At 43.1% G+C, this 144,179-nt stretch overlaps 2 protein-coding genes across 2 annotated transcripts; one reads left to right on the top strand and one right to left on the bottom strand.

Moving 5' to 3' along the window:
- The first annotated feature begins 25,665 nt into the window (after positions 1-25,665).
- On the top strand, positions 25,666-43,823 carry LOC117466642 (ras-related protein Rab-17-like). Its single transcript, XM_034110014.2, has 5 exons — positions 25,666-26,035; positions 28,400-28,551; positions 28,654-28,779; positions 30,609-30,702; positions 43,574-43,823. The coding sequence occupies exons 1-5, from the start codon at positions 25,867-25,869 to the stop codon at positions 43,702-43,704; spliced, it is 672 nt and encodes a 223-aa protein (XP_033965905.1). The 5' UTR covers positions 25,666-25,866; the 3' UTR covers positions 43,705-43,823.
- A 6,956-nt stretch (positions 43,824-50,779) lies between these two features.
- Positions 50,780-118,959, bottom strand: mlphb (melanophilin b). Its single transcript, XM_034110413.2, has 16 exons — positions 118,903-118,959; positions 116,039-116,197; positions 107,075-107,296; positions 102,972-103,111; positions 93,004-93,045; positions 84,427-84,482; positions 80,055-80,147; positions 79,080-79,215; positions 77,838-78,064; positions 70,646-70,729; positions 64,227-64,541; positions 61,143-61,259; positions 60,991-61,059; positions 55,642-55,690; positions 55,066-55,160; positions 50,780-51,865 (listed from the first exon to the last, which is right to left on the bottom strand). Exons 2-16 carry the CDS (start codon positions 116,161-116,163, stop codon positions 51,839-51,841), a joined length of 1,797 nt encoding a protein of 598 aa, XP_033966304.1. The 5' UTR covers positions 116,164-116,197; positions 118,903-118,959; the 3' UTR covers positions 50,780-51,838.
- Positions 118,960-144,179: the final 25,220 nt, after the last annotated feature.

The raw sequence follows: 144,179 nt of genomic DNA, 5'->3' as shown, positions 1-144,179 counted from the left end.
GTTAAGAGCATTCCATGGAATATAACAAAAAGTGTTTTCTGAAATAAATGACATACCCCATTGAATGATGACTGACGATCGTCAGCTGTCTTCCTCTCCCTCGTAAAGGCTGCACCACCGTTGACAACTTCTCTCTACATATCAGACATACCGGTAAACCAGCATCGTTTGCTGTGAAAGCAGACAACTCTGTCCACGCAGAATTAAATCCTGTGTTCCTCCGGTACTTTTCTTTGATGGATCCATAGTTCGCTCATCGAGCCGGGGGTATTTCGCCTCCAAGAAAAGGCGCTCGCGCGGGACCGTAGCAGGATGTGACGCATATTTTAGTTGACCTAATTAAAACCGTTTTGTTTTTTATTTATGTCTCACAGTATCACCTCAAAATACAAGATACGAAACATTTTCAACCATGCAACAAAATATAAATAGTCCTACAAATACTTTTATTTTATTTCCTTCTTATTTGTCTAAACTCAAGGGAGCCAGAGCAGAGGGCTTAAAGGGCCGCATGCGGCCCGTGGGCCGCGGGTTGCCGACCCCTGGTCTAGTGGTTTCTCAATTATCGCTCCTCGGGCAAAAATACGCGCCATGGGACGCTACTCAGGATGGCGCAGACAAATCAACTTCCGGTGAGACCGAGGACCGAGGAAATTAAAATAATCTACCTGAGATGCAACCTAAGGAGAAGAGACTGCGGTGCTTTAGAGCAGGGGTTCCCAACCCCCGGACGGCGGACCGGTACCGGGCCGCGAAATAGCTGTGAGTTTATCGTAATATTTGCACAATTATAAATATATCATAATATTTTATCATAATATTTTTTTAAAAAAGGGTTTCATTTTTGCACCTATACCAGTCATATTATTTCATCGAGTAGCTAGTTAATCTTTCACCATAAAACCGTTGAAAATGGCTTTTATGATGTTCCGAGGGATTCGGCGGCTAAGCAGGTCTCAGCCTCTCGTGCGCACGAGAAAGTTAGATGGCGCCCGTGTCGGCATGCCGCTCCCTCAGCTCTCTGCCTTTAGCTATCCTGTTTTTGTTTTATGTTTGTCAGAATGTCCCTGCTCTGCTTGTCTATGATCGCCAAGCTCTCCTCCACCTAAGACCCTCACTGGAGTTTATACTGCTGCCCAAACCTATATCTGGCAACCGTAAATCGACTCCCCTCCCCTATTGTAATAATAGCTATTAAAGGGTAATAGTAAGTATGATTGTGATCTGTATATGTACTTGTTGAACTTTTCCCTTTCTCCGATTTATTATTGACCAGCCCTCGTCAATTTCTTTGTTAAATTCTTACATTGAGAGATGAACTATTTATATTTTTGACATTATAAAACTAATTGAACATACATTTAGATACAACATACATCTGAACTACATGCAGTCATTTCCCGATAGGATTTGAGGTCTTTGGCCAAAAGCAAGTGAATAACTCACGGCATGGCTTTAGCTCTTTGCCCTCCGCTTTAACTTTGTTAGCTTGTCACTGATTTAGTTTACTTTAATATGTATGCCACATCAAAGAACCAGGTTAGACAAGAACAGCTTTACTAGATTACATTACAGCTGTTTCTGTGGCTTCTGTCTACAGAACCAGACTAGACCAGTTTCAAAGTGGTTCTCCCTATTGCTCAATTAGATACAAAGACAAAGGAAAACAGGGTCCAGGTTCAAATATACCAACGTTAACATATGAAATGTTTTGTGCAATCCCTGTACCGCTGTTCAGAGATTAAGACAAGAGGACCAACACGCACCGTGAGGTCCAGCCTGGAGGAGCGGGACACTCTGCTCTCATCACTCAGTCTGGAGCTCTGACAGCAGGACACACAGGAGCAGCATGAGGACACGCTCACATGGTCTAGAAGGCTCCAACAGACCACACGTCTGAACCATCAGTCGCGCACGCACGCGTTTGCGATTTGCGATATTTGTTTTTAAGCGACCCAACGGAAGTTTATTGTGAAATGCGGCCATATCTCCGGCTAGGAAGGTTGCATCAACATGCTCCCGTCTCTAGCACCCCCGCAAGCCCGAGCTACGAGTGAAAGAACTAAAGTTACATGAAACTTCCGTTGGGTTGCTTTAAAGTCGAGCTTCAGTTTAAGACTCACCCTGTAATAGAAACATGTGATGGAGCATTGCTAACCTGACCCAGATGCTTTGTTTCACCAAACCATCTAAAGCTCCATTGGAAGCTATTTGGAAAGGAAAGGCACTTTCAAAAATACTTGGCAGGTGATTGGATCAATCTGTCTATCACCTTCTGTCATGGGCCACTTCTGATCAGTGTTGGGCAAGTTACTTCCAAAATGTAATATATTACATATTACTTATTACTCTCTTTTGAAAGTAATAAGTTACATTTAGGGATGCACGATAATTATCGGTCCGATAATTATCGGTCCGATATTAGGAATTATGACGTCATCCCGATAAACCCGATACAAGTATTAATAGCCCCGATAATATACAATATATTTTTTGGGTAAAAAAAAAGAAAAAGATACTGCGTGCGGTGTGGGTGGATTGGGATGAGGGGCGCTTGTTTTTTTACTCGGCTCATCCTGTTTTGCCAGTACTGTGGTATTAGTGGTTTAGGAAGAGGGGAGTTCTTCACAAATCCAGTGCTCCCTTCTCACGCCTGGCTGTGACGTAAATGGTGTGCGGCCGTGAAGCAGTATGGGACTATTTTAAAGTTTCAGAGTTAGATAGTTCGCTTGCTATTTGTAACAAACAAATGATTAGTCACCTGAAACATCGCCATCGCTACGATGGTGTGTTAAAAGCATACGAAGACGCCTGCGCTGCTAAACTAGCGGCAAATCCAAAGCCAGCTGCAAAGGCACCGGGGCTTTTACCTATCGACGAGGCTTTTGAAAAAGGCAAGAAGTTTGCCAGTTTTGCAACTCAAGGCATATGCTCGAACCGGAGCTGCCTGGACGCTGCAATCATGTTGCGCACTATCCGTGCTGAGTGTGCTGACTTCTCCTACAATGTCCCACTGTCTGGCTTCCTGCATAAAGTCAAGTGCTCGGCGCAGTTGTGGCGAAATGTCGCTCCTCTGTTTTCATTTAAACAGCTCCTTATATCCGTTAGCACAGCTAGCTAGCACCAGATGCTAACAACAATACACGTAAGGTCTCTCTGTCACTCGCTCGGGCCACACATACACACACCCTCCCGGTCCTCCCGATGGCCAGTCGGTGCCTGCCGGTGAGCGTGGAAGTGTGGTCTGCCACAAGCGGGCTGCAGGAGCGGGGCTGTCAGCATCAGCTTGTAGATGGTATTTTAAACTGGATGCGCTCTGAAACTACGGGGCGGCCAAGGACAAAAAATACACATGCGTTAATCGCGTTAAAATAATTAGTGGCGTAAAAAATGTTTTATTATCGGTATCGGTCTTGAGAAGCAGGAAGTTATCAGTATCGGTATCGGTTTCAAAAAACCAATATCGTGCATCCCTAGTTACATTACAATATTACTGTCTCTGAAATGTAATGAGTTACACTACTTTAGTTACTTTCACCAAAATAACCACAAAAGAATGGCTAGGTGTTTTAAATTCTGAAACGTAGTTTAGTGCAGCTCATTATACATCCAGTGAAGGGTCATGTGGTTTAGCATAAAAACTGTGTAGGCCCTTAAGGCTACTGACAACTTGTATTACACGGCTTAGTTGAATACTCCATTCTGATTGTAACTTCTTAACATGTGACACGTTGTTAATCCAGCAGTACAGACCACTGTCAAGGACTCTAATGAAGGTTGCTAAGGAGGATCAAGAAAGAGACAGGAAAAGAGGTTAAAAGACGGAGCGCTGGACGTCAGATAAATCACCAGAAGAAGGCAGACAGGAAGTGAACACTAACAGGACACGGAATGGGCTCTGTAGTGCGTTTAGTATGTGGCCGTGTGCAGGCCCGGCTCCAGAACCAAATGACTCAGGGTGCCTCTGAGGTTACAGGGGGGCAGCAGTAGCAGGTTTACATGAGCAATAGTGGCATTGATGGTCCCCAATGAACAGATGATGGCCTTTGTTATGTTTTGAAACCAAGTGAGAACATTTCAAGTGAGTTAAAAGTGCAATCCTGAAATATCTCATATACTCCAAAGTGGACTGTGGCAAAGAAAAGCACAACAGCTTCAAAGCTACTGATAAAACCAATGAGAACATTTTGTAAATCAGGCACATATGATTTGAACCAGCTCATGGTTTGAAATGGCAAACATTGAAAAGCTAAAGTATTATTAAAACCATGTACTAATCATCACCTTGGTCCCATCATGTACTCTGGGAAGAGAATATTTACTGTGCTTGAAAACTGGATCACATCATCATCATGTGAGGTGACTTTTGCGGCTTTCACACCAGCGCTTTTCAGTTTCTAGCTCCGAGCGGGAGCTTTTCTGGTTCAGCTCCGGTTTCCCTTTTCAGCTCCCGCTCTGTGCACACCGCCAACTGGCGCCCCAGAGCTGCCCTTGCTGCGTCATGACGTCACCGTTTACATCGCTGATTTGCCCCCCAACGGCAGCTCACAACAACAACTGCGTCAGGTCGATGATCGTGTTGCTTTTAATCACACGAAGCCAGAATAAATTGAATAACGACTTCTCCAACCTTATGCTTTTCTCCAGAGCGCCGTGGTTCATTGTTTATTAATGTGTTTCTGCAGCATTTACCGACCGCTGCAGTGCTGCTCTTCCACGGAGTGTATTCTCCCGTTAGCTCCCGGTTAGCTCACACTGCAGCGGCCGCTCTAAAGTATTCACTGTCCCACTCACACAAGCAGCTGATGCATATCCCCAGTTCCCCTTAGCCTAAGTGAATGTGTGTCAGTCTGAATTGACGCTGTTTGGTATCACATCGCTGTTATGAAAGTTTCTCTGGTATCAAACGGGTGATGTTGGCATAGCAACCGAAGCTAAACTGACTACTTGCATCCGATAGCTGCAATAATACAAAACAACACGTCTGCCTCTCTCCACAATGATCGATAACAGTGAACGGATGGTCAAAGTAAGGTACAAATAAACAGAACCACACGAAGCCTGGTTAGTGTTGCCTGACTTTATAAAGTGTGTTTATAAGCACTACTGCTTGTAGGCAGGCATAACAGTCGACCCAGGGGAGGTGGGTTTAGTTTCCTGCACGCCTCGACGTAAGAGAGACGTAAGCGACGCCACCTCTTAGCTCCAAAGCTCTTGCCTCTGGACCGACAATTTTTTGGAGCTGGAAATGAAGCGGATTCCGGAGCTAAGAGCCGGCGCAGCTCCGGTGTGAACTGGAAAACCCAGCGCATTCCAGGCTCTAGCTCCGAGCCGGAGCTGAAAAGGCGCTGGTGTGAAAGGGGCATGAGTGACCTGGAGATCATTTCAGCTGCAACATCAGCTCGTTGATAAGCTTGGGATATGAGATCTTTGTGTAGCCATTCGTGGTGAAGGCATCTGTGCTATTGTATGCATTATTTGTTTGACCCAACATTTCTACAGGCATGGCAGAATATGGCACTATTTTACATGAATATTCTAGCCCTTGTCTATTTGTATACCACGAGCTGCAAAATGACCGCCTAACCCCACTGTGCAGGCGGGTACTTGTTTAGATCTACCTGGGCAGGCTCTGTTTTGCCGTGGTATCCTGCGGGCCGCAGAGGGGCGGCGTAGTTTCGGGCAACGAAGAGTGCTGCTCCGGAGGCGAGGGCGGCGAGTCAGCTAGTGTCCACAACGGAGGGTCACGTGATGTCCCCATCTGACCTGTTGCTACGGTCTGCAGTAGATGCAGTGTTGCTGGCGTTTAGTGATGGTTGCTTTAACCATGTTCGTATAAATGATTATCCACAGATGTGTGTCACTGCTGTGGAAGCACTTTGGAGATGATGCACGCGCAGCGGAGCAGGTCACGCGCACCTGACACCTAGAAATGCGTACCGTCACTTGTGTCACAAAGCGCATTTGCATACCGACGTACTTGTGAAGCTTTTCCAGAAGGCGGTTAGATCACCGGACGACAGAGTCGGTCTCCGTGTGCACAGACAGGGCTGCATTTAACGTCGGTCTGTACAACGGAACTGTACCAAAACTACGCCAACCGGCTGCGGAGGGAGACTCCCCCCTTCACTGGAGAACTGCGCTAAAACAACTGATCACAACGTTCAAGCTCTGTGGTCACGACAAACTGGGACAAAAATATATTTATGAAAACATGAAGTCAAATATTCCTATTTACAAATCACTTCATACCGTTGCATTTCTTACGGTTATTGAATACAATTATATAAAAATAATCTCTGCATTGTTTAGTTAGTTCTAAGTGGTGCAGTTTGAGAATGTACAATTGGCCCAGTCTCCTCTGATGCTACACTGCAACCTGCCTGTGAGACAGAGTCCAACCACACATGTCCAACACATAGGCCTAATAATAATAATAATAATGACACATTAGATGTATAGCCTATAGGCCTAGCGCTTTTCTACAACTCAAAGACGCTTGCACGCTTACACATGTCCTGCAATACACATGCTGCAGCTGCTCACTGTTTGTAAAAGTCAATAAATAGTATTTTCATTTCAATAATGTACTTTCTATACCCTGCTTCATAAACAATACTGACATCCCTGTGCTCCTCCGAGTCTGGGGGTCCGGGGATGTGAGGACAGTGCGAGGACACAGACAGGGAGGCTGCTTTACTTCATAAAGGAAATGGCATCAATATTAACAACACAGGAGCTAAAACGCTGAATAACCTTCATTACGTGTTAGAGAAAGAACATGAGAAAGGTTGACAAAGATGAGGCTGTTAATCGGGCAGCGGATCCGCTGTGTGTGTGTGTGTGTGTAGAGAGAGAGAGAGAGAGAGAGACGCTGAGCTGCACCGTGCAGTAGGGATGGGAATTTGAAAGCAAATGTATATTCGAATATTCGACCCCCCAAAAAACGGTTAACTGGTTAACCGAAATGTACATATCCTATAAAAAAAAAATCGGGTAAAATATTTTTTTCCGAATATTTTTTTTTACCCAATTTTTTTTCAAGAATTTTTTAGAAATACATACATGTACAAATAAGTGTAGAAACCAAGTCGAATTTGTCAAATGTATTGAACTGGTGATCACAGTTTGACAGCTATAGTGTGGAGGCGATTCACAATCAGGCCAGCTGTAGAGAAGACCCTCTCAGCTGGAACGGAGGTTGCGGGTATAACAAGGTATAGCATGTATATAAGTTTAATTTGGCATAGTTTGACCTCTACACCGCACTCACTAACCTGGTCGAAGTATTTCCACACATTACTCCTTTTTGACGCCATGTCTGTTGTGTAGGACTCTTCTTAGAGTGTAAATAATTACCGGACTATGACTGGTAAAATGTTGAATACCGGCAAAACTAAATCTCTCCAGTCAAAATGTCTATGTACTTTGCCGCCACACACGGTTGCCAAGCAGCGCTTATTGTTGTTTAGGCTGGCCACTCATGTGTCGCGAGTGTTGACGGGGGGCGGGGGAACTGTTAGCGCCGGAACCTCGCAACGGCTGCGGAGCTCATTTGCGCCACATTTGGGCCTAAGATGAGGTTTGAGTCTGCGTGATCTGCGTGTAGGGAGGGGCAGCAGCCATGTCTTTGGCTAGAACTAGCTAGATCTGATGGATTTGGACATAAACGCGAGTGAAGTATAACCGGACACGAGAGAGAGAGATCAGCACCTGCAGCTTTGCCCGCTGTGAGGGGCCGGTGAGCGGAGCAAAACACACCTTTAGACGTCACCTAACACATTTAGCTATGGCACAGTCGTATATATATATATACATTGAATTATTCAATTTGATAATATGTAATCAACTTAGGCATCACTCCCAAAAAAAACAAAGAAAAAAAAAAAAGGTTTATAAAAATATTCATAACTCATATTCGAATACATGAATAATTATTCGAATACCTGAATCATTTAGAATATTCGAATATTCGATTAATCGTTCCCATCCCTACTGTGCAGGGATCAGCTGATACGGAGCATATGAGAGAGAGCTGCAGTCCGCGGGGCTCGGCCTCGCCTCCTGTCCTCACAACTCTTATTTATCCCGGTACCGGACAATTGTTATTTGTTCCTACTCGGAACCGAGTTTTGCTTCCCAACCCGGCCACTGTGCTACACTTCCCGCCCCGCTCCGCTCCGCCCCGCCCCCGTCTAACTGCACAGAAAGCGGCGAGATGCATTTCCTTAGGAATCGACAAGCAGAACCTAAACTAACATTTCTAAACGAACAATGGCGGACACGTACAATTTGCGAATGAGTTCTGCCTTTTGTAAACTGAATTTATCAATAATTTGTCAATAAATCGGGGCGAAAAACGTCACTTGTCCGCCGGACAAGTCAATTGAAAGATCTACTTGGACGTGTACTTTTTCGCACACTGTGGTTGCACGGCCAGATACGGCTCAAGAAGCTCGGATATTATATCCGAGTCAGCTTCTTGAGCCGTATCTGGCCGTGCAACACTCAGTGTCACAGACTGGATGCAGAAGTATTATTTTAAGCAACACATTAAGTTGAGGAAACACTCTAGCCAAATGTAATTAAGGCGAGACACCCCAGGTGAATAGGGTAATTTCTTTTACTTAAAGGTATCAGCTAGAAATGTCTCCAGTTAATTACTTACAATAAGGCAATTGTCTTTTGTATAACAAGTTTTCTGAAATAGCATGTTTACATATGCAAATTATCCATTATCTCATTAGATATGCACATATTTTAACACATTTCAGGAATCAAAATCTGAATTTTGGATAAAGCCAGATTAAAAATTATTGTTTCATTTTGTAGTCATATTAGTATCTAAGGCTTTTACAGAAGGGATTTTGGATATCTCTTTTTATCACTCCATAAATCAGAAAATACTGTCAACAGCCCTAAAATATCCATTTTCGCCATGTTTTTAGGTATACAATGTTGTATAATTCAGGCTATGAATGATATATGAACAAATCCCTCTGTGAAAGCCTTCATAATATTGATAGGAATATAACTGGAAGGTTTGGTGTCTCTACGTGCTACTGAAGTTGACATTTCGAACTCAGAGTAGGAGAAAAAACTCATTTTGAGAAAACGACCTTTAAAGATTGCAGTGAGGCGCTAGCTAAACCCTCCTGTTCTTTGGATGATAGCTTGCGCCTCGACGCACTCCGTGAAGGTATTTCATGTTCGGGGTCATTTCCTCTCTGAAGAACCAGCACCTTACCGTGGTAGAGAGGTTTGTGTGCCCTGATGAACCTGGGGGCTGTGTTGTCTGGAACCTTGTGTTCCTGGTAGGGTCTCCCATGGCAAATTGGTCTCAGGCAAGGGGCCAGACTAAGATTGGTTCAAAAGACCTCATGAAAGACGACACAGGAAGTGAGGATACCCGGCCCGGAGGAAGCCCGGGGTCCCCTTCTTGAGCCAGGCCCAGAAGGAGGACTCGTCGGCGAGCGTCTGGTGGCCGGGCTTGCCACGGAGCCCGGCCGGGCCCAGCCCGAAAAGGCAACGTGGGCAACACCTCCGCTTCTCCGTCCCGCGGGCCCACCACCTACGGGAAACATCGATGGGGTCGGGTGCGCTGCCAGAAGGGTGGCAGTGAAAGCGGAGGGTCTCGACGGACCAGACCCGGGCGGCAGAAGCTGGCTTTGGGGACGTGGAACGTCACCTCTCTGGGGGGGAAGGAGCCGGAGCTTGTGCGGGAGGTGGAGCGGTACCAGTTGGATCTGGTTGGGCTCACCTCTACGCACAGCGTCGGCTCTGGAACCTTACTTCTGGATAGGGGTTGGACTCTATTCTTCTCCGGAGTTGCTCAAGGTGTGAGGCGCCGGGCGGGTGTGGGGATACTCACAAGTCCCCGGTTAGGTGCTTCGTTGTTGGAGTTTACCCCAGTGGACGAGAGGGTCGCCTCCCTACGCCTGCGGGTTATGGGGGGGAAAACTCTGACTGTTGTGTGTGCTTATGCACCCAACAGCAGTTCAGAGTATTCGGCCTTCTTGGAGACCCTGGAAAGAGTCCTGTATGGGGCTCCTGAAGTGGACTCCTTAGTCTTGCTGGGAGACTTCAACGCACATGTGGGCAATGATGGAGACACTTGGAGGGGCGTGATTGGGAGGAACGGCCCCCCTGATCTGAACCGGAGTGGTGGTTTGTTACTGGACTTCTGTGCTAGTCATGGATTGGCCATAACAAACACCATGTTCGAACATAAGGATGCTCATAAGTGTACGTGGTACCAGAGCACCCTAGGCAGAAGGTCCATGATCAATTTCGTTATCGTATCATCGGACCTGAGGCCGTATGTTTTGGACACTCGGGTAAAGAGAGGGGCGGAGTTGTCAACTGATCACCATCTGGTGGTGAGTTGGGTCGAGTGGCGGGGGAAGCCTCTGGATAGACCTGGTAAGCCCAAACGTGTAGTTCGGGTGAACTGGGAACGTCTGGAGGAGGCCCAAGTTCAGGAGGCCTTCAACTCACACCTCCGGCGGAGCTTTTCGGGCATTCCTGTGGAGGTTGGGGACATTGAACCAGAGTGGTCGGTGTTCAAAGCCTCTATTGCCGAAGCCGCGGTGGGGAGCTGTGGTCTCAAGGTCCTAGGTGCCTCAAGGGGCGGTAACCCTCGAACCTCCTGGTGGACACCGGTGGTCAGGGAAGCCGTCCGACTGAAGAAGGAGGCCTTCAGGGATTTGTTATCCCGGGGGACTCCCGAAGCAGTTGCAAGGTACCGACAGGCCCGAAGGGCAGCAGCCTCATCCGTGGCCGAGGCAAAGCAGCGGGTGTGGGAGAAGTTTGGAGAAGACATGGAGAAGGACTTTCGGGCGGCACCAAAGTTGTTCTGGAAAACTGTCCGACACCTCAGGAGGGGGAAGCAGGGAACCATCCAAGCTGTGTACAGTAAGGATGGGACGTTGTTGACCTCAACTGATGGAGTGCTGGGGCGTTGGAAGGAACACTTTGAGGAACTCCTGATCCCGACAACTCCGCCCTCTATGTTAGAGGCAGAGCTGGAGTATGACGGGGGATCAACACCAATCTCCCGGTGGGAGGTCACTGAGGTCGTTAAACAACTCCACAGTGGCAAAGCCCCGGGGGTGGATGAGATCCGCCCGGAAATGCTGAAGGCTCTGGGTGTTGAGGGACTGTCATGGTTGACACGTCTCATCAACGTTGCGTGGAAGTCGGAAACGGTACCGAAGGAGTGGCAGACCGGGGTGGTGGTCCCCCTTTTCAAAAAGGGGGATCAGAGGGTGTGTGCCAATTACAGAGGCATCACACTACTCAGCCTCCCCGGGAAAGTTTACTCCAAGGTACTTGAAAGGAGGGTCAGGCCGATTGTCGAACCTCAGATTGAGGAGGAACAATGCGGATTCCGTCCTGGTCGTGGAACGACGGATCAGCTTTTTACTCTCGCAAGGATCCTGGAGGGGGCCTGGGAGTACGCTTATCCGGTCTACATGTGTTTTGTAGACTTGGAGAAGGCGTATGACCGGGTTCCCAGGGAGTTACTGTGGGAGGTGCTGCGGGAGTATGGGGTGAGGGGGTCTCTACTCAGGGCCATCCAATCTCTGTACTCCCAAAGCGAGAGCTGTGTCCGGGTCCTCGGCAGTAAGTCGGACCCATTTCCGGTGAGGGTTGGCCTCCGCCAGGGCTGCGCTTTGTCACCAATCCTGTTTGTAATATACATGGATCGGATTTCGAGGCGTAGTCGTAGGGGGGGGGGGGGTCTGCAGTTCGGTGGACTAAGGATTGCACCACTGCTTTTTGCAGATGATGTGGTTCTGATGGCTTCATCGGTCTGCGACCTTCAGCACTCACTGGATCGGTTCGCAACCGAGTGTGAAGCGGCTGGGATGAGGATCAGCACCTCCAAATCTGAGGCCATGGTTCTCAGCAGGAAACCGATGGACTGTCCACTCCAAGTAGGGAATGAGTCCTTACCCCAAGTGAAGGAGTTCAAGTATCTCGGGGTCTTGTTCTCGAGTGAGGGAACAATGGAGCGTGAGATGGGCCGGAGAATCGGAGCAGCGGGAGCGGTACTGCAGTCGCTTTACCGCACCGTTGTGACGAAAAGGGAGCTGAGCCAGAAGGCAAAGCTCTCTGTCTACCGGGCCATTTTCGTTCCTACCCTCACCTATGGTCATGAAGGATGGGTCATGACCGAAAGAACGAGATCGCGGATACAAGCGGCCGAGATGGGTTTCCTCCGCCGGGTGGCTGGTGTCTCCCTTAGAGATAAGGTGAGAAGTTCGGTCATCAGGGAGGGACTCGGAGTTGAGCCGCTCCTCCTTCGCGTCGAAAGAAGCCAGTTGAGGTGGTTCGGGCACCTAGTTAGGATGCCACCTGGGCGCCTCCCTAGGGAGGTGTTCCAGGCACGTCCAGCTGGGAAGAGACCAAGGGGTAGATCTAGGACCAGGTGGAGGGATTATATCTCTTCGCTGGCCTGGGAGCGCCTTGGGATCCCCCAGTCAGAGCTGGTTGATGTCGCCAGGGAAAAGAAAGTTTGGGGCTCTCTGCTGGAACTGCTACCCCCGCGACCCGACCACGGATAAGCGGGAGAAGATGGATGGATGGATGGATGGGTCATTTGTTTTTTGTATAACCTTGCTTCATGCAAGTGACAACTGTTGTCGTGTTCTCTGTGAACGTTTTTTTCGCCGTTCTTTTGCCATTTTGAGATTTCAATTTCTAGCGGAAAGCTAACCAGGAAGTGTTTTAGCACACCACGTGACGCATCTGAACGAATCACGTTGTCAGAAATTGACACCAGCAAATGCGATTTAGTTTCTTGGTTTAAGACCCCTTTGTACTTTCACGATTGGTTGCTGATACAAAGGAAATTACCATATTTGGATCCGATGAGATTGTGCAGGAGAGACGGAGCTTTCCAGCTATGTGGCTTTGATCCTGGATCAAGTGTTTAAGTCATGGATGTTTAAAGTTTAATTTAGAGATGTCCCGATCCGATCACGTGATCGGGGATCGGAGCCGATCACGTGATTTTCCAAAAATCGGGGATCGGGAGAAAAAAATCGGGGATCGGGATTTTTTTTTTTATAAAATATATTTTTTTTATTTAATGTTACAAAACAAAAATGACCATGTTCACGTCTTAAAGTCATCCTGAGGACTTAGTTTTGGTTTAAAATTACACAACATCATGTATGTGTTGCTTTCTTTGGGCTTGTTTTCCTAGACCTGGTTGCTTATTTCTCTGAAATCTGGCAACAGAGTGGGCGCAGTGTCTAATAGTAGCAGTAAGCTAACGAGAGGCTACGTTCAGCTGGTGACTCGGGAGTCGGGACAGAGAAAATGTCAGGAGTTTGGAAGTATTATAAAATTGAAAGCGAAGGCAGTGTAACAGCCAGATGCAATGTTTGCAAGGCAGAGGTTCCGCGTGGTGGAAAGAACAGAGCTACGTTCAACACGACCAATCTAATACGCTACCTGAGAAACAAACACCAACAACAACACGGCGAGTACACAGCGGCCACTCAGGTAACGGCACTGAAACAACCAACACTTTCAGAGACTTTTAAAAGGAAAGAGAAACTGCCCCAGAACAGTGAAAAGGCCAACACAATAACAGCCAAGATAGCTGAATTCATCGCGTTGGATGACCAGCCGTTATCTGTTACCTTTTTTTTCTCTTAATGCATTGAATAAAGATCGGATCGGGAAAAATCGGTATCGGCAGATTGTCAAAATCAAATGATCGGAATCGGATCGGGAGCAAAAAAAGGTGATCGGGACATCCCTAGTTTAATTTCTTCATATTTGTCTAATTATAGTTCACTTTTCATTCAGGAAGGATGACGCTGCGCTGTCAGTGCACTTCTCCATGTTTGTGATTGGTCAAATGTTGCTAACCCCGCCCCTTTTATGTGAACGCGCACCTAACTAGATAGGACACGGCTGGCTTGAGCGATCCACTTGATAACCCGCGTCGTAGGACCGTTTAGCGAGAGCGCGTATGTTTTGGATTAGGCCAACCGGCTAACTCAAACATATCCAGGTTATGTTGAACCGGCTTCGTAGTACAGGCCTCTGGACAGCATGATGTTCATTTTTTAAATGATGGTCCTCTTTAGAGGGAAATAGATGATAAAGGCCAAACCTGATAAGGATGGTGATAGTAGTCTCGGCTCAGGGTCAGATTTAAAGCTGTAGATGTGTGAAGCCACAGCGTATTGCAGTCCTCTTTGTTTACCTTCATCAAATCCCATGCTGACAACAGACTGCTACAGAGCAACCACACACTCCATTTTAGTTTGGCATTATGTTACGCTGGAGACTTTGACTTTTTAAATGTTCTTAATGGCATTTCATGTTTTTTCTTGAAATATATACACCAATGTTGCTGTGCCACAATTAACAATTGAACTAGACCAGTAATGACACAAGACAGGGCCGGCCCTTGGCATAGGCAGTATAGGCGAATGCTAAGGGCGCATCATTTATGGGGGGCACCGGAAAAAAAATAAATATATATATATTTTTTTTTTAATTTCATAACACCACAATTTCCCAATTTTGGATCAACAAAGTACATCTTATTATCTTATACTAACAGAACCACGCCTATATTACGTACAGCGCCCATAAACTATGGTGCACCCCCCCCCCCAAAAATCAAGTTGAACCGCCCCAGCCCCAGTAAAAACCAGAGGTTTATGTGAAATTGTTCTTTTTTTTGAAGATAATGGGTTTTAGTGTGCAATTATAGGTTTTAATTTTGTATTTGTGTTCATTGTAAATAAATCAAACTCCCAAAAAACGTATACAGCTTTTATTATTGGAATTTACTGTGTCAGCGGCCGCAGGGGGGAGAGCTTTAGATAGCTCTCTCCTGAAAGACCGAGAGGCTCTGATAATAGTATGAAATACTATGACAGTAAAAAAAAGTTGTTATTAATAAACAAGAATAGAGTTTGAAAGGGGAGTGATTTGTAAAATATCCATAAATAAAAAGAAAATCTGCTTACAGTTCTGTTTCATATGGGTGTTGAGAGATGTATCCATAGATCTGTTGCTCTCAAAGTGCACCAGATTGATGCTTTTAACTTCAATATTAAAATCTTCTCGGGGGAGCATGCCCCGGACCCCCATAGAGGATGTTAGGTCTCCCCCCCCACACTTAAATCACGTTCAAATGGATAGGATACTTAATACATTTGCACACATCTTGTGTCCATATCTTTCTGTTTTGGTGGTCATGCCACAACCGTGCACATGCATGAATGCGCGAGTCATAGTGAGTGTCTGCATTTTGGGGGGGGGCGCCAGCTAAAATCTTGCCTGGGGCAGCAAATTGGTCAGCGCCGGCCTTGACACAAGATACAGTAGAAATAAACCTGATCTGATCGAAGCCTCTGGCAGCAGGTGTGGAGTGTAGTGCGTTCACATCCTAATCTGATCCAAGGACATGAGAGAGGGGGAACTGACTGGCTGAGAGTGGATTTCATAATCAACACACCAGGGCCCAGGAGTTTAAAACTTTTCATCTCAATCAGATCCGATCAGATTTTGAAATCCCATTTTTTGTGATCCAGGATCAGACAAGTCGGCCAGATGTTGTCCCTGGAGTTCAAAGCAATTCAGGATAGGATCACCCTGATCCAGATTACGACTTTTCAAGATTACTTGATCCTGAATATCAGTGCTTTAATCCTACCTATCGCCATCTAGTGGATATGAAAAATAATACAAGGAAGACAAGAGACCACATTGCAGAGACATCTATAATGTCTATTTATATTTTTTTATTTGAAAGGTGATGACAGATGATGGACTTTTTTGTTGTTTAAGATATTTTTACTTTAATCTAAATTACATTTGTGATTGACAATCTTTGTTGTGATACTTTTATGAGCATAAACATTTATGTCATCAACATTTGGTTGAAAACAAAACAGGCCACCACAAACGTGAGCAAAAATGGAAAAATGAAGGCTAAAAATTGTGTATTATTTCAGTTAACAAACTTTGCCATCTTATTTAAATTGAAACATATTTTAAAATAAATTGTACAGTACATTTCGCTCTGTTAATCCACTGGAAATCCACCCCCTGGTGGGATCCGGATAATCCAGTTTTTTGGGATCAAACTGATCCCAATCCTGTGTTGTCGGTTTGAAATACCCGTTTTGAAGATTTGATCCAGATTAAAGCTTGGATTGGATTTCCTGATCTGATCGGATATCAAAGTCATCCTAATCCTGTTTTTTGGTTTTGAACTACCCAAAATCCAAATCTGATCTGATCAGATAGGGATTACAAGTTTTGAACTCCTGGGCCCTGGTTATCTTTATTACACTTCAACCAGCCTTCTCCGCTTTGCAATGTTGCTACACATATGAACCAAACCGCAGGTGTTCTTGTAGATCACACGGTCTGTGCACCCGACACCGACCACTTGGTACTCGTGGTTGCGCTCGTAGGACAAAAGCAGGACCCTCAGTGTACTGCCCCTCTCTGACATATCCATTCTGTGCTGACTGCAGTGTTTCCTACATCTTCAACCATGCTCGGTCATGTGACATGCCTGTGCAGTAATGACTTAAATGTGGCCCACTGTTACTGTATATAATCTGAAGCTGCTCTATTAGGATCAAAGCATGATTGGAGATTTCAGACTTTTACACATGTCTCATTGACATTATATTGCAGTGCTATTGGTAGTTTTAAAATCTAGAAAATCTGTGTAATCTGAGTAATAAATAACCTTAACTGTAAGAAATATGTTCTTACTTATTAACACATGGGAGACATTAACTCTTAAGTTAAGAGTCAACATTTATCCAGAGTACTCTTGAGTTGCTCAAAAACAAACATCATGTGTCATTATGAAACACAAAGCCGGTTGTGATCTTTGGGTGTAATTCAAGCTGGGAACTGGAGCTTTACCAGGAGCTGTCTAGAAGTGAGAGTCTACCTCCGGCCATATTCCAGGAACTGTGAAGATCAAGATCTCACATACAACTGGAGGGAAACGCTCTTTGAGAACAAGGTGATCCACATCTTTTATTTTAACAGGTATATCTATATGTCATCCATATTCCATGGAAATATTGCTTTATTTTAATGTTACTATAGTTTTCTTAAAATAGTTCTGTATCCTCGTTTAATTGTATTACAATGTATCTTCTTTGACTGTGTTTAAGTAAGCACCAAATTAGGGGTGCAACAACTAATCGACTTAATCGATTACCAAATTAGTTGCCAACTAATTCAGTCGTCGATTCGTTGGTGACGTCATCACGTGCGTTTTACGCGCCGTTACGCTACAACGTTATTGGTACTGGAGACATTTAAAAAATACATGTCATGTATTATTGATACAAAAACATTATATCGCAGTCTTAGTGTGGCCAGCTCGTTTCTAATATGCAAAAAGACAAACAAATGCGTCTATGATGTATTTTCGATCAGACGAGATCTCTCTCCCTGGTCTGTGTGCGAGGGGGCGGGGCCGTTTACACACACGCGGCTGCTACATGCAGCAACACACTGCGGAGATGGCGGAGAGAACGCCGCTCCGAGGTGGTTAAACTTTACCCACCTCGATGCTCGTTGCCAAAAGTGCAATAAGAGTTTAGATGTAAGGGCGGTAACACGAGCAATTTGTCTAAACATTGAGCAAAAGTGCTCCACATCCAGACGGAGGAATGCACCGGGTTCCACTGTCTTTCGAGCAGCTCTGTAGCCCCGTCCACGAGGAACGTTTCCACGTCAGGTGTTATGCATGCTAGCAGCAACACACGGAGTTAACTCCATTATACAAACATGGGGTAATGATTAGAGGAAACTGAATTAGTTAGTTTGTTAAAGTTTCAGCTATTCTGTTTACAATTCTGTCATCACATTATTTATTATTTGCTAAAACACTGTTGTTTCTTTTGATGTGAAATATTATTTATTTAATTTAAATGAAAAGCAATGTTCATTTTGTAAACAATTTGTTTAGTTAATTTAATAATATGTATTTTTTAATCAAGTATTCATCTTTATTGTCTTCCTTGTTAGTTTCCACATGCCTAAAACAACCTCAAGCTAAATCTAAAAGTTGATGGCTAAATCAGAGCGTTTGAGAAATTGTGCAAGGCAGACAGTAATAGTCCGAATAGTCGATTAATCGTTTCATTAATCGATAGATTAATCGATTATCAAATTAGTCGTTTGTTTCAGCCCTACACCAAATACACCGTGGCAAATCCCTTGTATGTGTTAACCTTCTTAGCAAAAAACGTGTTTCTGATTCGAATCATATCTCAATATCAGTCAAACTAATTGTAACAAAGAGTTTGTTTCCAAATCGTTCACCCGAAGTACAGACAAATCCACTTTAGCAGTGTACACATGTAGCAGTGATGGGCTGAGGGACAGCAAGATGAAGCATGTGGAGATTTGATGAACCCTTTTAACAAACTGTCCTCTGAGCTTTGTGATGAACTGCTTGGCAACGCACCCAAACCAAAAGCTGCAGTTAGTCTGCTCATACAGCTGACTGTGTGGAGCAGGAACAACAGTAGTTCTCCTTTTGAGTGAGATTAAATTCTCCGTTGTTTAGCCTGCATGACAAATTCACACGACAAACAATCTGAGAGCAGTGAAGGGCAGCGACGCTAACTCCCTGCTTCAAATGAGTGTTTACAAAGTTTGACATTGGTATGAAAGCCACTCCCGAAAGTACAGAATTCCTGACGCTGTGGCGTTCTGTACCGACATTCTTTCCTGCTGTGTGGTCTTCTCGCATTGGGTCTACCGTTAGCCAGGTACAGAACTTGTGGTGTCTTTAAACCCTGTGGTTCGAGGGGAAGTGGGAACATGGAGAGCAACATGACACTGATGGAACACTTCCATAGCCTAACAAATCCACACAGCTCCATGCTGGTGGGATGGCCAGTTGGTGAGCCACATCCCTGCTCCTCCATCCCCATCCCCCACCAACCCAATCTAAAACGGGGGTGCAGCAACAGCTGATCTTTCAGGAGCGTCTATTTTTAAAACTCTTTGGCAGAACAGGCCAACTCATCAGGGCTGACATACCATCCTGTCAGAGGACTGCCAGAAAGGGGCTGACACTTAAAGGCCCAGACTTTCTCTTAACTGTATAGATGTGACAGAACATTGGCCAAAATCACGATTTTAGTGTAGTGTAAGTCACTCCCGTAAGAACAGATGAAGATTCCTTCATGAAAGAGAATCTCCCGTTGGATATTCAGTTTCTGCTGCTGAGATCTGTTAAACTCCTCGTCTTCTCAAACCCCAGCTGAGTAACACTCCTGCCACAAAGAATACCCCTCAAAAAGAGAAGATTGCCAGCTACAGGAATGTGCAACCTCACACACACTCCTGCACTGTAAATAGTCAGCTAAGCAGTTAAGAGAAGATAACATTCAAACAGCCAGACCTCAACAGGCTTTGGCACCGCACTACAGCCATTGGGTGTCAGTTAAGAGTGACATGCAAATGTTATGAAACATCCGGGTTAGGTTAGCACGGACCCAACTTCCTCCCAACTGAAGAGAGCGTGTCAAAGCTGCCCTGCATCAGGCTGAGGGCTAAGATGGAGACGTCTGTATGCTCACCATCTCATGGTGAGAGAAACTCACAAAACTCACACCCTATGTTTCTTGCAATGTATTTCACAAACCTTAATAAATACCATCTCAACTACATCTGCAGTGCGATTAGCATCTTCCCATCAAGTTTCAAAGTAAAAGGTTAACATAGATGTATGATCGGTTTGCATCATTTGGAAAAAGTAACTAAACTAAACTAAAGTAACTAAACTAATTCTGATTATTTTGACTAATATTGCAATTGTGATATGGTTTGTGATCTCAGAGGGAATATTCGTTTTTGAAACATTTACATTGTCATTGAAAATATTATATTAGACTAAGAGGGTCCTTACCAAACAAGGACATTTTATGAAGTCTGTAGATTACCGTTTTGAGCCGGGACTTCTCTGCAGCACCAAAATACTTTATTCAGATATTTTCACGTTTGGCTTTTTAACCAAATAATCCCCTTAGTGTGATTTGGATATTTCACTTGTCCATATTGCGATTTATCACAGATTAATGGTGAATCCCTTCTGCAAAATGTTGCTCTGTAACAGTAACGGTCAGGCTCTGCTGTGTCGTCTGTACACGGTTAGTATTCAGGTTTGATATTGGAGCCAAATATTGATTTGCTGTCTGAGTTTCACAGCTCAAGGGCACAGGTGTAGACAGAGGCTCTCCGGTAATCACACTTCAAATAGGCTGACTTAAGTCCTAAAGACACACAAAACATTATTCCTTACACAAAACATTCATTTATCCTGCACTAGACTCATCGTAATAAACAGATTAGACGCCATCAAACCTGTCACAACATGACTTCGGCATCTGTCAGACACAACTGTTACTGCTGCCAACTTCAGTCTTGCATTATTGAGGGATAGCACAACACGTCCTGCAGGTTAGCACATGAGACTTTCCCCTAAAGAACATTAAACCATTGATTTTAGCTGCGGGTCAAGACAAAAGAGAAGAACAGATGTAGTCTCGGGTACAGCTAGATTGTTTCCAATAATTACCACAACCATTAGTTTATGTCCAATAGCATAAATACATTATTGTGCGGACACCTTTACATATTGTTGGTTCACTAACTACATTAGTTAACCATTATATACAAGTCAATATTGTACAGTTGAATCATCAAACATCATTGGAGCTATAAAACATGCAGTTAAATCCTAATGTCATGTTTAACCTATGTCATTGTCTACACAAACTGTCACGACTTGAACAGTTCAAACACACCTGCCAGCAAGTATGTTACCAAGCAAGCAATACCTAATGTCACCTACTGTAATAAAGCTCGTTTCAAGTCGCTACAGGTTCATCTGCATACTGTAGTGAAAAGTAAAGTCCATTCAAGTGACTATCTGTGGATAGGCAGCGACAGGCCCGGACTGGCCATCGGGAGGACCGGGAGGTTTCCCGATGGCCTCGCCTGTTAAGTGGCCTGCTGGCCTGAGGATTTTGTTTTGTTTTATGTATGTATTGTGAACGCATCGCTGCGCAAATGTGGGTCTGCCTCACAGAGGGTGACTGGCTGTCTACATGATGTGGTCTGCCGACATGGCCACTTTCATACAGATCATACTAATGCCCTCAATTGGTCTCTGTGTGTCATTCAAGCTCGGGAGGGTGTGTGTTAGTGTATGTGTGGCGCAAGCGAGCGAGAGAGAGAGAAAGCGTGCGCACCGGTTACGTGTATTGTTGTTATTAGCATCTGGTGCTAGCTAGTTGCGCTAACGGATAAAAGGAGCTGTTTCAACAACAAGGTGGAGGAGAGTCCTCTCCTGTCAGACTGAGAGACTGATAACCTCAGCTCAGGTGAGGTAAAGGACTCTGTTTAGATAGTTAACTTAGTCCAAGTTCTCTGTGGGTCTCAAACGGTTTGGTCACCATTTATGTAAACACATATTTCCATTTGAGGGGGAGTGATTAGTAAAATATGGATGAATAATACAAATAAAATGTTAACTAGGTGAAAAAAGGTAAGATAAACTTGTTGAGAGCTAAAACTAGTCTTTGCTGCTGCCTCAAAGAGGAGCAGGGGGGAGAGGGGGAGACGGGTGAGGCTGGTTCAGGAGCCCAGACACGCTCACAACTATAAATGAACCAAAAACAAATAAATAAACAAGTTTCAATGTTTTTAAATATTGGATATGGTATGTTATTGGTTATGGCCATGTTCTTATGATTATTTAAATGTATACAGTTCTGTTTCATATAGGTGTAGTCTCTTTATTTCCCCCTCAAAGTGCACCAGATTGATGCATTTAAGGCCAATATTTTTGGGGAAAAAAATCTTACCGGGGGAGCATGCCCCCGGACCCCCCTAGAGGATTTGAGGTCCACCTCCACTTCAAATATGTTCACATTGATAGGTTCCTAAATAGATTTGCAATTTTTTTTTAAATAGTAACCCATGTCCATATGTTTATTCTGGGGTAGTAGATTTAAAGTTTAGGGATATCACTATGGGCAGCAACGCTGTAAATATTGACAAATAAATCCAGAAAAATGGCACAAAAGAAAACTGGTAGTGGTCTGGCTGGGTGTATAATTCCCGGCCTGACTTATTGTCCCAGTCCGGCCCTGGGCAGTGATGACATATAGAGAGCTTAAATGGGTACAGTGGAAGGCTGCCTTTGTCAGTGGATAGTTTCAGTTTAGGGCCTCAATTGTTTGGGGGGAAAAATTCAGGATACATTTTGATTTTGGACATGAAGTGTCTGGGGTCATATCATTTGGTTAGATATTACCAAATGTCAGCTGCTTTAACAGCAGACACACAAGACTTATACTGAAACACATGTGTTAGTATGCAGGGAAGGTTAAGTAAATGTACTTAATACTGTACTTAAGTACAATTTTGAGAGACTTGTAATTTACTTGAGTATTTAAATGTTTAGCTTCTACCCCACTATTATTCAAAGGTAAATAGTGTAATACCTTTAGTTACTTTATTACTACAGATTTGGATGAATTATGTTCAATCAAGTGTTAAATCAGACTTTAGTTCCACCTGGAGTAAATCCACCAGCTACCCTGCAGTATACAAAGTCATTCAAACTAGCTGCACCTTTACCAGCTTTGAGAACACTTTCATGATCAATCATTATAAAACATATCATATATTATTCTGAAATGGACCAAGCTGCACAATAAATAATTGTGGTACTATATTTTTAAGCTAATACTTTTCTACTTTTACTTGAGTAACATTTTGAATGCAGAGTATTACTGTAACAGAGTATTCCTACACTCTGGTACTTCTACTTTACTCAAGTGAACGATATGAGTACTTCTCCAACCTCTGGTCATATCTCATGGCGGGCGTAAGACGCTGTACAGGGACCAGTGTGTGTGGTTTCAGGAGGAGTTTGTTCAGCAGAATATCCACTCACCTCTCTCGCTATGAGGTTCAGGGCATCGTCCTCCGCCGTCGACTTGTCCTTCTTGGTGGACCTTTTCCGTCCTGCGCCCTGAGTCCCCATGTTGTCTCAAACTTCTCCACTCACTGTAGATAAAGTCGCACTCCAGAGAAAGCGCAGAATAATCCAAACAGAGCTAGTTGGAGGCTCTCATGAGTCGCTAAAATATCGAGTTAAAGGCGAGCAGATCAAACCGTGTGTAGCAGCGCTTACAGCGTGGGTCATTGTCACACATCCGTTTCTCACTCCTTCCTGTGTTTCTGTCTCGAGCTACACTCAGCTCTGCTTCACACTGAGGGGACTGGCAGCATCTGCCCCACGTGCGCTTCTGGTGCGTTTACCAAGCAAACTCAGTCAAAGAAAGCGTTCACTGTAGCTTTAAACCTTGCCTGTTTCTGTCTCACATGTATTCACTTCAAAACAAACACCGACAATTCAATACAAAAGTAAGCTGTAGCTAAAACCCCGGTAGTGTGGTGTGTTTGGCCTCGTGTTTATCTAGCAGCAGTGTGACTCCACCACCTGACGGATTCTCAGCAGGAGACTCGAACCTGTCACTCTGACGAACATCAAAGCATTTCCTCGATCAAGCTGCCTTCACGTGAGGTCGGATATATAGGTTGCAATAGAAACGTAATTTTGTCAAAAAAACACACTGGTTAAGCAGACTTTGTAGACCTAAATACGATTAGCTACGGTAACGGTTTATTAATACTACTAATAGGAAAAGCCAACTGATTAAATTTCATTTTAAATTATTGTACTTGCTTGACTTGGACACCCTCGACATCTTTTGGCGAGTGAAACACATGAATGAATACAACAGATGGTTGGTGTGGGTTTGTGTAGCCTACTGTGTGTTTGGTCATTGTAAAGAAGGGGAGAGGAGTCTACAATCATTCAAATAATTAAAACTCGACTAGGCTTACTAACATAACGTAACTTTCTATATAGGCTACTCTTAAAATGTTAGCATTACATTAAAAAAACATCTAAAAAAAGCGAGAAGAATAACAGTGTAGGCCCTAATTAAAGAACTTTGTGTGTGTCTATCGGTGAGTCCTTGAAAGCAGCTCGAACCTCTGAAGGGGACTACATGTTCAGGGCTTCAGTTTCAGACAGATATCCCAGCTCCACTCTCTCACACCCCCTCTGCTATTTTTAATGACGAGCGAACTCTAAAAACAGTGTTGGGTTTCTTAGAGCCAGACAATAGCTCAGTTCGAATAAGAACCAGGTCGATCCCTCGCTCTTTATGTAATGGTCCACTATAATGTGTGTAATGTGTATATGCAATAGTGAGTTGATACAGTGTAGTGACTTTACTTCATACTTTGTATATCCTGTGGTAACCCTTAACACTGTTGAATCATTTGTAACTCATGTAATATAGAGAAACCTGTGTGATATTTTCAGTGGTGTAAAGTACTAAGTAGATGTACTCAAATACTGTACTTAAGTTTAATGATGCTTATTTTTACTTTTACTTCACTACATTTATTTAGTACCTTTAGTTACTTTACAGATTTGGATAAATTGATGTGACATATAATCAACTCTTAAATCAGACTGTAGTTACACCTGGAGTAAACCACTTTAATGCATCAATAATTCTAAAACACATCAAATACTTTATCTGAAATGGACAATCTGCACAATGACTACTTTTACTTTTGATACTTTAACTATATTTTGATGCTAATACTTTTTCTACATTTACTTGAGTAACATTTTGAATGCAGGACTTTTAATGTCACAGAGTATTCCTACACTTCTACTTTTATTTAAGTGCAAGATATGAGTACTTCTCCCACCTCTGGATATTTGTACACCCTTCATCAACGTTGTATTTGTTATGTATTCACAGTTGCCACATTAAGTACTTTGTTTTGCGTAGGCACAACTTTACATTTTATTTTGGAAAGGTTTAAAGGCTTACTGGTAAAAAAGTATTGATGTTATCATATTTTATCAGTAAAAAAAGAGAGTTAGAATGCATATTGAAGGTTCCTTCAAAGTATTGAATCGATGAGACACTTGCTTTTAAGCAACTGAATACATTTGCCTAAAGGTTCTTTTATGACAAAGTGGTTCCCAGACCATCATATTCGAATGATGTGACCATGGTATTGATAACTGTCATGTCTGGAATGACTGTGCGCGTGGCACTTTATCATTACCACTGGGCTGTGATAATGCAATGACTCCCTCTTGTGTTGAATCAGTGCCTTGCAAAGAGATAGAGGAAAAACACGAAATGTTTGTGTCCAATTTTGAATGACTTAACATAACTTATTTCACCATGCAACTAAGCAATATATGTAATAGGACATTCATATTGAAACATGCTGTAAAGTAACACCATACACAAATAAAGTTTTCCTTCATTAAATGTTGTTAATGAACTGAATGAATACATAACTTCAATAAAAAGACATCTGCCATCTGATGGACATAACACTGAACTTTGGAAGAAGACCACATTTCTCCTCCTGTGTTATGTGTAATGAGCATGTTAAGCGTGAGTGCATGTGATGTTTAGCTTACAATGGCCTCGAATGTGTTATAGCTCTGTTGTGGTGCTAAAAGGAAGTGAAATTATGGTGTCAGCCTTTTACAAGTTATGACTGGACTTTGGTTTTACTTTTATTTTCTGTAAAACCAGTTAAAGCTTGCGCAGTGTCAGACACGGCAGAGAAGACATTATTACATCTCTGACAGAGTTTGGAGTAGTTGTTGCTAAGGAGACGGAGAACTGCTGAATCAGGGCTTGAGGACCTTCTGGGACTTTTTACTATCTTGTCGTTCTGTATTTTATCACTCTTTTGCAACGGAGTGAACTTTTGATGGGGGAAAAGCTCCCAAAGGTGCCAGGAGACCCCGACACTTTGAGCAGACCAATGCGGACCCTCAGGGTTAAGATGGTTCTTCTGGGGAGCTCTGGTGTGGGAAAGTCCAGCCTGGCCCTGCGGTTCTGCAAGGATGAGTTCAGGAGGACATCACCTACTGTAGGCTGTGAGTTCATGACACTTGCAGAGACAATGATATATTGGGGGAAAACGTATTTAATCTGAAAATTATTCAAATATATATTGTGTGATGTTGTGAAAGTTGTTATTTGCCTTCTTGCTGAAGGTTGGATTCAAAGATCTTAACTATACTCATGATTCCTTAATGACTTAGCATTCAGCCTGGAAGCAGTGGAAAGAGCTAACATGGCTGTAGCTGCAGTAGAAACACATTCTTAATAACAGCTGTTAAAAGTTTAACCTATTCCAAAATCTGTGTATAGTTCAAAAACAACATCCAGCTGTGGTCTCTCTGTAACTTATGTGTTTAGAATATTTCTCAGCGAGAAACATGAACTTCCTGGAGAAACCACAACTTCTCTTTTAAACCTCAGTTTTTGTACGGACTAAACAAACAAGAGTATTTGTTAACTAACTTCATTGGAGCTTGAAGGCATATTTTATTCCTGGAAAAAGCCAGACTGGTTGTAAAAGGTGTATCCAGTTTTGATGCTAAGCTAGGCTAATGACTCCTGGCTATCGCTTCATAGATCTAAATAATTGATAAAGTTCTCAATTTTTTATTCTTTCTCTAGTTAATGAACTTATTTCCCAAAATGTCAACTTAAATATTTATCATAATTATATAGTTGTATAATTTAATAGTTTGGCATGGCTCTTATATTTGTGATTTTCAACATAGAATCACCAAACAAAGTACTTTTGGCTTTTCGAGTCGTATTTAGATTGAAAGCTGTGACGGTGCTTCCACAAGTGAGACAGAATGTTGCGTTAATAGCTTAAAGGTCACCTGTTGTGCAAAATCCACTTTTTCATGTCTTTTATATATCAACATGTGTCCCCTCTCATTCTGAACGTTTCAGGAAAAAAGATTCGCTCACTTTTTGTCCGATCCATTTATATAAAAACCTGTCTGAAAATGAGCTGATCAGATTTTGGCCACTTTATGATGTCATGACGATTTTTTGGCCACATTATCAGCTGAATCTCTTCCTCTAGCACCATTGTGCTCTTTTTGACCAAATGTCTCTCAGAGGGGCGTGGGGAGGTGCACCTTATTTTCATCTAAAGTAACAGACAGAGAATCAGCACTTTGGAAACAGGGCTGAAACAGAGTTATGGCATGCTACAATGGGTGATCTGTTTGGTATTTCGAGCCAAACACTTCAGAGACATGTTTGTATCCAAGTCCTATTGATGATAAACAGTATAATAGGGGGCCTTTAAAGGTCACCTATCATGCTCTATTTAGGCAATAGCATATAGGCCTCAGATATATAAAAATATATAAAAAGCATGTCTAAGTGTTTTTCTCAAAATACCAAACAGATCACCCATTCTAGCCATGCATCATACCCTTCTATTTCAGCCCTGTTACTAAATTGCTGATTCTGGGTAAGCTTAAAAAAAAAAAAAATTGAAAAAAAAAAAAGAGAGGGCGGAGCTTAAAGGAGCTCATGCAGGACCCGGCAGATACTGGGTGTTTCTAAATGTCGAGAAGGCTTGCTTGGTAGCACATGTACCTCCGCGTGAGTTCCTTCAGAAGTGAGGCAAGAATACCTCCTATAGCCTCGGAAAACGAAGAATGGAACAGGCTAGCAAGTGTGCAGTTTACTTTACATTTTCCGCCAAAGATTTGGGAAATTGGTCCGTGCGCAAAGCATTGTGGGGATTTTAAGACCGCGGAGTCTACACATGTGCAGCCTCGAAATTTCCCGCAACGAAGTACACCGGCCTTGGTAGAATTCCAAGTATCCTGGAAATTGGAACAGTCCTTCGGCGGCACTCAATGATATAGTATCTTGAAATAGTGGCTCTGGAGCAGCTTTACTTGAGATTGAGAAACACCCACTGTCTAAATGCTGCGGTGATGAATCGCCATATCATGTTCCAAACCACATCAAGGATTATTTCTGAAACAGTATAGAGCTCAAATGCTTTCTCTCTCGCGGGTGTACCACAAGGACCGTACCTTTTATATCCTGCTTCTTTACACATATTCTCTCCAGTACAGCGTTAGCTCTGAGTGTTAGCGATGCTTGCTAATGTAAACAAGTAAAGCATTGTTTCTGATACAGCAACGTTTCTGATAGGGCCGTGGGTCCAAATCTGGATCAGCTCCGTTGTAACCCCGTTGTTAGAGATTTGCGCATGAAGCAAAAGAGAGAGGGTTTTATTTTCGGACACTTTGTGTGTTTCCTGACACACCGGGGCACATCATTATCTATAAAATACATCAAAAAGAGAATTTAAAATGCGTCAACATGACACACTAAACGTTGCTGATCTGTGAACAAATGAGTCCCGGATGATGTCATTGTGCTGTCTGCCCCCCCCCCCCCCCCCTCAGGTGCATACCTCACCCAGGTGGTGCATCTGCGTGAAGTCACTCTTCGCTTTGAGATTTGGGACACGGCAGGGGAGGAAAAGTACCACAGTGTCACCCCCCTTTACTACAGAGGAGCCCACGCTGCACTGCTGGTCTATGATATCAGCAAAAGGGTAACGGAACAGACATCTGACCACTAAAATAACTCATCAACTCATTGTTTGGGCTGGTGCTCATTACGTTGTGTATCTTTGTGTGTGTTTGTGTCAATAAAGGACACATTTATCAGAGCTCAAGTGTGGCTCAGAGAGCTGGAGAAGCAGTACTTGTCAGGATCCACCGTCCTGTGGCTGGTGGGCAACAAGGGCGACCTGGAACAGCATCGACAAGTGTCAGCGCAGGTACACACACGGAATAACTCCTTTCATCACAGTCAATCAGTCTATAAAATGCTACCATTCCCGAACAAACTGAAATGTTGACTTTAATTACATTTATTAACAGATTTCACATAACTGTATTAGGTTAGATGAAAGCTATAACATTAAGTTCAAACAAAAATATATACATGGCCAACTTAATATTATTGCTTTCATCTGACATTTTGTTGACATAATTAAGGTCATAATTAAGGACATAATTAAGGTCAACGTTTCTGTTTTTTCCTTTTATATTACAATCTATAACATTCATTGTCATGTGTTTTGGACCACACACAATACAGACGGTTGCAATATTGTGCATAAACCTGCAATGTGTAATATTGTTTTCAATTGCTGCTACTCATTTTTTAGACACAGCTGTTTGTCATTATTTCTATTCTATTACTAATTTGTGCTTTTCTTCTCTACATTTAATAGGTAAACATACTCTTTATTATTGCATTACTTTTGTGGCTGCCCACAACGCTTCCATTAGGAGAAACATGCTGCATTTAAGAAAATGATGCAAATATAAAACCCCAAATGTGCCAAAACACACGCAAATGAAGAAACATCTTCACCAACTTGACAACATATGCACAGCATTTACTAAAAGAAACCAAATGCTGCAGAGAAAAAAACGCAGCAAGTCGAACAAAAACCACGGGACACTAAAAAGTGATACACACAGCTGGGAGTTCTAGAGAGAGCCGAAGTCCCTCCCTTTCCGGTGAAACTCCATGGGACACTGGTCGTTTCTCAATGTCGAGTAAAGCTGCTGCAGAGCCACTATTTCAAGTATACTACGTCAACGAGTGGCGCCGAATGCTGGGCCTTTAAACAGTCCTTCGGCGCCACTCGATGACGTAGTTTACTTGAAATGGTGGCTCTGCAGCAGCTTTACTCGACATTGAGAAACGGCCCTTATTTCGGAAAAATCATGTATTGAAGTCAATGGCGAGAAAAAAGTTATCTTTCGATCTTTTGAATTGTGCCACGAATTACACATATGATGTTTGTCAATTTAAAAGATAATTTTGCAAGTTAAAAAAAAGAAATTCCGTAAAACTGTGAAGTAAGACTTTGTTTGTGTGAAACCGCTCAATGAACTACATCTCTGGTCTCGCAGAACAACACACGTCACCAAGATGGCCGTCACTACTGTCCTGCCAAAAAGGGATTGCCGTCCAGAAGCATGTCATTCAAAGCTGCCTGCCTGCCTTCCTTCGATTCTCCCTGAACCGTCTGATCTTGTTAATGTTCAATGTTAACCATTTGTGCAGATAGCTTGAAGTAGAAAAGATCGCCGATGCTAATGTACCGTTAGCGTTAGCATGTCTGCCCCCGGTTTCATAACTGCAGGCTATGTTAGCTGCTATCATTCAACAGCTCTGCAATAATATCAGAAGAAATCCTGCGATAAAATTATCATTATTTATATTTTAGGTAAGTCTCCAGTGGCCTACTTTATAATCCCTGGGTCCAGGGTCCACTGGTTCTGGTGTGTTTCGAGCTTAATTGCTGCGATTTGTTAATTGCAACGCTTTTTGTAAACACTGTGCATGTGTTGTCAAGTTGGTGAAGATGTTTCTTCATTTACATCTGCCAACACAGATGTAATGTACATGTGTTTTGGCAGATTTGTGTTTTTATATATATTTTCTCATACATGCTTCGTTTTTGAAAGTGCAGTCCGTTTCTCCTAATTGAAGTGTTTTGGTGCGTTTGCCTGTCAGCCACAGTAAATATGCCACTGCTATACGCTGTAACACTGCACTTTTCCCCGCTGATTCTGATTGGTCCTACAGGAAGGACAGAGTCTGGCTAATGACAGAGGGTTATTCTTCACAGAGACATCAGCCCTGTCAGGGGATCAGGTGGAGCAGCTGCTGCTGGGTGTAGGTAAGAAGGCTAAAGGTGTCGGAGGGAATGCAACAAACATGTTCATCGAGACTATTATTGCCTGGACTTAGCAACACAGCTTTGCTGCTAGGCTGTGTTTTTCCCCAGCAAACGTCCATCCTTCAGGTGCCTTAAAATACTAAGAGAGTTTGAGGGCAAAGGGATAGTTTGGATTTTTTGAAGAGGTGTTGTATGAGCAGTGTTGTGCTAGTTACTGAAAACCAGTAACTAGTTACCATTACTAGTTACTTCATTTCAAAAGTAACTCAGTTACTTTACTGATTACTTACACCAAAAAGTAATGCGTTACTGTGAAAAGTAACGTTTTAGTTACTTAAAAAAAGGCTCCCATTATAGTAATGCCCTTATAGCCTTAATTTCAGTACTGTTATTGCATTGGAGAATAATACAATCTATTGATCAACTTGACATGCATTATATGCAATCTGGATAGCATCGATATTAGCTGGCTTTACATTTTTGTATATTCTTTCTCCAGGTAGTTGGACAAAGTTTTCAGTCCCATATGCCGGTGTGCCGCCCGGACATGCTATCATGCTAACTAGCTCCCTGAAAGCGGGTGACTCCACTGTAGCAATAGCCTGCATGTGTTCTACAACATACCGTGCAATGGCTTTATCGACTTTTCCCTGGCTAGCAGTCCCTTGGTTAAAATCCAGCCGCTGTTGCTTCGGTGCAGGTGGAGGTGGAGTGGCGTCGGCTGAGTCTCTGTGGTTTTAGCTACTAGCTTCGTCCCAGCATGTTGTTTTTGCAGATGTTTTAAGAGATTTGAACGACTGGTTTGGGCAGTAGATAGGCTCTTTGACCCGCCAGGACACAACTTACATTTAACTAAAACGTTCTTTTCTTTGTGCTCGACAAAAGTGAAATAGTGAGAATATCTCCAGGTGGAGAAACTAGACTTGAGCTCCGCCGCCGCCATGACAGTCTTGTTAGTAAACAACACAAACACGCCCACAGCCCGTCTCCGCATGTGACACAGGAAGTATCTAAGTACATTTACTCAAGTACTGTACTTAAGTACAGTTCTCATCTCTGTTCACCTGGCTGTTGACTATATAAAAAAACTAACGCAGTAACGCACCATGTAGTAACGGTAACTGAGTTACTGAATTTAAAAAGTAATGCGTTAGAGTACTAGTTACTGCCAAAAATAACGGCGTTACAGTAACGCGTTACTTGTAACGCGTTAGTCCCAACACTGTGTATGAGGTACAGTCAATTCACCATCAGTGTATCGCAAACAGTAAATGACCAACAAGAATACCAGCAGGGAGCTAAGCTATAGCACTGCGGACAGGAAAACGAGTTTGAGACAACTAAAAACTCAATATCCGCAACCACAGCCTTTATCTATGCTCTTTTAAAAATGACCAGACTCCATTGACACAAACAATGAATCTACCTAGCAGAACAGAGGAGCAGCTGCCCTGATCTATTAGCTGCTTGGTCTTATTGTGTGACTTCTGTGTTTTAAAGGTCCCATGTCATGGCCATTTCCGCTCAGACCCGGTGCCAGAACAAATCTAAAGGGAGGGCATATGATTTTCATAGGAGGGCACACAAAACCGTCACGTGCTGCGGGCCTACGGCACAATATATATCAAACAGCAAGGCCAACAGCATTGCGTAAAGACGCACACTTATCGCAAATACATACACAAATAAAGGGCAACATAAAAACCACTTTTGAAACATTGTGTGCGTGGCAGCACAGATACTGGTAAATCACGAGCAAGGCACACTGGTTAAGGATGGCAGCTTCCTCATTGCTGCACTCGGAGAGAAGTAGTAGAGACGGAGACGATGAACTGCTGTTAGCTCTATTATGGCATTGTGCATGTTGTGAGAGGTGTGTTGCTGTGTGGCCAACTCTGCATCTTTGACTGCAGCGTATACTCAAACAGCGATAGGAAGAGCCCACTGCCTGACTCGGCAACACACTCTCACTCCCTAAGCGTCCAATAGCGACGTTTGGTCAGTGTCCGTGGCGTCCAATTGTGACGCTCCTAGGCTCCTTCAGCGTCATAAAGGGACGCAAATAGCTTTCAACTGATTGCAATGTATTCCCATCTGCGTCGGGATTTGACGCTCATGGAAGCACGGCATTCGTTTGTGTCGGCTGCCCTTAAAGGCAATGTGAGCGTCCATTCCCAGGAGTAAAGGATGGCAGAAGACACTACACTACCCAGAATCCCCAGCTATCGTTTGGACTACACCATGTGCTCTTGACAAACCCTGTGATAGTCCTCAAGCTCTGTGATTGGAGAGTGTGCTCCGAGGGTTAAGCCGATTCTCGAACAGCACTTGAAATGGGATGGAACCACGGCAGACTGTCCAAAACTGGATTTGAACGGGTCCACCGCGTCCCCCCTCCCCCACCCCGTCCCCAGAACTACACATGCTGGCTATTCTGTTTCGCAACATGTTCTCTATGGCACGTCTCTACTGGGAGTTGTAGTTTTAAAAGACGTTTTCGTATTTCCCATAATAAGAAGTTGCCAGTATTAAACTGTGTACATCCCTGGAGGTTTAGGGGACAGGAAACACTCACATTTAAAACATATAATTAATAAATGGGTGAAAATTGCTTGTGCCCATTATGGGCAGTATTAATATACCCACATGCCAGCTAAGGTCAGAAGAGCTTTATTTAACAGCTGGTCTTATGTGTGTGACCCCTGTGATAACATTACATTACATTAATTGATAAGCCTGAAACATGCACTTGTCAAGGTTCAGAGGCACATTGTGCAAATATGGCAGTAGCCATCGATCAGCTTAAGATAAGATATACTTTATTGATCCCAAGTTGGAACATTTGCGTTACATCAGCATGTGTAACAGTTAAATATGCAGTTGTGTTTATTTGAAAATCATTTAGTATAATCACATAAATTCTGTGTTTTATATTCAACAATTCTGTGTTCTTTATTTATTGATTGTTCAATACCTGACAAGGCCGGAGATGAAATATCTACATACATCTTATAAGAGTATAATATATTATGTATAATATCAGTTAAAATAAGTGCTTCAACATAGTTAACATTGCTGGAGGTATGCACACATATTGATAGATGTCTTGTAATGCACTATTGAGGAACCTGCGACCCAAGTTTTTCATTCAGTGCAGAACTACACCACAGTTGTGTAGGCCTATATGATATGTCAATAAACCTTAGAAAATCTTGAAATCTTGAAAGGGATGTGCAAAATAGTCATTACATACAGTCTTTAATTAACAATTAGTAGAGAATAACGAGTAATGAATATACTTTATAGGGATCGTATTAATATCTAATAATAAAAATATTGAAATTCAATAACATGCTTTAACCACCAGGTGTCCCTTTATATCAGCTGTGCACCTTTATGGTGTAAATACAGCCCATCTACCAATTGGATCAAATATAAAAGTGAGCCGAATTAGTGTTGATACTGCAAGGAGACGTATTGTGTGAAAAGAAATGTAAGATGTTGTTTAATAGCTGATATATTTATGATCCACGTCACGTTTTCAGTTCCTCATGTTTGTCTTCTCATCAGGGCTCTATAAATACAGAACTACGGCAGATATGTAATATGTAATGCAGCCGAACCGTGTATTACAATGCCTTTATGTGATGACTTTCAAAGAGAAAAGCAAGCACACTCGGAATAAGGTATTATTATTATTTCGGTCTGTTTCCGGTATTTGTTAATGACGATGTGCTCTGAGATGTGAGACTGGAATTGCACAGGGGGGAAATAACGTAGGCTATCTTTAGATGCGGATTTTGTTAAACTAATATGTTTAGGCTGTGGACCAACACTATACATTGACGGGGAAGGGGGTAGCAATAAAGATAACACCATTAAACAGTTACACAACATAACAGAAATAATATCGATAGCAGCGTCCCTAGCAACCACCTTGGTAACAATGAAAACGACGCGATTTCCTGAAGTAATCTTCGTAATAACTAGCAAACTAAAGATCATGTACATCCACTGCACACATAATCTGAAATAACAACTCATATTTCTCGCATCAAATGACATCAAAACGCATTTTAATGGACAAACTAACTTTAAAATAGGCATTTTCTACCGAGAATAAAACGAATTTCGGCCATGTTTTCTTTTTCTGCAGGGAGAAATTTGAAGATCACGTGACATAGACGCCAGCCATCGGAATGAATGGTGAAAAAAACGGGGTTTGTCAAACAGAGCACATAGTGTAGGCCAGGGGTGGGGAACCTTTTTCCTCTCAAGGGCCATTTCAATTTTTACAATATCCTCAGAGGTACAAGTTATTGACCTCTGCTTAAAAAAACTAAAATCACAGCCCATTCATTTCATTCTGTGCAAAGAAAAAGCAACCTCTTAATCCAGATATCTCACCATAACTCGGCGTATGCATGCACGTGCAGGGTGTGGCGTGCTCCCCTGGGAAGATTTTTTTTAAATGTTGAAGTTAAAAGCATCAATCTGGTGCACTTTGAGAGCAACATTAGGAGATCTATGGACACATCTCTCAACCCAAACACAACTGTAAGCAGATTTTCTTTTAATTTATGGATATTTGACAAATCACTCCCCTTTCAAACTGTATTCTTCTTTATTAATAACTGTCATATAGTATTTTATACCTGTTTACTTTATTCTCTTATTTTTTTTATAACTATAATGATCATATAAAGATGTGCCTTTCCCTCCCTGGTTGTAGAAAAAGCTTCTTATATTCGTTAGCATAGCTAGCTAACCAGATGCTAATGATAACAACACAGTTATTGACTGTCTGATTATTTATCAGTTAGTTATTTATCAGTTAGTTATTGATCAATTAGTTATTGACTGTCTGATTGACTGTCTGATTGACTGTCTGATTGACTGTCTGACAGATGAGCAGATCGCTCATGAGCAGATCGCCACTGGGCTTTCAACTAAAGACACAGACACGCAGAAACTGCGGCATGTGTACGGACTTATCGGTACTGCAATTTCTGAAGTGCTGGAGTGGCGTTCTGGTGCTCTCCGTCAGAACTGCACCCCTGTCAGTCGAGACATATACCACGTGATGACACGTTTGGCTCGTGTTGTGTTCAAGGACCCTGACCTTGGCCAGGAAAAACAGGCACTCGCTTGTTTAATTTGTTTGCGGTCTAGATTTCTTTCATTTTTTTAATTTTTTGCGTGTGTTTATAAATTACCTCGAGGGCCGTACCAAATTGTCTCGCGGGCCGTATGCGGCCCGGAGGCCGGAGGTTCCCCACCCCTGGTGTAGGCCAAACGATAGCTGGGGATTCTGGGTAGTGTAGTGTCTTCTGCCATCCTTTACTCAGAAAACATATTTGTTTTCCGAATCGAAGGGGAAAAATACAAAAGCATTGCACACAATTTAAACCAATCAATGTTGTGTAATTAACAAGGATAATCTGGTGTTTTTTAGTCGATGAGTAGTGCAGATATCACTGTAAAATCAATCGACAGTAAGAGGAGTACTTACTTCCGGGTGTAAAATTCTCCGTTATCCAATGGGAATGGATGCTCACATTGCCTTTAAGGGCAGCCGGCATAAACGAATGCCGTGCTTCCATGAGCGTCAAATCCCGACGCAGATGGGAATACATTGCAATCAGTTGAAAGCTATTTGCGTCCCTTTATGACGCTGAAGGAGACTAGGAGCGTCACAATTGGACGCCACGGACACTGACCAAACGTCGCTATTGGACGCTTAGGGAGTGAGAGTGTGTTGGACTCGGACATGCTGTGGAGTGAACCGTGGTCAGCTCTGAGAGGGAGTTGTTTGACAGCTAAAAAAGCTATAATATCAACGACAGCTGACACGTAATAACGGTTCCGTGCCAGCTGATCTGCACCAAAGTACTCATTTCCTTATCTGTTTCCTCGCGTATCTGTCTCTCTCTCCACAAACGCTCTCATGAAATGTGTTCTTTTGATGCGGCATGCCTTAGCAGTCCTTTATCAGTCTGTAATGCGTGTTTCCAGTCGCAAAAACCTTTGACATTAAAAGCTGCATCAGATGAAGACGTATTTACTTTAAACTGTCTACAGGGGAAACAAAAGGCTGCTTTTAACGAATATTCAAGCCATGGTCTGTTGTTGTACCATGCAGTGGCAAAAGTCCGCTTCTTTACTGAAAACAATCTCCCTGGATAACGATCCAGTTTCACCTGGTTGGGTTTATTAACCCCAAGATCATCTGGGGCTGTTGGTCTTTGAGCGGTTGCTGGCCCAATAGCACCTGTTGATGTGCTGCAAGGTAGCGTCTGTAGTGGAGGCACCGGCACGAAGGAGGATGCTGGCGGCTGTGGTGCAGGGTGTGCAACGCAGGTGGTGATGGTAGGGGCACAAGGAGCTGTGCCTCGGAGGACAGCGTTGGTGGCGGCCGCCTTGATGAGTCAAGGCTTGGGCTCGCTAACTCAGCCCCGGGGTTTTCCGAGGTCAAGCTCGTGACATTAAGGCGTGCTGCTGCAACGGCAGGTGCAGGGTCGCCAGCAGCTGCATCGGCTGCAGTTCTTTCATCGCTATTTCGTTTTAATAAATCCTTAGACCTTTTAAGCCAATTTCTGATGTCCATTTTGTAATTCAAACAGAAATGGGAGTCTACAGAATGCACAATACACAAATCTTAGTTACTATCTGACATCACATACATCGTAGCATAAAAGTTCACAGTTTATTTATACGGTGCCGGGCATGTTTCCACTGATCATGATTCCATTGTTGAGGTCTACTAGAATAGATTTACATTGTGCAATTCTCCAAACTCACATTGGTTTCTCAAACAGCATCTCTGTAAACTACGTGTATTCACTGAATTTCACTCTCTGCCTTTAACGGCTCGTTGTAGCTCCAATAGCTCCAGCCCCCACCCTCCCTGTGAGCACAGTGTGCTCTGATTGGTCGGGACGTTGTGCATCGCAATGAGCTCCGTGGAGGTGTTGTTTCCTTGTTTAGCGATGTCGGAGCCGCATTTAAGTTTATTTTGATTTATTTGGAACCTTTATTAATGCTTTTTCTGTTTCAGTGAGAGGTGTGCTTTGCTCAGGTGAAGGGGGCGGGGCTAAGGCTTTAAGTTGGAGGTGCGGTGTGTGACGGGAGAGCAGCAGGCAGCAGCAAGGTTTTCTTTGGAAGTTTTTCCTTGTACGATGTGAGGGTCTAAGGACAGAGGGTGTCGTATTGTCATACTGATATTCTGTACACACTGTGAAGACCACTGAGACAAATGTATCATTTGTGATATTGGGCTATATAAATAAACATTGATTGATTGATTGATACCGTCATTGACACGCAGACGCAACCTTATACTTAGTCAAATACAGATTATTAGGATCTGCTGTTTAAGTTTATGTTAAATATTGTTTTCGTCTTTAGTTTTGCTGGAAATAAACCTTGAAAAGCAACCGAAACGTCCAGTGTATTGTGTACTGCGAGTCTGACACTGCTTCCGAGGCCAAGAACAATAACTTTTGAGGTGACAAGACAAACTTTTTGGGATTTTGGCCACTACCAGCGATACACATCGAAACACAGCCAAATTCATCCTGAGCACACACAAAGTCACAGCCGAAGTAAAAACAATAAGTGTGGCTTGATATTGAGTAAGAAAAAGGTTGATAAACGCTGTGAGAATGGGTCTGCAGAGAGAATTTTGCCGCGATCCCAACTGTCTGTTATCAGCCTGCAGCCAGGGAGGAGAAATCAGCAGAGCTGCCTGCAGTGAGTAGCAGCGCCATATGAGTAGGCTTGTTTGAGACAAGCGAGACCTGCGCAGTTGCGATCAACGTCTTGCTAGTGCGTTGCATGATGGTTAGTCATTTTGTCCGACTTGCTCTGGAGGCTCGCCCATAGATATATATAAACACTAGATGGCTCAAGGGGGAGTCGCCAGCATAGCTCACTGGCGGCCATCTTGCCACAGTCAACAACTACTGCTACAGCTGTTGTAAGGTGAGTGATCTGCACACAAATGTAGTGATGGCAAAATGAAGCTTTGAATGAAGCATCGAACCACTTGGACAATTGTGTCAGAAATAGGTTCATTTCTCAAAGCTTCAGTTACAGCGACCTCTCCTGGCGAAGTGCAAGGCTGCAGTGGGTTTAACGTATCTTTGCCTTGAAAAATATTCGAGGCACTCACACACTAAGACTGAATATCATGTTCTATTTGCAATTAAAGATTGATAATTGTGTGTATTGGGTTATTGAGAAGAGACTAGAGAGTGCTGGAAATTTTTTCGGAGGAGAGGGCCTTTTATCAGTCATTAAAGTATTAAAGTTGAAAAGCAATGATTACAAGTACATCCATTTCGGGCTTTGAACCAGCTGCGCGGAGGACATCGCCGCATTCGGGCCAACGGCTCTACCCACTGGGCTATCTATTCCTTAAACTATTGAACTGTTTTTATATTACTGATAATTGTCTTTTTGTTCACAACTTCTCCACATTTCGAAGTGTTTCCCGAGCCAGAACGACCTATCTTTCTTCCTGGCTTGCTCTATAATGATACTACAATTAAAATGCAATAACAACAACAACAACTCAACAGCAACAATGCAAACTACGACAACAACCCACACATTGCGCATTGTTTAAAGCGGTTATAAAGTGAAGCGCTCAAATTCGAAACTGTTTCAACCTGTTACTTGTCAGAATCGAGACGAGGCAGTGCATTGAATCGCGTGAATGGACCGCGAACCAGTCAAGTGATTCATTCAGGAAATGAAGCAGTTGCTGCTTCGGACGTCACATGTCACGTGATTTGAAGCAGTTGCTGCTTCTGACGTCACATGTCACGTGATTTGAAGCAAGCTTCGAAGCACTGCTTCTATGGAATAGGAAGTCCAGACTTGAAGCTCCGTTCCAAGCTTCAGTGTCAAACTGTCATCACTACAAACATGCTCTTAACTCGCTGAATTCTTGACTGATTTACAAACGGTTTAGTTTATTATAAACATTATTAGCATGGCTATGATACAGGAGACAACAAGACATGTTGAAAAAAAAAGTTAATGACTATAATTATAAGTATGCAGTTTCATAACTACATCTTTGATATTTATAACAAACCAAACCATTTCAAAATTGGTTGAAAATGGAGCAATCTACGGTTATTTCGAATGAGCCTGTGGCAAGATGGCCGCCATGTGGCAACGTCGGTCTCTATTGGCCAGCAGCGTGGGTGAGTCATCTAGTGTTTATATATATATATGGGCTCACCTACATGAGACGTTGAAATCTCGCGGGACAAAGACGCCCGCAGACTTGAGAGTGAGGAGCGGCGAGGCGGCGCAGTTCCTCTCCACGGGCTGCGGAAGCGAAATGCTTGATGGGAAACGACTCGCTGGTATATCGAGCTGAGCGCTCATTGGTGGGTTTTACCCCGTGCTGCTGATGAAGCTCTCCAATTGGCTCGGCAAAAGTTTGTTGTTGTTTTGTGTCAGTTTTACGTCGCCACATCCATTCCCATTTTTCATCATTGTTCCACAATGTTTATCATCATGAAATTAACATATATTTTATACTATACTTGCACTGCTTACCGTTTCATACTTTATATATCTTAGCATATTCATACACACTGTTCATACTGCTCACAGGCTGCTGTGTATCTAGTGTATTCATACACACTGTTCATACTGCTCACAGGCTGCTGTGTATCTAGTGTATTCATACACACTGTTCATACTGCTCACAGGCTGCTGTGTATATCTAGTGTATTCATACACCTCACTGTTTATTCATCATTAAATTCATTCTATATTTTATTCTGTAGATTGTGTACATTACTTTTACTGCTTGTTGCACCCCTGGTTAGAAGCTAAACTGCATTTTGTTGTCTCAGTACCTGTAATCGGTGCAATAACAATAAAGTTGAATCTAATCTTGAGCAGGAACAAATGTATTTACTTAGTACATATCTGACATTAACGATTAAACACACGTGTGAATTCTAAATGCAAACCGAGTCAAGCCGACTCCGGAGGTGGCGGTATGCACCTTAAAGTTATTTGCAATCCGCCAAAAAACCGAGAGAAGAAGAAGACGAAGCCGACTCCGACTTCAGGCGAGCTTTTTGAGACCCGGCTGCGATCGGCTATTCTCATCTACTTTCGAGGCGAGCCGCAACGCGTCTCAAACAAGCCTAGTGTGTGTGTGAGGAAGTCCGTGGATTGGTCAATTTGGACCAATCAGAGGGGGCTTAACGTAACGGCTCCGCGGACGTAACGTAACGGCTCCACGGATTGGTCCATTTGGTTCCGGGTACCACATGACCGTATCGCGTCATAGCTCTGGGTTCTGGCCCAGGAAGTAAACAATGGACAGTGACGTATCTTCAACGAGGCGTTTTGGGGAGGTATTTTCTGTGTTAGAGTTTTACTCGCTACAGGGTGTACTTTGAGGGTTTTGACTCTGCACACCGTTTACATGCATAAAAACCTTCATAACACACAAGGGGACGGGCAATAACCGGAAAAGCATGACATGGGACCTTTAAACTGTTTTTTGGAAAGAGATTTCTGATGCAATGAAAGTATTCCACATAGTTCACATTTAACATTTTGGGGAGGATAAATACGTGTTGCTGCTGCTCGTCCACAGCAGTATATTGTTGAGCTTCCTGCTGGTATTCTTTTCTGTTTTTCCAAACAGCATCTACTGTAGGTAGCACACTAACTATGGACAAGTTAAACAACCCCACTTCAAACAATGCAAAGTATCCTGTTATAACATTTGGACCCAATTTGCCTGACTTGACGCATAGAATAAAACATGGGCGTAGGAAGCACCCTTAATGTGGGTGAGACAATTTAACAGGGGGTGTGGGCAGGTGGTGGACCTCACCTCCTCTAGGGGGGTCCGGGGGCATGCTCCCCCGGCAATATTTTGGTTTTAAATGTTGAAGTTAAATGCATCAATCTGGTCCACTTTGAGAGCAAAATTAGGGACTAAATCTATGGATACATCTCTCAAAACCCATATGAAACAGAACTGTAAACAGATTTACTTTTTCTTTCAACATTTATTTGAACAGCAAGTGGAGACAAAAGTGACTGCACCCAAAACAATAAACCTGCTAGCTAACTAGCCTAAACTCAGTAACAGAATGTGGGCAACACGTTCTTCTCCACAGCCACGCGACCTCTGAGTCAGACGTCACTTCCTTTTCTATCCTACATTTTGGTTTCACAGTTATGTACAAGGATGACGGACAAAGACAGGTGGACCGAACCAAAGCTGTTTGTCTGCATTTTTCAACTAAAATTGGTTACGCGGCTGGCAATACATCAAACTTGCACACTCATTTGAAAAGGCATCACCCGAACGTGAATATCACCGGTACCAAAAGAAAAAAGACTGAAGTGCAAACCCAACTCCCACTAGCATTTAAGCCTCCAACACTCGCAAAAAGTTCAGACCGAGCCAAAGCTATGACAAACGCCAAATATCCTTGTGTTGCCATGTTAGCAAAGCGCTACCTGGCTGCATCTGCTACCTCTGTCCCTAGAGAGGGTGTTCTCCACAGCAGGAGACATTGTTAGTGCCAGCAGTTCTGCCCTTTCGGCAAGCAATGTGGACAAGTTCATCTTTCTTTAAACAACATGAAAATACAATGACAAGTCATAATGTCAAGCTGGCTGCTTAGGGGAGTACTAGTACAGTACAGTTCAAGTACAGATTATTTCAGTTCATCGAAATGTTGCACCTTAATGTTCATTTTATTATATTTTGTATTTATTTGAGGGAATATTCACCGTTTAATAATAATTAAAAACTCAAAACTAATAGTTTATGTTTTGTGAGTACTAGTACAGTAAAGTTCAAATACAGATTATTTCAGTTCACCGAAATGCTGCACCTTAATGTTTATTTTATTATATTTTGTATTTATTTGAGTAAATACATTATTCACAGTTTAATAATAATTTAAAAAAAACAACAAATATTTTATGTTGTGTGATAATCTTTTCTGCTGTACCGAAAACGTACCGAATCGTGACCTAAAAACCGAGGTACTTACCGAACCGAAATGTTTGTGAACCGTTACACCCCTAGTGTATACACAAACTATACAAAAACGCCTTTGGAGCTTGTTTATCCATCTGTAAGCAACTGCCAGCTAGGTCTCTCAGTCACTCACTCCTGATCGTTCACTGCGCAGTGACAGCTGCTACGGGCCTGATGTGTGAAAGTGGAACTATCTGATAGATAGAACATAGGTAGCCTATCAAAACGGCCCAGCCCAGCCCAGTGGGGTGTGGGCCACACCCCTCCAGGGAGTGGCCGGAACACTTACAAATGTTTTCCTGGTATTCCCAATGGCCAGTCTGCCCCTGCCCTTAACTGTGCATTTGTGTTCTTTGTTTGATTGTTTTTACAGCATATAGTATAACCAATAGTTTTACTTCTTTTTTTGCATTTCTGGTCAAAGAAAATAAATATGTTTAACCCAATTTTGAGTTAACAAAAGGCCAACAATTGGAATTATTTGTACCTAGTTAAGATCACAGGAACATACCTTGATCGATTGTCACAGCATTATCGTATACATCAAAGTTTAGTAAAGATTCTGTTTCAAAACCGTTAGAAACAAATGAATCGCATCACACCAGATGCTATACATTTGAATAAAACACACATAATTAAATAAAAGGTTTGATCATAAACCTCTTATCATACAGAAATATTAAGAAACAGGTCAGATTTGACCCGAGGGCAACAGGTTAACAGACTCATCTGCCACTAGAGAGCAGTAGAGTTGTTTGTCTTCCTCTCAGGTGCTGGTTTTATTCTGCATGTGTTAGCATGTGTTGTTGTAACATAGCTCTGATTCAGCCCACAGGGTGTGCGAGTGTGTTGGAGCGCAGCAGGGGGCGCTGTCAGAGTGGAAGGAGACGCCTCATGTGGATTTGTGCCACAGAAACACATTCAATCCTTTTGCATCCTGCTGCAAAGTGGGACCCTGACCTCTAACTCTGTTGGTTGTTGTACTGCTGGTCTCTGTTTGAAAGCTGCACCGGGTAACACATGGGCACCTGGTGTACATCACAACATCTCAAATAAAGAATTGTAAAAAAACACTGAATTGTGCAGAATTCAACCATTTGTTTTAATGACTTCCCTCAGAGGGTTAAGGATCACCTCCTCAGTCTATGCCATATGTTACGCTGATATCAGAGGTAGAAGAAGTACTCAGATATTTGACTTATTTTCATTTCATTTCATTTTAAAAATATGTCAAATATCTTAACTTGAAGTAGAACTACGACAGTGTACCCTGTTGCAAGTAAAAAGTCCTGCATTTAAAATCATATTTAAGTACATTTACATAAGAGTATTGGCATCAACATATATTTAAGTAACACAAGTAAACGTACTCCTTGTGCTTTGTAGCTCCATTCAGAATCATACTGTATACTAAATGGTTATGATTATTGAGGCATTCATTTGTTCATCATAGCTGGTAAAGGTGGAGCTATATATTTTCTATTAGCCAATAATCTGGATCTGTAAAGTAACTAGTAACAATTTGTGTCCGATAAATGTAGTGAACTAAAAAGTAAAATATTTTGCTTACAAAATGTAGTGGAGTAAAGTAGTGTAACAAAAATACTCAAGTAAAGTACAAATACCCCAAAGTCATACTTATATACAATACTTGAGTAAATGTACTTCAATACAGCACACACTGGATACTAACAACCTTTATTCAGAGTCTCCTGCCTGTGATCACACTGAGCTTTACAGTTCAGTGTGCTTTCCAACGCCCTTTTTACACAACAGAAACCTTGTTAAACAAAGCAAAGAAAAAAATAAAGTCTTTATTTTTTTTTGTCTCTTTTTTTTTTTTTTCTTCATGTCCCTTTAGGGGCTCCGTACTTTTCCACCTAGTTGTAGAAAAGCTCTTTAAATTCGTTAGCATAGCTAGCTAACCAGATGCTAATAACAACAGATCGCCACTGTGCTACAACTAAAGACACAGCCACGCAAACACTGCGGCATGTGTACGGCTCCTTATGGGTAGGCCCAGAGCTGTATAATAGAAGAGTTACGACAACGGAAGTCCAAAAACGGTTATCGTCACGTGGTTCATGTAGACGAGGATCGTTCCCCGGAAGTTCATGGCGGGCGATGTGAATGCATTGATAACAGGAGATAGAACTACGATTTTTGGTAATTATTAGTGATTAAAGGTTTTGATTTGCAATATTTATACAACAAATCGATATGTGTATGTATTTACATCAATATGTTTTAAAAAATAAAATCGAATTTGCTAATATTAAGTTTACATGTTACTAACAGTGCCTTGGTTAAAGAGCCTGTTGCTGTTTATTTATAGCTTTGAATTCTTTAAGACCAATATTATCTTCTTAAACTTGTATGGTAGTCAGGAGCATCACTTTCTAATGTGTATTGATACATTTAGAGGGAGGGAATCTAAATTAATGCTTTAAAATTCAGATTGGATTCATTTCTACCATTTTCTTAAATTCATGGTAGTTTCAGTAATCCCATGGTAATTGAGGACACAAGTTATCTAAATGACTAATGTCATCGTTATGGCTTTCAGAAAGGACAGGAGACCGACAGGTGACTATCAAAGGACTAGCAGCAGCAGCAGCATGATGATGATGATGATGATGATGATGATGATGATGATGATGATGACGATGATGATGATGATGATGATGATGATGATGATGATGATGATGATGATGATGATGATGTTAAACGTGTTGTTTTAGGAACATCCATTGCAAATACATGGAATTCAATAAACATTGAATAGCATATCATGCAGTTTGTCGGTGCCTTTTCCTCCGTGTTGTCCTGGTTTGCTGTGCTGCCTGCCTCCTAGTCGCCACCATGGTTTGCTGTGCTGCCTGGGGATGCTCAAATCGCTCCGAGAAAGGAGTACGAATGTACGGCTTCCCCACTGACACAGAGCAGAGGAAAAAATGGCTGGCTCAACTCAGCAGGAGCAATTTCACGACCAACAGCAAAAAAATATGTGATGTAATTATATACAAACACTGCATTTGCACTTTTTCACAAAACACAAAAAAGCTTTTTGGCAGACTTCCTGGACACAGGGGAGCCAAAAATCACTCCATCAGTCAGAGTGGAACAGCTGATGGCGGTGAACAGAGCAGCTGCACCTGACCTCACAAAAACTGAGAAATGTATTCTCTTCCATTGTGCAGGCTACATCGTCCACAAAATCACCAAGTTTGCCAGCATCTGTAAAAAATGCAAAATTGCAACAGAGCACCATGATGAGAGTCCTTCTGGTGACAACAGCTTGTTAGTGGACTTGAAAGACTTCAAGGCAGGTGCTCTTTGTCGTCCCTCCCAAGAAGCCTTTGACTTCATTCACCAAATTGAGGAACTATTTAGGACCAAGACTGGTTCCTCCCTTATGCAGCTCCCCAACGCAGTGGGTGTCTTGGAGAAAGAAGCTCAGGCCCTCTCCAGCAGGCTTCCGTCATGCTGTGGAGTACAACAAAAACTCGCAAAAAGATTCATACGGCTGAGGCTGAGAATTGAGGCCAAACTAATCAGAAATGACAGAATTTTTTTTTTTTAAAGATGGCCATTTTGGAAGCAAGAGCCAATCCAAAAAGGTGAAAAGGAACAACAGCAGCCAAGCTACCACATCCAGCAACCCCCAAACAGATCCACAGCTGCAATCATTTCCATTAGTCGTTGCAATGGAAATATTTGGACTAAACATTGCTCTTCCACCTGCCAGCACCCAGCTAACATCACTGCCCCTCCACCCGTAACATCACTGCCCCTCCACCTGCCAACATCACTGCCCTCCACCTGCCATCACTCGGCTACCATCACTGCCCCTCCACCCGTAACATCACTGCCCCTCCACCTGCCAACATCACTGCCCTCCACCTGCCATCACCCGGCTACCATCACTGCCCCTCCACCCGTAACATCACTGCCCCTCCACCTGCCAACATCACTGCCCTCCACCTGCCATCACCCGGCTAACATCACTGCCCCTCCACCCGTAACATCACTGCCCCTCCACCTGCCAACATCACTGCCCTCCACCTGCCAGCACCCAGCCAGAGGAGCGCAAACAACAAAAACATGATGGTGTCCCGTCATGTACCTGGAAGTTTGGGTTGGAAAAATGGAGTAAGAGGGGGACTTGAAAAACCTTGGTGGCTCTCTACTCATGTTGTTACAGTTGTCTTGGTTACAGCTCTCAAGTTTTTTTTTGCCATTTCCACATCTTTAGAAAATATGAAATAAAAAATTGAAGTGAAATCAACCTCTTCTCTCGAGAACAAACTTTGATTTCTCTGTCTTGTGAGTTTGCAGTCTTGCAGTTTTGCTCCTCCACCTGTAACATCACTGCCCCTCCACCTGCCATACAGTAGGTTACTAACAAGATTACTTATATAATACAGTGATAGAGTACATGTTTAGTATGCTTACTTATATAAAACAGTAGTATTAAACTTACCTTGTGTTTTCACTCTCACTTAAGTCCCTCTCCCTTTGCCATTAATCCAAAATCAGCTGAGCTGCAACATTATACAGACAGGTAATAATCAACAGAATCACAAGGACACAATATGGCTCTGCTAAAAACACTCACTCTTACACGCACCAAAGTTATATTTATCTAATATTTAACTCCCTCCACCCCCGCATACAATCCCGTTTAGAAGCCCCTCTTCTCTAATTCAACATGTTGGACGAAATGACATAGAGAGAACGGAATTTACAATCAAAAGGCTGTTCAACGTGTGTTGCTAACTTGCTTCGGTATCCTAACTTGATCTGTTATCTGTAAACGTTCCCTAAATCTACTAATTTAGGGATAATCCACTGACATCCTTTAATACACATGTTAATTTGAATCAGATGTACTGATAATATCCGCAATATAAATCTTTAAACTTCTTATTACCTTTAAAAGTCCGTCACGAACGGTCTATTATGCTGCAACTCTACAGCTCTGTTAGCCTTAGCGCTAACTTCCGGGGAACGATTGAGAGGCTCCACGATCCGCCATTGCTGTAAAAAAGTGGTCCATTGGAGTGAACGGAGATGTCATAACTCTCAGTCTATATGGCGCTGGTTAGGGGATAATAGGGTTAGGGTTAGGGTAGCATGGAGAGAACAGAATGACTACGCGCGCAGCAGAGTGCAACGCCTCGTCTGTTGAGCTCCGCCCACATTAAGGCATTGCGCACTGCACTGCTTCATAGTAAAACTGGAATAACAATATCAACTCAAAGATATCTATTATTGTAGAACTTTAGTTTTCTGTAAAATTTGAATCATGTGCGAGTGTAATCTGATGCCTTACTCCTGATATTCATGGAACGGTCCCGAAGAGATCCACTTTGAGTCTCAGTCAGGAACAGAAGGAGAGCACAGAGCAGCGCACATAGCCTCATGACAGATCCACCTGGCAGACACACAAACACACATCTGAGGACACACACACATCTGAGGACACAACACGGCAGTCTGCTGCTGATGAAGGACCGATCCATGTTCTCTGATAAAGAACATTACATGCAAAATATCATTTTGAATTCTAGAGCAGAATACCACACTTTGCAGATATCAACGTTTCAGCAACAGCAAATACCAGGAACTTAATTGGAAAGTTGCCTGTTTTACTTCACTCTTTTTAAAATCACTTTTTCAACTTAAGCAGTATATTTATCATTAACTCCAGTAGACTGTTTTAAATGTCTTTGACTTCTAATCCAAAACATATCTGACCGGATTTTTCAATTTGCAGGAATCGAAGAAATATAAAGATTTACCTTTGGGAAGATTTCTTGCCGGAGTTTTCAAACCAACCTTGACTGGCAGCTTCACTTTCTCCCAGAGAGAAGCCCAGGAGCCTACAGCTGCAGGACTGATGGCAGAGCCTTCTCTCCCTGCTGTGGATCACAGAGAGTGGACCCTGACTGCAGGGAGACTGAACCACAGAGAGAGTGACGTTGTGGTATCTCTTATCAGCTGTTCCATCATCTCTTTATATTCCAGCAGGAGGGGGCAGAAATGTGTGCATATGCTGATCAACATCATAAGAGCTATATAAACAACACAATATTTTCCATCGGAGCTGGCCAATGTGAGCATCACCTGGCTTTACCTGGAGAATGTCAGTAGTTGGTGGTGCACCATAATGTATCACATCAAAAAGTTCCCAATTAACTGGGAGATTATTTTGGATGATTAAACAAAGTCCAACTTTACAGCACCCGTTTGAATGTTACCAGCCCAATACATTACTGTTATCAGTTATGACCTGGAGCCATACTTGCATTGGGGGGGGGGGGGGGGGTGCTAGTGGATCGGCGATCGCCGGAGCTGTATTGGATTAACATTAACATGCTTATTGTAGTTTTAAGTGCACTGCCTTGCGGCCTGAAGCACCATCCTTGATGGAGCACTATACAGGACAGGAGTGAGCAGCGGGTAGAGTTGTCGATTCTTGTTCTGTTTTCTGTGACTATCTTCCTCACCCTCTCAGACTTTCAGTTGCGCGCTACTAACGAGATGCCATGGCAACCAAACAATGATGTATGTATTAAAGTCAGAGTGGAAACAGTCCTGAGTAAATCTGATTTTGTCAGAAATCGGGAGAAATGAGGGAGAAATATGACCCCGGGAGGAAACCAGGAGAGGGCAGTGTTGCAAAAATCGAGAGGGTTGGCAAGTATGCCTGGAGCATTAGCTCACTGTTATCATCCGAGATCTAATGGAAGATGGATGACCGCTTGGTCCAACACTGTTAGTTGCTAGTGGCCATAGAAATAATAAGAGATTTAAGGTGGAAGTCAGGTGACGTAGGATAATATTCAAACAGACACAGAACTTTGATCCAGCAGACCACTGTTCGTGTCCCGTGTGAAAACAAAAGCAAATTTAGTGCAGTGCGTATTTACATTTTGGGCCAAACTAAATACACATACTCAACCTATTTAACTTGATTTACTTCTGTACACAACTTAAGATATTAACATAATGATCGAAACCAAAAATATGATCCTTTCTTAAACATAAAGTTAACTTTTTTTAAAAAGTTTTCCACATCCCAGCGTGCAGGTTGAGATAGGTGCAGTTAGCCCTGTCTGAAGCAGAATAATGAAAGTGCTAAATGGCCGTTTATTAGTGGATAATATTTAAAGTGTCATGCTGTGTCTCAAATCGCCTTCTTCTGTACTTACATGTGCTGTTTTGAGCGCAGAAGTGCGGCCCAATGCTTAGTTTGGTATAATGTGTGGAACGCTGAAGCCTCTGCTCATTTCATTGGGTTGATGGACCTGTCTAAGATGATTTGGTAGTCTCTTCGTTTGCCCTTATTGTTGCTAGCTAACTAGCTAAGCTAACAGGGGCCATTGTCACTTCCTCTGAGGGCCAAAGCTGCCGTGCGTGTTTTTAATCACTAATACACGATCAAAATCCATGCACTGCGAGTATCCACGCTGTACAACATGGCAGTGTTCTAAGGAATTGAGACACAGGATCAGATTATGAGCTGTTTTACTTCCTCCCAAGGATTTAAACCAAAAGAAACAACAAAAGCAAAGATTATAAACACAGTAAAGTGAGTCTGTTTACATTATGAAAATGCTGTGTATTTTTACTTTCATATTTCCGTATTGGAACATACAGCAGCCTCTCTGAAATGCATATGTCCTAAAAGACAATGAGTCCTCCCTGTGACTTCAAAGAACCATGGAGGCTGCTCGGTCATGAAAAGGCAGGACTGCTAACAAGTCAAACCAAAGGAGAGGAATGTGTGATGATCCCACAGGAACCTAACACGCGGGTGTGAAGGTAACACCGGTGAACAAAGACATCAGTTCTGCTGTGAGGAGGCAACCAAGACAAGAGAACTGCACAAAGGAACAGATTACTGTGTGTGATATCACATCAGTGTTCTCAAACAAACGCCATTGAACAGGACGAAAAAGATGACAGTCAGTTTAGTTTGTAAACAATTTAATAAGACTAGGGAGACAAACAGTGTTACTAGATTTACACATATAATTAGAGTTTTAACAAAAACATCAAATGGAAAAAAAATGAAAGTACCATTTTATATATTGTTGTCACCAATCTCTATGTTCAAACAGTGTCAAAAAATAATGTATGATTTATTTATGTCAAATTTGTATACTATTTGATTTTATAGTTCGCTAAATATCAGAAAAACATTGTTCAATTATACAAGAACAAAAATAAATCCCAATTTTAGAATCTTTTTTGTGAAGGACATAAATAAGATAAAGTGGAGAGAGACGACATGCAGGCTAATATAACAATTGGAGGCGTGTGGCGCAGTGGATAGAACCTTGGAGTTGGGATCAGGGGGTCACAGGTTCAAACCCCACTGTAGTCAGCATGTCGTTGTGTCCCTGAGACGCTTCACCCCAAAGTGCTCCCGTGGGGATTGTCCACAGTATTGAGTATGTAAGTCGCTTTGGATAAAAGCGTCTAACAAGTGACATGTAATAATAATAATATAAAACTACTGATCATATAGAAGTAGTTAACGTCCATTTCATCTGGCATCCATATACTGTACAGAGAACATACAATGAATTCCTTTTAGATATTGTCATAATGCACAGTAGGAAGTGCATAAAGCAAAGCTACGTATTGATTGATATACACCACAACAACTGTAATAACTTTACTCCTAATAATAAGAAACAAGCTACGTTGTATGAAAACCCCACACAATGTAAAAACAGAAGAACCATCTCAAAATAGATGTGTAGTTTGGTATTGCACATTTTTTGGACCTTCTGCAAATGACACAATTTACAATGTTTATTTTATGTATGTATAAATATATTTGTGTATGTTTTCATGTAAACACATAACTCATATCTAGATTTGAGATTAAAACAGCACAGTTGAATGCATTACTGTGCGTACAAATCAAAGTCCAGCCTAAGACGTGCACATACTAACAGTTTACTATAAATATGGTATGGATATATCACAGTAAGATAAAACAACAATATCACAAGGAAACATTTTATATATATATATATATATATATATGTGGTCACATGATGCTCAGCCTCCTCCTCATTGTCCCTGTGTCATCACTGGTTTCTGCAACAGAGAGAGGCCAGGCGTTGATTGGCTGTTTGATCATTACACTCTGCTTTGATTGGGTTAATGAATGTATTATTATTAGCCATAACATGATTCAGAGAAACTGAGATACAAATACAAAAGAAAACTACAAAGCATTAGAAACCTGTTGACGACCTCTGAATCATTGTGTGAAACGCGAGGGTTGTGAATGGTTACTCAGGCTGAAGAAAATAAACGAACAGGAAATGATATTAAAGGTGGGGAAGGTAATTCATTTCAGAAACACTTTTAGTTATATTCCATGGAATGCTCTTAACATCCCGATAGCAATGCATATATTAAGTGCTTTAACAATAAATACATAAAAACATTTAATCTGTGGAAGCCGTGGCGCTGCAAAAAGCACGACAAATCATCTGCCTCGGCCCGCGGCAGATAGCTGGATGCCTTCCATCTCGTGCACACATTTATCTCGTGTCCTCATTGGTCATGTGCGCGTTCGTGTGTGTTGGAGGAGGGGCTCTGTTGCCCCTTTCACACCAGCGCCTTTTCAGCTCCGGCTCGGAGCTGGAGCTGAAAAGTGCCGGTTTTTCCTGTTCACACCGGAGCTGCGCCGGCTCTTAGCTCCGGAATCCGCTTCATTTCCAGCTCCAAAAAATTGTCGGTCCAGAGGCAAGAGCTTTGGAGCTAAGAGGTGGCGTCGCTTACGTCTCTCTTACGTCGAGGCGTGCAGGAAACTAAACCCACCTCCCATGGGTCGACTGTTATGCCTGCCTACAAGCAGTAGTGCTTATAAACACACTTTATAAAGTCAGGCAACACTAACCAGGCTTCGTGTGGTTCTGTTTATTTGTGCCTTACTTTGACCATCCGTTCGCTGTTATCGATCATTGTGGAGAGAGGCAGACGTGTTGTTTTGTATTATTGCAGCTATCGGATGCAAGTAGTCAGTTTAGCTTCGGTTGCTATGCCAACATCACCCGTTTTATACCAGAGAAACTTTCATAACAGCGTTGTGATACCAAACAGTGTCAATTCAGACTGGCACACATTCACTTAGGCTAAGGGGAACTGGGGATATGCATCAGCTGCTTGTGTGAGTCGGACAGTGAATACTTTAGAGCGGCCGCTGCAGTGTGAGCTAACCGGGAGCTAACGGGAGAATAAACTCCCGTGGAAGAGCAGCCAGCACTGCAGCGGTCGGTAAATGCTGCAGAAACACATTAATAAACAATGAACCACGGCGCTCTGGAGAAAAGCATAAGGTTGGAGAAGTCGTTATTCAATTTATTCTGGCTTCGTGTGATTAAAAGCAACACGATCATCGACCCGACGCAGTTGTTGTTGTTGTGAGCTGCGGTAATGGCTGCCGTTGGGGGGCAAATCAGCGATGTAAACGGTGACGTCATGACGCAGCAGGGGCAGCTCTGGGCGCCAGTGGGCGGTGTGCACAGAGCGGGAGCTGAAAAGGGAAACCGGAGCTGAACCAGAAAAGCTCCCGCTCGGAGCTAGAAACTGAAAAGCGCTGGTGTGAAAGCCGCATGTGAGGAAGTCTGAAGGAAGAGGTAGATTTTTTCGGCTGCGTGCTTTCAAATTCTAGCGCACTCGAGCTGGTTTCTCCATTCTTACCTACCCTGCCTATAAAATCACATTACAGGGGTAATCAACCCCATCTATTGTTTCATATTAAAATAACTCGAATGTGCAGAGAGGGCTGTGGAGCTTTGATTCTGATTTAATAGCTTCAGTCAATGTCAATCACTTCAAGCATGTCACTGATTCTTGATCGGGACCCCTTGACGTCACTTTTCAATTTACAGTGTATTTCTGAAGACTTCAAAGCGTGGTTAATGTTGTGAATTAAAACAAAGCAACTTGGTCAAGTTTAAACTTTGTCGCTCGTTATACTGTCATCTGGCTTCCTTTACTCCAATCATACATGTGACGGCCACAGGATGCAGCTTGTGAGGCCAATAGAGGGGTCGGCACTTCAGTGTGCATAGTTTCACATGTCAATGACCAAGATGCCGGTTTAAAACCCTCATTTAAAAGTGAACTATAGCTGTGTATTTGTCCTTGATTGTTGGAATGTAGACAACAGCTTTAATTAATTATTGCATTTGGCTCCCTCAAACGTATTAATAATAGTTAAAGAATTGTTTTGAACAGGATGCACCTGGTATTTATAATGTATGCTGCCATTCAGGTGTTCATTGTTATTTCTTGGCAGTTTTCAGAGACCTTGTCGGTCCCAAGCAGATCAGACAGATCTGTGGGAGGCAACATGTGTTTTAAATAATCATAGAAACACGAGGGGCATGCTCATTGTTTCCCCCATATCTACCATTACCTGTGATAGTTGTTAAATGTTTTGGCATTATCCATGCAATGCATGACATCATACCTATAGGTCAATAAAAGACATGTTTAAAAGAAAACATCCAGAATAGAGTTGGCACAGTGATCATACTTTTTCTGTAAAGTGAGAATTGCACAGAATTTGTAAGTTTGATTAAGACAGAGGAATCAACAACAGAAGAAAATACAATGAATTAAAATGATCAGAGAGCCTGATTAGAAACCAAACACCAGATAGTCCACCAGTAGAAGTCAAAGCGCAGTTCAACCAGTAAATGAAGAGTTCGTTTCCAACAATACATCCATTTGGGAAGAACAAGATCTTTTAGGATAGCGGACATTTTTTGGAAATACACCTATGTGCCTTTTTGGCAAGAGAAAAGACTGTTACGTTTGTTTGTCTGTTAAACATAAGGATACAGCTAGCAGCCAGTTAGCTTAGCTATTTGTTTATTAAACAACTTCTTAAGGGCTGGTGTGCAAAGGTTTAGGTTCAGGAGAAGCCAGACGAGCTGTGAGACGCTGTCTCCGGAGTCTCTGCTCCGCTGAGCTAATTGCTTCCTGGCTCCACAGTAGCTATCTAACTAACATTCAGACATGACAGCTGATTAATCTTCTCGTCTTACTCTTGGCAAGAACATGAGTAAGATCATTTGCCCAAAAAGTCCAACCTTGAATGATCAATATCTCTTTAAAATAAATGTTACACCTTTTTGTTGTTGTTGTTGTTGTTGTTGTTGTTGTTGTTGTTGTTGTTGTTGTTGTTGTTGTTATAAATACTTTTGTCAGTATAGATGATTTATATAGCTATATATGTTGGAACTGAACTCTTCACTGCACCATATGGGGGGCCATACCGCACAGGTAGCCTTGGTTTGGGGCTTAGCCACGGGGTTCCTCTGTGTCAGCGAGCCCCTGTAGAGGGAGTTCCTCACAAAGCTCTCCACCTGGCCTGGAGACACACAGCAACTACATGTACATCCACAATCTACTGCTAGCACAGTTACAAAGCTACATTTTGGTTTTCTATGTCATTTTGCCACAAACCTGAATGTACAAGATAACAGATGAGGAAGACACTATTGGAAAGGCATCATTTTGAATGTGAATTTGAGGCATTCGGTCTCATCTCAACATCAATACTTTCCAAATGGCCAAGTACAGCTTCCCAGTAGCAAACGCTTACCATAATATAACACGTGTTTTATACAACCGCTATTCTATCTGCACACATACTTCCATTATAACATGCCGGTGGGTTCTGCATGTGTAGAAGTTGACTATGTGACACACAGCTGGGAACATTACAACTGCAGTACAACAGGACACAGTGTTTATCAGCTAGCGAAATAGATCATCATGTTCTGTGAGTTTAACAAGGTTAAGATGTTCGGAGTCAGGCGGCCCTGGGGATCATGCTCCAGCGTTCTTACTTGTGGGAACGTGGTGGGAAAGTCTTCTCTCTTGGACTGGGATAGCAGACTAGAAGACACAAAGAGGGAAACAAAAAGAAGAGATCCAAAGTCAGAATGTGGGAAATGTGTGGCCTGTCATGCAGCTTGCCCGTTGGAGGGGAGAAACATTATAGAAGACAGATTATCTTATTGCTGGATTTGAATCTATAAGGGTGGGGCCACAGGTGGGACCATACTCAAGTTCACTTATTGGGCTTGTTTGATATCGGCTGCAGCTTGCCTCAAAGTAAACACAAGTAGCAAATTGCAATCGGAGCTCCGAGTGTTTGACCTGACTGTGAAGGCAGAGTATCTGTACCATTGTATGCAGTAGAAATCCCACCGCTGAGATGAACATTATTAGCAGCGCGCTTAGCTATCAGTATACATTTAAGTGTGACACCATTTCCTGACTGAATACTTAATAAATGTAATACGTTATAAATAACTTTAATGTGCTAGAACAATTGACTCTCCAAAACATTTCCATTAGGAGAAATGCGCTGCACTTTAAAAAACAATGCAAATATAAAAACACTAATGTGCCAAAAACACGCAAATTAAGAAATATCTTCGTCAAATTGAAGAAACATGCGCAGCGTTTACTAAAAGCTGAAAATACAAACGGAGACGAGGGGGACACTAAAAGTGAGGCACACAGCTGGGAGACCAGGGGACACTAGCAATGGGAATGATCTTATAGCTCCGTTCCTTTCCGAGAGCCTTTCAAAAGAGCCATTTTTTTAACGGGGTTAATATGTTTATCTGCGAAATAATCACCAGGATAATGATTGACTGTTTCGCCAGAAATCTACTTTTACTCACAGAAAATGTATAACTTGCTACATCTCTCAGGCAGCCAAACTACTGCTCAAGCAGCATGCGTTATGCCATCATCTATGGAACATTTTCATTCAGGAAAGCAAGTTCCTTTAAAGGCGAGTGGATTTGTGGCAGGCAGTGAACCAACATTAAAAAGGGGACTCGGTTCCCTTCGTTCGTAGGTTCGTACCAAAGGGCCTTTCAAAAGAATCGGATCGTTCGCCAACGTCACATCCCCAGGGGACACTAAAAAGTGACGCTCACAGCTGGGAGACCAGGGGACACTAAAAAGTGACGCTCACAGCTGGGAGACCAGGGGACACTAAAAAGTGACGCTCACAGCTGGGAGACCAGGGGACACTAAAAAGTGACGCTCACAGCTGGGAGACCAGGGGACACTAAAAAGTGACACACACAGCTGGGAGACCAGGGGACACTAAAAAGTGACGCTCACAGCTGGGAGACCAGGGGACACTAAAAAGTGACGCTCACAGCTGGGAGACCAGGGGACACTAAAAAGTGACGCTCACAGCTGGGAGACCAGGGGACACTAAAAAGTGACGCTCACAGCTGGGAGACCAGGGGACACTAAAAAGTGACGCTCACAGCTGGGAGACCAGGGGACACTAAAAAGTGACGCTCACAGCTGGGAGACCAGGGGACACTAAAAAGTGACACACACAGCTGGGACCTGAGCGCTTGGTGATGTTCAGGATTATAAAGCTGGACAACTGCCTCTGTTGTTGGAAACTTCCCTAAAATGTTTGATGGTCTTATTTCAACAATGTGATCACATGACTCCTTCTGATGTTACTGCAGGTCTGCTGTTAGCTAGCTAGCTAACCTAGCTAACCTAGTCATTTCAGATATACTGACAAACACTTACAGTTATGAGAACCACTGACGGAGACAGTTTCTTTAGTGTCCCCTGGTTTCCATTGTGTTTTGAGCTTCTTGCAGCGTTTCGGTTATGCAGCGTTCTTAGTAAAAGTTGCACATGTTTCCTCAAGTTGGTAAATATGTGTATAAATGCTGCATGTGTTGTCAAGTTGGTGCAGATGTTTCTACATTTTCACATGCTTTAGCACATTTGTATTGATTTTGAAGCTGCCGCGTGTTTCTCCTAATGGAAGTGTTTTGGGCCGTTGTCACACATGTGCACCTGTCGGCTACTGAACTCCGGTGATCTTAGAGCAAGCCAGAGAACAAAGTAGACTCAGAAAAACATCATCACCAATGAGTTTGTCACAAAGCATCATATACAAATGCACAAATGCAGGTACACTTTCAACATCTTTGAAATAATCAGAATAGCTCTACTGCAACATATGTATCTGCTGTGAGAATGAACACACATTCATTCATTATGAGTTTAACAATTTGTGTTAATGTTTGATTCATTGAAATGTTAAAGTGTGTTCCTTTTAATTATCTATTGTGTTCTCTTATTTAAAATGTAATGAATGAATAAGAGAGTAGCTGTTATTTAATCAGGCAATTCAGCTTTGGCAACAATGTAATTTTAACCTCTTCCATGGAAACTCTACTCTGCTGCTCGGGGCTGGCAGAAACACCCGGCAGGGAGCAGGACTTCTCCAACAGGACCAGAGGCGGCCCCTGGCCTTCACGATAGAGTCAGAGACAGTCAGCTGCTGCTACTTGAAATGAGGACTTTATATATACTGACTGCGCCATTTGTCTCCTGATGAACAGAGCTCCAGCGGACACTTGTTCAACTGATGGACCTGGGGATGTGGACCATGTCAAGAAAAGAAAGAAGAAGCTGTTCCACTGCAGAATTATCCCGAGTCCATATTTCAAGATTCAAAGGTTTTATTGTCATGCACATTAGCTACAGTGTAGTTATGGTAATTACATTCTTAAGCCAAAGGAATCTTCAACAATGGAACATAAATAAGACATACGAATAAATAATGGTGCAGGAAGAACAGAAATAAAATAAAATAGTGCAAGAGAATGTGTGTGAACCAGTGGCGAGCCGTGACATTTATACCTAGGCCCTCTGACCCCTTCCCTCGAAAAAAAAAAAAAAAGAGTTATTAAGTCACAGCGTATACTTCAGCGGAATATCAAAACCACGGCCCGGGGTGCAAAGCGCATAAAGGAAAGCGACCCTCTACCACACAAAACAACACCTGTAAATAACCCCATTTGTGTTGCTTGAAATTGAAAAGGATATTGCATTGTGTTTGTTACTTTCGTTGCAGTTGTATGTCTTAAGTGTAATTTGGCATGCTTTTATTTTGAAGGCGAGTTTACGCTGTGGACAGGAAGTTGTTGTTGCTATGGAAACAAGAAAAGTTCCACAGCGGGAGGAACTTGTCATAAAGTCCGCGATAATAAAACCCACCCATTTAGAGGGAAGATATGATTGGTCAATTGTACTGTCATTTGACATTACTCTCTCGTTCAGTTACTTTAGCGCAGTGGTTCTCAAACTGTTTCTGTCAGGCCCCCCCTTTGGAGAAAAAAAAAAGTCGGCCCCCCCAACACAAATAGTCAGGCTCAGTGGCGGCACCAGAGATTTATTTTGGGGTGCTGTGGGGTAGCTTGACGTTTCATAGAGGGTGCTCAAACATTTAGGGTTTCCCATTAATGTACCGGTCGCTACAGAGGAATGTTCTACTGCAACACTCCCCACGCACACACACAATGTACCCGCGACTGTTACAATGAAGGCTCGATATCAGCTCACGGCATATAGGTGTAAGCAGGGGTAAAGTGCTATTTTTATAGGTGGTGCGTGGACCTCACATAGGGGGGTCCGGGGGCAAGCTCCCCCAGGAAGATTTTAAAATATTGAAGTTAAAAGCATCAATCTGGTGCACTTTGAGAGCAGAATGAAGAGATCTATGGATACCTCTCTCAACACCCATTTGAAACAGAACTGTAAACAGATTTACTTTTTCTTTATGGATATTTTCCAAATCACCCTTTTAAACTTTATTCTTGTTTTACTGTCATATAGTATTTCATACCTGTTTTTCATTTATTCTCTTATTTTTTTATAACTATAATGATCATGTAAACGTGTGCCTCAGAAATAATTGTTTACATTAATGGTGACCAAAACGTTTGAGAACCACTGAGATAACGCTGAGAGAGTCCTTTAGCTCACTGAGTCTCTCAGTCTGACAGGAGAGGACTCTCCTCCACTTTGTTGTTGAAAAAACTCCTTATATCCGTTAGTGTAGCTCGCTAGCACCAAAAGCCAAGAATAACGATCTCCGGTACTGGTGCGCTCTCTCTCTCTCTCTCTCTCTCTCTCTCTCTCTCTCTCTCGCTCGCGCACACAAAATGGCTCGTTCCACACACACACACACACACACACACACACACACACACACACACACACACACACACACACACACACACACACACACACACACACACACACACACACACACCATAAGTAACCGGATCAAAGTAACATTACAGTCGAGCTTTAATGAAACACAGAGAGCCAGACGTAATAGTACTGTATCATATTATTTATTAATTTATGATTTTTTTTTTTTAATCTTTTTTTTTTTATATAACCATTTTTCCTCCTGGTCTCTCGCGCCCCCCCTGGCATGCCTCTGCCCCCCACTTTGAGAACCACTGCTATAGCGGGACCTCTGTGAATTCATAGCTGGACGTCCAACAGCTCCTCTCTTCACAGTAACTCGCAGAGATGAGCTTCTTTCATTTAACCCTTCACATTCTAACACAAACTGAATAGGCAGATTCGAAGGATTTATTTCTATGGAAATGTTATTTTAAATACAATTAAATCAAGTTATTTTGGTAATACTAATGACAAATATAACTAAAAAAGTATTTAAAACAAATATTAAAACAAATATATATATTTTTAATGTTTTTAAATATTATTTTGTAGAATATCTTAGGCCCTCAGAGAGGGCCTAGAGGGCCCTGACGGCTCGCCACTGGTGTGAAGTGAACCCTGTGCAGGTACATGCGTAACAATTAAACTATATATATGTCCAGCAGAATAAAATGAGCCAAAATCCGAATGTAAAGTTAAATAATAACAGAATAAAATACTGTTTATTGTAATGATAAATAAATATGTGGAATCCCAACAGATGGATGCTAAAGGTTACGAAGGCATTCAAGCAGAGTTTAAAACTTGAAAGAACTTATCTATATTGTTATATTCTAGAACAATTAGAATAAACATTAGAGTAGATTTAGACTCAGACTCAAGATAATAAGTCACAAGTCTATGTTTCATATCTGGATTTATGGTGAATAATAACATAAATGAGCATCTATGTAAATATGTGGATTTGACGACACTTTCCAATGCTGAATCTCAGTCCTGCACATTCTTGTTCTGGCTCATCTCAAACAAGCCTATAGTGTTCACCAGTAGAATTAAAGCTGCCCTGCTTCCAAAAATAACTCCCTTATGCATCTTATACATGAAAACATAATGGTTTTAAACTGCTTCGACTCAAATAAAAGAAATGTGTTTACCCGTCTTCTTTTGTCCATGGGCATGCCGGCAGCGTTCAGGGCAGCGATCCTGTTCTCTATGTAGGAGACCTGGAGAGAGGAGAGAGTGACCACTATCATCAAACAGATCCAACATGGCCGCTAATCTGATCTCAGCCTCAGTTGTTCCTCACCTCGCTCTGAGCGTTCTGCACGTTGGCAGCTGCCTGAGCTACTTTGTCCTCCAGCTCAACCAGGAGGGCTGTGGAGCCTCTGAAGCCCGCCTGGGACCCGTTCTCCAGGGGGGGGGTCTACAAGAGAAATGGGAGGAAATAATAAAACATAAATAGTGGTAGTAAGTAGCTGTGGGGTTGGTGGGACATGGTATGTATTCATTAAAGACACCTTGAACACGGGGGACACATGTTTTAGGCAACTCAAGAGAGTAGTGCTTATGTGCCTTTTCACCGTTATGACAGGCCAATATCTCAGCCATTATTAGATCATTGCAGATATAGAGGAGATACAGAGATCTGGAATCAGTGTTCAAGGTGGAGCACATTAATTACACTGACAGTGTGGCAGATGTTGCCTCACACATGAAGCCCAAAAAGTTTCACTTTCAGGAATAAAAGCAACCGATAATCTTCAATTCCAAGGGGCCCATAGAGCCATGGCACTAGAGACATCTGCCAGCTAAGCCAGAACATGTAAATGGGGCTAAAATAATGTAATATTGCAGTTCTTCTCGACTCCAGTAACATTAGGTTGTCAAAAAACATTATAACATTGATTTACAGCTGTTTGTTTTTCCTTGTTAATCTATAGACTGTCTTTTTGTACCTAATAGCATCACATGCTGCACCCTGAGTCTGTAATTACACAATTGAACCACTCTCAAAATGGCTTTCATTTTGGGGACTTGGTTGTAGTGCCTACACAAAGATATGGCAGATTGCAAGGCAGTCATTTTTTGTAGTCCTGTCAACTATTTCGGATCAGCAAAAATACTTTTGTGAATTAATTTGGAAGGTAATGACCAAAGACTTGTTGTTTAGGATGACCTGTTATGGAGCAATAGTCCACCTTGAACACTGATCCCAGATCTCTTTCTCACCTATATATCTGCGAAATAGTCCAGATCAGCCATGTCTGAAATGATTAATCAGACCTGGAGACTATCTCACAGTTGTAATCATTCTAAATGTGTCCCAGTTTTGTTACTGTTGCAATCACATGAGCTGACAGGAAGTAATGGAGCAAAGCTGTTGTCAAGCAATACAATTTCATAGGAACAGTATATAACATCCTCTCTAGCCGGGAACAGATCTCAGTATGTTTATAGGAAAACACCTTCCCTTAGCATCATATGCTGTTGGAGAGTTGACATCCATAGCTATCTGTAGTCAATAAAGCAGGAACAACTATTTGGTCTGACAATAAGCAGTGCACAAGGGCTGCTGGGAGATCAGAGTTCAGCTGACCTTTGCCCCCTTCAGTCACTCTGGAAAAGCTTCACAAGCCTGGGACTTATCAGCTTCGGACTTCAGAGGAGGTTTCCTGCTGTAAGCGCTTATGTTATGTGATACTTTAAATCCTGAAGAGAGGCCATGCAGTTTGAACTTTTCTGTGTAAAATGATACATAGAAAACACTAAATCATTACTCAGTATAGTACTGTAGCTGTGTGACTTTGAAAGGGAAAGAGATGCCAGTTTAAACCGTTCAGGCAACTTAGCACATTAACTTCTGAGTTATTTTTCTAATCCTATCTTTGTTCCGGTACGTCCACACAGCAGCTTTGAAAAAATCTTGAAAATCTTGGATCTGGGCGTGTCTGAAAGCTTGGGGATGTTTTGCGAGCAACGCGACCAACAACCAATCACATGAATCTCCCGCCCCCGACATACAAAGCAAAAAACCCCGGGGATTTTATGCGAGCAATATATATATATATAAACTCCCCAAACAGGCGAAAACCTACCAGTTTCACCCACTGTCTCTGCCACCTCCCTCCATGCCTGGTTCCTCCGGTTTGTATCCCGTTAATAGTTCTGGTCGTAAAGAACCGGGTGATTTGCTACCGTAATTTCTCGTTTGGAATATGAGGAAATGAACTGCGGTCTGGTTCTCCCTGCTTACACGTGGTTTGATTGGCTAGCGCTTCTACTGTCAGATTTGCATAAACGTGTTTGATTGGCTGGCGCTTCCAGCTCAGCTTCAAAAGTTGAACATTGCTCAACTTTTGAATCCTGGAAATCCTGGAAATCTTCGCTTCGCTCCCCCACAATGCAGTTCGGCGAAAAGCGAGGCAAAGTGACGTCATCCCCATTCAAAGTCAATGGGCAGAGAAGCGTTGGAAGATTTGTTTAAAGCTGCTGTGTGGACGTACCGTAACGGCCCCGACACACGGCGGCGTGCGTTGCCGCTTGGCGGTGGGCCTGTCTTGAGCTTGGGGAGTCAACGCGAGCAGCCCGACCAACAACCAACCACATGAATGTCCCGCCCCGGACATACAAAGCAAAGCATTCATGCTACATCCATGCTGGCTAAATATACTGTCTATGCTTGCTAGCTGTCCATTCAAACGAAGTACACTGGATATAAACTCCCCAAACAAGCGAAAACCTACCAGTTTCCCCCACTGTCTCTGCCACCTCCCCCCATGCCTGGCTCCTCCGGTTTGTATCCCTGTATGTAAAGAGGGACTGGTCACAGAGTACCGGGTGATTCCCTACCGCCACGATCATTTTCTCCTCCTTTTGTTGACATATGGGAAATAACTGCGGTCTGGCTCTCCCAACATACACCCGGTTTGATTGGCTACTGCTTGTACTGTCAGATTTTCATACGAGGGATTTGATTGGCTGACGCCTCCGTCGAGGCGGCAAAAGTAGAACATTGCTCTACTTTTGCAGCGAGCACCGCGAGAGAAGCTACACTTTGCTCCCACAATGCAGTTCGGCGAATCGTGACGTCACCCCATTCAAAGTGAATGGGCAGAAGCGTTGAAGCGGCAACGCACGCCGCCGTGTGTAGGGGCCGTAACGGTTGCACAGGAGCAATAAACACTCTGAGTGACTAGATGTATGACTCCAGTAGAGTGGATTCCTGCAAATGGAATTTCATGAGCTAGGCTGTTTTCTTATATTACAGTATATGCAAAAAACCACATGTGCACTACATTATGTATGTGAATGACAAAGATGGCATTAAATGCTTGTGTGTGGTCGTCATTTTCTAGGCTGATGTTGCGCTTTTTTTAATAGACATTTGTACCTTCTGAGAGTCGGTGAGCTGAGGCTGCTCCTCCTCCAGTCTGCACAGGATGATGCTGCTTCTGGACGGGGGGCTGGTAGGTATTCTGCTGGGCTTGGTGTCCGCCTCGTGGCTCCTCCATGCTGGGATGTCCTGGGAGGACAGTGGCCTAGTGGGCTCGTCTTCGTCAGAGCTCAGGCTGTGGTCGCTGATGTTGTCCGTCATCTGGTGCAGCTTCAGCCTCAGCTGCTGCTCCTCCAGGTCCACGTCCGCACACTGAGGAGGAGGAGGAGGAGGAGGAGAGGAGCTGCTCGGAGTCTGAGGACCCTCGCTCGCCTGCCGGACAGAGCAGGGAATATGTGGTTGAGAGACACATCTGTGCCAGGGGAGTCAAACATACGGCCTGCAGGCCAGATCCTGCCCGCCAGAGGGTCCAATCCGGCCCACAGGATGTACAAAGTGTACAATTACAGAGAACTGCACAAAAAAGTTTGTACAGTGATGTGTCAGCTCAGGTGGTCAGGATTACTACACAGATGTGGAAAGGAATGTAAAATCATTTCTAGATCTTATCCAAGGAATATATGGAATATTGAGACTTTATGTGTGATCTGTACGTTTTAACATGTGTAAATGATAAACGGAGGCATCATATTGTTAAAATTACACTTATCTTTCTTTAGAAATGTCAGGTTGTTCATTATGTTCTGTAAAAAGTTAGTTCATTAAATGTGAGCATTTTCAGAATGTATTTTTTTGCACTAAAACAAAGGGAACAGTTTGGCGTTGTGGTTATTTATAGGTTATTATGCTATGCTTTGCCTGGTCAGGCCCACTGAGATGAAATGGGCTGTATCTGGCCCCTGAACTCAAATGAGTTTGACTCCCCTGCTCTGTGTCTTCACCTAAAGTGTATGTGTTTTTGTTTGATTTAAAATACACTGCTTGATTCAAAGCATTCAATGTGTGTCATATAGTTAACCACTACTGCAGACAACCAAACTGAACCAAAAACATATCCCTCCTGGCAGGGGTCCCACCCTTTGAACAGTGACGCTCCTATCTACGCTGCATGTCCTTTCTTAGGATCAGAATCTCAAAGAATGCTGACTTTGACTGGTGGAGGAGGTTGTATCCCTTTGTTTGAGCCCTCCTCGGGCATTTTTGTACATTTTTCCTGACTTTCTTTTGTTGATTTGGTGATCATTTCAGCTGTGGAACAGCTTTTGGCATCTTCTTTTGAGTCACATTTTTGAAATCCATTGTTGTTTACTCTTACATGTTTTGTATACTCTCGTGATGCATTTTTCACCCTCCGGACCCCTTCGTGGCAAAAATGTACACGCCCCAAAAAAACTGCTATTAAATCATACATCAATATTTTTTTCTACTTTTTTTTTTTTTTTCATGAATCACTTAAACAACTTCTAACGTGCTCAAAACTACCAAACATTTGAAAAAGAAAACCTGGATTTTAACCCTTTAAATGCCTGTTTCATTATTTGAATTATCTAACTCAGTGGTTCTCAAACTTTTTCTGTCAGGCCCCCCCTTTGGAGAAAAAAAAAGTCGGGCCCCCCCAACACAAATAGTCAGGCTCAGTGGCGGCGCCAGAGATTTCTTTTGGGGGTGCTGTGGGGTAGCTTGACGTTTCATAGAGGGTGCTCAAACATTTAGGGTTTCCCATTAATGTACCGGTCGCTACAGGGGAATGTTCTACTGCAACACTCCCCACACGCATATACACAGTTTACCCACAACTGTTACAATGAAGGCTCGATATCAGCTCACGGCATATGGACATCCTCTAGGGGGGTCCGGGGGCATGCTCCCCCGGGAAGATTTATTTTTAAATATTGAAGTTAAAAGCATCAATCTGGTGCACTTTGAGAGCAACATGAAGAGATCTATGGACAGTGTTGGGAAAGTTCACTTTCTACATGAACTAGTTCAGTTCACAGTTCACACATTTTAAAATGAACTAGTTCAGTTCATAGTTCATAATTCAAAATGTTGAACTAAAGTTCATGGTTTCAAAAATGAACTAATTTATAGTTTATAGTTCTTTTTTCAATACGTTGCTGCGAGCTATTATTTGTCTCCTGTACGATGTTAATGGGATCTGGGTGGTAGTGGATCTGTGTTGGCTCTCTTTTTTATTCGCCACTCGCACATACCGTGAAAGGCTAGTCGTGTGCTTATTCTCAATGTGCCGTTTAAGGTTTGTTGTCGACGTCGTCGATGTACGGACTTGCTTTTTCAAACCGGGCGGACACAGTTTACAGGCAAACGTTTGATTTTTTCCATCTGAGTCAGTACTGACTTTAACGTAAAACTCTTTTAAATGCTCATACGCCGACGCCGTAGAGTCTCACTCTGAGCGAGTGCTGCTTCAGCTGCTCTCGGCTTCGTCCATACTAATTCATTCATTCATTCAATGCTCGCCGGTTCCGCGGTTTCACATTGTTTGTTGTGAGGAGTCTGATATATTTAGTATATTTATATTTTAGTGCGACAGCCAGGGGTGACAGGCGCGTACGCGTCACAGGCAGCTTGCTGTTGCCAGATTGGGTGGTTTTCCGCATTATTTTGAAGCCTGTTTACGGTGTGTTTTAACTGTTCATGAACGATCGTTCATTGAACACGTTCAGGTACATCACTGTCTATGGATACCTCTCTCAACACCCATTTGAAACAGAACTGTAAACAGATTTACTTTTTCTTTATGGATATTTTACAAATCACCCTTTTAAACTTTATTCTTGTTTTACTGTCATATAGTATTTCATACCTGTTTTTCATTTATTCTCTTATTTTTTTATAACTATAATGATCATATAAACGTGTGCCTCAGAAATAATTGTTTACATTAATGGTGACTAAAACGTTTGAGAACCACTGAGATAACGCTGAGAGAGTCCTTTTGCTCACTGAGTCTCTCAGTCTGACCGGAGAGGACTCTCCTCCACTTTGTTGTTGAAAAAACTCCTTATATCCGTTAGCGTAGCTCGCTAGCACCAAAAGCCAACAACAACGATCTCCGGTGCCGGTGCGCTCTCTCTCTCTCGCGCACGCATACAAAATGACTCGTTTCACACACACACACACACACACACACACACACACACACACACACACACACACACACACACACACACACACACACACACACACACACACACACACACACACACACACACACACACACACACACACACACACACACACACCATAAGTAACCGGATCAAAGTAACATTACAGTCAGCGGCACTGTGAGTGCAAACGTCGATGTGTCCCATTATCATTCACATCACTTCATAATGTATCATACTCTCCTTATCTGAGTCAGCTGATCCGTATCTGGCCGTGCAACACTCTCAGTGTCACATACTGTATGCAGAAGTATTATTTTAAGCAACACATTAAGTTGACGAAACACTCGAGACAAATGTAATGAAAGTCAGATCGTGACTTAGACGGGCAGTGATATCATAAACCTGTTAATGTACGCATTCAAACACTTGTTCTGTTACCAGCTGTGTTCACCTTGCAGGTGCAGCTCTGAGGCTTTGATCCTGATCAAGTGTTTAAGTCATGGATGTTTAAAGTTTAACTTCTTCATATGTCTAATATTATACTTTACTTTTCATTCAGGAAGTATGACGCTGCGCTGTCAGTGCGCTTCTCCATGTTTGTGATTGGTCAAATGTTTCTAACCCCGTCCCTTTCACGTGAACGCGCTCTCAGCCGGACAGAGAAACCCTGGTTGATTTACTGAGTTGATAACCAGCTTCGTAGGACTGCTTAGCGAGATCGCGTTTGTTAGGGTTATAGTTACAGTTACAGTTAAGCCGGGTAAATCAAACATATACAGGGTCTGTTGAACTGGCTTCGTCGTACAGGGCACCGGAGGCAGTAACGTGTAACTCAGCAGAATCTGAGAAGAGCAGCACCAGCTGCAAAGAGCGGTGCCTTTTACTGTTTACTTCACTGCTTTGCCCTTCATTAGAACCACTGGATAGAGGTTGAGGCTGCTACGTTCAACCACACACACCTCTACACACATCGAACTACCAGAGTATTCCCCTCGTTCTATGAAGGAGATGTCCGGTCACCAGGGCGCATGATGTGTGTGTGTTTGTGCTCAGCTCCGCTCTGTGTGTGTGTGTGTTCGGTGTGTTTGTGTGTGTCCGGCATTTGTTTTCAAATTACCACGAACAGTAATTTACACAAATCTGGTTCTCCATAGTTATATGTGTATTCCCAAGTGAAAGAAATTAGTTTAATCTCGATGTAGTGCGATATTCCTGCCAGAACGAACGACACTATCATAAACAAATGCACACACACGCACACACACACACGCACGCACACACACACACACACACACACACACACACACACACACACACACACACACACACACACACACACACACACACACACACACACACACACACACACACACACACACACACACACACACACACACACACACACACACACACACACACACACACACACACACACACACACACACACACACACGACCGGACATATTCTTCATAAAACTATGAAGAACGAGAAAGTATATTGTGCGCACGAGTTAATAAAGCGTGGCCTGGTTTTATTTATTTTTCTCTCGATGAACCCTCCAGGGCTCCGTAGATTCATGAAAACAAAAGTAGAACAACATATTGATGTATGATGATTTAAAGGTGGGGTAGGTCATTTTGGAGAAACCAGCTCGAGTGTGCTAGAATTTGAAAATGCAAAACCGGAAAAAATCTGCCACTTCCTCACAGAGCCCCTCCTCCAACACACACGACCGCGCACATGACCAATGAGGGCACGAGATAAGTTTGTGCACAGATGGAAGGCTGACAGGCAGGTAGGCCATCCAGTTACTTTAGCCGGGCCGGCTCAGATGATTGGTCGTGCTTTCTACAGCGCCATGGCTTCCACAGATGATATTTTTTTATGGATTTGTTGTCAAAGCACTTCAGATATTCATTGCTATCGGGATGTTAAGAGCATTCCATGCAATATAACAAAAAGTGTATCTCGAGCCGGTTTCTCAAACTTACCTACCCCACCTTTAATAGCAGTTTTTTGGGGCAGGTACATTTTTGCCACGAAGGTGTCGAAAGGATGACAATTTGAAGAGGGCACAAGGGTTAAAACATAGCACGTATCACCATGTGCCTATCATAGAGGATTTCTTTGAATTATTTTTTTAAACATTTACATCTGAGCTGTAGACTGAGGTATTACTAATCAACATAACCTCAGGATTAGCGTTACTTAGCTACAGATTATAAAATGTACTATCAAGAGTTATAACTTCAGCCTATGGGTACAGGAAGTGAAGGTAATCATCTTGGCAAAAGTGTTGACGTGTGAAGCAAAGGACAACCAAACGCTGAACAAAGTATCTTATGCGATCAAAATGTTACAATTTGTACACACTGTGAATACCCGGCTTCGTTATCTACCATAATTTAGAATCTAAATTGCATGGGGCCAAGTTGTGGCCCCACGCAACATTGTGTGAGGAGGCCCCTCCCGGTCCGGTCTAGCGCCGGAGCCCCGCAGCGGGGAAACTGGCGTGCATAGTAGCGCCGCATTTGCGCATAAGATTAATTGCGCCGCATTTGCGCATATGACGAGGCCACCTCTGCAAGATGAGGCCCCCTCCACAAGGTGAGGCCCCACGCAGTCTGCGTAATCTGCGTGTAGGGAGGGGTGAGCCTGGGTCATTGGCTAAAAGGAGAAGTCTGATTTTGTTTGTCTTTGTTTTAGTTTTTACAACAGTTGCTATCATTTTCAAATTGGTAAAAGCCACTGTCATGTTTGCAGATGTTGTGAGTTTGCTCATTCTCTGATGACAAAACAGACATAGTAATCACTGTTGAGAGGAGAATGGAAAGTCTGCCCCTCTTCATCATCAGAGGGCCTAAGCACTGAGATAAAATGCCCCAATATTCGGAGCGAATATAAATATTTCAAAATATAACGAATTTATCACATAAATGAACCCACTTACTTATTCATAATGAGTATATTGCCTACAGTAAATAGAGAGAACACCTACAGGTGACCCACCAGTCAAGTTAAGTTAAGCAATGTGCAATAAACCAACAACAGATAAGTATCTCGTAAAACACAACTTCAAAAACACGAACCCATCCCTTTAAAGATACATACACCAATAATCATCGTACGTAGCCGACTATACGAAGAAAAATCACAGATCTCTCTTTACTTTTACGCTAACAGCAGGAACAAGTACAACTAGAGACAGATTAGCGAGCAGATTATGATGCACATGTATCCTGCAGTAACATGTCTGCAGTTTTGAATAATTACTGTAAACAAAGGGTCTGGCGACGAATATGATGATAATTTGGCAACTACGGTGAGCTATTTAATGGACTTACCTCGTGGTATGTGGAGGTGACATTCTGCTCTAAGTGGTTTAAGAGGTTCTCAATGGCTGACACACGACTGTTCAGGTCAGTGATCTGCAGAGAGACAGTCAGTCAGCCAAAGACAGATGATGAACACAAGATATGATGAAGAAAGAAACTTTAGCAGGATTTCAGAATCATAGACCAATTATTTTATCAATGAACATCAATTGGAAAACTTGAGAAAAGTTAACCCACACGTATTAATAGTTCCTTCAAAACAAGATTTTAGAGCTAACATGATACTGTTGAAATCTTCATGTCATATAATATTAATTTCACTCAGAGTGAACAAATAAGACATCATCAGCGTCTATGGGCTGATCCAATCACCTCATCCCCAAATCTCATTTCACTGTAATTGAAAGAGTCCGGTCTAAAATTACTTTTGAGAAGCAGTTTTAGTTTGTTTTTTTTCGGTAGCATTTTTTTGTCTAGAAAATATGGAAAATTAAAAGATTTTAGTTAACAGAAAAACCGAAAAGGAATAAAAGTCAAAATATGAATTTGAGTCCAATTAGAACATGGAGTAGTGGGTCACCCAGCCTCTTCAAATGGGTATTAAAAGAATGAACACTCACTTGGCAGAATTTTTTTCCCACCCACAAGTCATAAACAAAGAAGAATAAACAAGAATTGAATCAGCAGGTATTTTTACCCACATGTGTCTAAGGCTTTCTGTAGTTTAAGGAAATAAAACAAGTTGTGCTTGGATAATGGGTCGATGCCATGATATTTTTCCCTATTGGGTCCCTGGGTTCAGGAATAGTGAAATCAGAAAGTCGAACAGACACTCAGAAGACACATGTTCAAAGTGAGCTCTCAGACAGTTCCTCTCAGAGTGTGTTGAAATCATGCCTCCTGTCCTCATTCTCAGACATAAACCATGACCCTCATTCTGACCCTAACCAGCGGTTACCTAATCATGAGGATCTACTTAAGCAGTGGTTCTCAAACTTTTCCGTCAGGCTTTGAAGACAAAAAAAGTCGGGCCCCGCCAAGACAAATTGGGGAGTGGACCTAACATCCTCTAGGGGGTTCTCACCTCCTCTAGTGGGGTCCGGGGGCATTTATGTTTTAATATTGAAGTTAAAAGCATCAATCTGGTGCACTTTGAGAGCAACATGAAGAGATCTATGGATACCTCTCTCAACACCCATATGAAACAGACCTGTAAGCAGATTTACTTTTTCTTTATGGATATTTTACAAATCACTCCCCTTTTAAACTGTATTCTTGTTTTACTGTCATAGTATTTCATAACTGTTTTTCTTTATTCTCTTATTTTTTTATATCTATAATGATCATATAAATGTCTCGGAAATAATTGTGACCAAACCGTTTTGAGTAATCTGAACACTGAGATAGTCCTTTATTTCACCTGAGCTGAGGTTATCTGAGCCTCTCAGTCTGACAGGCGAGAGTTCTCCCTCCACCTTGTTGTTGAAAAAGCTAGCGTAGCTAGCTAGCACCAGATGCTAACAACAACAATCTCCGGTACCAGTGTGCGCTCTCTCTGTCTCTCGCTCGCGCACACACACAAAATGGCTCGTTCCAGACACACACAGAGACCCAGACGTACTTGTACTGTAGCATATTATTTTCGAATCACACATAAAAATAAAAAAGACATACATTTCTTGGGGGTGCTTAGAGGGTGCTATGGCTATTACATTACATTACATTTAGCTGACGCTTTTATCCAAAGCGACGTATAATAAGTGCGTTCGACCAACAAAATACAAACTTGAAGAAAACAGAATCATATAAGTACATCAGGCTTCATAGAGCTAAAACATTTCAAGTGCTACTCAACTGGCTTTAGGTAAGCCAGTCCTTTATTAGTATATAAGTACTTTGTTAATAGTTCTATTGCTCGAAGTGGAGTCGAAAGAGATGAGTTTTCAGTCTGCGCCGGAAGGTGTGTAAGCTATCTGCTGTCCTGATTTCAATGGGGAGCTCATTCCACCATTTTGGAGCCAGGATAGCAAACCCACGTGTTTTTGCTGATGGGAACTTGGGTCCCCCTCGCAGCGCGGGTGCAGCGAGTCGTTTGGTTGATGCAGAGCGGAGTGCACGTGCTGGGGTGTACGATTAACCATGTCCTGGATGTAGGAAGGGCCAGATCCATTCGCAGCATGGTACGCAAGTACCATTGTCTTGAAGTGGATTCTAGCAGTTACCGGAAGCCAGTGGAGGGAGCGGAGGAGCGGCGTGGTGTGGGAGAATGTAGGAAGGTTGAAGACCAGACGAGCCGCTGCATTCTGGGTGAGCTGCAGAGGTCGGATGGCACATGCAGGTAGACCAGCCAGGAGGGAGTTGCAGTAGTCTAGGCGTGAGATGACTATCCTAGGGGGACCTGCAGCACCCCCTAGCGCCCCCCTGACGCCGCCTACTGACCTTCCATCCTCAACATGTACATTACACACCTGTGTCCTACAGCACCCTCATAGGTTTCTAAGTTTAACTTCCGCCGGTCATAACAATTTCTTTTTCAAAAAATCTTTTATATTATTTTTTTTGTCATACAATTTTTTCCTCCTGGTCTCTCGCGCCCCCCCCTGTCATACCTCTGCGACCCCCAGGGTCCCCACTTTGAGAAACACTGACTTAAAGCAAGCTGGGCTGCCTGTGTAGACAGAAGTGTATTTGTTCCATCAGACTCTTCTCACTCAAACCTGTCAAACAAGACAGCTTGTTCAGTGGCCACATGTTTAAACTATAATGTAAGCCATTTTTGATTCATATTTGTATTTAGTGTCTCATAATGCCTGTGCTGCACCTCTTTTCACCCTCTGTCTGAAACCAGAGCCCAGTCTGTTGAAGATGGTCAGCATATCACTTACAGTGGGTTGTAGCTCTAACCAAGAGAAGCGCACGTGTTACATAGTGATGTCACTATGTCCCTAGAGTAAACAAAGGAGTCCAATGGGGGCGTTTCAAAGCCCACAATGCACGACGGGGCCTCAGGTCAAAGATCAGGTCAGGTGATACTGATTCAGAATCTGCTTTATTGCCAAATACATTCATACACACATTTAAGTTCCTGGTGTTGGGTTGAGATCTGGAAAATATCCCTTCATTGGGCTTTGCATTAAAGACTTCAGATTTGTTGTGTTTCCTTGCTCGTTTATTCAGAATTCTCCTATAAATCGTAATTTGTCTGGATAATGAACATGTAAACAATTTTTGACTCATCAAGATGTCTTTCGACAAACATAATTAAACGGGATATGTGTTGCTTAGCAGCTTGAATTGTTTTCAAATCAGAATCAAACGGAAGGAAAGTGACAGCCGTGCGCAGGAAGAGCAGCCGGGGTCTGAACAGCCAATGGGAACTTTCAGGCTGCATCTGATGTCTGACAGACACATTGGTTGACTGTTGGTTTTCTGCTGTTTCCTGTTTGTGTCTTCCAGCTGTGAGACAAATTTGCCATGACACCAGACATCGAAGGTGGCCATCAGCAAAGGGCGGGGGGGTTTGATAACAGCAGCCCTCCTGTTGTCACGGCTGCCGTCACCACTTCTTTGTTTTTGTTTTCAAAGAACATCTTTTGATTCGGAAAGACAGTGTTACACCCTCAACATGAACAGTGGTGGACCACGTTTTTGATGAATTACTTAAAAACATTGTTAAATTACCCTTATATAAAGTTTGTATAAAAGTACTGTATACTACTGTAAACCTTCCTTAAGTAAAAGGGTATGTAGTACACCTAAGTATGTAGGTAAGTGTTAATAGCAAAATGTACTTACATACTAAATAGTAAAAGTATTTGTTGTGCAGTAAAATGTTCCCTGTACATTTTCTGCTGAATTCATGTGAATGTATTTTGCTGCTGGAGATGTTTAAGGCAAGGCAAGTTTATTTATATAGCACCTTTCAACACAAGGCAATTCAAAGTGCTTTACAAAAATGAACGACAATAAGAGCATTAAGAAACATATTATAAAATTATATCTAGAAACACACATTTAAAAGCATTGATATAAAATGACATTTAAAAACACTCATTTAAAAGTAAAAATAAAAAGCAAAGATAATAAAAGTTACAGTGCAGTCTAAGATATGAATAGTTCAATTAAAAGCAGTGGCAAAAAGAAAAGTCTTCGGCCTGGATTTAAAAGTAGTAAGAGTTGCAGCGGACCTGCAGGTTTCTGGGAGTTTGTTCCAGATATTTGGAGCATAATAACTGAACGCTGCTTCTCCATGTTTAGTTCTGACTCTGGGGACAGAAAGCTGACCAGTCCCTGAAAACCTGAGAGATCTGGATGGTTCATCATTTAGCAGGAGGTCAGAAATGTATTTTGGACCTAAACCATTCAAAGCTTTATAAACCAGCAGCAGTATTTTGAAATCTATTCTTTGACACACAGGAAGCCAGTGTAAAGACTTCAGAACAGGAGTGATGTGATCCACTTTTTTAGTGCTAGTGAGGACTCGAGCAGCGGCGTTCTGAATCAGCTGCAGCTTCCTAATAGATCTTTTAGTGAGACCTGTGAAGACACCATTGCAGTAGTCCAGTCTACTGAAGATAAAAGCATGGACAAGTTTTTCCAAATCCTGCTGTGACATTAGTCTTTTAATCCTAGATATGTTCTTTAGGTGATAGTAGGCTGATTTAGTAACTGTTTTAATGTGACTGTTGAGACTCAGGTCAGAGTCCATGACTACACCTAGATTTCTGGCTTTATCTGTTGGTTTGAACATGGCAGACTGAAGCTCAGCGCTAACTTTTATACGTTCTGCCTTGGCTCCAAAAACCATTACCTCAGTTTTATCTTTGTTTAATTGGAGAAAGTTCTGACACATCCAGTCATTGATTTGTTCAATGCACTTACTCAGTGTTTGAATTGGAGCATAGTCTCCTGGTGAAATTGTTACGTAAATGTGGGTGTCATCTGCATAGCTATGGTAACTTATTTTGTTGTTCTTCATTACCTGAGCCAGTGGTAGCATGTAGATGTTAAAGAGAAGAGGCCCCAAGATGGAGCCTTGAGGTACCCCACATGTCATATTTTTCAACTCAGATGTGTATGTGAAAGTTGTTTCTGTTCTTTAAGTAGGATTCAAACCAATTTAGAACTGTTGCCGAAGGTCCCACCCAGCTTTCCAGTCGGTATGTTGTGGTCAACAGTGTCAAACGCAGCACATATTAAACGCAGTTTAAGGTTGTGCTCATTTTAATTCCTTTATACACTGTTGTGTAGTTTATTGTACAGCAATGCATCACATTCAAGATCTTCATATGTTTTTAGCTTTGTCCCGTGAGAACCACGTGTCTCTACAGGCCAACTTGTCATGAGGTTCTCAGAAAAGCAGTTGTTTTCAGCTTTGTGTATTCGCTGATCTCGGGACATAAAAAGTATTTTAACTTAAATATACAGTACTTCTCGAGTAAATGTATTAGTTACATTGGAGCACTAATAAGTGAACACGAGGTTCCACAGTGTGTCTGAGGGGCACATGAGGACGTGTATAGGCCACAGAGAGTCTGTTTTCTATCTGCTCCCATCACCACGTGTCCTGATGCTTTCCAGACACTTGTTGTATTTCAAATAAATAGACACTGATGCAATGTACGAGACCTCCCTCTCATCTACCAGCTGTATCCCCTCCCCCCCTTCACTCAACATCTCAGTCTGAGGAACTCTTGTATGTGAGTGTGTTCTAAAGCAACATGTGCAGCGAGAAAGACCAAATTGCAAAATGAAGTGAAGTTTAAATTTTTCTTTTAATCTTTTACTCAGAAATATACTCCTAAACCTATAGTTCTGTTTATCTATCTTACCTTGCACTTTATTGCTCATTTGAAGAAAACAGAATGGTTCAGTGACATCATATGGTCATATTTAGCTTATTGCAATTCTCACGTTGTCCTTTCTTACCTGAATATATCTGGTTAAGCAGTTTATATCTAATAAAAAATATATAATGGATAGCCAGCATAATTCTTTTTAATTGGAGGGATGAAACCCTCTTTCATGGTCACACATGCAGAGTACAGCACACAGTGACATTTGGCCTCTGCATTGTACCCATCCTAGTACTAGAAGCAGTGGGCAGCTATTGTACAGCGCCCGGGGAGCAATGGGAGTGGGGGGTGACTGGTGCATTGCTCAAGGGCACCACGGCAGGGCAGGAGGTGAACTGGGACCTCTCCAAGTAGCAGTCCACACTCCATATTTTAAGTCTGTTCGGGGACTTGAACCGGTGAGCCTACGGCTCCAGGTCCAAGCCCCTACTGGCTTGACAAATAAAAAGAAAAGTTGTAATGGTTTTTAGTGCCTCTTGGTCTAGCATGCTTTTTTAGAGGCTTTTAAAATGTGCCAAGAAAAAATACCATATGCCATATGGATTGTTAAATCATCAGTAAAATTAATTGATATCAGACAGAACATCTGTGCATTGATAGGACTGGATTGTGTAAGGAGGTTGGACATTTTGATGAATAAATGTCACATTTCTAAAAAAGTGTTACAGCTTAGTTTCAGGAAGAAGACATTGCCTCCCTTCTCACGATCCAATCTCCTGCAGACCTGTAGGCGTGTCCAACATTTTCTCTGGAGCTTGTCTCAGTTCTCACAATCCCCCCCCCTCCCCAGACCCTATTCTTCTCTATATTCTTTCAGCAGGATTAGAGTTAGAGATAGCACCGTTGCTCAAGGCATAGCACGGTGGCCACACATCTAAAATATACTGGATAAATGTTCCTGGGGGGGAATGTAGACTCAGAGACTAAAGAAGTGCCCCAACCTTGAGCCCGGACGCCCGGGTCCCAAGGCACTTCAGCCACATTATCTCCTGTGTGGGTCGTTCATACCATGCAGTTGACCCACTCCCCAACCTTCAATCCTTTACTCAGCCCCCACTAAACATGACCCAATCTTTTCCGAATCCTCTGGCTATTCCAAAAATATATTATTTTGTACTGTTTGTGTTAATACGTGCAGAATAGTGGTGGGCGATACCACAACATTTGTTTTGACCTTCTGTCTAAATAATAAAGCTACAAGTTAATGTCTTATTATTTGGGTGAGAAAAATGTGTCATGATTTACGAGCTGAATACATCATTAACAGGCAACCGGTTTTATGATTAATTTTTTTACGAGGGCTAAATCTGTATTAATGAGTATTTCATATGGATCATATTACAAACCTGTGGTGGGGCGTTTGGTGCGTTCAGGCTCTCCTGGGAGGTGTGGCCGCAGGGGCCCAAATGGGACTGGTAGAGGGGGTAGAGCTGGTCGTCCTCCTCTGAGTCTTCAGGGCCCAGCAGATAACTGCCCTGAGGGCCCCATGCACTGCCACTGCCACACGAGGAGTAGCTGAGCTGGGACATGGAGCGAGAGGGAATAGTTTGGCTCTCCGGGTACCCAAGGTCATCTGGAGAAAATATGAGGTCAGGAGCTCAAATTAGCAAAACTGTTCCACATTTCTGTCAATATCACGGTTTAATTAGAGTATTATATCAATGTCACACAATACAAATAGAAAAACAAATGGCCATTCTGTTCAGTCACCTTGACCATTGGGAGAACCCAGCCCTCAGGAAGTATGCCGGCATTGAGGCAACACTCTCAACACTCAGATGTGCCACTGAGCAACTTTCAGAGGAATGAACATGGGCCCTGCCTGAACGTTGTATTCAGTTCCCTTGATACATATATTATGCGTAGAACTCATTTATTACCGCAGCTGCATAAATAACGGACAATTTTGGTCAAAGTTTGTCAAACTGCTGAAGAAGAAAACACATTTGGAGGGAGATTAGACTAAAACATAGAAACAGACAGGTATAAAAAACAAAACAAAAGCAAGCTTTAATGAACTAAAGCTAATCACAAAGACTGTAAAACACACAAACATAGAGGACAACATAGACTGTATCAAGAAAAAGAAAGAAGATAAACCGGAATGGCACAAGGTCCAAGAGCAGTAACAGAATAAATGAGCAATGGACACATAAATGCAGAGAGACCACATCAGAAACACTGACAGAGTCACACAGAGACAGACAGGCGCACAGACAGGACGCATCTGACAAGACTGGAGTGGGCAGGTGAAAACAGCAGGGCAGCACGTGATTGGACACAGGTGGAAAGACTGAGGGCGGGGCAAACAATCACAAAAGGCGGGGAAACCAAAAGACAGGAAGTTAAAACAGACATAACCCAGGGGAAGGAAACGTTCTCAAATGAAAACAGGAAACACAAAGACGGATCATGACATTATGTTGATTACAAAATACATTTTGAAAATGCATTTCTTATAGTGTCCTATAGGCCAAAAGGAATCATAGTGCATGTGACCTGTTCATGATGCGACTTCTCTTCCTCTGTATAAATGCTTCACATGCCTTTGCACCAATGATCGTTGAAAGTGTTTCTCCTCTCTTTACCTTGCTGTGGAGCCATCCTCAGGTCCAGACCTTTGCGCTTCTCATCCAAAATCTGGTGAAAAACAGACGCCATGTCCGCCTCAGCAAGCATGGACTCCCTCCCCCCCCCATCCATCAGGTCCTGGGAGACTGGGGCCTGAGGAAGAGAGTGGTGAGTGGTGAGTGCTGATGAAGCACAGTGGAGATGATGATGCTGGTCAGGCTTAGCTAAAAGCTTAGCATCAGGGAGGAGGTGTGTGAAGGCTTTGCGGTTGTCACATAGGTGATTGGATAAAGTAAGAGCAAGGTATAATATCGATCAATAAATAACTAAATGACTTGTTGCTTCAAATTAATTCCAAGCTACATTAATACATTTGAGATACAAAAAATACCTTATTATATAAAAAAAAAAAAATAAGGAGGTGGACCTTTCTTACTGTACAGTAAAATCATTAAAAGTGGCACATATTATTATTTATACTAATAACATTTTTTGTATTTATTTATTTATAATAGAAATGTATGTAAAATACACGTAAATGTAATGACTACATCTATCTTTTCTCTTTTTTTTAAATAACTCCGGGTGTCTGACCTAGTTTGCCAACTGGAGTGTGGTGGTGGGCTTTATGTTGGTCATGGCCAAAAACTGCTTCAGAGTTAATCAGATTTCTTTTAGGAACGAAAACCGAAGACTGAAGAGTCTATTTCATCTTTAAGTGATGACACCGTGAGTTGGTTTCATGCCACTTGAATCTCTTGAAATTTGCTTAAATGTTGTTGAACGTTGTGTTAATGAGCTTACAAGATGTCTTAGTGTCTGTGCACAAATGAGTGTATTGTAGCCAGATACGAGAATGAATAATGACATGGCTTAGCGCTAATGTAATATTGCCAGAAACTGTTTGGCAAAGAAGAAAAAGAGAAACAAGCTAAAGCAGAAACAGACAATAGAGCTGGTGGTCTGGCTGACACACGCTCTGCAGCTGCTACCTGAAGTGGCCGTCCTCTGGACTCGATGAAGCAGTCAAGGCCCAGTTCAAAATCAAAAGGATCGACAGTAAGACGCCTTTTAACCTTTTTCATCTATGGAGAGCAGACAGGGAAACACCATCACCAACATAGAGTAGAGAGTACAGAGGAGAGAAAGAAGAGAACAGGTGCTGGGCCAGAGAGGAGAGGAAGGATTCAGAAATCACCACGCAAATCGATTGAGAATACCCAAATGAAGCACAGGTAACCAACATACTGTTCTTTTGAGGTAACAACCATAGGACCATTTACAAAACGTACTGTTGTTCTTTATTTATTGTTAGTGTCGAAGCCTTCTAACATTCTGGATGAATAATATCAAGTGATTTGTTTTGGTGCAGCAGACAGATGGTTATTGAGTTTTTCAGAACAGCAGTTAGTGTTGTAAGTGGGTTGCTGAGAAAAAACAGATGCTTTGCTGTTACTGATGTTGTTGCATGTGAGGGACAAAGTAGGGCTCTGTCACCCGGAAGGACAGCAACTTATTTAAGACCCATACATGTTCAACCCTGTGCTGTCGATAGAGGATCCTCTCTACTGAATAATCCTCAGCACCCTGCAGACTCCTACTACCACCCTGCAGTGCATTGTTGGTGCAATTGTCTAGAACGAGCTTGAGTAAAGGGTTACAGAAGCCAGTGCATATTTGGACCAGTAGAGGGCAAGTGAGAACCAAACGAGAGATGCAGGAAGCCTCTTTTTTGAACATCCATCAAAAGTCCAATCATATTAGATATAAACAGAACCCTAGGAACACAGGCAAAGCTCTGTGGGCCCAGCAGAGCCCAGGAGCCAGTTTTCTGTACCGAGCAGCCGCTGCAGTGATTGGAAATAAACAAAGTGTAGCTCCCTCATTACCCAGAGCCTGTGGTCTAAACAATGCAAGTCTCGCTTTTATGACCAATTCCAGTGGACCCAGTGCTCCTGTTTACCATCTCATTATGCTCAGGCTCTTTTTACTCGGCCCCAGCTCTTTTAAGTAAGGATTACATATGACAGCCTGGTATTTACCCATAATGCATCACTGCCAGTGCCGGTTGGACCGTGCCTAAGTTAACTCTGTCAAGGCAAGTTTATTTATATAGCACTTTTCAGCTCGCGACAATTCAAAGTACTTTATAAAAGAAATTAACAGAAATGTTAAGAATAAATAAAACTATTATATAATGGCATTTTACAACAGGCATTTAAAAGCAAAGATAATAAAATAAACACAACATGTATACAATACATGTTTAAATGGCATACTGCGGTGCGAAAATCAACAGCTCAATTAAAAGCAGCGGCAACAAGATATGTTTTCAGTCTCGATTTGAAAATAGCAAGAGTTTTTGCAGACGTGCATGATTCGGGCAGTTTGTTCCAGAGTGTCGAGGCACAATTGCTAAACGCTGCTTTTCCATGCTTTGTTCTTACTCTTGGAACCAAGAGCAGACCCGTCCCAGAAGACCTGAGGCACCTTGATGGTTCATAATTATGTAGGAGATCGTTCATATACATTGGCCCTAAACCATTTAGTGATTTAAAAACTAGCAATAGAACTTTAAAATCAATTCTTTGGCCGACTGGAAGCCAGTGTAATGATTTCAGAACCGGACTGATGTGATCCGCTCTTTTAATATTTGTGAGGACACGTGCAGCAGCGTTCTGAATCAGCTGCCGCTTTCTGATGGATTTTTTAGTGAGACCTGTGAAGACACTATTGCAGTAGTCGAGTCTACTGAAAATAAAAGCATGGACAAGTTTTTCTAAATCCTGTTGTGACATTAGTTTTTTTAATCCTTGATAAATTCTTCAGGTGGTAGTATGCAGACCTAATGACTGTTGTAATGTGACTGTTGAAATCCAGGTCTGAGTCCATTACTACACCCAGTTACTTTGTAGTCTGACGACTGAAGCTCTGTGATTACTTTTAATCGGTCCTTCTTTGCTCCAAAAACAATGATCTCAGTTTTTTGTTTGTTCAATTGGAGAAAGTTCTGAGTCATCCAGTCAGTGATGTGCTCAATGCACTTGCTCAGTGTTCTAATCGGAGAATAGTCTCCTGGTGTAATTTAAAAATAAATCTGGGTGTCGTCTGCATAGGTGTGATAACTTAGATCGCTGTTTTTAATAATTTGAGCCAGTGGTAGCATATAAATATTAAAAAGCAAAGGTCCTAAGATGGGGCCTTGAGGAACCCCGTTGCCTATTGAGACAACGTTTTTTCTGTCCTTTAATTAGGAACTAAACCAATTTAGAGCTTTTGCTGAAACTTCCACCCAGTTTTCTAGACGATCTAACAATAAGTGACCCGCTCTATTGAAATCAGTCGGAAGTCGCAACGGCTCATTTCAAAATAAACGTGGATTTGCGTAAAAAACTAGTTTTTCGGGGTTCGGGTGTTTTGTTTGATTTTAAATAAACAAAGTCTTGGCTTTCAGAATATGAAACTTTTATTTAAACAATGCACACAAACGCAAAAATACACAAACACACACACCCCAGACCAGTAATCCAAACGAAAATATCAGATCGATGGATTCCAGAGAAGAGGAAACTTTAAAGGCCTTTTTCTCAAAATGATGACTCGTGACAGTCATTATATAATTTGACATATTTTGCTTAATATTTCGAGTACAAAAACAATCCTGATATCATTAGAAGGCTAGGAATGCCCTCTTTCCAACAGTGTATACAACTCAAAATGTGTCTTCGGGTCAATGCGACTGATTTCGATAGAGCAGGTCACTTATGTTGTGGTCAACAGTACCAAATGCAGTGCTGAGATCTAATAATACTAACACTGATATTCTGCCACTGTCTGTGTTCAAATGGATGTCATTTAAGACCTTAACAAGTGAAGTCTCAGTGCTGTGGTTAGGTCTAAAGCCCGACTGAAACACATCAAAACCGTCATTTAAAAACAGGAATTACTCAACTGTTGAAAAAACACTTTTTCAATCAATTTGCTTAAAAAGGGAAGGTTTGATATTGGCCTGTAGTTAATCATTATGGGTGCGTCTATGTTATGTTATGCTATGTTATGGTTTAATTCCTGCAGTTTTCAGGGCCTGTGGAAATACACCCGAGTGGAGAGACTTGTTTACTATGTGTAGTATATCTGAGGCCAAGCAATGAAAAACAGTTTCGAGGCTACAGGAGGAGGATTTCAGATGTTGAATATTGTCTTCCAGGTCTTTAGCATTTATCAGACGGAACTGTGTCATGATGTCTGAATTGACTTTTAGTGGACACAGGGACAACACATTTGCTGTACCTGATACAGAGGAACTGACTGCTTGTCTAATTTTCATGATTTTGTCAGTGAGGCTGGCCTAGCTCTTCTTCTCAGCACAGGCAGGAGCTGTCAGCGGCACATAGATCTGATGCAACATGCTTACAGTGGACTTCATGTCTGTTTTGCAAATTAGGTTTGGATCCTCTCGTATGTAATTGAAAACAATTGAAATGGGGAAACTATGAAACAGACAACTCTCACCCTGCTGGGATCCTATAGCTCACATTTCTAAATTAGTTTTTCTAAATAGTTTTAATCATATAACATTTCCCCCTTACCTTACATACCAAATCAAACAAAAGAACTAGAGTGTGATATTTAACAGATTTCTCCTAAAACATTACAATTACACAGCGAGTTGTCAATATTTGAATAGCTATGAATTATTGTTATTCAATAAAAAAACTGTCATCACGACGGTGGCAGATGATCTTTTTTGCAGTTTTGATCATCCGTTTTACCTTCTTTTATTTTGAGCTAAGCTACTGGCTGTAGTTTCATACTTACAATATAATATAACATACAATATTGTTATCTATCTGTAGTCAACAGATGTGTTGCTTTCAATAGTAATTTGAAGAATGGTGTAAAAACAGTTGTTAAATTGATATTAAAAACACTAAGAGCGTGAAAATCTGCAATATTTTAAATTGATACTATTCAATGTGATAGATTTTCTTATCTTTCTTAACAGATATTGAACTGAGTTTAAATAAGAACCAGGAAATATGTTTGGTGTGGGCCACACATCAACAGAACTAAAGTGAGCCAGGTGTTTGCAGGTTTCCACATGTCGAGGTCTCAATGTCAATTTGCAGAGAAAAACAGCAGAGCTGTAATGTTCAGCTTTCTGAGGACATATTGATTTCCGCTTCTTGTTAAATGAAGCACATCATTGCAATGCTTACTGCTGGCCACAAACTCACTGAAATGTGGGAGCCTATAAAAAAAGAAGCTGCAAGTTGCCTGTTTATTAAGTCTATTCTCATAGAAAGGTTAAGCAGTACATATTAAAGCACACACTCTCTGAATAATAAGAAAGAGTTGGCGTACCTCCTTGTTGCACGGTGATTCTGGAGCGTCCATACTGTGCTCCGCATAGCCATCTGCTGATAAAGAACAAACACAGTGAGCTTTAACAGAGTTGAACAAATGACTGCACAACAAAGAGAGCTTTCTAAAGAGAATCATGTGGCGTTTCTCTGTGCGCATGCATTTCTTAGCAAACATAGAGTCACACAATGCAGAGTGAGTTCACCATCCAAAGTAAAGATTTACACTTCCTTCAATAGAACTCTAGAGTCAAGTAGAATATAGGTACAACAAGATTGTTGTGCAACATACTGCAGACAATCAAATGCTATATTATTTCCATCTGGTAGAAAAATTACAGCACAGGGACTGAAAAGCAACGTGGTGTGTTTTCAGTCCCTCTTTATGAGAGTGTTTATGAGAGAGTTGCATTTCTACGTTACAGTTTCAGAGAGAGAGAGGAAGGAGAGACTGGCCAACAACATACCCTGCAGAGAGGAGCAGAAGAAGGAGCAAAGGGAGCTCCACAGATACAGTTGAAAGCACACACAGAACAACATGTCAGATTAGCTCAGCCTCAGTGGGCCTACACTTACAGCACAACTTCTCTATCATTTCCAACATGAATCACTGTATTACATATCATGCCATTTATCCGGCTCTTTTATCCAAAGTGACTCACACACACCTCAATACTGTCTGCACTAGGAGGAGCTGGGGATGGAACCACTGACCCTCTGGTCGATGCCCAGTTAACACCCTTGCCCTTATAACTAACACTTTGTTTGAAATCTGGTTGTCTGTCTGTCTGTCTGTCTTTCTCTCTCCCTCCTCTCTCTCTCCCTCTCGATATGTCAATGTGAACACAATCCAGGCGAGCCCTGAATGTTCCCAGACCACAGTAGTCAGAGGTGGAAGAAGTAAGTAATTATTTACAGTTAAAGCAGCAATATTGCGCGTTAAGTACTCAGTTACAAGTTAAAGTAGGGCCACCAGGGTGGGTGGAGGGGGTCTGGAGGACGGGTCTTGGACTGAAAGCCCAGGGGCACGGCAGAGGACCAGGAAGGGGTCTCGGGCGGACGGCCCAGGGGCAAGGAAGAGTTAAAAAAAGGGGGACTCGGGCGGACGGCCCGGGGGCAAGGCATAGTCCAAGGTGGGGGACTCGGGCGGACGGCCCGGGGGCAAGGCAGAGTCCAAGGTGGGGCGAAGGCCAAACAGCTCCGGAGGCCGGGCAGGACCCGGTGTCGGCCGAACAGGAACCGGAGCCGGTGGGACAGGCTTCGGCAGGATCCCCCACGGAAGAGGCCCAGGAGTTGGCAAGACCCCCGGCGAGACAGGTGATGGCGGGGCCTCCAACGGAACAGGACAAGGGGTTGGCAGGACCCCCGGCAGGAGAGTAGTCGGCGGGACCTCCAACGGCACAAGACATAGGGTTGGCAGGACCCCCGGCAGAAGAGTCGTCGGCGGGACCCCCAACGGGACAGGACACAGGGTTGGCAGGACCCCTGGCAGGAGAGTAATCGACGGGACCCCCAACGGGACAGGACATGGAGCTGGCAGGAACCCCAGCGGAACCTCCAACGGCACAGGACACAGGTTTGGCAGGACCCCCAGAAGGAGAGTAGTCGGCGGGACCTCCAACAGCACAGGACATAGGGTTGGCAGGACCCCCGGCAGAAGAGTAGTCGGCGGGACACCCAACGGGACAGGATATAGAGTTGGCAGAACCCCCAGCGGAACCTCCAACGGCACAGGACATAGGGTTGGCAGGACCTCCAGCGGAATCTCCAACGGCACGGACATAGGATTGGCAGGACCCCCGGCAGAGGAGTAGTCGGCGGGGCCTCCAACGGCACAGGACATAGGGTTGGCAAGACCCCCGGCAGAGGAGTTGTCGGCGGGGCCTCCAACGGGACAGGACATGGAGTTGGCACGACCCCCAGCGGAACCTCCAACGGACCAGGACATTGGGTAGCGACTTGAGACATGACTCGAGAGGGGACTTCAGAGGAGAATCGAGAGGAGACTCGAGAGGGGAACCAAGGGGAAACTCGAGAGGAGACTCGAGAGGGGAACCAAGGGGAAACTCGAGAGGAGACTCGAGAGGTGACTTGAGAGGGAACTCGAGAGGGAACTCGAGAAGGGACTAGAGGTGGGACTAGAGGTGGGACTAGAGAAGTGACTAGTGGTGGTACTGGCTCCAAAATGGTGGAATGAGCTCCCCATTGAAATCAGGACCGCAGAAAGCTTACACACCTTCCGGCGCAGACTGAAAACTCATCTCTTTCGACTCCACTTCGAGCGATAGAACTATTAACAAAGCACTTATATACTAATAAAGGACTGGCTTATCTAAAGCCAGTTGAGTAGCACTTGAAACGATTGGCTCTTTGAAACCTGATGTTCTTATATGATTCTGTTTTCTTCAAGGTTGTGTCTTCCCGGTCGAATGTACTTATTGTAAGTCGCTTTGGATAAAAGCGTCAGCTAAATGCAATGTAATGTAATGTAATGGTACTAGAGATGGGACTAGGGCATTGACAAGAGGAGGGACTTGAGATGGGACTTGGGAAGGGACTAGAGGAGGGACTTGGGAAGGGACCAGAGATGGAACTCGAGAGTTGACTCAAGAGGGAGCTGGAGGGGTGACTTGAGAGGGGACTCGAGAGGGAACTCGAGAGGAGACTTGAGAGGGAACTGGAGAGGAGACTCGAGAGGGGACTGGAGAGGAGACTCGAGAGGGGACTGGAGGGGTGACTTGAGAGGGAACTCGAGAGGGAACTCGAGAGGGAACTTGTGAAGTGTCTTGAAAGGGGACTCGAGAGGGGACTGGAGGGGTGACTTGAGAGGAGACTCGAGAGGGGACTTGAGAGGAGACTCGAGAGGTGACTTGAAAGGAGACTCGAGAGGGAGCTGGAGATGTGGCTTGAGAGTGGACTTGAGAAGGAACTTGAGAGGAGACTTGAGACGGTCGGTTCGCCGACAGAACACGGGGGGCTGGAGTCGGCCGGAATGCCGACAGGACACGGGGGGCTGGCGTCGGCCGGTACGCCGAAAGGACACGGGGAGCTGGCGTCGGCCGGAAACGAGGGGCTGGAGTCGAAACCATGGCTGCTGGGGCCAGGACTGAGGCTGGAACCATGGCTGCTGGGGCCTGTACTGGAGCCGGAACCATGGCTGCTGGGGCCAGAACTGGGGCTGAAACCATGGCTGCTGGGGCCGGAACCATGGCTGCTGGGGCCAGAACTGGGGCTGTAACCATGGCTGCTGGAGCCGGAACCATGGCTGCTGGGGCCGGAACCATGGCCGCTGGGGCCAGAACTGGGTCTGGAACCATGGCTGCTGGGGCCGGGACCAGGGCCGGAACCATGGCCGCTGGGGCCAGAACTGGGGCCGGGACCATGGATCTTTGGGCTCGGGCTGCTAACCTGGCCTTGCAACTCCTTCCTTTAGGAGGCGTTTGGAGGCTCCGTGGACCTCCAAAGGCCAGACGAGTTCCAGAGAACGGCTCCTGGACAGGAGCAGGCAATGGGGCAGAAGCCAGGGTTGACTCCAAACGGACCACACCGATGCGTGTGGTGTCATAACGGGAGTTGGGAGGCATGGGGCTGTCAGGCAGGGGATAACACATTTCTTGAGGAAATCCAAAATCCCGCCCGGTAAGAATTTAACCAAGCCTGGTTTCTCCATCGTAATCTAGCGTGCTTCTGCCAGAACAGCCTCTCGCTGCTGAACCCTGGACGCTCCCAACCATCGACTAGAGCAGCCAGCCAAAGCAAAGGAAAACTCCAATATCTCCGGCTCAAAAGGATCTGCTGGGCCCACATTTAGGTTGGTTCGTTCTGTTACGGTGTGTGAAGCAGGCAGGACCCAAATGCAGATTTAAACTGAAAATTCCTTTATTTCAAGGCTACCGGATACTAATAAAGACAAAACAGAACACTCACCGGAGACTTACGGCCCGTCTACACTACAGCGTCGAAAGCTCCAAGCTGCTCCAAGCTGCCCATTCACTTTCAATGGGGTGACGTCATGTAGCCGCGCTTTTTCGCCGAACTGAATTGTGGGTAGCAGAGCGAGGCGTCTCAGGCGTCCCAGGCGACCAGAAGTTGAACATTGTTCAACTTCTGGTCGCCTGGACGCCGGAGTAGCCAGCGCCAGCCAATCAAATCCCGTTTCCCAAAATCTGACAGCTGAAGCGCTAGCCAATCAAACCGCGTCTAAGCTGGGAGAGATATCCCGCCGTTCATTTCTATATTTCAAAAAAAGTCGGAGGAGAAACTAACTATCGCCGTAGCGAATCACCCGGTTTTGTATGACCAGACCCTCTTCACCTACCGGGATACAAACCGGAGGAGCCAGGCATGGAGGGAGGTGGCAGAGACAGTGGGGGAAACTGGTAGGTTTTCGCCTGTTTGGGGAGTTTATATATATATTGCTCGCATAAAATCCCCGGGGGTTTTTGCTTTGTATGTCGGGGGCGGGAGATTCATGTGATTGGTTGTTGGTCGTGTTGCTTGAATAAAATCCCCAAGCTCCAGACACGCCCAGCTCCAAGCTATTTTTGGAGCTGTAGTGTGGACGCTCCGTCAGTCACAAACAAAAGACGAACCAACACTGAACACAGTAAGAGAACAGACTAAATACATGGAGGGGTAATCACAAGACGAGAAACAGTCGGGCAGGGGAGGAGAAACACAAGGGCCACAGGTGAACACAATCAGACAATTAGACACACCAGGGAAACTAACAACAGGGGAAAAACACAGGAAGAAGGACCAGACAACATACAAGGAGGAAAATACCCATAACCAGACATACAAAACTACAAACGTGACAAAACATGAGAATCCTGACAATATAGGTGTAAGCAGGGGTAAAGTGCTATTTTTATAAGTGGGGAGTGGACCTCACATAGGGGGGTCCCGGACCATACTCCCCCGGGAAGATTTTAAATATTGAAGATAAAAGCATCAATCTGGTGCACTTTGAGAGCAACATGAAGAGATCTATGGATACCTCTCTCAACACCCATATGAAACAGAACTGTAAACAGATTTACTTTTTCTTTATGGATATTTTACAATCACCATTTTAAACTTCATTCTTTTTTTACTGTCATATAGTATTTCATACCTGTTTTTCATGTATTCTCTTATTTTTTTATAACTATAATGATCATGTAAACGTGTGCCTCGGAAATAATTGTTTACATTAATGGTGACTAAACCGTTTGAGACCCACTGAGATAACTTAGACTAAAGTTAACTATCTAAACACTCCTTTAGTTCACTGAGGGACTTTGTTGTTGAAAAAACTCTTTATATCCGTTAGCGTAGCTCGCTAGCACCAGAAGCTAACAACGCACGCACACAAAATGGCTCGTTCCACACACACGATACACACACAATAACCTTTTTTCACAAAGCAAGGTTACAACTGTGAGGTGGATGTAGAAGTGTCAGAATAAATATAGATGTTTTTATTTTAAAGTAAATTCAGATTGAACACAGTAAAAAAATGTAAATTATTGTGTCCGTCCAAAAAAAAATTACTTATAGTGAAAACCACCATTGAATGATGGGATGGTAGACTAAAAGCTTTAGGAATCCAAACTACAACATATAATAAGTACCCTGTTTCAAGATTGATGCAAAACAAGTGAAATTTGACCTTTTTAGACAGATTTAGCAAAAAACCCCACTTCTGCGGTCATTTGGGTGGATTTGACCTATCTCTGGCCCCCCATGCTCGATTTTTCTGATTGACATCTCTTTCTAACCGTCAGAGCCAATGGATTCGAGGGGAACTCCCACATACTCCTTATTTGGTAATGTGTGTGTGTGAGACTGACGCATAGCCAACACCGGAAGCTGCGATACCATTCGCAGGTGGCTACCATTAGCAGCTAACTTTTACTCTCCGATTTTTACATAAAAATGGAATTATGGATTATAAATTAAAAAAAAATATATTCCACAGAAACATTATCAACCTATGGATTAACCGATTCAGCCGCGTTGTTTCTCGTTTTAATGCCATTGAACAAGTCTTTTGATCAGATTGACAGCTACGGTGAGACGATCTCCCGTAAAAGCTACGTAAAGGTACGTGTTGTGATGTCTGTGTTTGGATCACTCAGTGATGATATATATACCTAAATAATCTGTCGAACCTCAGCTTTAATTGGATATCTTGTATGTGCAGCTACGATAAGTAATAAGGGTAACTTTTATCTTGAGTTCTGTGCCAAAGTGCATTTTTCGCTGCGGAGTCATTTAGATGCTTCTTATGAGACTTGTGTTTTGTTTTGGTAAAAATGGTTTGTATCGTCAGTTAGCTAAGATTATTCCCGTTAATCTGGTATAACACATGAATAGGCTCTTAAATATTAAGATCCCCTGAGACACAGTGTCGTGAAAAAAAAGGACCCGCCGAGGGGGTCCTTGGGGCTTATTAAAATTATGATTTTTTATTAATCTTTTTTTCAATTTCTTTTTAATAACCATTTTTCCTCCTGGTCTCTCAAGCCCCCCCTGTGCCTCTGCGCCCCCTGGTTCACTTTGGGAACCACTGGGTTAATCCAATGTGTCTGTCACTTTGAACAAATTATTGATAATCCATAATTCCATTTGTATGCAAAAAACGGAGAATCAAAATGAGCTACTAATGGAAGCCACCAGAGGCTATCGCAGCTTCCGGTTTTTCTACGCGTCACAATCACTCCTTATTTGGTAACCTGTGTGTGTATGTGGAACTTTCCCTCGATTCCATTGGCTCTGATGGTTAGAAAGAGATGTCAATCATATCACTGAAATGTCATTTTCGAGCCTGACACCTAAAAAACTGGCTTGGGGATTAACCTATAATAATATATAAGGTATGTTGATTCATATTTTATATTAGTAACCTGAATTGCAAATGTAACTAGGAACGAAATATGTAAAATAAATGTAGTGGACTATAAAGTACAACATTTTCCTACAACATGTACTGGAGTAAAAGTACCTCCATTTCACTTACATACAACTTGAGTAAATGTACTCAGTTACATCCCACAACTGACAGTAGCAATGTATCAGACATTCAACCTGTCTTTATTAGTCTCAATTGCAAAACATATATATTTACTAAACCATACAGCAGCATAGGTATTGAACACATGTGAGTCCTGAACGGATCTGAAGAAGACCACACACTTGGCTGGACTAAGCCTCAAAGGCCCTGAGGGAATAACATGTGTGGTCTTTGAATCCTGTTTGTTGCAATTTGATGGAACACATTATTTATTGATGAAGGGCCCCTCACCATGACAGCAAATGGTAAAAATTAAGGGGAACCTTAACATTTTGGATATTGCCAGATTACAACAAACCCATGATGCATATAGTGCCACGTGCCTGGTTGCTAATCCAGTCTAGACCACCCAGACTCACTGAAAATAATTGCAAAATGTCTGAGAACCGTTGCATATGATGTGAATAGCACACAGCAGGACTGTGATTCAAAATATTTTGACTGTGATTTGCTACATATGAGCTCAAGAGTCTCAGTCCTGTGCACAGGTATTGGGGTAAATAGTTGTTACACATGTTTTAATAACATTTTAAGCAATGCTAGCAACAGGGATGGAAAATTCAGCTGGTCCGTCCGTCAATTATGTCGGTCAACAGATATGTAGGTCAAGAGATATGTATCAAACTATTTAATGTAGTAACCTACTTCTAGAAAAATGTGACAGTTTTCAAAAGAAGAGTCGCGATAATTCAGACGATCGTCTGATTTTTTTCTCTAGCATAGTCAATGTTTAAACTTTATAACATTATAACTGTAAAATGAATAAAAGACTTAAAAGTGCAAATTGTCCAATGCTAGCATGCTAACACACTAAAGTAAGATGGTGAACAGGTTTAACCCGCAGTGCTATCATCCGCATTTTAGCATTGCCATTGAGAGGAAGTTAGCATGTTGATGTTAGCAGTTAGCTCAAAGCACTGCTTTGATAGTATGACCATTAGTCCATGTGCATAGGAATTAAAAAATCTAACTCTTTCTGCATGTTTTTGGCCTTTTCCTCCACTGCCAACAGCGTTTAAGGTTACTGCAAACTGAGCTTTTGTAAAACTCACATTCAGATTTTTCAGAAGCTCAATTTTCAGTGTTGACGTAAAAAACGTATTTCTTTTGGTTTTTAACATCACAGTGCGAGGCGTCACAAATACACATCAGTTGTGTTTTTCCTGTGGACGGAGATTTGTATCCAAACAGTGATAGTGTAGCGTCCGAGGTGTTAGGGCTTCAAAGATAATTCTGTATCACAATAACGCAGGAACTTTGTACTTGTGGAGCGTCACAAACAGCGCCTCCGTTTATTACTTTTTCACTCTCACACTCCACAACTTCAGGACATCCTGTGCATGCTCAAAACACATGAACTCTCACCCCAATGCTTACAATAGTGTTGACATTATTTATTTTTATAGTAGAAGAAAAGTATTTTAGAAAATGACCAATGTATGTTTTCTTTGGCCCATAAAGCACCAAACTTTAAAACAACAAGTCAGAAGATAATATAGTTATTTAGTTCAGTCTACTTACTGTGGACCTCGGGTATGCTCTGTGTATCATATCCATGATGGTCTGAAAAACAGAAATATACGAAACAAGGATGACCTATTTAGTGTTATTTACACTTTTAAATGAAAATGAATGAATTTTGCAATTCAGTAACTATGCTAAACAGCTCAGCGAATTGGAGTAATTCAGGTAGTCCTTATTTTCCACATAAAACCATAATTAGAAGCAGAAGCAGATGTAGCACCATGAATCAGAGGAGCTGAGGTTGGCTGGCTAATCGAGTTGAACTCCTTTATGAACAAAGACTCTGCTGTTAGTTACCAACAGTGTTGTATCTCCCCATGCACAAAGCTACTGTACACAGAATGACACCATGCGAGCTGTGGGGCCCGGCGGACCACAGCAGAACAGCCAGAGAATGTGAGTGAGAGTACAGTCATGGATGGGAAATTGAATCCAAGCGATCACATGAAGCCCTGCATGTGATGAGTGGCTGGTGGTTTTTAACATGATGCATCTGTTGACATGTTCTCAGCTGTGTCTAATAACAACACAATGTATCTGTGCTCACTGTGCGCTGTTTCTACATGAAGACTGTCTCTCTTTCTGTCTGATTCTCACCGTTCTGCTCAACTGACTCCTCCAATTCCAGGCGCAGATTGAGACACATGTGACTGGATGATCACAAGGCCCTCTGGGCCAAGCCAGCAAACCAGCTTTATATTTTTTTATACTCCGTCCAAAAATCCTCCAGGGTGACTCAGCGAAAGCATTACCAGGAGCCCTGTCTCTTCAGAATTCATTGATCTCCTGATGCTCTGATCTCACATGGAGCCCTGCTGTGCACAATCATTCGTAAAGCTGATAAAGTGTGCTTCAAGGGCATTTCTTTATATGCTCTGGGTTTGGCCAAAGGATATTGGCAATGCTACGTGAGCAACTTAAAAAAGAGAGAATAAGTGCCGGAAAGGTTTTGAAAAAGCCTCATGCCGTCACTGCATCAGACTTTAAACACAAGCAGCAAACATAAACAGGACTTTTCACCACATTAGAATCTCAGGAAATAATGTGTGAAGAGGTCTTCTGTCAGGAACTAAGACTGTGACACTCGGCAAAGCTGTGAAGAGCCAGAGCCGGAAAAAGAGAAAAGATGGGAGAGATTAAAGCCTGCGACAGATTTGGCAGCCTCCGGCTTACTATCTGAGACGGAGAAAGGAAATGAATATTGTGACTCAATGACACAAAAATGAAGGCTCTCGTAGACAGGTGGTGGACAAATGTAAGAAATGGACCAACAGTACGTTTCTTGGAGAGGAAAACGTGAGCGACCAGAACAGCTGAAAGGATCCCCGTTAGAGATTTTATTTTATTTATTTTTATTTTACCTTTATTTAACCAGGATAGGTCTCATTGAGATTAAACATCTCTTTTTCAAGAGAGTCCTGGCCCAAGAATCACACAGCACAGCACAGTTACAGACAACTTTACAGTTACAGACAATTAAAAACAAAAAAACACAGAATCACAACACAGTCATACACCAAGTTTAGCCAAAGCATTTACAGACACAGCGGCCTGCTTCAAGGTCAGTTAAAGTTGCTTTGAGTGTGTTTAATGAGACCAGCTCTCTGAGTTTCAGCTCAGTTTGAAGCAGGTTTGAAGCTTGAGGGGCAGCGTAACAGGGGGTTACGTATTGTAACCCTAGTCATATAAGCACAGGCTCCGTCCTCTACTGGACTCTATGGGTACTACTCTCTATCATGCTGTGCGTGCTTTCACCTACTGAGTTTACGTAAACGTAGTCAGCCAATCGGGGCGAGCCTACCTGAATGCGCGCGCAGGCCCACAGTATATAAAGGCGGCTACACCCGCCGCCCACTATCCTATACACTCTTCAGCGAGCGGACTAGGAAAGACAGGGCCCCCAGGTAGAGGGCTAGGGTTACAATACGTAACCCCCTTTTATATTTCACACAGGCTCCGCCCTCTACTGGACTCTATGTGTACAGTGGGCGGAGCCCCGATGTATACACGCCCTGTCATCCAACAACATCGACCCACCACACCGTCCCTGACCGGCTTTTGGCTAACATCCATTGCATCCCCACTTCCTCCCATCCGGTTGTAACTGTAGAGAAGTTGGGGCCGCAATTTGGATAAGGCACACTCACACACGCTTACCTCGTGTAGAGTGTGCATGGAAAAGATCTGTGCGGAGACTCCGTCTAGAGCCTACCGCGCACCATGTTCCCCAGGTCCCTCAGGATTATGAGAAAACATAAGTGCACCACGTCCCCCACCCTCACACACGCTCCGTGTAGAGTGGGCATGGACAGTAGTGAGGAAGGCCTGCCTCCAGCCTTGTATGGGGCTGATTGCGCACCATGTCTCCCGAGTCCCTCAGAAGCATGGGAAAACACAAGTGCTTTATGTCCGGGGGGGGGGGGGTCAGACACCTGCTGACACACAGCCACCCCCCCTCTCACCACAGCCACCCCCCCTCTCACCAGTCATGCGTTGCCTCGGCAAGCACAGACGACGAGAAGGAGCCAGACATGTCCAGGAGATAACATTTTATGAAGGAGCCTGGCGTAGACCAAGACGCCGACGTGCATATATCCTCGACACTCACGCTGCTGAATAAGGCTGTTTGACACAGCCCGTGTAGAATGCACACAGACCCCCGTCCACAGGCATGTGTAATGCACCCGCATAGCCATCCTGTTAGGCGCTTCTTGGAGAGAGCTTTTCTAGCCACACTATCCCCAAAGCACACAAACAGCTTTTCAGTGCGTCTAATGGCAGGCGTGCGCTCTACATCAGAGTCCTGCATCGGGTCGGGTACCCGCGGGTACCCGACGGGTGACCCGCAAAAAAGGTGATTCGCGGGTGGTATTTTTTCAAACGCTTTTTTCCGGGTTCGGTTCTGGGTAAACAAAGATGATGCGGGTCGGGTCGCGGGTGTTGCATAATAAATATATTGAAATAATGATAATTTAGTTTAATGTTTAAATCCTCAGACCTCTCCCCCGCGGGACCGTGCATAATCATAACCTCTGCAGCGCATCAGTCTGCTGCTGAGCGCGCCACATTCGAAATGGCTGAGGTGAAGCTCTCTAGCGGAGAATACAGCATTTTCAATAACACTTCCTCAAGAGCGAAATCCAACGTCTGGAGGCTTTTGGTTCCTAGATGGAGAAAATAACCAACATCCCACGCTTTTTGAGACAAATATGCAACTGTGTGTGTTAATAATTGCACGTATATATGCGGGTTCGGGTCGGGTCGCGGATCTTGTGCCGACGGGTCGGGTCGGGTTGCGGAACTAATTGGCAATATGTGCGGGTAGCGGGTACGGTATTGCACGTCGCGGGTGTGGGGCGGGAGCGGGTCTTGAAAATCAGACCCGTGCAGGACTCTGCTCTACATACCATGCTAGCGCACGCACTCGGCAGAGGAGGTGCAATTTAGCCTCCCTGGCCTCAATATGGGGTGGAAGATTAAAGCCACCTTACTGAATAGCCCTTGACCTGAACGAACTCCTTCGGCTCTTAGGAGTAAAGGAGGGGTTCGGTCTGAGTGTCGCCCTGCTACGGTCACCCCGGATCAAAAGGCAGCTTGGGTGCACCGACAGAGCGGTCAGCTCGGACACTCTTTTGGCCGAAGTCAAGGCAAGTAGCAACGCTGTCTTCCATGACAGTGCTTTCAGGGAGGAGAGCTCCAGGGGCTCAAATGGTTCTGTGACCAGAGCCTCGAGCACCAACGGCAGGTCCCACTGCGGGGCGGAGGCGTGCACTACTGGACGCTGCCTCCTGACCCCCTGCAACAACCGCGACATAAGCGGCTGACTGAAGGCTGACCTGCCTCAAAATCCCTCGTGGCAGGACAAAATGGCTGCTCCTTAACTGTGGAATGAGCCAGCCCCCTGTCCACCAGTATCTGTAAGTAGGTAAGAATAGAGCCCAGTGTGCATGACAGAGGCTCTAGACTCCTTCCTTCACACCATCGCCGGAATCCCGCCCACTTGGCCTGTAACAGGCTGTGGTGGATTCTGCTCCTGCTGCCTGGATAGTCTGAATAACGTTGTCAGACAGCCCCACCTGTCTCAGCCTGTCCCTCTCAGGAGCCAAGCCTGGAGAGGTTGCCCCCTCTTCCTGAGACAGCGCTCCCCAGACCTGAGGAATAGCCCAGGGCTGGCCCACCATCATCTGTGTTACCCCGCGTACCACGGCGCCAGGTCCGAAAACATTTAAAAAGGTCTGTGAGGTAGGGGGGGGGCCTGATTGTTGAGGGCTTTGTGAGTAGTCAGGAGGACTTTGAAGTTGATTCTTTGACGGGGGGAGCCAGTGGAGGTTCTGGAGGACGGGAGAGATGTGATCTCGGGAGCGGGTGTGGGTGAGGAGGCGGGCAGCAGAGTTCTGGATATGTTGGAGTTTATTGAGGAGGTTGGATGGTATGCCGGAGAGCAGACCTGGGCATTGTACGGCCCGCGGGATTATTCTGACCGTCCCGCGAAAGATTACATGATAATTAGAAAATAAAACATATTTTCTAATTATCTTATGGGTGGACTAAAACCGCATTGCTTTTATTTTGAAGCCCATTTATTCTCACAGTGCACGCAATCGTACACGTCAACTTTGGATGAGAGCATCCTCTACGGCGTAGAGGATGCTATTGCAGTAGTCGGGTCGTGAAGTGATGAATGCATGAATCAGGGTTTCAGCAGCAGAGGAGGAGAGTAATGGGCGGAGACGGCAATGTTTTTGAGGTGGAAAAAGACGGTCCTGGTGATGTGATTGATGTGGTGGTTGAATTTGAGCTGACTGTCGAAGATGACTCCGAGGTTGCGGATGTGAGGGAGGGAGATAGAGTGTGGTTAATGGTGAAGTTGAAATTCTGGATGTCTTGCAAGATGCATTCATATAAACCACATCTCCATAATCCAGACAGAAAGATTGCAGACACTAGTTTCTTTTTGGCCTCATAGGAAAAACAGGACTTGTTTCTAAAAAGAAAAACCTAATTTTATTCTTAATTTTTTCAAGAGTTCCACAATGTGTGGTTTAAAAGAAAGCAAATTGTCAATTATAATTCCAAGATACTTATACTGCAACACAGATTCAATCTCCATCCCCTGCAAGGTGGTGATAGGAGGAAGGTTCAAGACCTTGGGTTTTGCTTTCGAGAACATCATTAGCTTTGTCTTGGCAGCATTTAAAACAAGTTTCAATTCACTCATGTTGGATTGTACAATGTTAAAAGCATTCTGGAGCTGACAAAGAGCCTGCTTCGGGGTGGACGCAGAACAATAAATTACTGTATCATCGGCATAAAAATGCAAATTTGCATTCAAAACATTGTTATTAAGACTGTTAATGTAAATTATAAATAACAATAGTCCTAAAACAAATCCCTGTGGCACACCCTTGGATACCTGAAGAGATGTTAAAGTTAAGCCTTCAGCCCGCACACACTGTGATCTGCATGATAGATAGTTCTCGAACCAACAGACAGCCTTACCTGAAAGACCGATACGACCGATACCAACGAGTCTTTGTGATCTACTGTGTCAAAAGCCTTTGACAAGTCAATAAAAAGTGCTGCGCAATGCTCTCCATTGTCTAATAAGTAAATAAGATAATTTACTACTTTTAAGGCAGCTGTTGTAGTGCTGTGTTTTTTCCTAAAACCAGATTGAAAGTCAGATAAAATATTATTTGTTGATAAAAACTCCTTCAGTTGGAAATTGACCAGTGATTCCAGTACTTTATTTAAAACACATCATGTGGGTCTGTAGTTGTTTAGGAGAGTGGGGTAACCCCCTTGTGGGAGAACAAAAGCAGATTTCCAAATAAGGGGAATTTCGTTTGTCTCCAAGGACAGATTAAAAAGATAAGCCAAGGGCAAAGCTATACAATCAGCTGCTAACTTTAAAAAGTACGGCTCCAGGTTGTCAGGACCTGCTGATTTTCTTGGTTCCAAACTTTTCAGGGCTTTATGCACCTCTGAGACTGTTACTGGAATACAATTAAACGGTTCACCCTCCCAGATACCACCGTCAGAGCGACCAGTGGCTCGTTGAGCTATGTTCTGCGAGGTAAACAGCGAACCAGAAGCAATACAATGTTCATTAAAACAACCAAGCATTTCTGCCTTATCAGAGATTTGAACAGAGTCCTCCTTCACAATGCAATGTGGAAGCTCTATAACATTTTTGTTTCCAGCTAATGATTTAATAGTTTTCCAGAATTTAAGGGGATTATTTAGGTTGTCTGAAGTTTCAGTTAGGAGATGATCCGCTTTGGCTTTTCTGATTTTAACGGTAAATGCATTTCGTAGCTGCCTGAAGAGCAGCCAATGTGACCCAAGGCCTGTACTCCTGGCTTTTGACCATGCTACATTGCGCTCGTGTAGTAAATCAGAAAGATCTGATGTGAACCATGCATTGTCTCTGCCTTTTATTCTGTAGTTTCTTAAGGGGGCATGCATATCAACTATTTTAATTACACCATCATAAAAGAATGTCCAGGCAGTTTCAACATCTGCAATGAGATTGATTTTGTCCCAATCAAATAGAAACAGGTCGTTGAAAAAACCCTGCTCTACAAAATGTTTCATATCACGCTTTATGGCCTTGTAGAGGGTAACGGGGTACAGAGTCGCTTAGATAAGCGGGGGAGTGCATCTGACGAAGAGATAGGTTGTTGTGCTCCCTCTCTCTGTTTCTTATCCTATATCTAATATAACTGCTCGGGTCTTGATAGATTGAGTGGGGAAGTTCATGAGATCTTTCTAGAGGGTTATAGAGAATAACTTTTATCCAATGACCTTTCCCCTCTCTGCCTGTGTCTGTGTATTCTCTTGTTCCGATTAACCCAGCCAAATCTTTTTTCTTGTTTTGTATCTATATCTACGCCGGGATCCGGAGTCGAGGCTGATCCTCTTGCTGTAGTCCTGTGTCTTGGATCCTCTATCCTGAGTTCTGGATGAAGTCGTGGACTTCGGGTCGTGGCTGAACCTGTCTCTGCGGTCCTGCCTTGGGTCTCGTCATGCTGCTTCCCTGATGGCTTCCACAGGACTGTAGCTGACATCCTCGTGGATTCATCTTCTTTTTACAGACACATGCATTTCCTAACATTCGGTCTATATGCTGTAAAATGTATTATCTCTTCGATTTACACACGGCATCTATTGCACGTCTGTCCGTCCTGGGAGCGGGATCCCTCCTCTGCTGCTCTCCCTGAGGTTTCTCCCATGTTTTCCCCTTAAACTGTGGGTTTTCTCTGGAAGTTTTTCCTTGTACGATGTGAGGGTCTAAGGATAGAGGGTGTCCTTTTTCTCATACTGATATTCTGAACAAACTGTGCTGTTGTATTTGCTGTAAAGTGTCTCTACTGTAGGCTATTTTTATTATATGTACAGCACTTTGGCTCGACCAAAGATCGTTTATAAATGTGCTATATAAATAAAACTTGATTTGATTTATGATGATACAGGGTTTTGTCTTAGGGACTTTTGTATTTTCCGTACCGTGGCAATGACACAGTGGTCACTGATGTCATTTGCAAATACAGAAGCAGGGGTGTATTTATGAGAAGCATTTGTAAGGATTAGATCAATTAAGGAGGGTTTTTCAGGAGATTTCAGATTGGGTTTAGTGGGACTGCCAACAATCTGAATGAGATTTAAGGAATTGCAGTATGTTTCAACATCATCAGATGCTGGTAGCAGCCAGTTCCAGTTTAGGTCACCCACAATGACAATTTCAGTATAGTTAAGACTGGACAAAAGCTGCATTAAAGATGGTAAAGTGTCGCTGACAGCTGAAGGTGGTCTGTAGCAACCAACAACAGTAATATGGAGCACTTTTGATACTTCCAAGTCAAGAGCCAAAAGATACAATTATTTTGTCAGTGATGTCGAGAGAATATTTTTTACATGAAACTTCGATTTAACATAGACTGCACCACCTCCACCCTTTTTAGGCCGATCAGTCCTATTGACGCCTATTATAGCCGTCAATGCAAATATCCTTGCTTGAAATCGATTTGGTTAGCCAAGATTCAGATATCACTATTATATCAGCATCGGTTGAATGTGCCCAAATACCAATCATATCCATTTTAGCAATCAAACTGCGCACATTCAAATGGATGAGACCAAGACCAGACCTTGATTTAAAATCTGTAGGGGTGTTAAAATTAACACAAGAATCTGGTCCAGGGTTAGGTTGCACAGTGTGTTTAAACCTAACACAAAATCACGAACATGGCTTGAAGAAATAATAAAGTTGTCTTGTAGAGCCATAAGGCTAATGAGACGGGCCAAGTCCACAGATCCGCACTTGACAGATGCGGGAGAGAGGATCAGAGGGAGTGGGCTCAACATCGTGCCCAGCGGACTGCAAGAGGAGCACGTTCCCCAGCTTGGTAATACCAGGGTTGAGAGCGATGGACGGGATATTTCGGTCCCGTGGGGATTTCCCCCAGTGCTGCTCCAAATTAAAAGGGATAGGACAGCCAAAAGCAGTGACATAATTAAAATCCTGCTAAACGTGGAGATCCCGATCAAAGCAGCAGACTCTTGAGCTCCACGCCACAAGACAAGTTAATGCAGAACGAAATCAGGGTTAATCCCATATAAATCCGTTCCGGATATGTTCAACCACCCGATCAGCTGGGGACGATGCGTGTCGTGACGTCACATGTAAACAGGAAGCCCGACCCGATGCATCGCTGGTTTAAAAGTAAAAAAACTGGATCAGTACGGATCATAAAACAGTCAGATACAGTTCAGTGCACAATTAAAAAAGCCAGGAACTTCCCTTTAGGATGAGAAAAAGAATTGGACCCATCAAGATCAACAATGTGTAGACCGGTTGCCGAGTTGAACAGGCTCCAATAGTCCAAGTAGCCGGTATTTCCGCCGGTAAGTCACAATACTACATTTACGATTTGATATGTAGCAGTTGAAAAATTGAAAGTGTCCGCCAGACAACTTAGAAGTAATCACTCAATCATACAAGTCATACAGACATACGGACACAGAACGAGACGTTCTGCCATCTTGGATGACTTTAGTTCCACCTGGAGTAAATTCACGAAATGTGTGGAGCGCATCTTGAGGGCCTTCAAAAATATGAAAATGTTATATTTTATGATGATGAGGCGCAAAGTCTAATCTCCCCTTGCCCCAAGTGACTGCAGAAGCTATAACATTCATTCTAATGAAGTCTTTGCTGCTCGCATTTACTTGACAAATCTGCATTCTGTTGCCCACTGGGAAAATATGCTGTATTTCAGAAAAAATAAATGCATTAACAGGTCCATATCTTTAGCTTGTAAACTGACACAAACATGTGATGCACTTGTTATGGCGATGATTTGCCGATTCAACAGGTTAGTATACATTCTTTCTGCAGTTGAGGTGCAGAATGCAACTGTTGAATCTCCTTGAAGCCTTTCATTTATGGGGGATTTCTTATGGTAAGCTGGAGCCTTCTTCCAGCAATGCTCTGCAGCTCAACTTCTGACCTGCAGCACCTCCACAGGGCTCGTAAAGAAATGAGTGAAGCTGATGGGAATGTGTTAAGGTTGCCCCTTTAAAGTCACCTTGACCTTGGGTCTGACATTGTACCACATTTGTAACCTTTGATTTGCACCGCTTCTCATTTATATAGACATTCCTACTTGGCAGCTGCCCTGACAAACTCCAGATTTTGACTGCTGAGCTTCATCAGCCGGGGGTTAATCTCTTGCTTAAGGGCCACACTGACATCATTTATTAAGTGTAACATGTAGACTTGTACCACATACTGATTTGCACAAATGGATCAAGGATGAAAGCATTCCAGACACAAGCATTTCAATCATTTCTCACAAGCATTAGGTTGGGAGAATCCTGGAAACCAATTTAGTAACACAACTTCACGGTTCTTTTCTGTACAGAAAACCACAGACAACGGCATCTTGATACTAAAAACTCACCTTCTAAATAATTCTGAGAGCCACTGTGGACCCCGCTCAACCTCTTGAAGAGTGATCTCATCACCTTTGCACTGCCAAAGCGCTTGAAGCGGGCACGCACATTTTCGTGGTACCACTCCAAAGTGCCGATCTTGAGGACCCTGGTAAAGGAAATAGGAACTAAAGACTTAAACACAGATCAGTCACAAATACAACTGAAAATACCTTGGAAAACACATGTCCCACACACAGGGACTGGATATGTCTCTTTTGTCAAAGGTAAGACATTATTGGCTGCTATGGTGAGTGCTGGTCTAAGTGCGAGATGCATAGCATGATATTTACCACACATTGGCAGAGCTCAGCCACATCTGAGCAAACTATAGGATACAGTAACATATGGAGCTGAAGCGGTATGGTTGAATTGAATCATGTTTCCAAAAAACGTGCAGTTTTATATAGATATATATAGATATATATAGATAGATAGAGAGAGAGAGAGAGAGAGAGAGAGAGAGAGAGAGAGAGAGAGAGAGAGAGAGAGAGAGAGAGAGAGAGAGAGAGAGAGAGAGAGAGAGAGAGAGAGAGCTCTGTTTTCCAGCCTGAGTCTATTTAATTTATTGTTTTGGTTGTGTGTGATTTAATTAATTTATTATAATTTAATTAATTTGTTTTATTTATTATATATCATTTATATAGTTTAATATTATTTCACATTTCATTTGCAATGATGAATGTTCAATAAAAAGTTCTGTTTGAAAGGATGTACTTGAATTATTATTATATTGTCATGGTTTTGGATTTATGTTTTCCACCTTTGTTTTGAAATGTTTTCCTCTGTGTATAATGTCTGGTCCCCCTCCCTGTGTTTGCCTTCCTGTCGTTAGTTTCCCTGGTGTGTCTAATTGCCCTTGTGTTTCTCCTCCCCTGCCCAGCTGTGTCTTGTCCTGTGATTACCCTTCTGTGTATTTAGTCTTGTCTTGTCCTGTGTTCCATGTCTGTTAGTCGTCATTTCATGTCCCTGTCACCTATGCGTGTCCGTGTCTCCTGCCTGTTCCCGTATGTACGTTTGTTCCTGTCTGTCGTGTTCCCCGGTTTTGTTTCTGTTAATTCGTTTCTTGTTTTTTCATGCCTTTGGCTTTTTATAATAAAGCTCGCTTTTTGTTAACGAAACTTTTTTTTGTATTTTTTAATTGCACTTGGGTCCTATTTTCCCCAAACCTGACAGTACGAACAGACCAATATGGACCCAACAGTTTTTTAATTTAGCCAAGAGCTTTATGAGCTTAAATACAATCTGGAGTGTAGCAGGCCCTGGCTTAGGAGCTTGTTGCCTGAGAAGCTAAGAATGTTTACGAGCAGCCCTCAGTGCCAGCTTCAAGCCTCAAATCCCTTCTTGGGATCCTGCCTTGCCTTAGGAGGTCCACGGAGCCTCCAAAAGGTCTCTAGTACCTCATTCACACCAACAGTGTTTCAGGGCCGGTTCGGAGCTTGAGCTTGAAAAGCACCAGGTTTTCCTCTTCACACCGCAGCGGAGCAGCCTCTTAGATCCGGAATCCGGTTTGTTTCAAGCACCAACAAATTGTCCGGCCAGAGCAAAAGCACCACATACGTCACGCTTACGTCGAGGCGGGGGCAGGAGCAGAGACAGATCAACTCCTGAACAACAACAAAAAGCCCGTGTTTTATCCAGTTTGTACACAACGATGGAGAAACTTAACAAGAGTTTCAGAGTTTCTGCCATAGACTGTAAAGGTTTCTGCTCATGGTGAAGCAACGTGTCTGCGTGTTAAGGTGGAACCTGAGCATTCACGTTGATCACCTCTCATTATAAATCTATAAATATTAAACTTTACTTCACCTGTTCATTTGAGAACAGCTGTTACATACTTTGGTGAAGGTTACAGTTCATTTAAATGAAAGATACAACGTTACTCCACACTCATGGTTCAGTCCACCTTAAGAAATAAGACCGACCTCGGAAGCAGTTGTGTTTTAAAAAAATCTTTATTGACACGAGTACACTTTTTTATAAGAACATAACTAAACCACAGAAATGACTCAAAAAAGCTGCAGATAGAGGCATAAGAAATGAATGCAACTGATTTCATCCGCGCGGTTTGGCTTTATGAAGCAGGCAAGCAAACGGTTACGTCATAACGCAAACGATGACGCAACGACGCATTACCAGTCGGACTCTGGGCGGTGTGAAAAGAGCCAGAGCTAAACCGAAGAACTGGTTCTGAACCTGAAAAGCTCTAGCACGGAGCTTGAACCGGAGTTGCGTTGGTGTGAATGAGGTATAGGAGACGCAAGGCCAGGATTCCAGCCGTGGCCCCAGCAGCCATGGTTCCAGCCCCAGTTCTGACCCCAGCTGTCATGGTTCCGGCCCCAGTGCCGGCCCCAGCAGCCATGGTCCCTGCTCCAGAACCGGCCCATACAGCCATGGTTCCGGCCCCAGTTCCAGCCATAGTTCCGGCTCAAGTACCGGGCCCAGCAGCCATGGTCCCAACTCCGGCACCTGTTGACTCTTTGGCCGACGCCAGCTCCCCGTGTCCTGTCGGCGTACCGGCCGACTCCAGCACCTCGTCTCCTGTTGGCTCTCCGGCCGACGCCAGCTCCCTGAGTCCTGTCGGCGTACCGACCGTCTCAAGTCACCACTCCAGTTCCCTCTCAAGTCCCCTCTCGATTCTCCTCTCGAGTCTCCTCTCAAGTTCCTTCTCAGGTCCCCTCTTGAGTTCCTTCTCAGGTCTCCTCTTAAGTTCCTTCTCAAGTCACAACTCGAGTCACCTCTCGAGTCTCCTCTCGAGTTCCCTCTCCAGCCTCCTTTCGAGTGAACTCTCGAGCCTCCTTTCTAGTCAACTCTCGAGCCTCCTTTCGAGTCAACTCTTGAGCCTCCTTTCGAGTCACCTCTCAAGCCTCCTTTCGAGTCACCTCTCGAGTTCCCTCTCGAGTGTCCTCTCCAGTCACCTCTCGAGTTCCCTCTCAAGTCTCCTTTCGAGTCACCTCTCGAGTTCCATCTCAAGTCCCCTCTCCAATCCCTACTCAAGTGCCGTTGTAGGTTCCGCTGGGGGTCCTGCCAACTCCATGTCCCGTTGGGGGTCCCGCCGACTACTCTTCTGCCGGGGGTCCTGCCAACCCTATGTCCTGTGCCTTTGGGGGTCCCGCCGGCTGCTCTTCTGCCGGGGGTCCTGCCAACCCTGTGTCCTGTACCGTTGGAGGCCCCGCCATCACCTGTCTCGCCGGGGGTCCTGACAACTCCTTGTCCTCTTCCGCCGGGGGCCCTGCCTACTCCTTGCCCTGTTGAGTTGGTGGTCCCATTGACACCAGCCCAGGTCATGTCCAGGATCCCTTCTACGCCTGTCCCGCCGGCTCCGGTGCCTTCCCCCCGGGCTGTCCGCCCGAGACCCCCTCCTCGAACTCTGCCTTGCCCCCGGGCCGTCCGCCCGAGACCCCCTCCTCAAACTCTGCCTTGCCCCCGGGCCGTCCGCCCGAGACCCCCTCCTCGAACTCTGCCTTGCCCCCGGGCCGTCCGCCCGAGATCCCCTCCTCAAACTCTGCCTTGCCCCAGGGCCATCCGCCCGAGATCCCCTCCATGGATTATGCTTTGCCCCGGGATGTCCGTTTGTGATTACCCTTCTGTGTATTTAGTCTTGTCTTCCCCTGTGCTCCATGTCTGTTAGTCGTCATTTCATGTCACTGTCACCTATACGTGTCCGTGTCTCCTGCCTGTTCCCGTATGTACGTTTGTTCCTATCTGTTGTGTTCCCCGGTTTTGTTTCTGTTAATTAGTTTCTTGTTTTTTCATGCCGTCGGCTTTTTATAATAAAGCTCGCTTTTTGTTAACGAACCTTTTTTTTGTATTTTTTAACTGCACTTGGGTCCTATTTTCCCCAAACCTGACATATATATATATATATAATCATTATGTCAGTGGTCTAAAATGATCTTACAACAGTGCCGACAATATTATCGTTTATCGCAATAATTTCCAGGAAAATGTATCGTCCAACAAAATGTCTTATCGTGACAGGCCTACCCGTACGTACTGAATCCAGATCTGCACTCCTCAAATTTCCTTTTATACTAACTACTGGCTTCATTAGTTGTTTGTCCTCTCCTACCTGGCCATGCGGCAGGGGTCACACACCCAGCCGTGCTCCTTCTTGTTGTACAGGCTGCAGGACTTGCAGACGTGCAGCTGGCAGTCCAGACACTGACGCCTGCTGTTCACCAGGAACTTGAAGGGCTCCAGACAGCGAATACAGTGAGACTCACTCAGACTGCTCTGGTTCCCCAACAACTCCCTCTTGGTGTCCTCTTTTTCAATCTTTGTCTTTAGGTCTCTAAGTAACAAACAAAAAAACAGCAGTTAACTACATACAAAGAAAGAAAGAAAGAGATGAGTGTTGCTTGATGAAACATTGTTGAATGTATCCTTGAGTCCATGATCAATTATTGTAGTTAATAAACAGAACTCCACAAGAAAGTGAAAACCACTTTTTACCGTATGGGTCCATACAGCATTACAGAACAGGGTTCTGTACGGACTTCTAATAGATGGATGGATACTTTATTTATCCAAAATTGAGAACATTTTTGTTCCAGCAGCAGTGTTGTCAAGCAACATAAATAGGACTTTTTGCAATACCATGGCTTCCTTGAGTCAATATGGCCATCTGGTAGGCAAGTTAAACAAACACCGCAGTGTGTGCAATAGCTTTTGACCAAGGGTGGTATTAGACATTGAAGGAGGGTTGATTACTGGAGCTCTACTGCCTATCGGTATCTTCTATCACAGTTAATATCGCTGCAGTAATAAGCACTTTTTGAATGTACATCAGCATTGGCTCACTTTATATGGCAGGCAGAAAGACTGAGCACATGGATAAAGTGTTCCGATACGTTTCTCCTCCTAACATCTTAAATGGTCATTTTTACGTTTCTGTTTATATATCGGTACATAAAAAAGCAGCAGAGTTGCTGGTGGATGTAACATTGGATGAAGCCAGGCTGTTTCTCCCTGATTCCAGTATTTATGCTAAGCTAACCATACCATATCCACATTTCACAAAAGCCAAAAAGCACATTTCACAAAATGTTCAACAAACAACTGTTGAGCCGAGGACATTTTAAAGCTAAATGTCCAACACATTGCTCACCTTAAACGTTTACAGCTCAGCAAACCATAAAGCAATCCATCAAACAGAGATGCGGTGAGTCAGAATGCTGGCCGACATTTCTGATTGGTTGATGTTATGCTTGTTAGCATGGACATATTCATTTTGGCAGCTTTGTGTTAACATTATGATCAGCCTTGTCACAAAGGAAAAGTCTACAAACTGGTGCTTCTCCAGGAACAAGGAGTTCTGCGGTTACATGTGAGAACAAATGATCAAGATATATTAGATACTTATTGCTGTAACATTCATAATACTGTATCTTATAAAACTGGAAGGAGTCTTCGTATGTCTGTTGATCGCGATGTTCGTTAAAAGTTTGTATCTTGTCTTAAATATTTGTCCTTGTTGACGTGGTAAACTGAGCGTCTGGGTGGATATACGAGTGCACTAATGGTTGGTTTATTATTCCCTGCGTCATCAGATCAGAAAAAACGTGTTGGTTCCTATAAATGACTTGTTATCTACAGACTGAATATATTTCTAAATGTAGCCTGTGTTTGTATTTAGCCACGGGGGGGGGCGGTGCTAGTGGAGCCTCGCAGCGGCAACACTGTGGCACGCTTACACTGTAGGTGCGCCGCATTTGCGCTTCAGATGAGGCTCCCTCCACAAAATGAATAACCCTCCGCGAGGTGAGGCCCCTTCCGCGAGGTGAGGCCCCAAGCAGTCTGCGTGATCGGCCTGTAGGGAGGGGCGGCCCTGCTCATGAGTTATTCAAAAATACACTTTAAAGTCAGAGTTTTACTTAGTTCATGAACATTAAGTTATCATATAAAAAAACCAAAAAACGTTTCCTAGCCTTTCGTTTTTCTACCTCCATATCAATCAGTACTTTTTCTGGTAGCCACACTCTGAGTCAGCAGAGAAATTGCATGTTTTTCTTTGTTTAAATCCTAACCTCAATATGTTTTTAATATTAAGTAAAGTGTACAAATGGATACAAAAACACTTCGTCTTCAGCTAACAGAACCTGTGACTTCTAATCAATAACTCCAAACCCAATCATATTTCCTGTTCTCAGTGGCTTGGCACCTCTTCACAGGAGAGTTCTGATCGTTTGCTTCATGTCAGAACATTCTCTTTAGCAAAGTTTGGAGCCTTGTTGCTGATGGTAGGAAAAGTAACAGCCTAACTCAGCGCTGAAAGATGCTGACGGTAGTGGAGAGGAAAACTCCGATAACAAAAGCCAAATGTGACACAGCGTGGGTGGAGTTTGGCAAAACACCCAGCGAGGAAGAGAATATTTTTTTAGGCCATGCTTTTTAAATTATAGTCCAGATCAACAGGATGAATTGTATACTTTGTGAGAATCCAATAACCCCCAGCTGCTGGCCATTAGCGATGTGATTAAAAAGTAAAATCTGTAAAATCTGCCCTGCTCTGAAACATGAAAACCCCCAGGTCTGGCACACAGGGCAGTTACTCAATAAGATGTGTGCTGTAAGTCTTCCAGCCACTGAAACATGGCCAGCATGGTCAACATCAGAGACCAGAGGTGTGGTGTCAGCACTCTATAGTAATTGATGTGATTAGCTGCAGTTCTTTTTGGCTTTTTTACCAATAAATGGGTAAAAGCTCTGGAGAATTTCAAGTACGTTATTTTAATTTTTATCTTTGATCTTATTTTTATTTCTGATTTTATTAATCTGTGTGAATCTGTGCTATCCTGTTTTTCACCCTTACCCTGTTGCTGTTTGAATCCGGGGATTAATAAAGGTCCATTTTACCTTACATTTAGCCACGGGGGGGGGGGGGGGGGTGCTAGTGGAGCCTCGCAGCGGCATTACTGTGGCACGCACACTGTACTGTAGGTGCGCCTAAATGAGTGTTTTAAATGTCATTTTATATCATTGCTTTCAAATTAGAGTTTCTAGATATCATTTTATAATATGTTTCTTAATGCTCTTAATGTTTTTCATTTGTGTAAAGCACTTTGAATGGCCTTGTGTGGAAAGGTGCTGTATAAATAAACTTGCCTTGCCTAACATGCAAGATTGCATATTTGTGGTCAAAATGTGAAATGTTGTTTTCTTTATTGCTTTTAAGTACTCATTTGTTATTGGCCACTTGGGGCGCCAGAACAAGCTGTAATCACTACATATCCATAACCTGTGCCTTAGGAGAGCGTAGGAACGAAGATGGACCAGCAGATCGAGAGCTTTGCCTTCTGGCTCAGCTCCCTTTTCGTCACGATGGTGCGGTAAAACGACTGCAAAACTGCTCCAGTCGCTACAAATCTCCTCCCTCATATTTCTGATCTGTGCGGTCATGACTGAGAGAACAAGATCGTAAATACAACCGGCCGTATTGGGTGGCTGGCCTCTCCCTTAGAGGTCAGCCATCCTGGAAGGACTCGGAGAACATCACTGCTCCTTCGCGCTGAGAGGAGCCAGTTGAGGAGGTTCGGGCAGTAAGGATGCCACTTGGCCGAACGAGACACAGGGCCATATTACATGTATTTATTTATGGCCACCTGAGGGATATTAGTTTAATGGAAAAGTTACAATCTCCTTGTTCACTTTTGTGGCACCTATGAAGATAACCGCTAGTTACAGGTGTAAGACAATGGGTCTGTTGCTCTAGCTTTGGCTACTTCCTCAACTGCTGCTGGAAAACGGAAAATGCACAAACAATACTCACCGCACATGATATGTGCTCAGAATGACTGAATGTTATTTCTAATGCCCCACATGAGGACACAGGGGCATGCACCGGTGGGCATCCCTGGGTCTGAGACAGGGTGGAAGTGCCTAAACCTGCATTCATTCTAATAGTAACAACAAGATGATACAGAAGTCTAAGAGAAATCGCAAAAATTAGCAATCCAATTAACATCAGAACAAGCATGATTTATTGATGCAACTTGCTAACCAAACTGGCTAGCTGTCCAAGATAGCGACGGCCAAAATGCCAGACTGAGAACTTTGAAACGATGCATCTATACTTCTTATACGACCCCTCCACACCACTAGGCGTTCCGTGGTCTCTCTGTCTCTCTGTTACAGGACCCGATGCTGATGCCTGATGAGCTACACCTGCTGGGGAGCCAAGCGGATACATCGCCCTCTCACTCCTCTGGGCACTCTCTCCGTGCCAGCCTCGGGGACCTGTTGCTGGGTCCATTGAGATATTTGTTTATGAAGAATAAACCATTGTTGTATTCTTACCCCTCGTCTCGCCTGCCTGCTTTGTTACAGCCTAGGAGGCGGGTTGTAACAATACTGTAAGTGCAATCCTGCAAACTGTGCACATGCATAAAGTCATGCTACTCATTTCACACTCACCCACAACACGCTCGAAAAAACATTAATGTGAATACTTCTGGAATAAAACATTAAAGAAAATATTTTGTTTTTTTTTTTATTGTAATTTTTTTAATTCTGAAAATAAGGTCATAAAAATGCTTTACTTGATAATTAGTACAGGTAACTATATTTACACGTTACGCACTTGAGTACGTTCTCAAAATCCTTATTTTTCCTCAGTATTTGATTAAGAACAGTTACTGGAGAGTTTCTGCTGAGGAATCCGGGAGCGGCAGCCAGACTTAAACACAGACACCTCGGAGCAGCTCCTGAATGTTTCCATACATGGTGATCCTCTCTGTCTCTCACACACACACACACACACACACACACACACACACACACACACACACACACACACACACACACACACACACACACACACACACACACACACACACACACACACACACACACACACACACACACACACACACACACACACACACACACACACACACACACACACACACACACACACACACACACACACACACACACACACACACACACACACACACACACACACACACACACACACACACACACACACACACACACACACACACACACACACACACACACACACACACACACACACACACACACACACAATCCTCATAATGACTGTGACCCAGGGGCGGACTGGGGGGAAAAAGTGGCCCGGGGATTAATTGACAGACAGGCCCACTTAATGCGCGGCATGTACCGGCCGGCCGGAGACGAAAGTATGTTACTTAACAAAAAACCCTATGCATTTAATGTTATTTTGGACAATTATTCATATAGTAATCACATTGAGCCCTTGAGTTGCCGAGAGCAAAATAGTTACAGCATATATTTAGTGATTTTAATATTAACAGATCTTTGATGCAATAACATTTTGACCCAATTTGCCTGACTTGACACATGGAATAAAACATGGGCGACGTACGAAGCATCCTCAATGTGGGTGAGACAATTTAACAGGGGGTGTGGGCAGGTGATGGACCTCACCTCCTCTAGGGGGGTCCGGGGGCATGCTCCTTCAAATGTTGAAGTTAAATGCATCAATCTGGTCCATTTTGAGAGCAAAATTAGGGACTAAATCTATGGCAGTCAGTAGGGGCTTGGACTGTGAGCCGTAGGGTCGCCGGTTCGAGTCCCCGACCAGACCTATTTGGAGTGTGGACTTCTACTTGGAGAGGTCCCAGTTCACCTCCTGCCCTGCCGTGGTGCCCTTGAGCAAGGCACCAGACAAGGCTGTACCTTTAGTAATGAATATTACATGTTGTGAGGAAATCTTTCCACCAATAATTCCAATAAGTATTCCAAAATGTATTCACTTCAGGTTTACGAAAGTAACTGTAATCAGATTACTCGTTTTTCAAATGTAACACGAGCTGAATACAGTTACTTGATTTTTGTATTCTGATTACGTAACGCCGTTACATGTATTCCGTTACAACCCAACCCTGGCCACACCCCGCTGGGCTGGGCCGGAACACTTACAAATGTGGGCCGGTAGGATTGCCAGTCCGCCCCTGCTGTGACCTATCCTTATCCAGTCAAGCAAACATTATTCAGTTATACTACTGATGCAGCTAAACTTCATTTAGTTTTATAGATCGAAAACATTTTATTTTGTATTGTATCTCTTCACAGGAAGCTAAGGCTGTGGCAGTGGAAATAAGCTATACACATTTGTTTCACATTATCTTTTTGTAGATTTAGGAAATGTGTTAAATAATCCCATTAATATCGATCCAGAATAACCACAGCAGCAACTTCATGAATGTTCCGTGCAATGCCACTGCACTCAACAAGACACATCAACTATTATCTGTTATAGTTGAATGACATTTTTTATATTATAAAGATATGACATTTTTTGGAAATAATCCAGGATATGAAACTGCAAAATAACATAAACCAAATCTTTCAATTCCAACGATTTAAAAAACAAACAAACACACAATGATCTAGTACTACTGTGATGCAATGCCTGTTATGTTGGTGGACTGGTTAAAGCAAAACAAAGAAAACATAAACAACTTCATTCTTTAATCTAACATTTGGTTTTACGAGATTTAGAAGTGCCACTTTTATATGTAAACCACATGAAGATCTGTCTGTATTTATAGATTGCAGAGGCCTTAAATGGAACAAAGTTGCTTCAGCAGCAAACAGCTGCTCATTTGAATGAAGAACAAACAGCTGAGGGAGAACTCCGGCAGGGAAGGCACCTTAAGTGGAGGAGAGTGAAGAAGGAAGTGTTTTATTTGTGAAGGGAGCTCACAAACAAGCACAATCCTGCATGGCACCATGTGGAGAAGACCTCCCTCTGGGGTAGGGCATCTTAAAGAATAAACTTCATGCATGAACATGCACATTGACGGATAAATGCTGGTCTTTAAAAGCAAAGTCTGACTCTTGGGGAACTGCAGGGAGGATACCAGAAGACTATTAAAAGGTCTCTTCTATAAGACACCTGCACTCACTCACTCACTCACTCACTCACTCACTCACTCACTCACTCACTCACTCACTCACTCACTCACTCACTCACTCACTCACTCACTCACTCACTCACTCACTCACTCCACTCACTCACTCACTCACTCACTCACTCACTCACTCACTCACTCACTACGTGTATTCACTGAATTTCACTCTCTGCCTTTAACGGCTCGTTGTAGCTCCAACAGCTCCAGCCCCCCCCCTCCTGTGAGCACAGTGTGCTCTGATTGGTCGGGACGTTGTGAATCGCGCTGAGCTCCCTGGAGGTGTGGTTTCCTTGTTTAGCGATACACATCGAAACACAGCCAAACTCATCCTGAGCACACACAAAGTCACAGCCGAAGTAAAAACAATAAGTAAAAATCAAGATTGTCAGTCAAACAAACAAACAAACAAACAAACAAACAAACAAACAAACAAACAAACAAACAGACAAACAGACAAACAGACAGCATCTTGACAAACAGTCAAAATGCCAAAGATATGGTTTCAAAACTGAAGACCACAAACCTGGTGACAATGTTTCTTTAACAATGTGCCACTGCAAACATTCTTCATTTTGTGGAAAATCCTTGCTGTTCCTAATATCTTCGAGAGCTGCTGCTGCTGCTGTGCAGAGTTCATCCCACGCCCACGCATAGGAGGAAGTCCCCTCTAGAGCTCTTCCTCCCACGGCCTGTTATCTAAACCATCCATCTGTCAAGACAGCCGAGGAGACATTTGGTCAGTCGCTCAGTGAGTCAGGAGCAAATGACTGAATCATCTGTTGGAGACATTCAGTTTAACTAAGTTATGCCAGCCTTCAGGACTAGACTAAAGTAGGTCATTTCTGGATCGTGTTTCAATTCAGTTGGGCTTTTGAATATTGTCACATATACTTTTTCAACTATACTTTCTTCTTGTTTTACAGTAAATGTATTTGAAAAGTTCAAAAGCTGTTTTCATCAAATCACTTCTATTCAATATACCCAGGGGTTTTCTGCTGCAGCCTTGGTCTCTTACGGCCCGTCCACACTACAGCTTCGACAGCATCAAAAGCGGTTTGCAACGCGTCTGCCCATTCACTTTGAATGGGGTGACGTCACTTTTCACCAAACTGCATTGTGGGACGCAGAGCGGAACTTTCCTGGCGTTTCAGGCTGCAAAAGTTGAGCAATGTTCAACTTTTGAAGCTTCTGAAGCTTTCGGTGGAAGCGTCAGCCAATCACATCCTATGCCAGTACAAGCTCTAGCCAATCAAACCGCTGCTTGTGTGTCAGGGGCGGGAGATGCATGTGATTGGTTGTTGGTCGAGCTTCAGACACGCCCAGCTCCAAGCTTTTTTTGAAGCTGTCGTGTGGACGGGCCGTTATGATCTGTTGCTAATAGTTCCCATCCCATATTTCTGGTCACAGTTGCACGTGCATGACATCACTTTAAAGTATTGTCATGCACATTCCCCTTGGGACATCTAGGAAAATAGAATGTATCTGCTCCAAAGGGCAAACCTGAAAAAACATGGCATAATCTGGCGCAATATAGAAACAAATAAAATGTTCCCAGGCTGTAGACTGCAAGTCTGATATAATATAAAACACACAATGCACACGTTTATGCTGTAATGGCAGTCAACATAGTGGTTGATGGACATTGCTGTCCTTAAGGGTCTTGATGTCTGTATTGTGCAATATTGATGTAGTTGTAGACATGTTACAAAGTTGGGGTTGAACTTCCAGAATTAAATGATCAACAACAACAATGTTAAACCCTTGCCAATTTGGATGCTAGGATGCTAACATTTGGAAGGGAAAATAAAAACCTGACCGTATACATCTATTGTCTCTATAAAAGTCTCTAAATCGACATCATCTACTGTTATTTGTCTTCACTGGATATTATGGATAAATATGAAATACAAGTAATGGACAACAATATACAGTTTTTAACATTATACAAGTTAGTAACTATGTTTCCGATCCCAAAATAAATCAGTTTGATCAGTTTGAACCCTGACCCTCAAAAAGTGAAGGGACACATGAGCGCGTCCTGAAGCCAGCAGGCACCACACAGGACGCCCTCTGTGGGTTTGCTGAGAGCAGATATCTGTGACTTCAGAACATACCCCAGTCTGTCCTCCTCCTTCTTCCTCAGGTCGAAATCTCGCTGGACGACTTCCCAAACATGTCTGGCCTCCTCGTCTGTGAGCTTGGAGAGATCCAGCTTCTTGCCAGCTGTGGTGCCAGTCATGATGGTGAGGCTGAGCCTGGCAGCCTGTGCTGGGCTACATGTGGGCAATCATAGAAATGCAATAAGCTGTTAATGTGAACAATGTAAAAGTGTTAAGTGAGGAGAAAGCAACATGAACATGAGTGTGCATGAATCCTCATGTGTTTATAGTGAAAACACGACAAACTTTACAAATAGGTCACCAAAAAATGTAGTTTTCTGCATCGTTGCATCATTAGACTGACACCAATCATCACTCGTGTCATGCCTCGGAAACTAATCATGAAAGTGTATTCTTTATAAATTAGTTAGGTATTGTCCCTTTGTTCTGTGCCCTCTGTCTTATTGTGAAAAGTAATTCTCCCTCTCGTTTCAGGACTCCCCGCCCCTATGTGTCTCCTGTGTTCGTTTACCCCGCCCTGATTGTCTCCACCTGTGTCCCTCACCTTGTGTATATATTGTGTTAGTCCCCACCTGTCCAGTGCCAGTGCGTTATCATTCATGACTACATGGTCGTATTCCATGTTCATGCTCCTGATGATTGCTATTCGTTTTTCCTCGAAAGAGTGATTTTGTGTGTCCCTGTTTTGTTACTGTGCTAAAGTCCAAGTCTTTATGTTTGAATACCACCTGAGTCTGAGTCTGAGTCTGAGTTTGAGTTCCTGCCTCTGAGTTCACCCCTTGACAACTCGTTGGTCAGCAATAGTCGTGTAATGTTCATGGTTCTGTGTGACAAGGGTTTGGACATATATATTTGCTGCACTGATCAAGAGAGGAGGAATGATCTCTCTTAGCTGTAATATGTTACCTTTGAACTGTTCAACATTGCAGAAAGAAAGTTTAGCAACACCGTATCAAATGTTAACAGTAAACATGTCCTTATCTACAGCTGTGCTAACAGCACCTGACACAGCTGGGCCTGCTCTCTACAACACTGTGCGAGACATTACATTATGGTATGTATAACATGCTTATGTGTTTGCAGGTCATTCTCAAGCTGTCAGTAAACATCCAATTCACTCATTTTACTTTTCCAATGAACTACTGAGTCTTTGAGGCGCTGTCTTCTCAAAACAAAACAGAATAACCGTCTTGATGTCACGATCTGTCTGTGTTGTGTTTTGTCTTGTTTAGATCTGTCTTTGGTTTCCTGTGTGTTCCCTCCTACCTGCTTACGTTCACCTGCTGCCCTGTGTTCCCTCCTCCCTCCTCCCTCCTACCTCCTCCCTCCTCATCTGTCTCTTGTTTCTTTGATTAGTCCTGTGTGCTTTAGGTTTGTTCTTTCCTGTTAGTCTTTGTGAGATCCTTGTTTGTTTCTGACTGTGTTCACGGGGAAGAGTTCTGTATTTTTCGTGTAGCCTTTAAATAAAGGTATTTACTGTGAAATCTGCGTTTGGGTCCTGCCTGCTTCGCTCAACCCTGACACTTGATCATGGATCAGTTATGAGCGTTGCTCGAGATGAGTCCTGGGATCTGGGAAGGTTCGGCCCAGTCACACCATCACACTGCTGAGGGACTTTAATCTAGTCTGTGCTAACTGGAGCAGGCCCAAGTCATTCCACATGGTCCCGCTTCACAATGTATGCTCCCACACAATGGCAGAAACACTCTTTTTCACAATGAATAATCAGCAATGGGATGCTCAGGAAAGGCATATAATTGTCTTGTTTACTACAGGCCTTAAAATACTGGAGTGGACGAGTGATAGCATAATCAGATTTCTGCTTATGTAATTGGGCAGTAATGGTAAAAACAAGCATGCAAGTTTAACAGAGAAACATTCACATCTAAAAGACAAGGCAAGGCAAGGCAAGTTTATTTATAGAGCACTTTTCAACGCAAGGCAATTCAAAGTGCTTTACAAAAAAAAATGAAAGACATTAAGCATTAAAAAAGAAAAGCTAATAAAATAAACATTAAGGAAAAATACATGGATAAAAGTTACAGTGCAGTCTAAAATATGAATAGTTCAATTAAACATTACAAGAAAAAGTAAGGTGCACTCCAAGAAGGACATTGTGCTCATCCACAGCTTTATAAAATAGTACTTACTACTTTCCCACCGTTCAATCCTTATATTTGAATAGCCAAGGCATACAGAAAGCTCGACATGTATTTGCTAAGCGGGTGTGAGCAACTTGGTATCTTTGTCTACAGTATGTTCTCATAATGCTCCCCAAGACAACACTTAGAATATTTTCTATGTCATTATTTTAGTCTTTATTCCTCAGCGTGTACAAATCCTAAGTGTATAGCCTGTTTACTGAAGTATGGTGTTTGAAATTACATTTTGATGCACACATATATAACACGCCGCATAGAAATAATTCCTTTTGTTTGCAAAAGGAAGGTTAGGCTTTAAACAGGTGTGTAGACACACAAACCTGCCACAGTTTACTATGTGGTTTACTATATAGGCTAAAAAAGAACAGTATAGATGACTACACACGTTTCTTCTAGTCCTGACCACCTCACATGCTCCCATGTGCAGTTTTGCAGATAGAATGAAAACATTTCTTTTTGGCATTTTTGGCCTTTTCTTCAAAAACGATGCATTATTTGTCTCTCTAATTTCACACCAGACCACTTTCAGACTTAGTTTGGTCACATAATGTAATGAGAACATTGTTGCACATTGACAGGTAACGAAGCAGAAATCCAAAAAATGAAACAAAACGAGAAACAACCACATGTAGGCAATAATACAATTGTTTTTCTCCTAACAACATTGGCAGATCAATGTGTGTAAATATGTCTTACCTTGGTGTTGTGAGAGTAGCTGCAGGCAGTATTTCCTCCGAAGGCAGAGCACACTGGCTGGAGGGCAAACTAAGTAGCAGACAGCAATGCTAATCACATGTCTAGTTAACCAGGAGGGAGAAAGGCAGGGACACAAGCCTCCTCTGCGCCTTCCTCCACTCACTAAGGTCCGGCTCATTGAGAGTGGTATTACATACATTGTGTTGAATATGGAATTATGTTGGAAAAAAACAAAAAAACACTAAATCAATTGCTTTGGATGCAATTGTTTTGGGCATGTCTTCTGTATTAAAGAGTCCAGTGGTCATGAGGTTATGTGGAGGCCAATTGGGCTTTAGTCCTCAGTCACATGTCATGGATCTTGTTATAGAAGAGTTTTGAGGGATCACATTGTAACAATCTAAAGTCTTCATATCAACTTTCATTTCTTGTAGGGCAAAACAAATGCAAGGCTTTAATGTGTAATGTTACAGCAGCAGCATCGGAATGCATGCCTATCTCTGTTAATAATCCATGTTGGTTTAAGGGTAGCCTACTACGTGGGATAATATCGTTTTAAGAATGTTATTTGCACTTTGGGTGGGTCAACATATTTCTTAGAGAGGGATCAGGTTCCATAGATACCAGAGATGGGGACTCGAGTCTGCGACTCGGACTCGAGTCGCACTTAAGTCGCACACACAGAGACTTCAGACTTGACTTAGACTCGTGACCAAAAGACTTCAGACTCGACTTGGACTCGTGTGTTGGGACTCGTGAACAATCATTGTGTTTTCTATTGTTGGCGTATTAAAGGTGGGGTAGGTACATTTGAGAGAAACCGGCTCGAGATCGCTAGAATTTGAAAATACACAACCGGAGATAATCTGCTAGAGGCTGCTACTTCCTTATAGAGCCCGCCTCCTCCAACACACACGAACGCGCACATGACCAATGAGGGCACGAGATCAGTTTGTGCCCAGATGGAAGGCTGACAGGCAGGCAGGCCATCCAGTTACTTTAGCCGGGCTCATTACGCAGACGTGCGCGCCTCTGTTACTACCTCGTAGTAACACCATAGCGACCGGCGGCACACCTGCGGCTGTACCGCTTGTAATTAGGTTCAACTACAAAAACTTCGAACAAAACGCCGGCGGCACCAACAAAAGGAGCGCACACTGCAAAGTCTGCAATATCAAAATCAAGGATGCTGGCGCAACAACGTCGAATTTCAGCAGGCAGGAGAGGTCAGTCACATTAACGCATATGGACGGTTAGCAAACATGTTTAGCTCAGCATCAGCTATGTAATGCTAACTTAGCTTGCTACTAGCTTTGTAACTGAATATTTGAAAAGATTAGTGAATTGCTTGTCACACTTGTTTGAGTTGAGTGGCGTTGACATCCAACTCTTGACATGACATACAAAAGGTCGGTAACGTTAATCATTACCCGCTTTTAAGTACTTTTAACAGTTTCCCTGCGGGGGATTAATAAAGTATTTGTGATACTGATTTCTGATTCTGAAGTGTTTTGCTTATAAGTTGTTTGCATTTAGCTAAAGTGTGATGTTGTCCTCATATTGCATTGCAATAGCCTGTTTAAAGTGATCATATAACAAACAACTAATCAGTACTGATACTGTATGCTAATAGATATAGGAGTGATAATAACACAGTAAGTGCTTTGAATTTCTTAGATATAGCTGTGCAGTATTCTTAACAGACTGGATAGCAGCAGACAATAGAAGGCTTATTACAACCAGAAGAGACTTGAGAATTTTATTTTTTAGAGACTTGAGACTTGACTTGGACTCGTGACCAAAGACTTGAGACTTGATCAAGTCTCACCCCACAAAGACTTGAGACTTGACTTGGACTTGTGACCAAAGACTTGAGACTTGACTTGGACTTGCAAAAAAAGACTTGTGAACATCTCTGATAGATACACATTACAACTTGGAGAAAAAGTTGCTATTATTTCTATGTGCTGAGCCATTACAGTTCCTTTAATGTGATGTGAGTGCAGAGTCTACACAATCCATTGTGACTTAATTATCTCCTCTCATAAACAAAAGGATGCTATCCCACATTCTCCCCTCTAACAAATAGTTGATCTAAGCCATGTGACCTGTCCAGCAGTTACATGTCCTTGTTTGCTCCACCATGCCAGACATAAGTCTGTGGATTATATAAATATGAAAACAGTCTTTGGAAGGGATGAGTCACCCCGGTTTTCTTTTTTGTTTGTATACGTTTGTGTTAATCTCGGAGGCCCTACTATGCTTTTTGAGGTTTTCCCTCTCCTGTAGTGTGTTCTATATGTTTCTATGCATATAACTGGTCTGCAAAGGCTGAAGTAACCTTTGACATATTTTGAAACTTGTATTTCAATTATTCGTTATCTTTTTGTACACAATGTTCACACATAGAACATCTCATTTTAAGGTGCACCTTACAAAGACGTCTTGATCAGCTCCTAGTACTTCACAGTTTTGAATAAAGTCAAAGATGAATCTTGATTGGGCCAAATTTGACCCTGAGTCGCCCACAACATTGCTACTGGGTCTTCCCAGACCCGAACACCAAATGATACGCTTTTTTTTTTAGAGACCTTCAGAGTTGGCTAAAATTGTCAAAATCAGTTTAGTAGTGTTTATATAGCTGTTGTGGAGGATATCATGACACTTGTTCCGATAAAAAAAACTTGAGCGTAGTTATTATATAATTTTAACTTGAAATGGTTCACGGGAGACTCAAACACAACATAAGGTTAAGCTAAACTCTATCACCATGTTAGCATCACCAATATGTACACTAACTAACATACTAACAATGCTAACATACTAATTAGCACTAAGCATAAAGTGATCCATTTTCAGTTATTCAGTAATAAGTCAATAAAGTAGAATTAGTATTACCTTTGTCCTGATGATGGTGCTAGATTAAAAGTTAAAGGATCATTGCCATCTTATAGATACTCAAAGTCACACATTCCTCATGGTGGCGCTAGAGTTCATCACGAGTTCACCAAGTCTTAAGGATACTTTGTCTGAGGAAGATGACAAAATGACATTTCTTTTGTGATGGACCCCCTGATCATGAGACACTGCCATCTATGGGGCCTCTGAACTGAGTTATTGACAGATGCAAATGTTGCGGATCAATAACTCATGAACATAACGTTGTAAAAATACAAACAACATGACTTTACAATCATAGCAAGCATATACATTTTACAATGTAGTGCAACCAAACCCCTTTCACACATCAATAGTACATTGCTGCTCACACTACATCAGGGTTGTCCAAACTACGGCCAACGTTATGTTTATGAGTTATTGATCTGTGAAATTCGAATCTGTCAATAACTCAGCTCAGAGTATGCTTTGCGACGTGCATGTCCCCTCCCTCTGACTTCTCTATTTCAGTTATTCTACTCTGTATAATTGTTCTGTAGTTATTGTAGCTAAATCGGCGCTTTTGAGAGATTTTCAATCTCAGATCTGATCACGTGAACCTGTTACACAGGGCTCAGTAGGCACTCAAGCCTGCATTACAATAGGCAGGGCCTCTCAGCTGTCGCCCATCAGCTGTAGAGAGTTAACTAATTAAAGGGACGTGGCCCCACAGCTGTGTGAACTCAGCAATCAGGCGTCCATTTAGGTAGCTCTTTCCTTCAGCGTCAGACAGCCGAAGACGGACACAGACATTGGAGTCCTGCGGGAGTAAGACGGAAAAAGACATTGGAGTCCTGCGGGAGTCACGAGGGTGGCAAAGAAGAGGCAAATCCTACCTTGATTGAGCTAAGTATCGCTGGTGTTTTCTTTAGCTTTCTAGCCCCTCATGCTATAATCATGTGTATTTTCTCCATTCCTGTTTATGTGTCTTCTCGCAATTATCACTGGCCCCGTGTATCTCCTAATCGCTATAACCAGTCTGCTCTCGTCTATCCCACGTGCTCCACTGAGATCCAGCATCTAGTTTCAGGCGGCCTGTGGAACTGCCAGTCAGCTGTTCCTAAGGCTGACTTCATCTCTGGCTACGCCTCCCTGCAGTCTCTGGATTTCCTTGCTCTCACTGAGACGTGGATTACTCCATCCAACACATCCACCCCAGCAGCTCTCTCCACAGCATATTCCTTCTCCCATACACCCAGACCCACTGGCAGAGGAGGTGGCACTGGTCTCCTGCTCTCTCCCAAATGGAGCTTTTCCCTCTTCAAGCTACCTAACTTCACTCCTTCCACCTTTGAATTCCATGCCGTCACAGTAACCCATGCTATACAACTGACCATTGTTGTTCTCTACCGTCCACCAGGCGCCTTGGGGGACTTCTTGGAGGAATTAGATAATCTCCTCTCACACATCCCTGAATCTGGCCCTCCCGCTGTACTTCTCGGAGACTTCAACCTCCAGACGGGGAAGATAGACGAACTAACATCTCTGTTAACCGCCTTTGCTTTCTCACTGTCTCCGTCCCCACCGACTCATAAAGCTGGCAGTGTCCTTGATCTCATATTCTCAAGGAACTGTGCTACTTCTAACCTCTCTGTAAACCCGCTCCACACCTCGGATCCCTTCTTCATTTCATTCTCTCTACCCCTCTCCAAACATAACAAACTAGTCTCTTCTCATCCTGCACCTGTCCGCCGTAACCTTCGTTCCCTCTCCCCCTCTACCCTTGCCTCATCGGTGCTCTCAGCCCTCCCTTCCTCTGACTCCTTCCAACTCCTGCCTCCAAACTCTGCTGCGGAAACTCTCCTCTCTACTCTCTCATCCTCTCTGGACTCTCTCTTCCTCTCTGTCCTCTCACATCTCGGCAGGCTCGTCAGTCCCCTCCTGCTCCCTGGCTAAATGACGCACTGCGTGCTAATAGAACCATCCTTCGGGCAGCAGAGCGGAAACGGTGGAAATCCAAACACCACGACGACCTCCTAACCTATCAGGCTCTCCTCTCCTCTTTCTCTGCTTCGATCTCTCAGGCAAAAAGCACTTTCTTTCAAGATAAGATCCAATCTTCCTACTCCAATCCCAAAAAACTATTTTCCATCTTCTCCACCCTCTTGGACCCCCCCCCTCCCAAAGCCCCTCCCCCCTCCTCACTTCTGTCCAGCGACTTTGTTAACCACTTTGAAAAAAAGGTTGATGATATTCGCTCTTCTTTTTCTGACTCACCTCTACTCACCGCTGGGTCACCAGACCCTCCTTCCACCCACACACTAACCTCCTTCTCCCCTCTCTCTCCAAGTGAGGTTCTTACCCTCATTACCTCTGCCCGCCCTACCACCTGTCCTCTGGACCCTATCCCTTCAAACCTCCTTCAGACTATCGCTCCTGATATTCTACCGTTTCTCCCCCATTTCATCAACACTTCTCTAACTTCTGGTCACTTTCCAAACAGTCTCAAGGAGGCAAGAGTAAACCCTCTCCTAAAGAAACCCACTCCCAACCCGTCTGATGTTATAAACTACAGGCCTGTCTCTCTCCTCCCGTTCCTGTCTAAAACACTTGAACGCTGTCTTTAAACAACTCTCCTGCTCTCTCCATCAGAACAACCTTCTGGATCCGCACCAGTCTGGTTTCAAGGCAGGTCACTCCACAGAAACTGCCCTCATTGCTGTCACTGAGGAACTGCACACTGCTAAAGCAGCCTCCCTCTCCTCTGTCATCATCCTTTTGGACCTGTCTGCTGCATTCAACACGGTGAACGTTCAAGTTTTGAGGGAGCGTGCAACTGGCATGCTGACAGCAGGAATGTCCACCAGAGCTGTTGCCCGTGAAATGAATGTTCATTTCTCGACCATAAGCCGTCTCCAAAGGCGTTTCAGAGAATTTGGCAGTACATCCAACCGGCCTCACAACCGCAGACCACGTGTAACCACACCAGCCCAGGACCTCCACATCCAGCATGTTCACCTCCAAGATGGTCTGAGACCAGCCACTCGGACAGCTGCTGCAACAATCGCTTTGTATAACCAAAGACTTTCTGCACAAACTGTCAGAAACCGTCTCAGGGAAGCTCATCTGCATGCTCGTCGTCCTCATCGGGGTCTCGACCTGACTCCGGTTCGTCGTCGTAACCGACTTGAGTGGGCAAATGCTCACGTGTTCTCTTCACGGATGAATCCCGGTTTTCACTGTGCAGGGCAGATGGCAGACAGCGTGTGTGGCGTCGTGTGGGTGAGCGGTTTTCTGATGTCGATGTTGTGAATCGAGTGGCCCATGGTGGTGGTGGGGTTATGGTATGGGCAGGCGTATGTTATGGACGACGAACACAGGTGCATTTTATTGATGGTATTGTGAATGCACAGAGATACCGTGACGAGATCCTGATTCCCATTGTTGTGCCATTCATCCACGACCATCACCTCATGTTGCAGCATGATAATGCATGGCCCCGTGTTGCAAGGATCTGTACACAATTCCTGGAGGCTGAAAACATCCCAGTTCTTGCATGGCCAGCATACTGACCGGACATGTCACCCATTGAGCATGTTTGGGATGCTCTGGATCGGCGTATACGACAGCGTGTTCCAGTTCCTGCCAATATCCAGCAACTTGGCACAGCCATTGAAGAGGAGTGGACCAACATTCCACAGGCCACAATCAACAACCTGATCAACTCTATGCGAAGGAGATGTGTTGCACTGCGTGAGGCAAATGGTGGTCGCACCAGATACTGACTGGTTTTCGGACCCCCGCAGACCCCCCCAATAAAGCAAAACTGCACGTTTCAGAGTGGCCTTTTATTGTGGCCAGCCTAAGGCACACCTGTGCAATAATCATGCTGTCTAATCAGCATCTTGATATGCCACAACTGTGAGGGAGGATGGATTATCTCGGCAAAGGAGAAGTGCTCACTATCACAGATGTTTTCAGATTTGTGAACAATATTTGTGAGAAATGGTTATTTTGTGTTTATAGAAAATGTTTTAGATCTTTGAGTTCATCTCATGAAAAATGGGAGCAAAAACAAAAGTGTTGCATTTATATTTTTGTTCAGTGTATTTATGTATAAAAGACATAAACAAGTGCATTTTGCATGATAGGAGACCTTAGACCTCGAGAGCCCGATTGCCCTCGGTACTTATAAGAACAGCATCCCAGGGCTTGTTAACATTTAACAACCTATTAATGTGGCTTACCCACTTAACTCAGCTAACAGACGATAATAACAATTTTTACCTAAACGAATCACAATTCCAACACCAAGCATCTAAATCAGCACTTAACGAAAACATGCTAACGGTGCTAGGGCACATAAGTGGTGATATCGATTGTTCTACTTCATGCTATCTGCACAAACGACATATCATATGGAAGAAAACAAACTCACTGAACTAGCAGCCAGGAAAGGACAACAAACAACTTCACTTTACATATAAATATGTCTTACCTTTGCTGTTTTGTGATCAAAAGTTGTGTTCAAGGGCATAACAACGCTGCTGAAGGTTAATCCAATGTCTCCGTGTCACTTTGAAATGATTACTGATAATCCATCATTACATGTATTGTAATAAACGGCGTATAATCAGTGTGAGAAAAAGTTTTTAGAGAGTACTTGTCCATGGACAAGTGAGTTTGGCAATGTACTTGTCCGAATACATTTTTCACTTGTCCAGAATGGACAAAAATCTGGGCCACTGGAATCTTCTTCTTCACCATCGTATTTTACATTTTCCCACGGTTTTTATGACACCGCTAACGTAAGTGAGCGGTAAGATTTTACTGCATCACACAAAGGGTTGGGTATCGTTTGGATTTTAACAATTCCGGTTCTGCTTTTAGATTCCGGTTATTTTCGGTTCCGGTTCTTTGAGAGGGTAAAAATAAGTCCCATGACAAACTGGGAGAAAAATATATTTATGAAAACATTAAGTCAAATCTGTATTCCAATTACAAATCACTTCATACTGTTGAATTTCTTACGGTTATTGAACACAATTATATCAAAATAATCTCTGCATTGTTTAGTTAGTTCTAAGTGGTGCAGTTTGAGAATGTACGATTGGACCAGTCTCCTCTGATGCTACACTGCAACCTGCCTGTGAGACACAGTCCAACCACACATGTCCAACACATAGGACATATACTAATAATACATTATATTTATAGCGCTTTTCTACAACTCAAAGACGCTTGCACGCATTTATTTACACATGCTGCAGCTGCCCAGCTACTCACTGTTTGTAAAAGTAAATAAATAGTATTTTCATTTCAATAATGTACTTTCTATACCCTGCTTCATAAACAATACTGACATCTCTGCTCCTCCGAGTCTGGGGGTCCGGGGATGTGAGGACAGTGCGAGGACACAGACAGGGAGGCTGCTTCACTTCATAAAGGAAATGGCATCAATATTAACAACACAGGAGCTAAAACGCTTAATAACCTTCATTACGTGTTAGAGAAAGACATTTTGACAAAGATGAGGTTGTTAAACGGGCAGCGGATCTGCTGTGTGGAGAGAGAAAAAGAGAGAGAGAGAGAGAGAGAGAGAGAGAGAGAGTGACGCTGAGCTGCACCGTGCATAGAGAGAGCATAGAGAGAGAGAGCTGCAGTCCGCGGGGCTCGGCCTCGCCTCCTGTCCTCACAACTCTTATTAATCCCGGGACCGGACATTTGTTATTTGTTCCTACTCGGAACCGAGTTTTGCTTCCCAACCCGGCCACTGTGCTACACTTCCCGCCCCGCTCCGCTCCGCCCCGCCCCCGTCTAACTGTACAGAAAGCAGCGAGATGCATTTCCTTAGGAATCGACAAGCAGAACCGAAACTAACATTTCTAAACGAACAATGGCGGACACGTACAATTTGCGAATGAGTTCTGCCTTTTGTAAACTGAATTTATCAATAATTTGTCAGGGCGAAAAACGTCACTTGTCCGCCGGACAAGTCAATTGAAAGATCTACTTGTCCGATATTATAAATAACACATCCCGGACGGTGGGACGTGTACTTTTTCGCACACTGATAATGTTTAGCATCTGCTTTAGGGCATGTGTGTGCGTCATTTTAACTGACCAATTGTAATGTTTACATGGATTTACGAACTGCCCCTCGATTATATTTGCTCTAACGGTTACAAAGAGGTGTCAATCACCCAATGTTACCAATGGGTTCCAGAGATGCGGCCATGCGTAATGCATAGGTCTGACTGGCAGCTGGCGCACCATTACGCTTTGTGGTGAAAAAAGGTATAGAGGTCATGGTGAATTTTCCAAAAAGGTCAAAAACAGTGACGCCTATAGTGATCTGTCAATGAAATAAAATGAGTTTTACAGTCTGGTACCTGAGAAAGGTCAAATGGTACTGATGGTACCCAAATGTACCCACATATGAGTCCGCCTGGACCTACCTGCTAAACCTCTCATAAGTCAAGTTTCACTAAATTAGCATCTATCCTGACACAGGGTATACTTATGATATACTATAGTTTGGATCCCTAAAGGTTCTGGGCTAGTATTCCATCATTCAAGGGTGGTTGTCACTATAAATGTGTTTTTTTAGGCGGATTATAATTTAAATAGTTTTACTATGTTCCATCTGAATTTACTCTGACACAGCAACATCTATATTGATTCTGACACTTCTACAGCCAATTCACAGTTGTATCATTGCTTTGATAACAAGATTATTCATATACCCCTTTTAGTTGTGAAGATATAGTCATTCATTCTGGGCATGTCATTTTCCAGCATGAGGCCCGAAAAATAGGCTCAGGGCTTAAGAGGTTAAGGTTATTGGGCAGGAATGCAAGGACGTGCACATTCCCGCTGTGACTCTTTGGGAACTCCATAGGGAGTCTTCAGTACAGGAAACCAAGCTGGTTGATCAGAACAAACACACAACACCGATAGTGGCCGTAGCCCCTTAAGTAAAACAACCTCAGTCTCAATGATGTTATAAACTCTTCTCTTGACAAGAGACCATTTAGTGTTTTTTGAGTCTTCTTCTCTAGCATGATTTTCCTTTTGTGACAAACATTCGTTTGATATAGTTCTGATGATTATCTCTTATAGCTTATCGTCCTGTCGTTGCTGTTCGGCCCTCCTCCCATGTAATCATCTGAAAGCAGGAAGAAAGTCTATTTCCACTGCAGGGCTGTGATGAAGCCATTACAGCAGGAAATGGTCACATTCCCCCTGGCTCCAAAAACCAAAGAGAGCCAAACCATCTTGCAAAGCTTTTCCATGCAGTAAATACCTTCCCACTGTTCGTTTTATATTGAGTGCTGGAAAAGGTTTTGGTTCGTCATAAAACGGTTTCCAATATGTTTTTTCATTAATTGGTGGTAGTGTTGTGGTCACTGATATTGTTTTTAATTTACATCATACGCGTACTACAGAGATACTAGTATGACAGTATGTTCAAAGCTTCTTTGTGTTACAATGGGATTATAGAGCCAACGGCTTTATGGGAATCCCCTATTAAAAAATGTTAGAGTTTTTTCCTTTCACACATCCAGCTGGGCACTGCTGGCCATTTATGCATTTTTTTCCGATTTAGAGCAGTTTGGACCAAATTACAAAAGCTTATTGTAAAGACAGCTTCGGAGCTGCAACACACATGAGTCTGTTACAGCGTGCCACATGTTCCCTAAGATAGAGGAAAAAACGAAAACCGTCACTCTTTTAGTCTTTCTTGAGTTTTTGCTTTAGTTACTGTGTAAAAGAGAAATACACTGGTGGACAAAGGAAAGGGGAATCCTCTTTAGATTCTACAGTCTAAATGCTCTGAGGCATCAATCATATCAGTACATGGCCAATCAGAACACGTTTCTGTTCAAATGGCAGAGCCCTCTAGCAGCTGCAGGAAGTATGATGTGCATCTGGAGAGAAAACTTGACTTTCAGATGGAAATCCACGGCTTATTGTTTCTTACCATGACCACCATTCTTCTATAACACAATTTATATTTTTCATTCCTAAAGTTAACCAAACTTAAACTATAGCAGCATTGTAAAAGAAAACAATTTCAATTTGCTGACAAATTACTGTACAATTATATTTAATTTAACAATAAGGGCGTGCAAAACATGTTATTTCTCGTTTAGTTTAGACATATTTTTGAGGAACCCCTACTTAAGTACTACAAAGTAAACTTTAACATAGTATCTTTTGTTAGGCTTAAAGTATTCTGCTTTTCTGTCCTGGCCAGAAAGACTCCAGAACAATCTCTGAGCAATGAGTCTTCATACAGCTAACAGCCAGATACAGATAAACATTAATGAAGTACATTTTTTTTTCAGGAAAGGCCCCTTTTTAGTAAAATATCTTGGTCTTCTATCTCTGATACCCAAAACAATGATCTGAATGATGCTGTAACGGTTTAACTTTGTAAATGAGGGCGTTGATTCTTACTGAGATAGTCAGGATTAACCAAGTGCTAAACCCAGCGCATAGATTTATACTGGACACTGGAGACATGTCACCACCACTTTTGGAAATGGCTAATTTTGTCCCCACCACTTTGCATTAGGATAATTTGTTAAAATGTTCTGAAAAAAGCGTGCACAAAGAATTGTACACTTTGAGAAGTTGCACAAGGGAACATGTACAATCTGGAGGACTGTTCTCACTTTCTGGGTGTACTTCTGGAAACCCAAGTGCTGCAGTTTGGAGCTGCGATTTAATATTAGTATTTATTGAATAGAGAATAGCTTTGCAGCAGCGTAGCATAGTCACTGAACTAGTTGTCAAAAACAGTATTGTAAGCATGTACAGTATATACTGTATGTATGTATTGTTTGCAGGGAGCGCTTAATGCAATAGTGTTTTTTTTATCTGGAAAATAATTCCCCACCACTTTTGCTAACAAAAAGGCGCTTTTCAAACTGTGGGACTTCACATCTAGCGTGGTCGGTGGGGAGGAGCGAACACTGTGTCCTCTGTCTCAAAACCTTAGCAGCAGATATTATGAAAACAAAAAAACAGCCCCTGTTTGAGAAGATCTTCAAGCGAAAGCAAGCACACCCAAGTCATTGATAGGTAGGCTATGTGTGAAATAGGAAATGAATAGTGATGTGATTATTTGCAACCTGTAGTACAAACAGTAGCTAATGTTGATTCATATATTTTCATTACAAAATCTACTACTCGAGGAAGTAGGCCTACTTATTTCAGTGGCAAAGGATCATTTGCCAATACAAGCACTTTTGTTCGTTTTCAATCCATAATGAAATATAAAATAATGGTTGGATCTTTGTCTTGTTATTATAAACAGATAAAATGTAATGATTGTACAATGACGTACAAATAGTCCAACCAATCTAGGTGGGAGGCCGGTTAGGGGGGACTCGAAAGTATTTCCAATTACCCAATGGGGGCCTGACTGGCTCCGTTTTTAACCTGTTTAGCCCTGAGCCTGTTTTACTTATAGTGAAAACTACCCTTGGATGATGGTAAGGTAGACTAAAAGCTTTAGGAATCTAAAGTATAACATAGAATAAGTACCCTGTAACCATATTAATGCAAAACAAGTGACATTTGATCTTTTTAGACAGATTTATAAAAAAAAACACTTCTGGGGTCATTTGGGTGGATTTTCCATATCTCTGGCCCCCCTTTGTCGATGTTGCTGATTGACATATTTTTTTGACCGTTAGAGCCAATAGAATCGAAGGGGGATTTCCCCACGCACACACATGGTAAAACAAAAAGGTGGGGGCTTCCCGTACGCAGTTTTGCATCAGAGCGAACCTATCTCTAGCTCTGACATCTGGAAACCGAAAAGCAGGTTTATTGCTCATGGATTATCATAAATAATTTCAAAGGGACACATACACATTGGATTAACCTATGGATTAACTTCAGCAGCGTTTTTATCGTTTTAATGCCATTGAAGACCACTTTTAACCAGACTACGACACAAGTAATCCATGTTAGCGTTTTTAGCTACCTAGAAGAGGTGGGAGTAAGTCCTACATGTGCAAATCATGAGCAAGTCTCAAGTATTGACCTACAAGTATCAAGCAAGTCCCAAGTCACTGTGGTGAGAGTCAAGCAAGTCAAGTCAAGTCATACGAAATTCTGATGAATAAGCCCAGTTTCCGCATTTAAATCAGTTAAAAAACAGTGGTTATGAAAATGGATTCAACCCACACTATGATCTTCATTACACAGTTAATCATTTGAAATCTAATTTAGACCGATGACAATCATATTAGATTCATATTAACCCTAGAACTGCAGACAATAGCCTATAGCTAGGACTCAAAAAGTATTTTCAAAAAGGCAGAACTCCAGGTAAGAAAATCATACACAGGGATGCAAACACAGGTATGGTGAAAAATGAAAGAACTATTCGAAGCAGAAAAAAAACAGCGTCAAATATACCATCTGACAAAGCCCTGTGCTATAATGCTTAAATTAACTGCTATTCCTTATAATATACTCAGATCAATAGGAGACAGAGATGTTAAGTTATAAATCAAGGGTTTTTATTATTATTTACAGCAGGGGTGGGGAACTTAACGTGAAGAGACGTTACGCTCGTGTTGTGTTCAAGGAACCTATCATTGGCCAGGAAAAACAGGCACTCGCTTGTTTAATTATTTTGCGGTCTAGATCTCTTCTTCTTTTTTGAAGAGAGAAGTTGTCCGTCAGTCGGACTGACGGACGGACGGACCCCCCCCCCCCCAAAAACCGAAAACTCTTCGGTTCTCCACGAATTACACGAGTCACCCAAATCAGCGTTAAAAAAGCGGGAGGCACCGAAAAGCGACTAATTTGCATTTGCTATTACACATATTTAATTTAAATGTCTGTTAGCACTAGAACAGCGTCAGTGCCTACATAGATATCATTTTCAAATCATTTAATTTGTTCCTCTTCATAATTTCTTTATAAACTAAGTAGGACGATTTAAAACTCACTTAATTGGGTTAATTTAGAAATTGCTTCAGTTTATCATCATAACAGATCAAAAAGTTCAGATTCATTTTACAATAAATCGAGGAATGATGCACTTCTACAACAAAAACAACATAATTAAAACATTTAAACAAACTACTAAAAGTAGATGAACTACATTATTCAAAAGTTTACAGTAACTTCTGATAATAACACAGGGGAAATAAACGAGGCATCTCTTTTTCTCTCTCTCTCTCTCTCTCCCTTGGCGGTTCTAGTGTTCATTTACCGTTTTGTCTTCTCTTTGCTTAATCGATTTGAAACCAAGTCTAACGTAGCTTAAACTTAACGTTAGCTTTCTCGCTAAAACAACACATGCATGCACCTTTCTGTGTTTTTTGTAGTGACGAATGAAGTTGGATGTTGTGGTGGTCGTGTCACTGATCTGTATGCTGCAGACCCTGCATATCGCTGTTCTCTTCTTATCATCGACAAAATAATCCTTGAATCCAAACTTAACTATTTGTGGAGTAAAGCTAGCTGCTGCCATGTTAACCGACACTCCTTCCTTCTAGTGGGTTGCCAGGTTTGCGCGCACGGCGCTATAATCACGTTTTTCGAAAAAACTAAACGTAATATCTCACTACAAAAACAAACGCAAATATTTAATTTTAAACAGTCAAGTCCTTTAAAGTCATCTATCTCATGCTTAAGTCAAGTCTCAAGTCATGAATACCAAGTCAAAGTCAAGTCAAGTCTTTCATCAATGTTAGTCAAGCAAGTCTCAAGTCAAAAAATATGCGACTCGAGTCAAGTCATGTGACTTGAGTCCCCACCTCTGCTACCGAGTGCCACATGTTTTGATGTCTGTTCTTGTTATTATCTCTGCGAGTTCGTATAATTGAGTGATAATGAGGGTACCCTTCGATTCTGTGTCACCTCACAATGTGAAACGATGGGTTGGATGTGCAGAAAAGATAAATAATATGGTTTTGTGAGTGAATTTCGGTGCAGTAATCTGTTAGCATTTTTCGCTCGTTGCTAATTCAGAGGCTCAGCGTTAGCATTGTGGGTTTTATTTTGAAAACAAAAAAATAATGATCAGTTAGATGAGTTTCTTCCCGTTACATAGATATAAAACATTCATAGTGTACTGTTCTCACTAGATGTTCCTGGAATCTAGCTATTCAGTCAGCATACATATGAACTTCGACTAATTCCAAGAGAACGGGATTCGGAATTGGAGATTACTGAAGCTCTTGAATATTCATATATTCTTTATTGTAAAACTGTAACACACAAGAAAAATACATTGTTTTACAGTTGCAATGGGATAAGTATACATGACAGGTATACAGAAACACAACATAAATTACCATGCTATAGTCATGCTAGACTAGTTAGAAAACTTAGAAGGCTAACAAACTAATCTATGTTATGACTGAAGAGAAAACAAGAGTTTAGCTAAATGATAATATGCTAAGCTAACGACAAGCTAATATGCTAAGCTAACAACGAGCTAATATGCTAAAGAGGCTAAGCTAACAACGAGCTAATACGCTAGCGGATTACTGTTACATTGTCATTGACATGAGGCGTTAGCTTAGGCCTAGTGGTGCAGATGCAGTTTAACATTGCATAATAAAAGGTACGAAATACAATCAAATTATGAAAAAAACACTGTTCTACATTAATATAGTTTCAACTAACATATTTACAATGCGCTTAACAAGTCTCCAGAAGATGGATGAAGCCAGATTGTGGAGCTAACAAAAACTGGACTGCCACATGTAATTTCCCATAGATATATATAAACTCTAAATGACTCACCCGCGCTGCTGGCCAATGGAGACCGACGTTGCCACTTGGCCGCCATCTTGCTACAGGGAGTTCTCTCATTCATAACATTATGGTTTACTATTTAAATAACCATAGCTTGCTCAATTTTCAACCAATTTTCAAACGGTATGGTTTTTTATAAACATCAAAGATGTAGTTATGATACTGCGTACTTATAATCATGGACTTTCATATGAAAATAACATTAATCAGATAAAGCAATAGCCACACACACACACACACACACACACACACACACACACACACACACACACACACACACACACACACACACACACACACACACACACACACACACACACACACACACACACACACACACACACACACACACACACACACACACACACACACGGTATTTATATTAAATATTTTCCGGTGTTTATATTTCCATTTATTTTATTATATTGTTAATATTTAAAATAAATTATAAAATTAAAATACATTTATATTTTATATATAAAAATTGGTCTCATGTTACCACTCTGTAAGCCAAGAGTTGTTAATTTAGCAATGCCTTAGCTTTAAGAACAGGGACAGAACTAATGTCAATAGCATATGTTGGTATATTATTTAGATATTCACACCTTTATCAGAAGAACCAAACCAACATAACATGTGCTCACAGACAGGCCAGTTCTGTCTAATTTATCACAATTATTTTTGACATGAGATCTTCATATCATCCTAGTTTTGTATTTAGTTTCTAGATTTGTAAACAAATCCAGAACCTTTGAAATATGTTATTGAAAAAAGACCAAGAATAATATAAACTGTACCATGTGTCCTTTTGTGTCCTTCTGTAGTCCATTTGTGGTTTGTCTTGTCTCACCCCGGCTGATATATCACAAAATCCACTGTTTAAATTGTTCCCTATATTGCCCCTATGCAATATAGGGAACAATTTAAACATAAACTATCCTATGTGTCCTTGGGTGTTATGAAAGGCGGCCCCCCAAAATAAATGTATTATTATTATTAAGAAGAACAACTTGGTGTGGTGTGGAGGGGATGTAGGAAGCAGGAGCAGGTGGGGAGAGATGGGACTTCAAGGTTATTTGTTTTAAATGTGTCTTGGAGATAAGGACTAGCTGCACACAATAAAATACAGTATAACACAAAACCAATAAGACACACGGTGACACATGGCACACCAACAATCAATCATCGTCCAGCCTCAGCTTTGGTATTCTTTCACAACCATGTTATGGGTTTATTAGACTGAGCAAACATAAACATATGTGGGGAACATAGTGCTGTGTCTCCTGTCCGGTCAAATTCCTCACTCTTGAAGTGCTCACTGCAGAGCAGTGTCCTGTCACAGGAAACAAAACCGTCCCTTCTTAGGGCGAGTTCCCACTGCCTCCTCCTCTCTTTGGTTTTGGGAAACCTTTAAAACATGAGAAAGGTAGCCAGATATATAAATTATTGTCAACATGTTCCTCCCTTCTTTCCTTTAACATTAAGGGTAGGACAAAAATACACACCGAAATTATCATATTTTTGGTATGTATGCATGTATGTATAGTAGGGGTGTAACGGTATCCGTATTCGTCCCGTACCGTCACGGTTCGGATGTCACGGTTCGGCACGTGCAGTCACACGGCGAATACGCCTTTTTTTTTACGAGTGGGAAAAAAGTCTGTCCTTCAGGGTAGTATCCACTACACTATTTATAATCCAGGGGGCGGTATTGCGCCTAAAAGCTGTTTGCCAGCCGCCCTTAAACAACAAATGAAGAACAAGAAGAAACACAACAACAAAACGAACTAAATACAAGAAGAAGAAAAGTTAGTATGGTGAGTTCAGATAACACACAGGAGCGAGAACCCACCTGCTTCTTTTAAATCCGCTGTGTGGGAACATTTCGGGTTCCCTGTGGACTACAATAACGATGAAGTGTGCGAGTGGTAGATCCGACGAGGACGGTGTGTCGGCATTGTTCTACAGCGGTGCGGTATGCTAATGGCAACACACGCCAAACATGCTAAATCATATCAGTACCCAGATTTGCCAATCACCGGAGCCCGGCAAAAGACAACAGCAGTTCAACAGCTGATCCCCGCTGTTTTTAAGAAGCCAATTGACATGAGAGCCGTGAAACCAAAACTAAATAACGGAAGCTTTGGCATATGTTTTTCAACGACTTTGCGCTCTTGAAACACTTTCTTATTATTTATGATGTAAGACATTCTTTTTAGTTTTACAGCTTGATGAAACCTTTTTGTTTGACTTCAGCCATTATAGATAATATGGCCATCTGAGTGTGTATGGTTTGTTTTTAACTGTTTAATACAGAGTTAATTATTCAAAATGTCAGAGTTCCTTATTTTGAAACTGAAACTTGCACTACTGTTCAAAAATAAATAACAACAAACCTGGAATTATGCATTTGGGACTTTTTTTTGCTTTTTCTTGTTGTACCGAACCGTACCGAACCGTGACCCCCAAACCGAGGTACGAACCGAACCGTGACTTCTGTGAACCGTTACACCCCTAATGTATAGCCTACTTTAAGAATAAGACAACCACACTAAGAGTAATAAAAAAGGTGTCCAATAGAAACATTAAATAATTGTGTAAAGAAATGGTAACAACATATTCTAAAGAGGCTGGGTCAACAACAATCTTGCAATACTATTATCTCACATAGCCCCACTGATCCTGTGTAGCAGGACTTGTAATGTACATACATCCACTAAGTAATTAATGATTATCCTAATTTTAGTCATAATATTGTCCTATCTTACACGTGAAAGGTGATCCCACGGGTTCTTGTTTCCAGACTGCGGTGATTAGAGCATCCGTAGGCTGCACAAAAGTCCGGCATAGTCAGGTACTTCTGTAAACACAAAGCCAGCAAATTCTTGTATCATAATGCAAGATGTTTTTAACAAGCCAAACCACTTGGAAGAAATCATATGTAACTTAAGTTGTGTTGAGAAGAAAGAGCAGTTCTGCCTCTCCCACTGGTGGAACGTTGCTGGTTCAACTTTGTAATACTAGGTCTCACTGACAGCCTCTTGTTATTAGCCAGCTAATAAATACAACCACATACACAAAGAAAAGCTGCAATCTCAACATGTCCAAGCATCCTGTATCATAGCCATGCTAATCATGTTTATAATAAACCAAACCGTTTGTAAATCAGTCAAGATTTCAGTGAGTTAAGAGTATTTTTGTGCAGATCACTCACCTTACAACAGCTACCATAACGCGAATCAGAGTAACTGTTGACTGTAGCAAGATGGCGGCCGGTCAGCTACGCTGGAAAATCTCCCATGAGCCATCTAGTGTTTATATATATCTATGTAATTTCCCAACTGTCTGACACAACTTCCTGTATGACTATTTCCTGTGGTAGATAAAGCTGCGCTGTTATCACTCGCCACTAGGGGCTCCCACAAACACACAGCTCTATACACGGAACACAACACATAGTTTATTAAATGAACATGCCCTCAGACACTGTTTCCTGCAAGATGTTGCGGCAGTGCCCCGGTACCGGGGTCTCTCGGGCTTAACAGGTTAAGATTGCGCTTAAGACCTTCCTTTTTGATCAAGCTTATAGTTAGTGCTGATTAGATTCCCCTAGCCCCTAGTTTTGCTGCTATATGCTTAGACTGTCGGGGGACACCTTACTTCTTCCTTCTCTCTGTCTGTACCTGTGTACTCGCATGTTCCCAATAACACAGTTTCCTCCAAATTTCTTTTTGGTGTCTATCTACGCCGGGATCCTGAGTCGTGGCTGATCCTGAGTCCTGATCTGAGTCCTGGATTTCGAGTCGTGGCTGAACATGTCACTGTGGTCCTGCTTGACTCTCACCATACTACTTCCCTGATGGCTCCCACAGGATTGTTGACATCCTCGTGGATTCATCTTATTATTATAGACACATGCATTTCCAAACATTTGGACTACCTATGTTGCAAATGTATTATCTTTTCGATTTACACACGGCATCTATTACACGTCTGTCCGTCCTGGGAGAGGGATCCCTCCTCTGTTGCTCTCCCTGAGATTTCTCCCATTTCCCCCTTTAAACTGTGGGGTTTTTCCTTTTTTGGAAGTGTGTCCTTGTACGATGTGAAGGTCTAAGGCTGCGGCTACACGAGGACGAAAACGGTCGTTTGCGTTACTGTCTAGTGTCATATAGACCGTTCGGCCACACGAGGACGACCGAATACGGCACTAAACGACTGAGGAAATTATAACGGGTCCCAAGGTGGATAGAACGGCATACGCAACGCTCTGGGGGGTCCAACGGCTCCGTGTGTACGCCCTATACGATCATTTTCTGATAATGATGAGGCAATAGCCCCGCCTCTCCCCACCTCTGCTGCTCACCCCCGCGTCAAAGTAAACTGCACACTGAATTCAGATTATTTATCTTTCTCTCGATGTGGACCTAAATGCGAGTGAAGTCTAATCTGACAGGACGGAGACACGCAGCTCTGCTCACCTGCAGCTCCTCCCGCTGCAGCAAAACACACACTTCAAGTCAGATCATCGCCCTTAGCTATTTTAATTACCTCTCAAACTACCTACACTAGTTATAAATATGTTTATTTTTACTGTCGGCCAGGTCACTCATTACTGGATCAGCTGCTGCATGAGACAGACACTGACGCTGTCCGAAGAGAGGGAGGACAAAGAGAGGCTCCGTGTATTTTATTATTATATTATATAGAGTCGTTATTCATTTGTTTTAAAGCTCAATAAATAACAAAGAAGACCTTTGACCGGCACTTTTATCATTTTGTCGGAAGATTTAAACTTTAATACACGCTGACTGGCGAAAAACACTGCCCGGTTCCCTCGGCCCCCACCGCGGAGAATAAACAGAAGGGCAACCATGACAACCATGCTTCTTCGCTGCTTTTGTGGAGGAAGTTACAGCGCCACGTACAGGCTCTGCATATGTACTGCAGCTTCTCCAGCGGTTGGAGCTAAACGGAGCGGTCTCGTGTGGACAGACACTATCCGGATAACTATTGCGTGTGGACGGAAGCTTTTTTGCGATTGCGTTTGCGTTAATCCTATGCGTTTAGCCGTTTTCGTCCTCGTGTGGCCGCAGCCTAAGGACAGAGGGCGTCGTATTGTCATGCTGATATTCTGTACAAACTGTGAAGTCCACTGAGACAAATGTAACATTTGTGATATTGGGCTATATAAATAAACATTGATTTATTGATTGACTGAAAAAGTTTGGGAACCACTGGCTTAATTAAAGGTAGTGTTGTACTGTAATAAATGCGCTTATACTTTGAGGGAAAAGTTGGTTTTATCCGGTCTAGGGTATGGTATTAACTAATGAAAAGTATTCTTAAGATACCTTTGAATAGCTATATTAATTTCCAATTGGACAACCATTTAGTTAATAATTTACTGTACCTGCAGCAAACAACTTTCATGAATTTGCTGTTCTTTGGTATGCACAGCACTGAGTGTGAAGACAAAGTTGTGTTTGTTTTACTCCCATGTTGTCACATTCGTCATGCCCTTGCCATTACGTAATAACTTCTCCCCCAAGTGACCCTGTGGAGCAGAACATCCATAGGCTTAAACATTATTCCACTCTGTTAGACACTTGGCTGCATGCCAACGGCCACACAGTACACCCTAGTTAAGGCTTTTTAGTATTACCCCTGGTACAGAAGATACATTTTGGAAAGAGTTTTGAAATGCTTCATGCAAACAGCTGGTTCACTATCCATATTACTTCCAATTTGATTATAGTTAAAAAAATAGCGAAATGTGCACACAAGTCTAAAGACACGAGTCTAACGCTTCAGATGTTTAAGACTATCAATTTCTAAAATGTCAGCACACCCCCTACTCAAATATCAGCTCCTCTACATTAAGACAGATAAGAGAAGAAAACTGTAAGCCCGACCTGCTAAAATGACTCCCAGATGTAAAGCAGGCCAACTCATTTATCCCAATCATGGAAATGATTAATCCTCAAGGTAAATAATACTAATAGACCAGAGGTGGAAAAGGCGATGGTATGGTGAGTCAGCCGAAACACGTGCCACACTGAAGGGCTCTTTCAGGAACGCCAACACTGTGAGACAGAGCCCACCATGTTTCCGTCTTAAATCTGGCTGAAAATTCATGAAGATGTTTGTATGTAATTTATTGTGGAGTAGCCATGGCTACTGGCTAAAGCATTAATAGATTCCAGATGTCAATTAAAGACAACCATTGAGAGTTCAATGGTGGGCATTGTTCAGTGAGATTGGTGAGTCAGAGAAGCTCTGGAGGCGGGGGTGGTGATTGGGTGGGGGCTGTGCGGCTGCACTTGGCAGGGCAGCAGGGAGATGTGATACACCAGAAGCAGGCTATAGCAGCGGTTACGTGCTGGAAAGACATTCAGTGCCTTTCTTTGTGGGAACAAGAGGAAGCCAAAGAAGTTAGAGCAACTTTTTTTGCAGAATCGAGTTGTGCAGGAAGCAGTCCTTGAAAATTAGTCAGCATTTTACCGCTTCCGGTTCCTTCGCCTTAAAGTCACAATTTTTTGGACATGTTTTTGGTTAGATGCCTGAAATAAGGTCTGTGGTTAACACAAGCTTCACGAACAAACTAAACAAGTTTTACAAATGCTTTATGATTCACTAACAAACACAATGTGGTTTGGTATCTATCAAACAAACACATTACATTTTTCTAATAAATCATGTTTCAGTGACAAATTCAGCACACACAAATATTGTCTACGAGTATTTAAACACATAAACAAATGCAGCATATATTTTACAAATGCAAAACTTTTTGTTCTACGAGTAAAAAAAAAAAATCACCTTACTTTTGGCAGTAATATTCCTCCGTAGTTGTGATGAGGATTTTCTCACAAATGTACACGTACACACACATTCTCCAGAGCAGCAGGGGGCGCTACTGAGTCCATTTGGACGGCGGGAGGTTGAGCAGAGCAAGCAACAGCCCCTGCCAGTCTGATGATGACAGCGGTGTTCTATCTCACACAGGCTCCACCCTCTACTGGACTCTATGGGTACTACTCTCATCAATGATTCGCGAGGGTTCACACACTGAAGTTGTATAAATCAGGCCGAGCCTTCCTGAATGCACGCGCATATAAGGCAGCAATACCTCCTGCCAGTCATCCTTTTCTCTTCAGCGAGCAGGACAACACCTGACAGAGTAAAACGTTTGAAAGAAGAAGAAAGAAGTTATCATACCTTCATGGAGTCGCCACTTCTAGAGACCCGGGCCTGTCCTTCGTGCCCTGGCTTAATAGTGGGCGCCGATCCCCACCACCTCTGCCTCGAGTGTTTGGGGGACCAGGATATGGCTGAGGCGGGGCCATTCACGTTCGCCATTCACTTTCGCCATTCACGTTCGCCATTCCAGCGGGGCGGATGGCTCTGTTTGCCGAGGAGGATGACGAGGACGAGGACTGGACGAAGTCCACTGCCCAGGTCTGTCCGCCAGGACTTCCCCCTGGTGATGACCATGGCGGCGGAGCGTGTAGGGCTACCGCTCCCCTCACCACTGCCGCCGAAACCGGTGAGCCGCCTCCGCCAGGGGTTCTACGGCCCGGTCCGCCCGGCGCAGCCAGCCTTCGTTTCACCCCGTTGCCAGATATCTGGCAGTGTGTGGAGACGTCGTGGCGACAGCCACTGAAGGCGAAGGCTCCAGTGGCTGGTATGGTGGGGATACTCAGGGTGCAGGGCCACACGGACACAGCGTGTCCCGGCGTGCCCCCCCTTGATGAGAGCCTGGCAGCCCATCTGCTTCCACAGGCAGCAGGCTGGGCAGAGAACCTCTGCCCCACTGGACATCAGGGCCGGCGTGTAGTTGTCAGAAAACACACCTCGCCTAGTGTAATAGCTCAACAGTAGCACTTTCTTGGTTTTATGGGGAATGGAAGCTCAGCTGTGTACTGTGTAATCCCAGGAGGAGATTCAGGCCCTGTTGCAAAAACAGGCTGTGTCTGTTGTGCACTCTCAGGACAGAGAAAATGGGCTCTACTCCATGTACTTCCTGGTTTCCAGGAAGACAGGATAATTCAGACCCATTCTGAATCATCGCATCCTGAATCAGCACATTGTCTGCAAAAAGTTCCATATGTTAACCATAAAACAATTACTGGAAGTGGTGCAGCCGGGGGATTGGTTCACAACCATCGACATGAGGGACGCTTACTTTGAAAATGGCTCCAGAGCACAGAAAGTATTTGCGTTTTTTTGCCTTCCAGGGGATAGCCTATGAGTACAACAGGTTACCGTTCGGCTATTCCCTATCGCCACGCACGTTCAGCAAATGTGTGACCACAGCGCTCCAGCCGCTTCGCGACCATGGAATGAGGGTTTTATTTTATCTCAACGACCTCATAGTCATGGCCAGGTCCAGGGAATGGGCAATGTTCCACACAGCCCAATGTATCCTACACCTAACCAAGTTGGGATTTGCGGTCAATTGGAAGAAGAGCAGTCCCGTACCTCACCAGCAGGTGGAGTATCTGGGGATTTTGCTTGATGCAGGCAGACTACGGGCCACCCTGTCAGAGAGAAGACGGGCATCACTGCTTCAGGGCTGCAACGGGGGGGCAACGGTGACAGCTTTGACCATCATGCAGACTCTGGGTCTCATGGCGGCTGCTCACCTCGTGGTACCGCAGAGGTTACTGCATATGCGTCGCCTGCAGAGGTGGTTTGCCGGCCTTCGTTTAGATCCCAAGAGGCACAAACGACGTCTGGTCACCATCAGTGGAGGACAACCTTTGATACTGGCGGTCCCCAAAACATCTCCAGAGGGGGTCTCCACTGGGACAGGTGACCTCCTACATCAGTGTTCACGGACACATCCAGAACAGGATGGGGAGGGACCTGCTTGAAGAGAGCTATAGGTGGGCGCCCAGTAGTGCACGCCTCCGCCCCCGCAGTGGGACCTGCCGTTGGTGCTCTAGGCTTTGGTCACAGAACCATTTGAGCCTCTGGAGCTCTCCTCCCTGAAAGCACTGTTGTGGAAGACATCATTGCTACTTGCCTTAACGTCAGCCAAGAGAGTGTCCGAGTTAACCGCTCTATCGGTGCACCCAAGTTGCTTGTTGATCCGGGGTGACCAGAGCGGGGCGACACTCAGGCCGAACCCCTCCTTTGTACCCAAGAGCCTAAGGAGTGTGTTCAGGTCGAGGGCTATTCAGTTGGGGGGCTTTAGTCTTCCACCCCATAGTGGGGCCAGGGAAGCTAAACTGCACCTCCTCTGCCCGGTACGTGCGCTAACATGTTATATGGAGTGCACGGCTTCCTTTAGACGCACTAAACAGCTGTTTGTGTGCTTTGGGGGCAGGAAAGCTTTGTCCAAGAAACGCCTGGCAGGATGGCTCTGCGAGTGCATTGCACATGCCTACGGACAGGCGGGGAGAGCCTGCCCCGCGGGGGTCCGTGCACACTCTACACGGGCTGTGGCTGTGTCAACAGCCTCATTCAACGGCGTGAGTGTAGAGGACATATGCACAGGCTGTGGCTTGGTCAACGCCAGGCCCCTTCATAAAGTTGTATCTCTTGGACATGTCTGGCTCTTTCTCCTCTTATGTGCTTACTGGGGCAACACAGGGCTG

This window comes from Pseudochaenichthys georgianus, chromosome 21 (assembly GCF_902827115.2).
Source record: "Pseudochaenichthys georgianus chromosome 21, fPseGeo1.2, whole genome shotgun sequence".
NCBI classification, from domain to species: Eukaryota; Metazoa; Chordata; class Actinopteri; order Perciformes; family Channichthyidae; genus Pseudochaenichthys; species Pseudochaenichthys georgianus.
Note: the sequence above shows the minus strand (reverse complement) of the source record. Positions and strands in the feature narration are given on the sequence as shown.

What these genes read in the sequence shown, in the direction of transcription:
- LOC117466642 (XM_034110014.2), top strand. Translation starts at nt 25,867, where the DNA reads ATGGGGGAAAAGCTCCCAAAGGTGCCAGGAGACCCCGACACTTTGAGC. An exon ending in TCTATGATATCAGCAAAAGG is followed by an intron (nt 28,552 to 28,653) that starts GTAACGGAACAG and finishes GTGTCAATAAAG; the next exon opens with GACACATTTATCAGAGCTCA. An exon ending in GCAGCTGCTGCTGGGTGTAG is followed by an intron (nt 30,703 to 43,573) that starts GTAAGAAGGCTA and finishes GCTCTGATTCAG; the next exon opens with CCCACAGGGTGTGCGAGTGT.
- mlphb (XM_034110413.2), bottom strand. Translation starts at nt 116,163, where the DNA reads ATGACTGGCACCACAGCTGGCAAGAAGCTGGATCTCTCCAAGCTCACA. An exon ending in AGCTCACCGACTCTCAGAAG is followed by an intron (nt 61,260 to 64,226) that starts GTACAAATGTCT and finishes TTTCTCTTGTAG; the next exon opens with ACCCCCCCCCTGGAGAACGG. An exon ending in AAACCAAGGCTACCTGTGCG is followed by an intron (nt 51,866 to 55,065) that starts GTATGGCCCCCC and finishes TCTCTGTTGCAG; the next exon opens with AAACCAGTGATGACACAGGG.